Here is a 121,582-nt window from a genome sequence, read left to right as displayed (position 1 = left end):
AACTCAGGCGGAAGCATCTGATTGGACGTCGCTTCTGCGGTCAGACTTTATCTGTCATTGGTCATCATTGGCTGCTTGGCCCTGCCCATTAGACAAAGGAGACGAATGGGCGGGATGTATATGTATGAGGGTAAGCCAATGAGATCCACTTTATGATAAGCAGTGGGGTGAAAGTTGTGTAACTGTGCCTAATTGGTCAAGGCGGGTGGTCACAGTTTTATAGGCTGGCCGCTAGAGCTCCGCTTTCTCATTGGTGCAGCGCAGGGGGGCGGATTTGCCCCTGTGGTTCCCAGATGCTGATCCAAATGTTCTTGGGTTCTGACTTCCATCAGCCCCAACAGATTGGCCCATAGTCAGGAACAATGGGTGTTCTAGTCCAAGGGCATTTGGAGTTTCACCCATTTCCCTTCTGTGCCCAAGGTCTGATTCTCACTGGAGTGGCAAACCTGTGCCAGAGCTGAAATACTCTCATCGTTCCTGGCCATTGCCCATACCTGTCGGGGCTGATGGGAGGTGGAGTTGTTTTCTGCAAAGAGATACACTCCTAAGTCAAAAGTGTGTGTTTCTACAGGAGTATTTGCACTTACTATACACACTTTCTCATGCAGGAAGTGTGTGGTGGTTGGAGTGAAAGATGGAGCCGATTCTTAACAGTAAAGCACCTAAAAGAGACACATTGAAACTGCAGGCGGAGTTTTGATTGAGTCAGTGACCACAAATCATATGTGGAAATCAGGAGGCACACACTGAAGAGGGAGAATTTAATTTTCTAGTTTTATTCTAGTCTTTTAATTTAGTTTTATAACTTCTCTGCATAACTTGCAAAGAACACTTGATATTTAGCTATAAGACCTATATGAGTTTTTTTTAAGTTTTTCTGTGCCAGCACTCTACCTCTGTTCATACATTCTTTACTGACATACTGTGAATTACAGTGAGCAGTTAAGTGGGCCCCCTAATCCCCTTACTCTTACTTACTCCTCACCTTATCTATCTCTCCTGGTTCTGCAAGGCACGGGGAGGCCCCTCTGGATCAGCGCTCCTAGCTTTCTCTGAAGGGAAAGTTTTTTTATATATTATAACTGGCATTGCTAGAGACTCAAAGCTGAGCTCTCACTGAAAGTCAGCCTTTTCTCAAACCTCTCTGAAGGGAGAGAGTGAGAGAAAGTCTTTTCAGCTTCTCTGGATTTACTGGGCTGAAAATCTACCTCCTCCTCTCTGTACAAGTGAGTCCTTTTATTCCTATTAGAAGCCTCTAGGATAGCTTGATCTTCTTTTTAAGTCCTTTTTATATACCCTCTTAAAGCCCCCCTTCTTACCTTCCCTCTTCTCCCTTTTAAACCTTAAAAAATTGACTTTCCTTTTCTCTAGGCAAGCCCCTTCTAAAAGTCACTTTGCTTTTTCTGTAAGTTCTCTTTGTGATATGTCCTTTTATCTGATATGTAGCTTTTGCCTGTTTGCTTTATATTATTTTATATTTTGCTTTTTCTGTAAGCTCTCTTTGTGATATGTCCTTTTATCTGATATGTAGCTTTTGCCTGTTTGCTTTATATTATTTTATATTTTGCTTTTTCTGTAAGCTCTCTTTGTGATATGTCCTTTTATCTGATATGTAGCTTTTGCCTGTTTGCTTCATATTATTTTATATTTTGCTTTTTCCTGTAAGCTCTCTTTGTGATAAGTCCTTTTATCTGATATTTACCTTTTACCTGTTTGTTTCATATTATTTTTTGGTCATTTATATTTTTATGTTATTGGCATAATATTTAGTTTTTTCTAAAGCTCTCTTTGTGCAACTTGCTCTTGGTGCATTCCTTACTGGCATATTAAGCCAGGAAAGGAAGAGATCAAGAGGGGCCCACTCAGGGAGATAGGAATAGCTGTGACTAGTACCTGAAGATAACAGTGGAATGTGGATTATGCACAGGGGGAGTAAGGGCTGTGTTGGCCAAAGACAAGATAAGTCCTTGATAGATGGTTTGTCTGAAGCACATATGGAGACAGGCAGGCACCAGGAACGAACTCAAGACTAAGTGACCTTTTGGCTTAAAGATAAGATTGTAAGAACAGGAATTTTCAAGGATGGTACTAATGGTGTGACGTGCAAGAAGCAGATTCCTGGGGAGGGGGAATGAGGGGTCTAAAGGATATATAAACTGTGTGTAACTGATGCTCGGTGGACTTGCAGTGTGCAAGCACGCAAGTGCCTTCTGCTGTCCTAGGTAGTCAGAATAAACTCTTTCTCTTTACAACCACGGTGTCGTCTTGACTCCTTCGTCTCTTCATGAGGGTGCAACGTGTATCCAGGGCAAAAAAGGCTACAACACCACATATTATGCTTGGTGGGGAGAAATAATTTGTAACCAGCTTAAAGGAGGTAAGTCTGAAACAAAAACCATATTTTCTCAATCTCCCCTATTTGATGAGAGGCCTCCAGCAGTTTGAGAAGCCTAAGTGCCACAGGAGTTCAAATTTCCATTCTCCCAGGAGCAAAGGCAGTAACAGGGAGGATACAGCAGGGCACTGAACTAAATGCTAATTAGCATACCCTCCAACGTTTATCCGATGAAAATAGGGACGTCCGATTCCATAATGATAATTTCACTATTTATACCCCACACATCTGATTGGGTTGCCCCAGCTCTCTTGGGCAGCTTCCAACATATATAAAAAACATAATAAAACATTAAACTTTTAAAGCACTTCCTTATACAGGATTGCCTTCAGACAGCTTGGGGATAACTCCATACCCTCCAACATTTCTCCAATGAAAATAGGGACATCCTAAGCAAAAGTGGGACATTCTGGGATCAAATCATAAACCAGGACGGCTTCTCTAAATCAGGGACGTCCCTGGAAAATAGGGACACTTGGAGGGTCTGAGTGAGTGAATGCTATCATAGAAACAACATCCAATTATTTGGGAGTGAACTTATATAGACAAACCTTATTAATGCTGAGGTACATACCAACCAACAAAAAATGTATCCACAATCCATTTCTGGCTTTGCTTTATGAAGCCATCTAATTTTACCCACAAGGAGTGTTGCAGGGCAGGTGCCTGTAATGGAAGCCCTGACATCTTTTTTTCTGGTGGAGTTTCTGCCAGAAAAACAGAAGTTCCACAGTTGGAGCTTTCAGCAGCATTGAGAAGCAATGAGGAGAAAATATTGTGGTGCGACACAAGTGCCCCAAGTCTCCAAAGTTCTTGTTTCATGTTAAGAAGGAACCTGGATCTAGAAGAATGGGAATGGGCATATGCACCTTCTTGCGTTGGAGAGAATAGGGCTATCATCCCCACCCCAACTGTTCTGCCTTTGTTCCTGTAATCTGATCCACACCATCTCCTGCCCTACAGAGGGTTATGGAGTCAATCGCCTTTCCACCCCACTTCAGAATGGGATCTGACCCCAAGGGTTCAAACCAGGGTGTCCGGTGCTCTACCATCTCCAACACCTAAGGATAAAGTTCCTTCAGCCCTCCAACCCAATGTTCTGTGCACACCTACATGCCAGACTTTGTGCATATGATACTTGTGCATGGACAGCCAAAGCGGTGCTCTCCAGGTGTTGCTTCCACCATCCTCAGACTGCATGGCTTGTGGTCAGGGATGATGGGAGTTGTATTCCTGCAAAATCCAGTGGGGATCACGTTGGCTACTCCTGATGCAGATGCAAACATTTGGTGATATGTGCAGTTCCTCGCTATTGCCACCAGGTGTCTCTGTGAAACTGAATAAAGTGGGTAGGATGGGTCTGGAAATGGGCTGGTCCAGATGTATTGGGACCCAAGATAAACATCCACTACGATGAAGGAGTCGGCATTGTTCTTGCACAACTCCTGTTCATCTCTGTGGGGATTCAGCTATGGATTTGTGCTCCATGGGTCAGATGGGTCTGTCCATCGCGTTAGGTAAAGGTAAAGGGACCCCTGACCATTAGGTCCAGTCGTGTCCAACTCTGGGGTTGCGGTGCTCATCTTGTGTTACTGGCCGAGGGAGCCGGCATACAGCTTCCGGGTCATGTGGCCAGCATGACAAAGCCGCTTCTGGCGAACCAGAGCAGCGCATGGAAACGCCGTTAACCTTCCCGCCGGAGCGGTACCTATTTATCTACTTGCACTTTGACGTGCTTTCAAACTGCTAGGTGGGCAGGAGCTGGGACAGAGCAACGGGAGCTCACCCTGTCGCGGGGATTTGAACCGCTGACCTTCTGATCGGCAAGCCCTAGGCTCTGTGTGGTTTAACCGACAGCGCCACCTGCGTCCCTGTCCATTGCGTTAGTGGCACCCAAACTCTAATGCCTGAGGCCCCAGCTGCACCCCTTAGTCAGGCTGCTAAAATAGTGAGGAGCTGGGCTGCTAGTTAGAACTGAGGACCTTCTATGGCAGACTGGTGTCCATTGGGACTGGTAGGGTGGGAGGCAGGGAGCCCAACAGTAGGTGGTGCCAGAGAACCCACAACTGGCAGAGACAACTCCTTCTAGTTTCCCCCCATCCTTCTCCCTGCGGAGTGTGCAAGGAGCAATGCTGGGACTAAGGAGGCGGAACCTGGCAGGCAGGGCTGCCCCCTGGAGAGGTTGGGAGTGGGAAGGTGGGGGTTGACTGAGGTTGTTGGGGCAGTGCCCCATTCCCCTAACATATCGGCCTCTGCTAGGGCCTGTGTTTGCAGAATTACTGGGAGTGGGAATTGATGGTGGGGGTAGGGCAGGCAAGCTAGTTGCCCGGTCTCAGGCTGCATATGCACCAAACATTTAAAGCACATTTCCCCGCAAAAAAGGAATCCCAGGACTAGGTCCAGGACTCTGTGAAGGATGCATAATGGTGGCATCATTCGTTCGTTCAGTCATTCAGTCGTGTCCGACTCTTCGTGACCCCATGGACCAGAGCACGCCAGGCACGCCTATCCTTCACTGGCTCCTGCAGTTTGGCCAAACTCATGCTAGTCGCTTTGAGAACACTGTCCAACCATCTCATCCTCTGCCGTCCCCTTCTCCTTGTGCCCTCCATCATGGCAGCTAGTAAAAATTGCTATTGTCACCAGAGCCATGGAGGGGCTAAGCAAGTTTGTTGCCCTGGGTGAAGCCTCCAGAGGGTGACATTGAGGCTCTCAGCTTGTGTGTGAACGCAAATGCACGTGGGAGGGTGCCAAACTGGGTCGTTGACCCGGGTGAAATGAAGCCTTGTTTCGCCCCTGACTGTCACAACAACAAAACCCCTTAAGAAAAAAAGAGAGAGAAAGGAACTGTGTGAAAAAAGTAAAGGAACAGTGCCATGGCCACTCCTGGAGAAATTAAGTGAAATCCCCCCCCCCCACAAAAAATACATTCTCTGCCCACAACTGGGATTGAGAAATTTGAGAGACCCTTGGCCACAGCTCCATACAATCAAAAACCAGAAGATGCAAGGAAAATTACCCTTTTATTACTTAAAAAGAAAAAAGAAAAAACCCCACACAGCAGAGTGGTTCAGGACATGTTGTTAGGTGCCAACTAATCTCTGTGTTAATTATTCTTGACTAGGCGTCCTGAATCCTGTTTTGGCGCCCACTTCTTTGTTCAGAGTCCCATCTTCCCAGAATAGGTCTCCTTTTCCTTAATCCTTTAATTCACCAAACACTGTTATTTATGAGAAGGGGAATAAATCACAGCCTTCATTTCGCTCCTGAAAATGGACTTTTATGGCTTTTGACGGGGTTGGGTTTCTGCTGCCCTTAGATGGCGAAGAGCGATTGCCATTAACCCTTGCCTTGCAGGGGTGAGAGAGGTTGTAGCGGGTGGGGAGGGTCCTTTGTGACTGGGCGGAAACTCCCCAAAGCCCAGCAGCTCAGGCTAAGGGCATCTGAAGGAATGTGGCTTCTCAGGGTTTGTCAGGAGGAGACTGAAGGATGTTTTCTTTTCTGCACATTTGGAAGCACAAACTGGTTGTGGTTTGCTTTGCTTTCTATATATATATTTAAAATGCTTTGAGAACCCCATCTGCATTTCTGTTTTATCTTAAAAGTCTTCTGGTGTGGTGGAGGAGAATGCATACTGCGAGTCAGGGTTTTAGGAATTTTTGAAAACCAGGAGCTGTGTAACTTGCATGCAAGTTTTGCTTTTCCTTGTTCAAATCCTTTTTAAGAAAAAATATTCTGTAGCCTTTTGAAGCTTAGACACCAGAGTTTTTGTTTTCAGTTTTGGTTTTAGGAATTAAACAACAATCAATAACTACATAACTTTCATACAAGTTTTGTCTTTCCTTCCTCAGATTCTTTAAGAAAAATGCTCTTTAGTCTATGATGGTTTAGAGCCCAGTGACAATGTCTTGCAGCACAAACCCAACCATGTCTACTGAGAAGTAAGTCCTATTGAATTCAGTGGGCTTACTCCCAGGCAAGTAGGGTTATGACATAGCTGTCAACTTTTCCCTTTTCTTGCGAGGAATCCTATTCGGAATAAGGGAATTTCCCTTTAAAAAAGGGGAACGTTGACAGCTATGGGTTATGATTGCCGTTGTCCCATAGCTCCTTGTAACTTGTGGTACAACAGTCTACATGTCTCTCGGTCTGGAAAAGGAAAAAGTGGCTCTGACCTGCTTTCCAAGGAATTGGCTTCTTTAAATAGAGCATTGTTCTTCTGCAGGGGACATTGCCTGTTTTGCTGGGAATGAACAGCAACCATTTCATCATGACATCACAGGGGAAGAGGAGCAGAGTGTTGCTTGATCCAGAGCCAGGAGATCATGCTTTTGACAGATCTCAGCTTCTAGTTTAGCCATAGACTCACTGGGTGTGCTCAAGTATTCAAGTTACAGGTAGGTAGCCGTGTTGGTCTGCCATAGTCAAAACAAAATAAAAAATAAAAAATTCCTTTCAGTAGCACCTTAGAGACCAACTAAGTTTGTTCTTGGTATGAGCATGCACACTAAAGCTCATACCAAGAACAAACTTAGTTGGTCTCTAAGGGGCTACTGGAAGGATTTTTTGTTTTTTGTTTTGACTCAAGTATTTAAGTCTCTGTTATCCATCTGTAAAATGGGCATTGCCTGCAGATGTTGGGCACAATGAGATCACCTACATCAGGGGTCAGCAAACTTTTTCAGCCATGGGCCGGTCCACTGTCCCTCAGACCTTGTGGGGGGGCCAGACTACATTTTGAAAAAAAATATGAACGAATTCTTATGCCCCACAAATCACCCAGAGATGCATTTTAAATAAAAGGACACATTCCACTCATGTAAAAACACGCTGATACCCGGACTGTCCGTGGGCCGCATTTAGAAGGCGATTGGGCCTCATCCGGCCCCGGGGCCTTAGTTTGGGGACCCCTGACCTGCATAAATGTGCTCAGCCCTCTATCAGCATGTGCAGACCATCTTTTGAACCTAACCTTTAACCTTTAGCTCTCCACTAAACCTGGAGAGCTTATATACCAACACTGAACACTGAACCAACACTGAATTTGCTGACTGTGGATCCTAATGTAACCAGAACAGCACCCTCTGCACAGAGAGAGGTGTCAGTGGGTTTGGGGGAACCCCAAAGGTTTGTGGATGTGCAAACAATTATTTTGTTAGAAATCTCTAAGGGGTGGTGAAGCCAATCCAGCGCTCGTGGTGCGGCACCCCTCCTCCACTGCCCTCCCTGCTGCCTTACCCTTCTCCCTCCAGTAAGCTCAGGGAGGTGGCTGGTGAGAGGCCAGGTGCCACTGTACCCCTCTCTGCCAGCCGCCCTTGCCCCCAAACAGCCCAAGCTCCACTGAGCATGCTCAGTGACCGCAGAATGCCAGCAGATTGCTGGCAAAAATGGAAAGCTCAGGAGGGGAGAAACTCTGAACAGCAGTATTCCGTGCTGCAACACTTTGTTGCAGGTTCCGCTTTTTTAAAAACTAAGGTTGGCCCACCATTTTGGCATGCATGCCTCAGAGGAGGTTCTAGATGCAGACAACCAAGTACTGTAGCTGGTGGTAGAGGATCAGGCCCCTCACTGCCAAAGTACTGGATAGCTGCTGGTGCCAGTCAGAGTAGGTAGTACAGTGATACCTCAGGTTACAGACACTTCAGGTTACAAACTCCACTAACCCAGAAATAATGCTTCAGGTTAAGAACTTTGCTTCAGGATAAGAACAGAAATCATGCTCTGGTGGCGCAGCAGCAGCGGGAGGCCCCATTAGCTAAAGTGGTGCTTCAGGTTAAGAACAGTTTCAAGTTAAGAATGGACCTCCGGAACGTTTTAAGTTCTTAACCCGAGGTACCACTGTACTGGGCTTGACGGACTATGGTTTCTTCAACACTGTACCTTTACAGCACATTATTTCCCTCAAATTTTTTGGGTGCTGTAGGGTTTCTTGGAATTGTAACTCTGATGGATAAACCACAGTGGCCAAATCCCTTCTGAGGAACACAATGGGTTTTAAAGGTCAGTGTGCACACAGCCAAATAGTCTGGCCTGGTATCTAAGGAGGGTATAAAGCACAGATCAAGTCCTGTGAGGGACCTGGCCCCTGTTCCTTGGGCTGCTTTGCCTCCCTAGCCATGGCCGGCCCGCCCATGAGGTTGCCTCGGGAGGCAGAATCCCAATGGGGTGGGGCCCCATTGGAGAAGCGGGGAGAAATGGCTGCGGCGTTGGCCTCTGGGCAGAACCCGCAAGCTGCCATCGCACCACCTCGGAAAGCGAGGCTTTGGCGGTGGAGGCCGGCCCCTTCTTTTTCGCCTCAGGCAGCGAAATGGGACTGGAAGTCTATTTATGTATTTGTTAGTGATGTAAGTATTAAATTTACGTTTGGGTAATGTGTAGATTTATGTAAATAACCTAGGTTTATAAATTTATTTATTTATTTAGTTAGTTATTTTTCTCTCATTATACTGTTTATATATTGTTTATAGTATTAGTATGATATTGTAGATGTAGAAATATGGAATTAAATAGTTTCGTACAAATTATATATGGGGGGGGGAATAAGAAGACGACTCACAACTATGTATTTGAATACTTGAACATATGTAATGTAAAATATGTTAAACTATGTAAATGATTGCAAAATGATGGATATTTATAATGACAATAAAGCAAAAAAAAAAGGGACTGGTCAGTCTGGCCTCCCATGTACTGAGCCGAGTCAAGAGGGCCAGGCCAAGTGAATGCCTGGCCTCATGTTGGAACCAGGCCTACACCTCCACCGTCTCCCATGTGGGCTCGGCGCATGTCCCGGGGTGCCAAACCGCATATGAAATGGCACCCTCAACCGTCACCTCGGAGGAAGAACTTCAGCAGATGCCACTTCTCCCCCAGTGCGGAGCTGCGGTGTCAGGAGAACCAGGTGGCTCTTAAAGGCCGGAGCGCAACCCCATCTGGGATCTGTGTGGTTTGTGAAAGGGGTGTGGGTGCTGCGATCTGCTTACAGCTGTCAAGAGGAAGTATCTTGTTCCTCCATTTCCACAAGGCCGGCTGAAATTGTCCAGCTGTTTGAAAAAATCTAGGCAGCAGGTCTGGGGAAGGCCAGAAGTTGTGGTTGTGTGTCTGCATATGTGTGAGAGAGAACAAGGACACTAATGGGAGAAATCCTGCCCAGCTGGTGGCATCAGGGTCCAAGAACAAGGGCTTAATGCAGTGGACTGGCGTGAACTGCAGCCGGAAAGGCAGGCGAGAGGTGCTGCCTTCCGAGCCAAGCGCTCCGCTTGCCAGAGGGAGCGATGCCCAAAGAAGGGAATATCTGAGCTGTGGAGCATCGCTCTCCAGGACGCTCCTGAGCCGCTGCCCTGGGTGCCAGCATCGCTTCTGTGCCAAGACGTCCCAGGAGAGCTAAACCCTAAGCTCACCTTGGCCTCTCTTAAGCTCTGACAGCCATCATTAGCAGGCTCCACAAATCCATGGCGCGAGAGGTCTGGGACTGGCGCCATCAGAGCTCCAGTCAGGCCTGCCTCGGAAGCAAGCAAGGGGGCACCCAAGGAAGGGCACACGTGGAAAGGGCCCGTCTGCTGGAGGCATCAGCAGGGCAGAGACTAGGGCCGAGCACATTTAAAGCACATGCCTTCCCCTCCAAAGAATTCTGGGAACTGTAGTTTACCTTTCACGGAGCTATGGTTCCTAGCAACCCTGAACATACTGTGTCTCTTGGGATTCTTTGGGGGGTCATGTGCTTTAAATGCAGCACGTATGCAGCCTAGCATTCTGGGACTGGTGCACAAACAATACCTCTAAATTAATCTCCAGTATAGCTCGTAAGGCACAAGGAGAAGCACAAGGAGAAGGGGACGACAGAGGATGAGATGGTTGGACAGTGTTCTCGAAGCGACTGGCATGAGTTTGGCCAAACTGCGGGAGGCAGTGGAGGATAGGGGTGCCTGGCGTGCTCTGGCCCATGGGGTCACGAAGAGTCGGACACGACTGAACGACAACATAGCTCGTAAACAAAGTGTAAAAGTATAATTAACACGGGATTTCTTTTTAGCGCTCAAATATCTTCATGGGTAGTATTTCGGTCATTCGTAGCACAGCCCTGTAAGGCTGGTCAGTTTTATCATTCCCCTTTTGGCAGATGAAGGAGTGAGGAGGAGAGAAAGCAGGTTAGGCCTAAGGTGGAGCTGGGGATACTTGCGCTATACTACAGTTGCAGGGTGTAGCAGGGGGTTTGTAAGCAGCTGTTGGAAAGTCTGCCCTGGGGTGGTGAGAGAGAGGACATAACAGAGAACTTACAGTGGCTCCTTCAGCCTTGGCCTGAACCTGGTTTTGCAACTGAAGTGACAAATGTGCATCTCAGAGCATTGAATGCTGACTCGTCCATCAGTCATGCTCCCTTTGTCAATCCTTCAAGCAGATTGTCCCTTCTATTTTATTTCAACATCAAAAGCAACAAGAGGAGGAATGTAGCAACAACCAAAGCCAAAAGCAATTCTTCTGGGAATTGGGGGCTGGAGGGTGGGAGGGTGCTGTAATATTGTTGTTCAGAGCTCAACCTCCGGGAAGGGAATTACACTTGGATTGAACAAAATCCAGGAGCTTCTAAGTTTTCTCTTGCAAAAATGTCATGTCTGCCTTTGATCTTCTTTCCTGACTCCTTTCCAGAACACATTTTGACAAGGCCAGGAATTGGAATCCAAACTTTTTTCCTTATGTTTATATATATATTTCTTTCCCCACAAAGACTTCTTGTTGCATTGCCGCCTCCCTGGTACCTTACTCACATTGCAGACCCCAATACAGGACCAGCCCAGCTCCAACTCCCATCAGCCCCAACAAGAATGGGTAATGGCCAGGGACGATGACTAAACTAAACTAAACTAAACTAAACTACAGTTCCCATCAGACTAAACTAAACTAAACTAAACTACATAATCATCCCTGGCCATTGGCTATGCTTGCTGTGGCTGATAGCAATTGTAGTTCCACAACATCTGGAGGATCACAGCTTCCCCACACTTGGCATAATGGATGGATGCTCTTTTTGTCAGATGCAGCCCTGGTCTTTCTGGATCTGGGTGTGGGAAATGGCCATCTCATTACAGGCTGTTTCAACACACGGCTGTGTTCTTGCAATACGGTGGAGTCTGTGTTTAATTTTTAGAGGTGCCTAGGCAAAGGGCTGCATGTCACCCCTACCAGGGGCAATTCATGCTAAGTATGTCTGGTTAAACAAAGATGAGTGCTGCCACACAGCCAAGCTGGACCAGGACCTTCTTATTTCTGCCACGACAAATGTCCCTGGTGTTTTGATCTGCCTGCCCAAGGAACCAGGACTCCTGGGCTTTCCCCCTGCACTGTGATTATGCATTGAGCAGGTGGGGCAGGCAGCTGCAGGTTTGGGAAATGTTGCCTGTGACCAATTTCTTCCCTCCCTCTCTCTGTACAGTCAGAGACCCCTCCCAGCATCTGCCCTGCTGTGGCTTTTTTGACTTCCTCTGTGCCAGAGAGCTGAGCAAGCTTTGCTGCTTGCTGTCTGCCAGCTACTGTAGGTGGAACCAGCTTGCAGCAAGTTGAATGCGGCAGGAGGTCTTTTTTGGAGAGGGCGGTGGAAGCTGCTCGCTTGCTCAGTCCATGAGCAGCAGCTCTGCCCCCAATGCTGGCAGTTGCCAATAATATTCACGCATGAGAGAGGGTTTCACAGATCGCTGAAAGCCACTCCGCAACCTGCAAACTGTTTCTGTACATTCCCACAGTTCACAAAAGGATGTGGAACCTACACCTTCCCGATGTTAAGTCAAATCCTCATCAGAGCCAGCCAACATGGCTGATGGTCATGGATGATAGGAAGTGTAGTCCAACAACCTCTAGAGGATCACAACCTCCTCATCTCTTTATTTGGTGGGAGGATAATTAATTTTTCTGAGTGTAGCATCACCTGATCATTCTCTCCCATGCAATAAAAAAATACTACTTCTCTTGCTGACTGACTGCTGTTAAGGACATGGGAGCATGCCAGACTGATATTTTTAAAAAAGAAAATTTATGGTCAGTTGACAATCCTACTCAATGGTAGAAAATGCACTCTGTACGTGCTTGTTTCTTTCAAGGGAGCCTTGGCGTTTCATGAGCAAAGGCCTGCTGGAGGGGAGAACCTTCCTCACTCTCCTGTAAAACACTGCCTCACTTTGCATTGTAGGCAGAGGAAGGTTCTTTCTTTCTTAGCCTTAGGCTAAGGGTTTTCCAGGAAGGGTGTGAGCAGCCCTGCAGATTGCTCAACGGGTTATTGTGGCAGCTCTGCAGTGATTCAGACGCCTATCTTGCAGAGTTCAGCAACAGTTGCCAAAGTTGTCCTTCAAGGCAGCCCAAGCCCCGCTGGCGCCTGCAGATTGCGAGTGTGTTTAAGGCAAACAGTATCTCAGCCCTAGACACTAACAGGGACACCAGGAATATCTCCTGTGCAAGCCAGTTAATTTACCATTCACTGAGTGTGCACAGGAGAATTTCCAAGAGGTTGTCTCCCAAACTAGGTGTCCTAAATCAGCCGTGGCCCTCCAGATGCTGCTGGACTCCCAACTCCCATCATCTGCGGCCATTGGGCCAGGCTGGATGGGGCTGATGGGAGTTGTAGTCCAACAACATGCAGAGGGCCAGAGATTCCTTATCACTGCCAATCCAGGGTTAGAGTAATCTATATGCTGACTCTAAGAGACATAAGGCAGCTTCACAGTATTTTACAAGCTTCCATAAGATACACATTCAGGACCCATATAGGAATTCCTCTCTCCCACCATCACATCTGGCTGCTCGGACCAGGTTTCTGTCTCCATTTTTATTGCGAACTGCAGGTTTGAAACTAAGGAAGCCCAATTAATATACTTACTGAACAATGAAGAGTTGAGCAGATCCCTTATGGTCGCTAGATTCCTGATTAATTTTTTATCTCATAAGAAGAGAAATGGGTCACTTTATGATTTTGATAGCTCAGCTAAACCAAATACCCATTAATGGGAACCAGAACTTAGCTGTAAAATTATATTCTATTTGATAGAGTCTAAATTATGATTTAGATGGACGAATGAATTTTATTGAATACAACTGTCTTATCCAACTGAAAATTTTGTATATATATGGAGGCTGTTTTAAATTGGAAAACTGTTTAAATTGTATCGGTTCAAATGTTACATGATGTATTGTTGTTATTGTTGTTTTGATATGGGCCAATGGCCGTAATAAAATTACTACTACTACTACTCTCTCCCACCCACTTCAGTCCCATTCTAATTCAAAATGGACGATAGAAGGGGACGACAGAGGATGAGATGGTTGGACAGTGTTCTCGAAGCGACTAGCATGAGTTTGGCCAAACTGCGGGAGGCCGTGAAAGATAGGCATGCCTGGTGTGCTCTGGTCCATGGGGTCACGAAGAGTCAAGTTCTTTGATGGACAAAGGACCTTTGTTGGGAAGGAAACAGCATTTTCCACTTTAAAAAAAAATGTTTAAATATGAAGATGTCCTACTTTAAGGATTGTGTGTGTTGTATTTAGTAACTAGGGTGTCCTAGACTAGATGGGCATGGGACATTTCAGGCTTCTAGATGATGGGGAAGCACTTGAACAGGCTTTTGGTAGACCCTGTGTATGTGTCAGCCAGTTCCAGACATCTTTCTGCATGATAATAGAGAAAGCAATGACTGAAAATTCTATAAAATCAAAGAGAAAGAGCTCCTCATCTTCCATCTAGAGTGCTGTACCAAGCCGTTCTAGAAGAGTGTTTCAAGTTGTGAATCATCATCATCTGACTTAAAACGGGGAAAAGTAATTTCTATACCTTAAAAAAAGAGTGCTGTAACAATGGGTAGATTTAGCAAGAAGCTCACAAACAGAGCCACAAACCATAAATTCTACTGCAGAATGCTTGGTTGTTTTGTCAGGGTATCTGAGGTCAAGATGAATGGGTTCTGCTCTGCTCCCTGGCAAAAATATTCCACAACCCTTTTATTAAAAGCATATTTGAAATTAAAGTTCAGGTGCCAATTTAGCCTGGTTTAGTGGTGCCAGGACTTACTTTGATTTGGACACCACTTTGCCATTGTGGGGACCATTTACTAAAGATCAGAAATATGGTGAGCAAGCAGTAAAGTGGATTAGTTGGTGTTTTCTCTCCCCAGCTTCCCAAAAATAGCAGTAAAGAATACTGTAATACACTCAAAAGCAGGTCACAGAGCAGGAGCCAAAGCCCATTCAGTAGCAGCTTGAGCATACTTCCAGACAACTTGTTCACAGAGCATTCACCCCGATTTGTTTGCAGGGAAATTAAAGGGTTAAAGCAAGTGTTTTCCCGCACTTTCCTTATGAAAAGTGAAGTCTTTGGGGGAAGCAGGTTTGTTGCACAAGACCTTGAGAACAACTTGAATTGTGCAGCCTGAAATTTGCCAGGATGCAGAAGCACCCAAGGACTCTTACCAGAACAGAAACCTTGGGGCCTTAGGAACCTTATACGGAGTCAGATCACTGGGTCCATCTAGCTGACACTGAATCAGCCACCTAGCTTGAGTTCCCAGAACCCGGGGAGCGCGCACCGGAGGGGTACGCATGCACCAGGGGGCAGAGCGCAGAGGGTGAAGGATTCCACTGTGGCACGCCAGCTGACACTGCCAAAGTGGCCCTGCCCTGTCCCAGAGTTCAGCAGGGCTGTGCTGTACCACCTACCCACCCATGCAAGGGGGAGCCAGACCAACACGGCACTTGGTGGGGGCAAACTAGGTGCCCCCATGCAGGCACCCCCAGCATGGCCCGGCCTGCTGCTCCTCTCGTTGCTAGGGTTGCCATATGTCTGGAATTTCCCAGACATACCTGAAATACTGCAGTGTCCAGGTGGAAATCATCAAAATGTCTGGGGAAATCCAGACGTATGGCAATCCAGTGTCATTTTTGCCAGCAGTGTCATTTTTGCCAGCTTTCCTTTAAAAGAGTTCCACAACTAAGAAAGCTCAACAACTTTGGCCCAAAAGGGCAGGGGGAGCTCGACAACTTTTATGACCACCCTAAGCGTTGATTACTCTGATGCCAGGAGAGGAGCACTGGAGGCACCTGTTTCACATCCGGTCAAAAATCCATGCTCTGGGCCATGTTACACACACACCCCGCTACGTCCCTGCACTGACTGGTAGCAGCTTGGCAGGGTCCACTCCCTGTCCTACCTGGAGGTGCCACTGGGGGACTCCCTGGTCCTGAATGGGATAACTGTGCCCCTGAAGGACCAGATGCACAGCCTGGGAGTCATTTTGGACTCAGCTGTCCATGGAGGCGCAGGTTAATTCTGTGTCCAGGGCGGCTGTCTACCAGCTCCATCTGGTACACAGGCTGAGACCCTACCTGCCCGCAGACTGTCTCGCCAGAGTGGTGCATGCTATAGTTATCTCCCACTTGGACTACTGCAATGCGCTCTATGTGGGGCTACCTTTGAAGGTGACCCGGAAACTGCAATTAATCCAGAATGCGGCAGCTAGACTGATGACTTGGAGTGGCCCACATAACACCGGTCGTGAGAGATCCACATTGGCTCCCAGTACGTTTCTGAGCACAATTCAAAGTGTTGGTGCTGACCTTCAAAGCCCTAAATGACCTCAGTCCTGTATACCTGAAGGAGCATCTCCACCCCCATCGTTCAGCCCGGACACTGAGATCCAGCGCCGAGGGCCTTCTGGCGGTTCCCTCACTGCGAGAAGCAAAGCTACAGGGAACCAGGCAGAGGGCCTTCTCGGTAGTGGTGCTGGCCCTGTGGAACGCCCTCCCATCAGAGGTCAAAGAGATAAACAGCTACCTGACATTTAGAAAATACGTGAAGGCATCCCTGTTTAGGGAAGTTTTTAATCTGTGACATTTTAATGTATTTTAATATTTGTTGGAAGCCGCCCAGAGTGGCTGGGGAAACCCAGCCAGATGGGTGGGGTACAAATAATAATAAAGTATTATTATTATTATTATTATTATTATTATTATTATTATTATTATTAACCTGGAACCTTCTGCATGCAAGGCAGATGCTCTACCCCTGAGCTGTGGCCCTTCCCCAGGGAACTTGTTGCACGCTCGGTGGCAAGCCAAGAAACAGCAGGGTGCAAAGACGTGAAACCTGCCAGCTCATAGCTAGGCACACTGAAGTTTCCCCTGCACGGTAGAGGCCTCTGTGCTATGCACAGGTAAAGCCGCTGGCCGTAATGAACCACAGGCAGCTGCAGCCCCAGCACCTCCACCACCAGCCTGCTTGTTAAACTGTCAGCTACTGAGTTCCCACAGTGGTGTGATCTCAGATCACATTCATACTGTGCCTCTTTCCTCTGTAGCAGAATGAGATTGTTTAAAAATAGGTTTAGTGGGTACATCAAACCATATATTCGCTCATGAAACCAGAATAGACAGAGCTTAACCCCCAGGGCTTTGTCAAAGTGCTTGAGATTGGCTAACTTGCAAATGAGTGGCCAGGAGCTTTAGCATTCATGTTCTCGGCAGATGGGCAATCCTCCGCAGCCACCAGTGTTTTGAGAAGGTGAAGCCGTGTGGCGGGAGACAGTTTGCACTGGAGAGAGCGCATGCAAGGCAAGGATGAACTAAGTGCTACATCCCAAGGGGTAGAAAACTGGGAGCAGAGTTTGAGGGATCTGACATCTTCTGCAGAGGCACCTCCTGCTTATGTCCTTGCATGCATATGTAAAAAGAAAGCAAATACTACAAATGCATTCCAGTATTTCACAAAGCCCTGCACTGTTGGGCGGGGGGGGGGGGTTACTTCTCATATATAGGGTTTGCCTCCCAGATGTTAGGACTCCCAACTGCCCCTGACTACTGGCTCTACTGTCAAGGGCTGATGGGACTCCCAACAACATCTGGAGGGGGGGCCTGACTTGGAGGGAATGTAATTGGGATTGCAAGCAAGAAGTGCTGAACTCTGTGCCAAGATAATCAAGTTATAGACCCCCCTCCCCATCTAAATTATACAAATATGCAAGTTTTCTTACCTTGCATCATTTTCATTTTGCAACTCAGGGGAAAGTAATGGCATAATAAGCAGTGAAGCCCCCACCCACTCATTCAGCTATGCAAAGGCTTCCGAGATTTCAGCAACCTTTGCCCACAAATTATTAAGTGTTATCTTTGCAACCAAAGAAGACAGAAAGTTGCTTCCCCTCTCCTCAAAATGGAACACCACCAAACTCTCTGCCAAACGCTACATTCCACATTATTTCCCCCACTTCCACAGAATTGAAGCATATACACAACCCTACTATTAGGGGGATGCATATATGGTGAATGAGCCCCACCCTAGAGAGCCAGCATGGAATAATGGTTGGTTGTAGGACTCGCCTACAGTCGACTGGAAGGCAAACACAATTACAGCTGAGCAAGGGCACTTCTGGACTGAATCCCACCCAAAAATAGAGACAACCATGTGGGATGTAAACACAGAGCAGCCAAACACAACACTCCTAGAGAGGACATGAAGGTAACTCAGTCCTCCAGGCTTAACTTCCTGTTTACCTGGACTGAGTTACAGGAACCAGAAGTAGGTGTGGTCTTACCTGGGAGGAAGATCCCAAAGAAGACTCTCCATTTTGCCTCATCCTTTGAAGAAGCAGCATGCTCTCTCAGCCTGCAGCTGAGAGAAGCAGGGGTGAAGGCTGTTCCCTTATGGAAGCAGCTTCACCACATGTAAATACATTTATCTAAGTTTGTCTGCCTCCTTGTAGCCTGTACTGTGACTCTTGGATGTACGTGAGTAAACACTCTTATATCTAATAATCAGTGCTGCTTTGTATCTTTATTTTTAAGAGGGAACAAGGGGAATATACCAGGAATATAGCTGGCTTAAGCAAGCCTATGCAAACGTTTTTTGCTGTGTTTTAAAAGGGAATGTAAACTCTGCTAAGTTTGGAGCTTGCTCACACAAGCTGGGATTGAGATATATAAATAATATATACTCATCCACACTCCTAAACATTCCCACAAAGGGTTATGGCCCCAGTATTGCATATTTTTGTGTATTTTTGAAGGATTGCATTGGATTGTGTTTTTGAGTTGAGTTAGATTTTTTTTTAAAGTACTTCCTGGTGAGCACATGTTTCTTTGTCTTTGTTCTTTGTGCTGAAAAGGGATTAACCCCCCTCCCCTCCCTCAGAGTTTACAGTACTCAGAGGCAGTGAAGATTTATTTGAGGTTTTTGTATTTTTGAGAATTTTTGAGTTTTTGTTTTTGGAATTTTTGACAAATTTTTGGATTTTTGAAATTTTTTCAACTTTTTGAATTTTAAGATGGCTAGTGTAGCTTTTGTTAGTGAAGCAAGGCCAAACTATATGCTGCTGAACGACCATAATTTTGTGCACTGGAAGCAACGCTTAATGGTATATCTGAGTGCAAGGAACGTTCTGCAGGCTATAAAAGATGAAAAGCCTACAGGAGATAAAGAAGAAGATTTAGCCAAAATTGAAGCCTGGGAAAGGAAGAATAGCGAAGCCAAGCACATAATTTTAAGTGCACTTCGCGATGAGCATCTATCCTTAATAAACATTGAGGATGATGCATCCCAGATTTTAAAAGACATTGAGCGGATTTATGGAGCATCTACACAGAACTCCTACAGGCATTTGCTAGATAAATTGCTCAAGTTAAAGATGAACTCCAGAGAGCAGTTCACAGAGCATGTTAAGAGTTTTTCAGAGATTGTGCAAAGAATTGCTCTCACTCCTGAAGCTCTTAATGAAGTGACTAAGGTGACTTTCTTGCTAGCATCGCTAGGACCAGCATTTTCTTCATTTAGAAGCCTAATGGATCACACAAAAGATCTGACTTTTAATGAATTAATCAGCCACTTAAGAGAGGAATGCAGAGAAAGCTTGGATTCTCAAGAACGCAACTCTAGGAGAAGTGACTGTAATTATGCTTCAAAGCAATTTAAAAAGGCCAAAGAAATAACTTGTTTTAAGTGCCAGAGGAGAGGTCACATAGCAAAGGACTGTAAATTTCCTAAAGTGAACAAACCCCGCCCCTTTAAGCCAGAAGGGGACAAAAGGGGGAAGCATGAGTGCAACATGCTGCTGCAAGAAAGGAGCTTAGCTGTCCAGAATTATGAAAATGTGCATAATAAGTGGTATTTAGATTCTGGAGCGAGCTCCCATTTTTGTTTTAATGAAAAGTACTTTGATGAACTAAATGATGAAGAATCTGAAATTCAGATACCAGATGGCCACATTTTGAAGTCGAAAGGTGCAGGTTCTGTGCATTTGGAATTCAATGTAGACAATGAACCATTTAGAACCAGAGTGTCTAATGTTCTGTTTGTACCAGAATTGAACTGCAACTTACTTAGTGTATCCACATTTGAAAAGAAAGGTTTCAAGGTCACATTTGAAAATGGACAATGCAATGTAACCAAGCATGGTGAAGTGTATATCCAAGGAAAGCTAATCAATAATGTTTATGAGGTTGATCTTTCAGAAAGCCAGTCTGCAAAGGTTGACACAAGGAAAACTGTCATTGACTGTTCCAAGGAGTCAGAATGGACTCAAGAACTTATACACTTTCCTTCTGTAACCCCACAAAGTACTAATCTGCCTTCTAGTGTCATAGTGCCCCCTACAGGTGATGCACCAGAAGACGCAGAGGACCAGAATCCTGGCGGCTCCAGAGACGAAGAGGATCCAGAAGGGGACATGCCAGCGTTGGAGGATGATGAAGAAGCTGATGCGGTTCAGGAACCAGAACCAGGGGTCAGACGCTCATCCAGAACCAACAGAGGTGTTCCACCGGTAAGGTTGTCCTACCTTGCAGGGTCGGCGTCACCACAGGAACCTTCCACATGGGAAGAGATTCAGCGGATGCCAACTGCAGAAGCCAGTCTCTGGAAGAAGGCCGCGCAGGAGGAGATGGATGCACTGCATCAAAACAAGACTTGGACCCTCACAGAACTACCTCCGGGTAAGAAAGCCATTGGCTGCAAGTGGGTTTTCAAGGTTAAGAAGGGGTCAGAAGGGGAAGTGCAATGCTACAAAGCAAGGCTAGTAGCACAAGGCTTTTCACAGAAATATGGTGAAGATTATGATGAAACATTTGCACCAACTGTAAGATACAGTAGCGTAAGAATGCTTTTGAGCATAGCAGCCTCTAAGCAAATGGACGTGCGTCACATCGATGTTTCGACTGCGTTTTTGCATGGCGAGATTACAGAACAGATTTATATGAAACAGCCTAAGGGTTTTATAAAACCGAATGAGGCTCATCTAGTCTGCAAATTAGAAAAAGGACTTTATGGATTAAGGCAGGCTGCTAGAGCTTGGAATCAGAAATTGCACAGTATGCTGGTGCAACTTGGATACAAGCAAGGAAACGCTGACAAGTGCTTGTACAGTAAGTCAAGTAATGGACAATTTTCTTATATATTGGCTTTCGTTGATGACTTGATTATCGCAACATCTAATAACAGAGACTATGTGCAAATTGTGAAACACCTCAGCAAAGAGGTGGGAGTCAAAGAACTAGGAGATGTCAAGTACTACCTAGGAATCCAGGTGGAAAGAGAGGAAGATGGATCGTTCCTTCTCAGCCAGCGACAGAAAATAAATGAACTGATTGAATGCATGCAGATGCAAGACGCAAACCCAGTTGCAACGCCCATGGCCACAGACTTCCTGAAGAATCAGCAGGATTCGAAGCTGTTGCCAGATAACAGTGAATATAGGTCGGTAATTGGTAAACTTTTGTATTTAGTTACCACATGTAGACCTGACATAGCCAATGCAGTGGGGATTCTTAGCAGGAAAGTGAGTTCTCCCACTGAGCATGATTGGGCTGGCGTGAAGAGGGTGGTGCGTTATCTGAAGGGTACAGTGAACTGTAAATTAAGGTTGCCAGCTGTCAGTGACCCTAAGTTGGTGGGGTACACTGATGCAGATTGGGCTGGGGATAATGCTGATTATAAATCAACAAGTGGTCATATTTTTATGTTTGGGGATGGACCTGTTGTGTGGGGCAGTTATAAACAGAACTGTGTAGCATTATCTTCCACAGAAGCTGAATATATTTCTGCATCGGAATCGTGCCGAGAGATTGCCTGGCTGGATGAACTCATCAAGGACTTTGGTTTGGTGAGGAAGGAACCTGTCAGTTTGCTGGAGGACAATCAGAGTTGCATAAAACTGACACAGAGTGAAAAGTTCCTTGCCAGGACAAAACACATAGGTGTGAGGTACCATTATATACGTCAGGCAGTCCAGGACGGACTTGTGGAACTGTCGTACTGCTGCACCAATGAGATGGCTGCGGACATCCTGACGAAGCCCCTCCCAAGAGAGAGTTTCCAGAATCTACGTGTCAAGCTGGGACTCTGGGTGGTTGAATAAAGTTGTATGTTTTTGTATGTTATGTTTGTCTGAGAAGGGGTTTGTGGGATGTAAACACAGAGCAGCCAAACACAACACTCCTAGAGAGGACATGAAGGTAACTCAGTCCTCCAGGCTTAACTTCCTGTTTACCTGGACTGAGTTACAGGAACCAGAAGTAGGTGTGGTCTTACCTGGGAGGAAGATCCCAAAGAAGACTCTCCATTTTGCCTCATCCTTTGAAGAAGCAGCATGCTCTCTCAGCCTGCAGCTGAGAGAAGCAGGGGTGAAGGCTGTTCCCTTATGGAAGCAGCTTCACCACATGTAAATACATTTATCTAAGTTTGTCTGCCTCCTTGTAGCCTGTACTGTGACTCTTGGATGTACGTGAGTAAACACTCTTATATCTAATAATCAGTGCTGCTTTGTATCTTTATTTTTAAGAGGGAACAAGGGGAATATACCAGGAATATAGCTGGCTTAAGCAAGCCTATGCAAACGTTTTTTGCTGTGTTTTAAAAGGGAATGTAAACTCTGCTAAGTTTGGAGCTTGCTCACACAAGCTGGGATTGAGATATATAAATAATATATACTCATCCACACTCCTAAACATTCCCACAAACCACACACCAGTAAATTCTTATTGGGCAATCACAGTGGATTGGGAAGTCTTGCACAACAACCCTACTTCCTCAAGCGACTGGCCTTTTTGCCTTAAGGGAGGTAATGGGAAAGTGCACTGGACAGTGTGGGACACCACTCGCTTTGATGCAACACCATTTAACTTCCCCAGAAACCAATTAGGACAAATGCTTTAAAAATAAATAAAAATCAAGCCACCTGGAAGCACCCTAAGAGTAAAGAGACGAGCTAGTCATGATTATTGTCAGAAAATGCATTGGCTTTTAAATAAAAATGACCAATTGTTTTTTGTTTTTTTTCCTGTAGTCCTTTTCACCAGCAGGCACAGGTTTCTCTATACCAGGTATGACTTGTCTCCCTCCGCCCCCCCCCCAAATTCCACACCCATTTCCATTCTATTTCATACCCTCAGCCTCCCTGAGTGTTTCTGCCTAGCTGGCCTGCATCCTTGGGTGCCTAGATGAAGGAGAGAGATGGCTATGCAAGTGTGGGTAGAAAGCAGCCTGCAATACCAAGGTTAAAAATGTGTTTTATTTACCCACCCACCTTTGCCTATTGTCCCACCCACCACTTACAGGTAGCCCCTGGATATTAGTTGCACAGCTGGGATTGTGGCCCCCAGTCTGATCCCCCTCCAACACCCCTGCCATGCAAGCTCAGTTGAGCAGAAACACTCCTGAGCCCTGTCCTTTAAGTGTCCTCGCACCAAGGGAACAGCCCTACAGGCTGCCATAATGCTCAAACTAAACATGGAAGACCCATGCTTCTCTCTCTGATGCTTAAATGTGCTTCAATGCTATTCCACTTCCCTCCATGGAGCTCGAGGAGCAGCATAAATTATTATTTCTTGTACCCTCTTCAGTTTCCGCCTAGCTGTTTATTTTGCTCAATAAGCACTGAATTTTGATCAGTTGGCCTGGAGAAGGGCAAAAAGGACATTTACTGAAGAAATAGTGGAGGTGCACTAAGGCCCATTTTGATTGTGGCAAATACTGATCACAATCTGAAAATATTAACCAAGCTAAATTTTGAACACAAAACTTTAGCCGAGCACTGTTGCTTAGTTTTGGAGAAATGCCAGGCAGATTTTGAACCAAAACTACCTTCTGGTCTAAGTGGGATAAGTTTGAGAAATACTCGCTGCAGTCTAAGCTAATGATTTTCAAAGTATCCCTAGTAACCCAGGAGCTTCATCCTAAGAGTAGCAAGGGACTCTCCTAGGGGGCAGGTTGCCCACCAAACCTCTGGGGCTGTGCAGCCATCAAGCACCTTAGAGCAGCCTTGCTGGCTCCACTCCAAGGCCCATCTAGTCTAGCATCTTGTTTGCACAGCAGCTAAGCAGATGCCCCAAAGAAGCCTGTGAACAAGACCTGAGCCCAACAGCATTCTCCCCATCCAGAGTTTCTAGCAACCGGTGTGCAAAAGCATGTTGCCGTTGAGCTGCTGTGGCCAGCAGCCATTGATAGGATTCCACAAACTTATGGGGCAGAAGGCTCTCTTAAAGGCACCCGGGTTGCTGGCCGTCACTGCCTCCTGTGGGAGAAGGTTCCATAGTTTAACTATGTGATGTGAGAAGGACTTCAGCTTCACTGGATGCCCAGGAGTCCTAGTGTTATGGGGTGGGGGCCAACCCTTGTGCACCAAGTTCAGAATCCTTTGCTAAATAAAGCCATGGGGAGCTATTAGGGAGAGAGATGCAGGTGTTCCCCCTGAATTAATTCAGATTCCCAGCTTTAGGTTTAGAAAAGTTTCCAGCCTTTGTAGAGCAGTATACACGAGGCAAAAAGTCTCGCTTGTTCTGTGAGAAACTAGCCAGGGACCACCGCCTTTCTGTTACGTATGTTTATTTATTTGACCAGAGGACAGAGGCGCAGGTGTGCAGGCAGGCGTTCATTATCAGGACAGCATGGAAAGGATCTCCAAATGATTTCCACTTGGAGCCAGCGTGTTCGGAAGCAGAAGGCAACGCAGCCCAACATACGAATAGCTGAGTCTGCCTATGCATAGGGACCAAGTCAACAGAATTGACCAGGACAACCAATAGCCATTTGAAGCAGAACTTTTATTCCCTTCCCTCCTCAAAAGAAAGGAGACCGGCAGTTGCGCACAACAACAACAAACGACGACTTAAGACTTGGAAGGATTAAAACAAGATTTTTGGTTATAAACTGGCAAAGCAAGGAGAGGCACAACAGCAGCTCCCGCCACTTATCTGTGTATCAATGGAGCTTCCATCTCAAGCCGAAGAAGGGAAAGTGAAAATCTAGAGATAAAAGGGACAGGCCGCCTGCAGTTCCATCGGGTGCAGTGGTTTTTGCTTTGTTTCGTTCTCTCAAGCAGTGGATGGCACCGATACAGGTATGTGGTACCAGGTGCCTGTTTTGGAGGCAGGAAGGATGCCTTCCTGGCAAACTCAGGGAGGGAGGCACAAAATTCAGTCCATGGGCACGAAGCCAGTGCTTTGGCAAGAAAAGCAAGATCAATCCTGCCCCTCAACACTCCACCCCTCCAAAAAAGGGTGGGGAAGGGGGGAAATCACTGACAAAACTGGTTGAAAAGAGTTAGTGCTGCATGTAAACAGATCCACAGGAATCCGCCCCCTCCCCATCCCAAGGGCGACTTGCTCCCTTTCCCCACCCACACTGGCACAAAACCTGCCGAGGAAGTTTAAGAGGCAGCGTCTCAGGTGGGCGAGTAGGGGTAGTGGCATTACAAACAGGGCTCAAGAGGGGCAGTGTTATAATCAGGGGGGTGGGGGAAGGATTAAGGCACGGAGACATGGAAGGGGCTGCCGGGGATGTGCTCCTCTCCCCACTTCACCACCAGCACATAATCCCCTCTGTCCTTGAGCAGGTAGGTGACGTTGTAGAGCCGGTTGCCCAGGTGCTTCACCACAATCTCCTCGCAGGGGGTCTTGGGGCCATGCACCCCCACCAGCAGCATGTTGTTCCCTGCGGAAAGAGCAAGGGGCGGGAGTGGGGGTCCAGTCAAAAGTGATGCATGCTGGCAATATTAAGGTCGGGAAGAACTAATCCCATTGAAAGACATAATATTTATGTATACAAGAGAGGCCAAAAGGTGTTTCACTCCAAATGACTCAGTAACTCAATTTCCCCTCCCCACTCTTCTCTCCTTCCATTTCTAGACCAGCTTTCCCCAATCTTGAGCCCTGCTGGTGATTTAGTGCTGACTGGGGCTGATGAGATTGTTGTCGAAAGCAGCTGGAGGACACCAGTATTGGGGAAACTGGTCCAAACATGCAAGTGAGCAAACAGCTTACTTCTTTGGTTCCTTTGTTCTCCTTCAGACTCATAAAAAAACCCTCCAGTCCCCATCCTTCCCCCACCCCCACCCCACCCCTGCACAGGTTGCCAATTAATGCCCTCACTAGAGTTGCCAACTTTGGGCCTCAAGTTCTGGCACCTCAGGCTTTGCCTCTGAGCGCCCCGGTGTGTCTCGGAGGCCACCCTTGAAGAAGATCCCAATCTCTTTTAGGAGCTACTGTGCAAACTTCTTATTTGGTCTAGGTTAGGTAGCTTGAATTATCCTTGGTGGTGGTTTTGTTTTAGAATGCCCCTTCCGCCCATAAGAAGGAGGGGGGGTTGCAGGCAGGTAACACGAGCCCTGCACGTGCACAGGGGATGGGGTCATCCCCTGGCACAGATTGGCTGAGCCCTGGGCGCGGTGCCCAGGCCGCTGGCCAACTGGCGCAGCGGCTTTGGGCGTGCCTGCTGCACTTAAGCAGGACGCTCCCAGGGCTCAGCCTCTTTCTCCTGCTCCCTTCGTCTTCCCTGGTCTGACCATATTTTGGTCCTCTTTGCTGGAAAGACGTGTTTGGCGCGACTGCAGCTGCCCGATTGCTGTGAACCGGGCGAGGAAATTATTGGACAAAGCGGTGGCTCGCAGAGTGCTGGCTTTGGGCGGCCAGGTCATCTCGCACCCTGCGATAAAGTTTTGCGAGGAAAAGTTATACCGGAACGATGGCGTGCACTTGTCGGACGAGGGAAATGATACTTGGCTGGCTGATATAATACTGGGGATTAGGTATTGGTTTCGGGTGTGAGGGTATTGGCGGCGAGCCTTTTCGGCTCGATTGGCGGTTAGGCATTGGATCTTAGGGTAGGTTGGAATGGTGGGGGGGGAGGACTGGCCATCACCTCCCCCCAACGGGCTGAAGGGTACTTCGATAAAGGAGTTCGGTGGGGCGTGACCACTGTCCGGAGCCGTGGAAGGTGAGGGCCCCAGGCACGCCCCAGGCCGGTGATCGCAGGGTGAGTTCCTAGCTGATGTGCAGCAGCAGGGGCTCATCCATCGTGGTTAACCCTTCCCGGACTGCCAGCACTACGTACTGGAGTCTGATATAGTCGGCTGATCCAATGCCTAAGCCAATACCGCTCAACATCCGTAACCAATAAAGTTGTGGCCTTTTATTTCCCATTTGAACCTTACTTATGGTGTCCTGTGTCTTATTTCACCGGGGGAGGGATCGGGTCCTTGACATGCAATACACTTCCCAGTTATATGACTTGTCCATCCATCATTTCCCACATCAAGCTCCTCAGCTAGGATGGGGCCAGCCATACACTTTAATTCGAAACATTCAGTGCCCAAATTAGCTTTCCAAAGCTTCTAACCACAGTGACCAAAACCCTGCAGTTGTGTGCATTTCTTCCCATCCCCACCTGACCCAACAAATCTTCTACACTCACCTGCTTTGCTGCAATCGACAGTGAAAGAGTTCTTCTGCCCCACAAAGCCCTTGTTGAGGCCCAGGCCCTTGGCAACCACCTTGCTGGCATCAGAGGCAAACTTGGGGGCTGCTCCATCATGTTTGGCCACCCCATCCATGAAGACCGAGGAAGTCTCATGGAGGCTGTGGCTGGGGACGAGACGGGCCCCTGCCAAGGAAAAGGAAGGACGATTACACAGGTACGAGGAGCGTAAGGCTGTATCTGGGCAACAGTCTTGTTGCCTCCCCTTCCCCAAATTGCCATCAAAATTGGCCTTCATCATCCTGGTGCCCTCCAGATGCCGTTGGACTCCAACTCCCATCAGCCTCAGCCAACATGGCCAGTTGGCAGTGTTGATGGGAGTAGTCACCCAGCTTCTGGAGGGCAATTGGGGTAGGCCAATCTATGTTAAAGGTTGCAGTCTCTGCTACAACATGAAGGTTACAATGCTACTCGTATGTCCTCGGATATGGTCCATAGTCTGGAGTGACGGCAAAGCCCTTAAAAACTGGGAGACCTTCTTGCCTAAGCCAAGCTTCTTTCCATCCCCCAGCCCAGGCTCTTACCTGTGATTTTGGCCTTGAAGGGGCTGCCAGCAATGTGGTATGGGCCACCATATTTAATGGAGATGAGGTAGCTGCCAGGTGCCATGGGTGTGTAGATGACCTTGTAGCCCTCTGGGCACTCTTGGCAGTCCATCTTCACCTTAGAGGGACCATCAATGGTGACGGCCAGTGCCCCAGGCCCAGCATTTGTGGTGTTGACTATGAACTCAGCAGGGCTTCCTGCAGGGGAGAAGAGCAAGAGGCGGCAGCTTCTCTTCAAGGCTCTGGGGAGCCTCTCATCCCTCCACCCCTCCTTTCCTCTAGGCTCTCTTATTACCTGTCATGCCACCTTCTAAGCCAGGGCCGTAGGCAGACACCATCCCTGGGTCCCCAGCTTGGCCCAGCTCCCCAACACGGATCTTGAAGGGACTGCCGGGAATGTGGCTACCGTTGAACTTGACATCAACAGAGTAGATGCCATTCTCACGGGGGATGAAACGCACAGCGTATTTGTCTGTGGGAAAGGTGAGAGGAGGAAGAACAGGCAGGTGTTAAGAGGCCTGCCAGCAGTTGTCATTGGCGCCGTGAGAAATCGTTCATGTGTGTGTGTGTGTGTGTGTGCGCGTGCGCGCGTATCACAGAATAGATCCAGAAGGGAAGCCCAAGGAAGAGGACATTTAGTTACGTGGACCTTTACCCAAAGATCTTGGAAATGACCCCTATATAGTAAATTAAATATATCCAGCAAATTCAGCCAGCATGAATGACACAGGCTGATGGTAGCTCAATAAACCTGGGGCCCTCCAGATGTTGTTGGACTACCTCTCCCATCATCCCTCATTATTGGCCTGCTGGCTGGGGCTGATTTAACTGCTTAAGATTGAGAGCTAAAAGCCAGACATAGAGACGTGTTGGGGGTAAGCTCTGGTTTTAAAAAAGCATACTTGAAGTGGAACTTGGTTTGGAGCAAAAGGCATTTGCCCGTGGGCATGCCAAAACCAAAATGAGCTTGGCTGGGAGAAGCAAAGGGGAAGTGGCTACTCCCCTCACCTGCCCTTTTCTCTAGAAGAGAATATTCCCAAGGCCAAGCTCTTCACATGTAGCCTGTAGTTCTGTGTCTGCTTCCTTCTCTAGTAAAAATGAGCACATGGGTCCTGATCCAGATAGGGGTACGATACACACACACACACACACACACGAGTGTGACGGTTACTAATAGTTTTTAAAGCCCCCAAAGGTACCCTGTTTCTTACTCTAAAGTAAACACACATCTGCAGCTACAAGTTACATAACAAAGTACAATATTGCAGTTTATACCTCCTTGCTTTTATTTGCAAATGAAACACCTTGGGTATTTCAGCCCTTGCCAGTGTTACTTTGTATGCCGTTACAGCGGAGCTTTCCAAACTTTTTATGTTGGTACACACTTTTTAGACATGCATCATTTCACAACACAGGAATTCAGTTTTACTAGCAAACCAGAGATTAAACTAACCCCTTTCCACCCTGGAAGGAGTGCAGGGAGCGTTCATGCAACACACAGCTTGGAAAGCTCTGCTCTACAGAAACAGCCCTGACCTGCCCCTGAATCTTTCTGAGCACCCTAAATAGGTGCAGATTTGGGGAACTGGATATTATGGACCCCCGTTCACAATTTCATAGATGAGCTGCACCTCTATCTATCCTGAACCACAACAGAGCTTGGCCTAATTTCTGCAACTCACTCAAAAGTGTGCAGCCTTGCCTCTAAGTGTGGAGTCACACCAGGCAGGAGATTGTGGGCTGGCATGATGGCTCACAAGCCAGGTGGCAGGAAGCTGCCCATGGGGACTCACATGCCATCACCACCACCACCAACAACACCAACACAGCAGATGCCACTACAGGAAACCAGCTGTGCAGACTCAGCAGCATTTTGACACAGCAGCCTACATAGAGAACTGCACGAGCTCTGGCCTTTGCAGCAACAGGGCTGTGACCTCCTAAGTAAAGTAACTTGGCAAAATGGGAACTCTAGGCGGGTGGCTCGTGAGCAGAAATTGCTAACCCCACAACCCGAGTCGAGACAGTGGCAGGAGAGAAGGGGTCTTGCTTTTTTCTGTCCTGCACAGCTTAAGAAACGCCCTGCCCACTTCCACTCACAATTCCACGAAGAAAATTGTGCTGAGAGTCCTCAAGCCAGCAGAAAGCGACTGGGCGCTTAAAATTTGTCTTTTTGTTGGCCTTGAGCATGTTTCTGCCCCTCCCATTTCCTCTTCTGTGTTGCCAACTGAATCAGCAACTGGGAATTGGGATCAACCCCCACCTCCAGACAGCCTTTTTTGTTACCACACCTATTCTTAGTTGTACAGCGTAGTAGTCAAGTAAGTTGTACTCAGTATGCCTACTGAAATCAAGGAACCTAATGGTATCACATCAATCAAACAACATTCACATAAAAATCAGCATAAAACAAAACAGAAAAATCTAACACACATTCATGTTTTTAAAAGGCAGGGTCAAAACAATTTCAATGGGTCTACTCTGAGAAAAAAATAGCTGAGAACCTGAGAAAAGCAGTTTGAAGGTATAGGCAAGGCAAGGGGCAGAGTAAGGGGGATGCCAGCACCACCCAGCTCAACATCACGCAGTCCCAGAAACAACCGCTGAGATTTTTACGCAATGCATAGGTTGCTGTTACAGACTGGGGAAGGGGGGGGGGGTTGTATGTCCTGGATTCAGTTTGCATTGTTGATTATTGCCACTCCCAACTTTGAGGAGGAGAATTATTTACTAGTTCTGGACAGAGCCAGGCTCCTTGTAAGACCAAGTTTGCTGTTTGGTTGGCCTTCTTGCTCTTTGATGTAGACTGAGGCTGGACCCTGCAGTGCCTTTCATCAAGGGATGCAGCCATCGTACAAGACTCCTGGCCACCTGACTTCTTACAGTAATGCCCTTATGGTGGGAGCCTGTGGGCCTCCACCCGCAACAGCCCTAGCCAGCCTGGCCAACGCTCACGGATGATGGGAGTTGTAGTCCAACATCTGGAGGGCACAGGTTCCACATCTTTATATGGACCTGACAAATGCTATTTGGGAACTCCAGCTACAGCAGAACTCCATTGCCCATGCCTTGGCAGAACTGCAGAATATGCTACAGGGGATGGGTCATTCTCCTACAAACTACTTGGAGGTTTTCTCAGTCTTGCTCAAGGTGCTGACTTTATAAAGCCTTGTTTGGTTTTAGACCAGCACCTATCTCTGGGAACATCTTCCATCAGAGGGAAAACAAGATCTGCCAGGGGCTCTTGAAAAATATATATGACCTTGTGGAGTTCAGCCTTTGCCATGGAAAAGGCGTTTGTTTTTTTAAATAGCTAAACAAAGATCCTGAGTGTTCTTTCAGGCCACGACCCAAGCATGTCAGTATTGCAATGCCCCCACTGCCGTTTCCCTTTCCCCTCGAGGTTTTGTAGCAGTTGCTTTTAAACCTGGGTGTCAATGACCATCTTCCAACACAATTAAAAAATGACTGTCTCCACCTGCAAAGCATCTATTTTATTTATGTATTAGACTTATATACCACCCCCTTTATCAAAAGATCTCAGGGAGGTTCACAAGGTCTAAGCAGATCATTCTTTAACAAACCCATTGGATCTGCTTAGACCTTATATCGCCTCGATGGGAAAGAGGCCAACCACACACAGAAAAATCTGTAGTGGGCCTCAATTATTTTGGAATTGCAATCCAAACTTGCTGGAGCTGATGGGAAATGGCGGTCCAACACCGCAAGTTTCCCATGCCTGCTCTACACCATCAGATGCCTGCCCCTCCCCCCCTTACAGTTGCTAGGAGTTCATTTTGGAAGGGAATCACAGAACTGTAGAGCTGGAAGGGATCCCAAGGGTCATCTAATCCAACCCCCTGCAATGCAGGAATCTCAACCAAAGCACCCATGGCAGGCGGCTACCCAACCTCTCCTTAAAAATCTCCAAGGAAGGAGAATCCACCACTTCCCGAGGGAGTCCATTCCACTGTCAAAAAGAAACAGACCCAACAGCTGTGCCTTCTCCTCCGCATACGGGAGGGAAGGGGGGTGGGTCATCCACTGCACAGCAAGCCTGGCCCTGCTCTGCCAGGCCCTCCTTACCTTCGTCAATTTCTGTGACATGGCACTCTTCTAGGGCCCCCGAGGGGCTGTGCACCTTGGCATCAATCACACCTTTGGCCCCGTTCAAGCTGACGGCAAACGAGGCTGGCTGGTTCACTTTTAACCCTGACTCCTGGAAGCACAGAGCACGTTAGGCAGCAGAAAGGACAGAGCGGGCAATGGCATCAAGCTTCAGCTACCACAAACCCCACCCCTCCCCTCCCCTCGCAAATGAGGACAAGGCAGAAGGTCACTTACCTGAGAGCCAGGTGGCTTAGAGAGGGAGAGCTGCCCCAGGAAACTGGGCCGCAATGCAAGAGGCAGGCAGGCAAGCAGCAACAGGGGAGGATTTGTTAGGCTAGTACCCTGAAAGAGGGAGGCTGGCGGTTTTCAAAAGGATGGCAGCAAGATTGGCAGAGGCGTGGGCCAGGGAAGCTCTCCGTCTTTAAGCCCCAGCAGCCAAAAGGAGCAGGGGACTGTTAGCAGCCTTTAAACGAGACACGAGAAAAACCCCAGAGCAGATCCCTGGATGGCAAGCAGGGCTGACACAGTGGCTGTCCCAAGGCTGGCCCAAGGCACCCCCACGGAGTCATAGAATTGTGGAGTTGGAAGGGAGGGACCACAAGGGTCCTCTAGTCCAACCCCTGCATCCATCTTGTCCTAAGTTGTTTATCTTGGCAAAAACTCTCAGCCACACCAACCCCCAGATCAGTACAGATTGGGAACACACCTTCGCCCCAATCTGTGTCTCCTCCCGCCCCCCTTTCAGGATCCAAGTCTCTTGGATCAAGGAACAGCCAGCCCAGGAGAGCAACAGTGCCAACTCAATCCAGCCAGCAGGGGGAGCAAATGGGCGGTTTCTCCCAGTGCCTCACCTGAAGACTAGAAACAGTGAGTCGACGGGCATCATCTGAGGTGGAGGTGGCAGGTACCACAAAGGGACTGTCTGGGATGTGCTCGTCGTTGAACTTCACAGAAACCTCGTAGTCTCCTGCAAGCAAAGGGGGGGGGGAGGAATTAAGGATGCTTATCCAAAAGGCTCGGTCAATGGATGACTGACTGGAATCCAGGTGTGGATGTGGCGAGTTTGTTCTTATTGTTTGATTTTAACCTGCCTGAGCACGAGATCAGCACCTGAAGCCTTGCTCTGCATCAGGCTGGCAGGTATTAGAGGCTTTTCAGCAGTGGCCATGCACATCTTTGCAAATACATACGGCTCCATCACTGATGATTTTTAAGAAAACACTCTGAAGATTTTTATTATTATTATTCAGTCTGCATTTGGTTAATAGAACGTGTAAAAAGAAATATTAGATGTTGCCACTGCCAATTTTAATTGAATGGTTTTTTTTAATTTAATGATGTTTGTAATTATTGTATTTTTTCTTTATCAAATTATCAGTTTGACATGCAGATGGGTCTCCATATGGAACAATTACCACATATTTACTATTTGGGTAATATCAGAATCACAGCATGAAGTTGCATTTCATATTTAACAGTTTGCTCGGAATTACATATTTCAACAACTGAACTGCCAAAAATGGGAGTGAGAGATGCTCCAAAAACATTTTGATTGCTGATTTCTGTATCTTAAAAGTTTTTAGTAGACTTCAAAATTCACACCTCTAGCATGTAGAAGTTCTTCTAAAACACCATAGTACCTCAAGCCCCAATCCTAAACTAATTAATATATTGTGCTTGATAAGGACGGAAGTTACAACAATGCATCTCCCAAACACAATCTTCTGTTGAAAGCAGCCCTCTCCTCCCCACCTTCAATAAAAAGCATTTGAGATCTAGCTGCGATTCCCTCCCCTACTTGCAAACTGTGGGGCAGCCAATTACCCAGCTTGCGTTCCAGATGGCCGCTTCCAAAGATCTGCCAGCCTCATTAGCAAACAGAAAGCTCTTTAGAGCACTGGACGCGTTCCAGGTAGTTGGCAACACGATGCCGGTTGGATTCCAGAAGTTGGCTGCCGGCAGATTCCCTGAGTGGCTTATGGGAGCCGTTCCCAAGAGAAGGAGCTAGAACAAGCTCTGAAGAGAGAGAGAGAGAGGCCTGCCTCTGGAGCATCTCCAGCAGCCACCCGTTGGAACGGACCTCAGTTTCCGAGTTGCAACATACAACTTCCATCTGCCTTGTGCTCAACATATGATTCTTTGGATCGGATGTTGGAACACGATCCTTACTTTATTATCGCTTAAGGCAGCTATGCACCCTGTGGGGCACAGAGCAGCAGCGATCTCCCCCTGTTGAGCCTTACACCAGCCATATTATCTATCTCTCTTTTTCTCTCTCCAATACCTGTGTCTTCAGGCTCCTATCCCTCTGCCTAGAAATAGCCTGAAGCCTTGCAATCTCCTGGCCACTGAAAACCTAGATGGGTTGTTTTAGATCACCTCTCCAGAGTGATGTGTAAAGCTGTCCTTCTTGGCTCTTGCATTCTCTACTACCTTGACAGGGCTACCTTCACCCCACCCCCCTCAGATTCAGTTAAATTGGGAGCTATCTACATCTTTTTAAAACCACATGTGTATACCACCTTTCGGCTGAAACAAGGGCCATTCCACAAGCTTGATTTACAAAGGAAGAAAGTAAGAAAGCCAGTGTCAATGACAATAGAGAGAGAGAGAGAGAGTGAGAGTAGCCCTGATGGGGCAGGGGGAGGGGGTCTCCAGAAATTTCCAAACTACAACTCCTATCAGCCCTAGGGAGCATAGCCAATGGTCAGGGATGATGGGAGCTGTGATCCAGCAACATCTGGAGGGCACCATGTTGGCTACCCCACTCAGTAACAGAATTGGAACTCAACACTGAAAACCAAGAGCCACCAAGAGTTAAACCCTTCAAGATCGAATTAAATGCCAGATGTAATAAAAATGGTGGTCACTTCCCCCTGGAAACCATCAAGGATGGGGCCAATCTAGCCTCCCTAGGGAGGGGATTCTAGAACCAGGGACCTGCCCCAGAAAAGGCCCTGTGTTGCACTGACACCAAATGTCTCCTCGCTTGGTGGTGAGGGCCTAGTCCTTCACCCTGTAGTGCTGATAAAGCCTGTTTTCAGTCCACACACCTCTCATCTTGGTGGCCTCTTCTCCTAAGGTTGAAGGCCAACACTGAAAGCTGGAGATGGCAGAGCCCAACATGATCTCTCACTAAGTATTCCCTAATCCTCATGCATCTGCTGCAGCTGGCAAAATTGCCCCCACCTCACCTACTCAGGCACACAGAACACCCCCCTTCCACTCCTGCATCCATGCCCTCCCTTCTTTAAATCTCCTGTTAAAAACCCTCAGCCCATGCAGCCGTCTTCTCCATGACCACTTACCAGGTTCTTGCACAATGTAGGAAACACCACATGAACCATCTTTCCGGTCTTCAAAAGCAATCTCTGCCTTACTGGGGCCCTCCACAGCAATGGAGAGGCCACCAGCACCAGCCTCCCGTGTCCAGATGCTAAACTCAGCTGGGGAAGAAGGCAAACAAGTCTTGTTAGGAATCACTGGCGCTCCATCGTCCTCTTTTGCTAATGCAAATCCCACCTTAGCACTAAGCTTGGGACAAAAAGCCTTTCTCTTACTAATATCCAAAACATCCTTTGCAGAGTTTGTTCCAGTAGCTACTGCATAGCTTTTCCAAATTGGTGCCCTCCAGAGATTTCAGATCCATCAACCCCAACCATTGGCCAAACTGGCAGGGAGTTTTAGTCCAAAATGTCTGGAGGGCACCCAGATGGGGAAGGGTGCTCTAGTGGGACACTTTCGCATGTGGTGTGGATCCTGACCCTTGCGTTTGGGGATGCTTCTTCTGGTAAAACACTTAAACCAAAAACAGCCAACATGGCGCTCTGCAGGTGTTGCTGGACTACAACTCCCATCAGCCCTAGACAGCACATCCTTGTCAATGGTGATGGGACCTGTAGTCCAACAGCATCTTGGAGGGCATCATTTTGGCTACTCCCAACTTAGGGCAGAACTGCCCCATACATCTAAAGCACCCTCCCAAAGAAGCCTGGGAACCACAGTTTCCCACTCACAGGACTACAAGTCACAGTACCCATAACATACGATAGTGCCCAAGATTCTTTGGGGAAGTGATGTGCTTTAAGCGTATGCTGTGGATTTGCCCTTAGCCACAAGGCCCAGGGGGATTCTGATAGCAAGACTGATGGTGCTATAGAATCATCACCCAAGTACACTTGAGTTTTACAGAACACAACCAGGGGACAGGCCCCTCTTCTCGGGATATGGGAGCTGAAGACTGAAGGGAGATGGAAGGACGATGTGGCCTGGTGGGTGCAAGATGACATTGGGCACATTTCCCCATCAATTCTTTATCATTAAACAGTGCCAAACCTATTGTTCTATGGACTACAGCTCCCATCATTCCTGACTACCATTTTTTGCTCTCTGGGGCTGATGAGAGTTGGGGGTCCCAACAACTTCTGAAGGACGATCTGGAAACTAGGACTTGTGAGCAACAGTTGAGGGAGTTGGGTATGTTTAGCCTGGATAAGAGGAGATAGGATAGGCCTCTACCAGTATCTAGAGGGCTGTTACATGGAAGAGGGAGCAAACTTGTTTTCAGTGGCTTCAAGTTACAAGAAAGGAGATTCCAACTAAACATTAAGAAACAACTTCTGACAGAGCCATTGGACAGTTGAATGGGCTCCCTTGGGAGGTGGTGGACTCTCCTTCACTGAAGTGTTGAAGCAGAGGTTGGATGGCCATCTGTCATGGATGCTTTAGCTGAGATTCCTGCATTGCAGGGGGTTAGACTAAATGACCCTCGGAGTCCCTTCCAGCTCTACAATTCTATGATTCCAGCATTCCAAGGCACCCCTGCAGTCATGTCTGAAAATGGAGGCTGACCTGCCTCAGTCCCCATCATTGATATTGAGTGTGCATCACCAGACTTGTTCAAGCACAGGCTGTACCAGCTTAAGTGCTAGCATCTCACACCCCTCCCTCCCACAACTCCCAAGTTACACCCATGTGCCTAACCTGTCCACTCCCCACCCCCGTCCCAGGCCGCAGTCCTACCTGGCACGCCAGCTTCAGCTCTCTCCAGTCCAGGGCCACCTGCCCGGACCTTGTGTGCGCCACCCTCGCCAAGAGGGCCCACGGTGAACTGGAAGGGGCTTCCGGGCACATGCTGCCCTTTGTACTTGACGCTGACTGAGTGGATGCCCGTCTCAGTGGGCACAAAGCGGATGCAGTAAGTGTTGTTTTCTGCCTCCAAGATCTCTGCATCGTGGGACTTGCCTGAAGGGCTGGTGACCTGAGCTGTCATGTCCCTGATGTTGATTTCTGTGGGACAAGGGGCAGCAAATAAAACAGCTGTAGAAACATGGGACCGCAGCTTCGCTCCTTCTCTACCATCAGCCAACATCACTGTGCTAAGACCATCAAGACCCACAGGGCATTCAGAGCAGCTGGATCTTAGTCCAGTTCACCTCTTAATCCCTTACCTCCCTACCCCATTCTCAAGGTAACTTAATGCTGCTCCTTGTCTGACTAGTCAGATCTTAATAATTTTCTCCAGATCCAATATTACTTCTAGATCAGGCACCCCCAACCTTCAGCCCTCCAGATGTTTTGGAGTACAATTCCCATCATCCCTGACCACTGGTCCTGTTAGCTAGGGATCATGGGAGTTGTAGGCCAAAACATCTGGAGGGCTGCAGGTTGGGGATACCTATTCCAGATGAAGGCCAGGACATGATCCCTTCCACAATAGCCTTGGCAGGAGCAGAGACCACTGGCAACCAGAAGTATTTCAATGGATAAATATCACACTTCTTCCACAGGTGATCTGAATGCTAACGCAGTGTGAGGTCTGTACTGGCCGCCAGCACCAGTTACAGAACATGCACGTGGTGCACTGAGGAATGCGGTCTTCCCAAAGAGATTCCCCCCTCAAGGAGGTAGATTTGCAGTGGTCCTTTGGTCCTTTCCCCCTTTTCAAAACATGCATGAAATTACCCTCATTGTTTCCGAGTAGTTCTGCTGACATTAGGGGTTTGGACACAATGCCCTAAACTCCTGATTTATATTCAAATAGAAGCAGTGTTCATTCCACTTGCAAACACAACAGTCTAGCCACAGTTTTACTTCTGAGCCTTACAACCAGGAAAAAAAGCAAACACATATACACAAAAGAACTCAAATAAAATTCTGAAACTCTATATATTAAAGGGAAAGCAATGAAAAGAAAGTAATTGTGCTGGGATGAGAGAATGGGGAAACTTTAGGAGGCACTGAGGGCTATGGAACATGAGGTCAAGGGCTGCATGTGGCTCCGTTACCAACCTGTGCCTTAAACCAAAGTGTACCACCAACTTGGCTATGGTTTGGAAGGACTCCCAGATGGCCATGCCTGTCCTACACTTCAGCACTTTCCCCATTCTAACAGCCTCTGTGTCAACTTGCCTGAATATGCTTTGGTTTTGCACTGCATCATTCTGAGCTGGAAAACAAGGCTTGTGTAGATTTGAAGACATACTCTGGATTCCAAAATTTTGCTGGGCACTGTCCATGGGCCTTCCAAACTTCCATGTGCCAAGTTCAAGGGTGGGATTGCAACAATCCTGACCTTTAACCATGTGGGAGGGGAACTTAATAGCTCGTTTTGGGCAACGGCTCTCCACTGCTGGGCTTGTTTTAGGCAGCACCCCAAACCTGCTCTACCCCCACCACAAAGCCTATCCTCAAGCCACTCACCTGGGATTTTCAAACTGAGGTCGCACTGGCTGCCAATATTGGCAACAGAGGGGGCTTTGCGGCGGCGTGTGATCATCTGCTTCATTCGTCCTTCTCCTGTCACCTTCACAGAAAATGGACTCCCTGCACCAGAAGGATGGAGGGGGAGAGAAAGTAAGCCAGAGGGAGAGAGAGAGACTTGCTGGCTCAGCCACATGATCCAACTGGCCCTTTCAGGGAGAGGAGATCACGGATTTGGGTGGGGGTAGGTTTCGGGGCAGGAGCCCAAGAAAGCATCAACTTCCATGTGTAAGCTTTCGAGTGTCACAACACACACACACACACACACACACACACCACCCTCAACATCCTCCAGTGTAGTAATCGCCTCTCTTCCGGCATTAAATCTCATTAAGAAAACTGTACAATCATTTTGTCACACGTTTTAGACTTATCACTAACTGGAAAGCTAAGGACTGAATGTTCTCCATACAAGGCCTACATAAAAAATAAAAAAGTCACACCAAGTCAGGAAGTAAGCTAGGCAGCCTCTTTGCTTTGGTCTGCTGCTGGGGAGGATGCAGAGGAGCATTGGGCTACCCTTTATCTGCAACCCTGAGCAGCAAAAAGCTGCACCAAGCAATGCTGCTGATCGTGCAGTGTGTAGGCTGCATATACATTGGAGCAGATACTTGTTTTACACGTGATGAGCCCCCTTGCTTTCAACTCCTGTAATGCTTTGTATCCATAGTTCAACCAGAAGCAAGTGCTGGAAGGTATCTTGCAATCTGTTCCAGCAACCCAAGTATTACGGACACCTTTGTCCCATCTTCAATTGGAGAAATGTTCTAGGGCCCCACCAGCACTTCCTGAACATACCTTTGCTCCCCTCGTCTCATGCAGCAACCCACCAAAGAGGAGACTACCCGCACCTGGCACATGCTGGTCTGCAAACTTGATGTTGATTATGTAGTTGCCAGGCTCTGTTGGACAATACGTGACTTTGCAAGTACCATCATCTAGGTCCTCAGTATTGATGTCGACCTTACTGGGGCCTTCAATGGACAAGCTCAGCCCACCATAACCTAAGAGAAAGCCAATTTGTAGTAAGAGGGCTTTGTTATATGTTTGGACATCACCACCATGAGCTATACATGTGCATACAGGCACGTACATATGAACACACAATGTGCTTTGGAAACAGTTGCAAGAGCGAAAAGCATGTGTAATTTGGTCTGCTTGTACTGCTTGTGTTACTCCACTGCAGTTACCCATGAGGAGATGGCAAGGTATTAAGAGTCCAGATGGGGGGCCTTGATGACCTCCAGATACTGTTAACTACAACATTGATCAGTTCTGCTCTCCACCCCATGACCAAGGAGGATAGGAGCTGGTCCAGCAAGAACATCTGGGGGACCACAGGTTCCTACCACTGTTTTAGATACTTTGAGGACCTTCCCCCTCAATTTCTAGTTCGCAGTCATGGGAGTCTTTCCCTGATCTTTCTGACAACTACTAGACACAGAATACTGGAATATATGGTCTGATCCAGAAGGGTCATAGAACATTCTGTCTAAGCCAGCTTCTCAAAATGCAGACTTTTGCACATCCTTGTTTCTTTCAAAACTGGAATGGTAGATGATCGTAGAGTGTTTGGAGAAACAAAGGAATTGACTTATCCCTTCAAGCACCTGAGAGCTCCAACTGTCACTGAGATGCCCTCCAGGGATTCCTAATTCTTTTTGCAATCTTCTCTTTCTGCATCCTGCTTCTTACTCTTTAGTCTACCTTGCTCACATAACACCATGTCCTGCAAAAGTCACACGGTCCACTTTTCAAGAAGGGCTTCTCTAAACACCTATGCACATAGGGTTGTAACTAGTATGCATGGAGCGGTAGAACACCAGTATGCTACCTTTCCTAATTCCTGAACATCAGGCTAGCCAAAGATGGGGCTTGTCAGCTGGAGGACAAATAGCCAGCATCACCATGATGAAACAGATTGGATTGGTGGGGTGGAGGAGATGAAAACAAACCAAGGGTCTTATCGACTTTGTGATTTGCATTGCTCCCCAAGAGCAATAAGAACTAAAGAGCCCTGGTGGATCAGGCCAGAGGGCCCACCTTAGTCCAACATTTTGTTCCAACAGTGGTCAACCAGATGCCCAAAGGAAGCTTGCAAGCTCTCACCCCACCTGCCATTCCCAGCAACTGGTCCTCACTCAAGGCATACTCCCTCCGACAGCACAGCCACCATGGCGAGTAGCCCTTGCATGGTTTGAGACTTTTCAACCCCCCCCCCCCCAATTATAACTTCAGCACCTGCATACCAGCATCTCTTGTGTCAATAATGAACTCTGAAGGTTCAAATGTCCGTCCCTCGCTGAGCCCTGGGCCAGAGACCCTGACGCGGCTGGCATCGCCAATTTCAGACTGGCTGATCATCACTGTGATGGGGCTGTTGGGGATGTGCAGCCCATTCTTCTTGATGTTCACAATGTGCTCTCCAATCTCTTTGGGGACAAAAGAAATTCCTGCAGAAAGATGGGGTGGAAAGGAAGGAGCAAAAGAGAATCGTTATACCTATATAATCTTTTCTTCTACCCATGAGCTCTGCCAATCAGCTTGGGACATAACCAGAAACGCGGAGGTCTTCTCGGTCACTCACCAACATGCCCATTGCGTAGGTGTTTGAGCAGACAAGGCTCCTCACGACCAGAAGGTGGGATCACGGTGGCCGTCAGCTGGCTCAGGTCTGTCTCGGTGATGTTCAAGGGGATGTCGGCAGAGGAGCCCACTTTGAGATGGGACATGCGCATCGTGTCATCTCCTGCAGAAGCAGAGAAAGGCAAGCATTGTGCCGTCAAGGTGGGCCTGCAGCCCACCTTCTCCTTCCCCTTCAGTATGACTCTTCCCTTAATTAGCCCAGGTGGGCAGGCCCCAGATCTCACCAGTAATCTTGGCAGTGAAGGGACTTCCTGGGATGTGCTTGTCATTGTATTTCACCAATATGTTGTAGTCGCCAGGCAGAACGGGAAGATACGACACTGTGCAAGTGCCATCCTGGTTATCAGTGCAGCCAATCTCAGCCTTGGAGGGGCCTTCAATGGCTAGAGAGAGGCCGCCTGGAAACAAACAGAACATCAAACGTCAAGTGTGGGAAGATCCATTAGCCCTAGTGCCCCAGTAACTGAGACAGCCCCAAAATAGGGCAGTGTGCTCCTGTGCTGAAAATCAAGGCAGACCACCACCCCCCCCCAAAAAAAAATATGAGAGAGAGAGAGAGAGAGACTATACAAGCTTGCATATTTGGTTCTGCTAGGCATCTCAATGACAGATTTGTTAAGCAGAGCACACGATCCTAAGCCTATTCTCGCTGCTGCTTCCCTCCAGCAGGGAATGGAGGGATCAGGCAGCTACCATATGCATTTACACAGAACAGAAGCATCAACAGCCTTGCCCAAATGGCCAGAAAACCAGAGGGCAGGAGCAGATCCAGCACCAAGTGGGCCTTGCGGACTCACCTTCTCCTGCATCTTTTGTGTTGACGGTGAAGACTGCTGGCTTGTTGACTACCCCATGGATGAGTCCCGGTCCGTAAGCAGTCACGTGGCCACTGTTGACATAGTCCACGTAGAACTGCAGCGGGCTACCTATGGAGGTGGGAGGAGGGTATGGTGTCAACATCTTTTAGATACCTGCTAGCGCACATTTAGTTGCTCCAACCAACGTGAGCTTGGTAATTTCAGAGCCAAACACCTTTTTGTGTGTGTTACCTGGGATGTGCATGTTGTCGTAACGGATGTCCATCTCATGCAAGCCAGCTTCTGTGGGGGCGTAGCGCACTGTCACTGTGCCATCCTTGTTGTCTGTGATGTCTGGCTTTGCCACCTTGCCAGACGGCATGCGCACCTCACCTGTGGGGAGGGAGGAAATCACAGGAAGCACTTTTAAGTCGGTGGGTTCTGTTCACCAGAGTAGGAATGCAAGGACCCAGGAATCTGTTTTCTGCAAAGACCCCAGAGGAGACATTTTAAGGGGATCTGGATTAAAATCACTGGTCTACAACTCACTGGGCTTAGCTAGGCCACTGGATTTATGTAAAGCTGTAATTCCATCTACCTTTCATAGAGCTGTTGAGACATTTAATATGTTGCAATCCTAGGAGTTTGAAACACTGAACTGGTTTAGCAAAGCTCTATTTGCTACCCCAACAACAGATAAATAATTTGAGGTGAGGAAGTAGATAAGCTTTCTAGATGGTTAGAACTGCATGGATTGCACTAGGAGACCCTTTGGGTCCCTTCCAGCTTCATGGAAGATATGCTACCAAGGATGGAGCCAGGTTTAAGATCTATATCCAAATCCTTAAACACAATAGGCCGGGGCATGTAACAGCAAGTGCTACAGCTATATTTTCAGACTGTCCTGAAGCAAACTAGGAAAGTTTGGTGTTCTTCATCAAGCGTTCTACACCCAGGTAACCCATATCCTTTATCTAGAGAACCAGAATCTGCATAAAACCTTCTAGAGCTTATTCTACTTATGCTAGTTATGGAGAGCGCAAAACAAAAACAAAAAACAAGAAAAGAGGAAGAGTTTTGGATTTGATATCCTGCTTTATCACTACCCGAAGGTGTCTCAAAGCGGCTCACATTCTCCTTTCCCTTCCTCCCCCACAACAAACACTCTGTGAGGTGAGTGGGGCTGAGAGACTTCAGAGAAGTGTGACTAGCCCAAGGTCACCCAGCAGCTGCATGTGGAGGAGCGGAGACGCGAACCCGGTTCACCAGATTATGAGTTCACCACTCTTAACCACTACACCACACTGAAAGGGCACTGAAGCCCCCACCCCAGCCACTATAAACCGTTATTCAGCCAGCCCCCTGATCTTGGCAGACTGCCACGTGCTGCACAATCCACCTTAAGAGCCACAAGGACTCTTAACAGGGATCATAAAGCCGAGTTTTGCCCCCATTTACATTCTGTGCTCCAAGCATACTGCTCAATACACAGCCTGGCTATAAGCTCTTGCTCTGACCTTTGTAAAAGGCAGAGTCCTAAGCCATTTTGGCCATGTCCCCCTCTCATCCCATTACCTGTGATCTCTCCTTTCTTGATGGTAAAAGGGATGACCAAGTCAAAAGGCCGCAGTCCGGCATCCAGTCCATTGACAGGACGGTCTGTTGCCTGGAAAAGACAGAGGCACCCCCGTCAACCCAACACAGCAGTGAGAATCGTTTTTGCTTTTTCGAGAGCCAGACAAGACAAGGAGGGATGGGAAGAAATGGCAGGAGTTCATAAACAGCGATGGAACATGGAGCAGACAAAGACAGACCTTGAAAAGCCACCTGGTTCCCAACTGCTCCCAGGTACCAGTCGGGGGGGGGGAAGCATGTAGACAGGCAAGCCACCTGAGCTGTTGCATAAAAATTGATTTGGTGGACCTTCTTCCCTTTAAATACTTTTTAATTTCAGGTTTGCTTCAGTAAGTTTGTGTCACAAACATCTGCTTGGGAGAGTTTTGGAGTCAGATTCTTGAACTAAGCACAATGCTGGGTTCTGAAATGGAGCTCAGCAGTCATTTTACATACCGAGAGAGCCATTCCAACAGCTGCTCAGTGCAGAAAGAGGTCCTGGGACTCAACACACTCAAGCTGGCAAGAGCCAGAACTCGATTTTGGTTCTGTTCCTAGTTCCAGAACACATTTCTGGAGAGGTGGCACTTATTTCCCCTGCCCCCTTTCTATTTCGTGGTGGGTTTAAACAGAAGCTGAGGGAGCTTGGTTTGGTTTTAGAGCTGTTTTCAGGAAGCATTCCCAACGGGGTGGCATCTGCTGTAGTATCTGGAAGTTGCACAACAAGTGGAAAGTAGGGCAGTTGCTTCTGTGCAGCTCATTCTGTCCCCACCCCCATGGCCCTGTCATTTGGGAGCTGAATCTTCCATCCACAGGAGAGAAACTGAATGCCAGTTTTATGATCATCAGCTGAAAAGGTCAGCACTAATGCAGAAAGGAGTCACTACTCTACAACAAACCCACCCATGCTGTATTGTCCCAAATGTGGCTGTGTTTCACTGGAGTGGAATCCCACTGATTTGCAGCACAGTTGGGGAACATGTGTGACCCTCCAGATATTGCTGGACTACAACTCCCATCACCCCCAAGCACTGACTATCCCAGCTGGTGCTGATGGGAGTTGGGAGGCCAACAACAACATACAGGTATGGAAAGCCCCCCCCCCCAGCTATGTCTATCAGCAGTTACAAGGAAGCATGCCAAGTAAGACTCCCAATTGTGTCTGCCCAGGACAAATGCTAGCCATGCCCCTCCCCCCCCCCAGGGGAAGAGAAGCTTCCTCCTTTGCATCATGGAAAGGTGAACATCACACAACCTGCCTGAGATATGACTTGACAGACCCCCCCCCCCCAAAAAAAGAATGGAGGTATTGACAAGGACGACATACAAAGCACAGATGGCCCCCCTCCCCGGCATCAAGAGAAAGGGATGTGACCTCAAAGACAAAGACACCCTGGGAAAAGCCCCGATCCGGTCACATTCTGGGGGGTCTCTTCCCCCCTTGGAATTCAGGTGTGGGAGAGGCCAAGCAAGGGGGGGGGAGAAGAGGTGCCCATGAAGTTGCTTCTGAAAGCAGCCCACCTGCGTTAGCATCAAAGCAAGTTGGGGGCAAGAGAGAGAAGCGATGAAGAGTCTGCATAGGGCATCAGACAGACCACCCAAAAGAGCCACAAAGCCCACTGCTTGGCTTCTTGTGGGGCACTTGCAGGAGCAGAGACACTGCCCCACCCCACAAAGCTTTCTGCACAAGCAAAGGAAGCAGAGTTTCAAACTGTGTTGATTCTACTTTGATTCTCTTCCTAGTTGGCACAGCAACGTCTAGCACTGGACACTCTGTGTGTTTGTGTGTGTGTGTGTGTGTGTGTGTGTGTGTGTAAGTAACTCACAGCTGCTCAATAAAAGGCAGCTATTTCCAAGGATTGTAAGCCCAAGATCACAAAGTTTGTGGAAATGATGAATTGTCTCCTGGCTCAGTTCTTTTAAAAAAAAAAAAAAAAAAAAAAGTTGCTGCCTCAGAAAAGGTGGTCTTAAAGCTTAGTGACTTTCCCACTCAACGAAGGAATGTCCTCTAGGCCATCTCCTGATGAGGCTTCCTCCAGATTCTAGACCCAGGAGACATGGGACCATTAGCCCTTTGCCCCCACGGTGGTTTTGGTCTGGGTTGGTGGCCCCCTTGCTTACTCTTCACTTTGAAAATAAACAAACAACTGCGAGTTTTGCGAATGGCACTGTGTCTAGTTTGGCTGCAAGCACAAACAGATTCACAGCTTGCCTGTAGTGCCAAGGAGAGAGACCTGTAGCTCAGTGACAGGCAACCTGCTTTGTGTGCAGAAGGCCTCAGCGCTAGCTCTGAAATTCCAGAGAAAAGGAGAAGGTCGCCGCTGCTGCTCCTGGGAAGGAAACCCAACTTGCAGATGCTCCTCAGGAGCTCTGGCAGAAGAGATCATTTGGGTTACATCAGGGTTTCCCAAATTTGGTTCTCCAGCTGTTGTTGGACTACAACTTCCATCACCTTTAGCTAGCAGGACCAGTGCTCAGGGATCATGGGAACTGTAGTCCAAAAAACAGCTGGAGATCCAAGTTTGGGAAACCCTGGGTTAGATTATTCTGTTTCCACCAAGAATCACCAAAAATGGGGAAAAACAATAATTTGAACATCAGTTTCAACAACTCTCAGGGCAAAGGCAGGTGCTGGAGCCTTTCCTGTGAGTGGGTTGTCATTTCTTGGTGCACGTTCTAATCCATCTGCAGTTTTAGAAAATACCTGAAGGCAGCCCTGTTTAGGGAAGTTTTTAATTTGTGACTTTGTATTGTATTTTAATATTTGTTGGAGGCCGCCCAGAGTGGCCAGGGAGACCCAACCAGATGGGCGGGGTATAAATAATAAATTATTTATTATTATTATTATATTATTATTATTATTTCTTCCAGACGTGGGTTTATAATATAACCCTGCCACCAGATGTTTTTGTTTAAAGGAGCAGGGAACCTTTGATCTTGCAACCTCAAGCAGAAAACCAGCTCCCCCCTCCCAAGCAGTGCCAAACAGTGCAAAGCAGAGGCGGCTGAATTCCATGGGGTGCTCCCCCCACCCAGAATGCCCCCTGGGCTAGCTTTTCCTCCAAGAAACTGAACTGTTACTGCCGGTCCCCAGGGCTGCTGTACACCAGGTGGATATGCGTAGGGTGGGGCCCGCATCGGCTGGGCCATCTGCTGGGGGGTCGTGCGCTCGCCATCCAGGGCCTGTGGCAGGAATGGGGCAAGAGTGTTAGAATGGACCAGTGGAGAGGCCGGCTCAGGGCCAGGACAAGCCTGCCGTGCTTCCATCTCAGAACTTAAAACCACAGGAACAGGGGAAACAGCCCAATGGCCCTTTCTGGCAAGCATGCTGCCATCAGGTCATCCCATAACCACCATCTCCCTGGGACAAGCCCTTTGCAAAAACAGTAAAAAATAAATAATTTTTTTAAAAAAACCTTCAGTGCTCAGTCATTATTGCACAAAACAACCCAACCTTCTCTCATATACTAGCTCTTTGCCAGAGGACAGTATCCCACACATATATCCCACAGCAATTTTGGCAACATAGGGCAACTATGATTGTTTTGCAGAATTATTTGCTTCAGAAAGGGCTTGAAACTGGCATCCCCCCCAAAAAAAATGTAGCCAACAATCAGTGGAGCTAGGAACTTGCTTTTCAAAGGAAATCTAAGCTTAGACCTTCAGAAAGCCAGGCTTGGTATGTCTAACTGTGCTATAACCCAGGTACACCAGGAAAAAGGTCATGGGGAGTGACAGCGCCCCTGTGAGCCACCACCCAAAAATAATGTCCACAGTTATAGAAGCCACACACTCTGGTGCAAAGTATTTCAAGTTTGCATGTAGCTGAAGTATTGTATGACCAGGCCTGCACAAGGAAACCAATTCTGTTTGCCAACGCAAAATAATGATCTCATTGCCTGAAACGCACATGTTCCAACATGGTGCCAATTTATGTCTAGAGCAGAGAGACAGCCCAAAAATGTGGCCTGTGGACTGAGAATGGGGTTTCTCCTTTTGCACACAAAAAGCACGAGAAACTGCAATGCTAAAAAGTCTTATGGCTATTTTATGGGATGGTCACACACACCTTATAACTCTCAGGGATACAGTTGGAGGTGGGCGGGGGGAGAATATCCTGCTGAATGAATTAATGATCTGGATTTTCTATCATAGACATTCTATTTCCTAGGGAGGGATTGTGCCATTTTAAGAAGCCTGCATGAAGTGGATCCAAATAAATGACCAGAAGAGTTAAGAGAGGCAGGACTTATTTTATTCTGCAGAGACACTTTATAGGGGGCGGGGCAGGAGAACTCCAGAAAAATCTGGATAATAAGGTAGGTGCTAGCATATTTGCAAAGCTAAGCAGGGTCCAGTATGGTTTCCAATTGGATGGGGAACCTTGATCCTGCATTGCAGGGGGTTGGACTAGATGACCCTTGGGATCCCTTCCAACTCTGCAATTCTGTGATTCATGGGTATAAGCTGCTACTGCGATGTAGGACTGAATTAACAGCAGAACTAGGGGAAAAGAACACACACAACACACACTCAGAGCCTCAGGGAGAAAAATGTCCTGGGCCAGTCCTGGTTGCAATCCTAGGCAATTTTTTCTGCGACTCAGCTAGGTCTACTGAACTCAGTATATTTCCAAGTAAAGATGCCCAGCACTGACTGCAAGTGCTGTTAAGGATGAAATGGAGGTGGGGAAGAAAACTGTTGCTGGTGATGCTTTTAACAGAGTTAAAGCAGAAGTTCAGTTGTGCAAGAAATCTGTGCTCAAGTGGAGAGACTCCAGTTTCTTGACTATGAGGTGGGGTAAGAGAGGAAGGAGGAAGAAATCAGGTTCAAAAATGCTTTCCACTGAGTCAAAACTTCCCTGGCTGAGGGACATTTGCTTGCTTGTTTCTAACACACACAAGACAATACTCATAAAGAAAAAAGGGACACTGTCCCTTCCCAACCACTTCCTCCCCTCCCTCCGCTTTCTGTGACTGAGCCAGAGGGTTCCTTTTGCATTGGAACCTGGAAAAAGTGAGTAATGCAATAATCAGGAAGACTGGGTTTACAAAAGCCAACCAATGAGTCACATGTTACAGCAGGACAAGTTTGGTGTGTGCGCGCATGTAACATTTGTGTGCAAGTTCCTAGCTCACGTTTTTTTAAAAACAACACCACATTTTTTGGATCTTTCACATCAATGCAATTTGAATGTAACACGATTTGATGCTGGGCTCCAGATAAACACATTGTGCAGAATAAGGGCCTATCCACACTTACTTTCCCTCCACTTTTTCTAGGCATGGTGTCCAATCACCTTCTTTTTGCTCATGACTTTTCCCCACGGAAACCCACTCTTTAAACAGATGCAGGTTTAGGGAAGCACGACCGATTTGACTGCCCTGGGCGTGGAGCCTTGGGAGCACAACAACTATTACACAGAATGAAAGAGGCAAGAGGTAGGGAGTGTGCCAGATTTTGGTGTTGCACAGGGTCACACTGAAATTTGGGACCCCAAGGTCTGCCAGTGCTTTAAAGCTCAGTTGGCGCAAATGGCAATCCGCAGGAAACCCAAATCGACCTTTGCTCCGATTGAGCACTAAAGAGCGGGTTTTTGTGGAGAAAACTCCAGGGCAAGGAGAGAGAAAAACACTCTGACATATGAGTTTTTAAGCATGCTTGTGCCTGGAGGAAAAAGTAAGCGTGGATAAGCCCTCCGTCAGTAGAATTTACACCAATTCAAGGAACCCTATTTTTTCAAAAGTAGTAGTACAGAAAACGATCATTAGACAGAAGGGTACACTAAAATTACATGCTGCTGTACACATGCACCGGGTTCCACCCCACATTGTGGGTGCTGTGCGTTACACGCATGTCATCATGGGCCCTCCTGCGGCTGCAATGAGCCCCGTTGTGCCTTGGGTCACCATGAAATGTCTTGTGTGTGCTGCATTGGGGTGCCCACCCAGTGAAAATTTTGTGGGTGCCTCGGCACCCAGGTCCTCCCAGAAATGGCCCGTATGCTGCAGTACTACACCACAGGCAGGGAGTGTACATGGAGAAGCCTTCAAAAATGCAGTTTCCAACCTGCAAATGAGAATTCTGCTACTTCTGAGTAATGATCCCCTTTACTTGATCTCCTCGCCACACAAATAGTAGCAGAGGGAGCAAATCTAGATTGTTTTTACAATCAAGGGGGGTATACATTTTATGAAACATCAAGATAAGCAAACAATCTATACATCAGGGCAGCACAGCTTTTTCTGCCACCCAATGCACATGTATCCTCCATAGGAGTGAGCAGTGGACTGCCAACTTGATTATACCAAACTGAAGCGTCTGCTCCTGCAAAGAGTGCCTAAAGGCAAGTTACAGGTGGGTAGCCGTGTTGGTCTGCCATAGTCGAAACATAATAGGAAACAAAATAGGAAATTCTTTCCAGTAGCACCTTAGAGACCAACTGAGTTTGTTCTTGGTATGAGCTTTCGTGTGCATGCACACTTCTTCAGATATAAGCATGCACACTTCTTGCCAGATATAAGGCAAGAAACAGAGCAAGTCCTGCCCAAAAGTTACCGTACCCCCACCCCTCAAAAAGCAGGTGGTTATAAAACTGGACATACCAATGATCTGTATAAAATAGTATGTGTCCAGCCTCCAAGACTGCAATGTGGCAAAACCTGAGGTTGAGGTGCAGTTTTCAGCAGCTTTTGTATAAGACAGTTGGGAGCATTCTGTATGCTATGCTGCACTGCACAGGAACTTCTCCCTCTGCCTATGCTCTTATGGCACCCTCTATTTTGGGAGGGAAACCACTATATTTCTAATCTGATCATGGATGCAATTTCTTCTAAAAGAAACAACCCCCAATTAATCTGAACAGAGCCTCCTTGCTGCAGGATTTTGGATTTTTGCCATTGAGAACATGCAACCCTAGAGCAAACAAGCAGAGCCCAGAACGTATAATAATTCTCAGATCTAGAATGCACATGAGCTTTTTTTTTTTAGAAGGGAAGGTGACTCACCTCCCACTTCCCATGTATGTATGTATGTATGTATGTACGTTCATTCATGTTAACCAGCTCAGATGTAGCCCAGGGCTTGTTCCAGGATTGTTCGACTAACATGTCACAAGTTTTGGGACAGACACACAAGAAGTATCCAAAACAAAGACCGAGTTCCTTTGCTAATACTGCCCCCACTCTTCCAGGTAAAATCATCTCCCCACCACAGTTCTGGGCTTCTAAGTCAATATGGCAGGAAGTTCCATTATCACTCATTTACTGCAGGACAAGACTTGACCTTGCACACATTTATGAGCCTTCCAACATCAGCATCGTGCTAGCCACAATCGCATTAGGCATCTAGCCCTTTGCTGAACCAGACACCTCTAGCCACGTACTGCTCCCTGGTCACCCCAAGACTCACCGTAACCTGGAAAGGACTGTTGGGAATGTGCTCTCCTCCAAAGCGCACACAGATGACATATTTGCCTGGCTGGGGCGCCGTGTAGAAGATGTCAAAGGTGCCGTCTTCATTTTCCACCACATCCACGTCCACCTCTGTGCCATCAGGAGTGCATACTGTGCAAGTCACCTTGCCCTTCCCAGCAGCCTTGGCATCCACCGTGATCACCGTCTCCTCACCAATTTGGATGGTGGGCCCAATGCCGGCTCCTGGCAGAAGGGAAAGCCAATGAGGAATGGGGAACTTGAGTCCAATTCCCAACTCCTTCCCATCATGCACCGTGGGTCTCCCTAAGCTCCCAGCCTCTTGTACCAGCTGACATGGCCTCATGGGGACTTTGAGACAAAGGGCAGGTTTACCAAAGGATTGTGGGGGGACCAATATTGCAGAGATGAATTAAACCACTGTAGGTCAAAACAGAGCACTTTACCAATGGACTATATATTCACCCATTCAGTTGCAGGTACAAGTGGTCAATTTTATTGTATAAAGCCAAAGGCCAATGGACAACAGAGAATGAAAGGAAACTTTGTAAGTAGGAAAACACATGGGCCAGTTCATACTTGCTGGTGGACCCCACACAAGATCTTTCCAGGAATACCTGCATTCACGTGGGAGGCCTGCATTTGCAGCCACCACAATTTGCTCAAAATGATGGCTGTTCCAGCCAATACTCTCAGTTGCATGTCCATCACTGGCAAAACCTGGTCAGCAGCTGAGTTTTTGGCAAGACAATGTTTAGAACTCATCCAAGATATGTTACCCACCACTATCTACCGGAGACTCTTCCCCTGATGCAACTCAGTGGCTCACTCCCATTTTCACATGTGCTCATGTGAGGGAGAAGGTGGTTGAGGTGCAGAGGAGAGGCTGTCAGAGCCCCCAATGCCAATTGTGTTGAGGTGGGGGTTAAAAAACACCTTCCAGCTTGCACAGGAGGCTGGGAGCCAGATCAGACCCAACTCTTGCCATCTGACACCAAGTCCCCAAGGAACCAGTCAGGTAACATCACATTTAAAAAGGACTGAAGCAAGATGGAGTTAAGGCAACTAAAGCCATGATTGGACCCCAGCAGCAGCAGCATTGGTTGTTCATAAAGCAAGGGATGTTACAGCTTTGGGTGACTAGGGATCGGCTAATGCCAAAGAAGAGCTTGTTCTCACTGGAGAAAGAACCCAATGCTTCACAATCAAAGCACAAGAGGAGATTTTGAGCCACAGACTTTCAAACTAGCTTAAAGGGTTAACCTGAGGCAGCCAACATGGTGCCCTCCAGCTCCCATCCTACCTGACCAATGGCCACAGGAGCTGGAGCCAATGGGAGTTTGCCCAACCATATCTTGAAGGCACCACAATGTGTTAATCCTTCTTACCGAGAGGGCTCTGACTTAAAGATAAGAGATTTCCCAAAGCAACAACACTGTTAACAAACAGATAAGCTGCTGTAAATATCATGTTTGGGTTATCCCCGCCCCCCAAAAAATCACATCAACATCAAGTTCAAGCTGAATCAAGATTGATTGTTGGCTTAGGTGCCTATTGTAAAATGGCAAACCATAATCAGAGCTACACACACAGTAAAAGTAACTGGGCCCCTAGTTGGCTATGAAAGTGTGTTTTGGGGAATGAGTGCTGGGAAGGGGAAATGTGTAGATTTATGTCAAATTTGACTCCTAAGCCCTCTGGATAGCCAAGACAAGCAGTGGACTACCAGTTTGCCTCTCAAGCCGCATGGAGCATGCAAGTGGGGGGGGGTGGAGAGACATGAGACAGTGCATGTTTAGGCACCAGGAAAAAACATTCCTCTTTACCCATGCCTATGGCTATGGCCCACAGCCTGTAAAAATACAGGGGGTGGGGCGGACTGTTATTATGATGACTATTTTATTATTAGGCTGTCTGCCAGTATGCTTTTTATTTTGTTTTTATCATTGATGTTCTGTAACGTGCCATTAATAAAGGGCAGTATATAAATTGAATAAATAATGATGCTTCTTCACTGTGGTCTTGGGCTCTATCTGCAGCTTAAGACTCCTCTAATCTATTTAGGAGGACCATGAGGTGTTATTGTCCCCTCACACTTGGGGTGGGGAACCTAGCTTCCCTGAAGATGGCAACCACTTATCAGTTTCCCTGGTCTGAAGCTGCCGCCAGGAATTCACCCAGGTGACCTTTTCAGTGGGGGCACCTAGGCTGTGGAATGGAATGCCCTCTCCAAAAAGACTCACCTGGCACCTGCACTGATCTTTGGGATGATAGGAAAAGACATTTCAATGCTCCCAGGGCCTTTAGCCTTTGCGTTTAAAAGAAGCGTTGTTGCTGGTCTGTTGCTTTTGCCTTGGTTTTATTCTGTATTCTGTAGTTGCTTTAGATTTTTATGTGTTACATTTTTAGCCTCTTATTTTTGTGTTTCAAGCTATTTGACAGTATAGAAATGTGGCAAACAAAATCCATTCACGTGCCTGACACAGTTACAGACCTCTGAAGCGCACTTCTTGTGGAAAGCTAAGACAACGTCAACAGGACACCCACAAATTTAGGCGGTCACCTGAGCCACCACAATGCTTGCAACATGCCTGCCTGTAGACAGAAGCCTTCCCCACAGCGTTAAGAAACATGCATGTACCTGATCCATTTCCTGATTCACAAGTTCACGCCCCTCATTAGGCAAGCACAGCAGGAGATGGAAGATGGAGAGGGAGGCAAAGGGTAGGAGAGGACTATTTGGGGAGGAGAGAAGGGGGTGGAAGGGGGAAATGTACCATGACAGCCATAATCCAACCCACCACTAACATTTAGATCCACCTCCTTGCTTCCTATCAATGGTTAGGGTTGGAGAAAATGCAAGGCTTCCAGCTCTCCCTCCCACTCCCCAAAAGTTTCCTCCTTTCTGCCTCTGAAGCAGAGGCTTAGTTCACAGCAATCCTATCCTGCTGGAAGAAGCAAAAACTGAATATGTTCCAGCAGGGGCAAACTAGTGGCTCATCTCTGCAAGCAAAAAACTGACAAATGAAAAAAGAAAGGAAGGTCCCTGTTTTGACCCCCAGCTCCTGTAGCAGGCAGGTCTGCAAAAGGCCTCTGCCTGGGGCCCTGAAGAGCCACTATTGATTTCAATAGTCCATAATGGGTTAAGACAAAGTACGAGCCCAACTATCTTCATGTGCGTTACTTGTAGAGTTGGCATTCCCTTACGTTCGCACAAATCCTATCATTCAAACTCATCACACATTTGCTGAAAGTGGAACAGGTATCTAAAGGGAGCTACTGAAAACATTTCTCGTTTAGCAGCAAGTGCAGGGGAGTTAATTTTTTAAAAAGCTCAAAACAAACATCAACAACTAAAGCAGGATTGTGTCCCTCCAGATATAGGGACTACAATTCTCATCATCCCCGACCATTGGGGCCATGCTGGCTATGCCTGGCAAGAGGTGCACCACTGAAAGTGCCACACCCTCCTCTCCCCCCCCCCCCAATCCCTGAACTAGAAGCTTTAAACCAAGGAATACATATGCTTCTTTTATAGCCTAACCAGGGAAATGTCAGCTTTTATCCAGGTTCTGTGAAGTTCTATATTAGCAGCTGACCCAGTTTTCAGCAGCCACCTGGTTTGAGAACAAGAGGTCCCTTTCAGATGGAGCATTCCAGCCAGCCCTTTGGGCAGGGAAGTCTGACTGCCCTCTCCTCTCTGACCTGGGGCAGAGGTGGAGCCCAATGCCAGTGTGAGACCATGCAGCGGAAAAGGAAGCAGCGAGAGCAGGCAGGCAGGCAGGCATACTTGGGGGGGGGGGAGAGAGAGAGGAAGCCATTAGCAAGCTGCTTACCTAGCCCATGACCTCCAATCGACACTGAGGTGAAAGGGCAAAGAGCAAGGGTAATCAGAGTGAGACAAGAATCACACGGAACAGTGCACAATTAAAATAAAACACAGGAGAACGTAGGCAACGTGGCATTTCCCTCCCCACCGTGGGTGAGCGGTGTGGCCGGATGTGCCCGGCAAAAAGCAGTCGATGTGGTGGTGGGAGGGCGTGGCATTATTTTAGCGTGGCTCTCCCCACCCTTCAGCAGCCCTCAACCCCCCCCCCAAGACCCTCACCTGGGAGGAGCGCTCACCTGTGACGGTACACTTGCTGGCATCGCCAGTGGGCAGGGCCCGGATGCGGTACGGCGAGTAGGGGATCTCATCCCCACCGTACTTGATGAGGATGGTGTACCGGCCGGTCATGTCTGGGACATAGGACACAGTGTAGGTGCCATCTTGGTTGTCACGGATGGTGGCTTTCTTGGGCTTGCCCTCAGGATCCTGGCCACGGCACAGCCCAGGAAGGGGTTTTTAGAAGGAAGGCAAGCATTTCAGTTAAGAGGCGCCAACTGCAGCAGCCAATCAAAACCTAGGTCCCTGCCCCAAAGTTGTTATGGTCACGAGAATCTGACAGGAATCTGTATGAGTGAATGAGTGAAAACCCACTTGAACCCAGTATGGCACAAGAAGACAGCCACCGCCACGAGAATTTCTTGCTGTTACATAGGAAAGGACATTTTATGTTTAAAGGGGGGGGGGCTGGGCAAGGCATGAATAAACTGGGATTACCAAGGAGGAGTTGTGAAATTGGTCAGTGACCTACACAAAACCTATGAAATGCTTTAGATGCAAGCTCAGCTTAAGGCCTGCCACCACTATAGACCTCTGATTCAAAATGAGTACTGAAATCTACTGTCTTGCTGCAGTGGGATACTCAGGAGTCAAGCAGACTCTCACCAAGTGCAGAGTTGGTGGCCCTTCTAAGTATAGGATGAGAAGGGTAGTCTGAGTCAAGGGCAAAAAGCTCTGGAAAATGAACAAGGCAGTGCTTTCTGCCATTTGGAAATGTTATCAAAGCTCCCCACCCCCCGAGTACAAGACAGCAAGTATGGCTATGCGACCATGGGGCTTATAGAAATCAGTGAGGATGTTGCCACAAGGCAGTGCCACCATGTGACTGAAGGAGCTCACAGTCCACCTGACTGCAGCTTATATGTACCTTCAGACTTGTCCCAGTATTTTCCACATCATCTCCCATGGATTTCTCCCCCAAGTATCTACCGTGGAACTGACCCCTCTGCCCTGAAGGCCTTCTCACAACAACCCCGAACCTGCATTCATCTCTCCTTCGGACATTGTTCCACTTACGGTGATCTGGACGGCCAGCAAGCCCTCTCCAGCATCCTTGGCATCAATTGTGAACTCCACAGGCAGGCTGGCTGGCACACCTGTTGTGTTCAGCCCTGGGCCACTAGCCTTTACCTTGCTGGCATCGTGTGTGGGAAGAACCTTAACCTTGAATGGACTGTGAGCATATAAAAGAGGGAGGGAGAGAAGTGCCTCTGTTAATGTTAGGCAACTGACAGAAATGACCACACACTCATCCCTCAATTCCAGGGTGCACAAGTGTTCCCCCACAGGATCATTAAGGGTCACTCATCTTTCTCTTACACAAAATAATAAGGGTGTTATATTCCAATCTGAGGCCACTGCAGCCAGATAGAACCCTCCACCAATGAGAAGTTCCCATTGACAGGACAGCACGTTCAGCAGAAACAACTGGTAAGCGTAAGACATTGTACACTGGGCTCAGTGTTCCAGGAAAAGCTTCCAAGTCTTGTGCCGATTTTTGCTCTAACACGATTTGCCAGTCGACAGCAAGAGACAAAAAGATCTGTGGCATAAGGTTTTGCTTCCAACACTGATTACATGGGAGTCTTAAATAGACTTGCAGAGGCCCTCTCTCAAACAACCTGCCCAGCGAGTTCAATGCAACTTTAAAAACATTATCCTGAGAGGTACGTCCCCCAGCCTCAGATTCTCAAGTGCTGGGTTTACAAACACTTTGGATTTCTAGTAAATGGTGAAATCACCTGAAGCTTTGGAAACATCAAAAAGCAGCCATCGCTGCTAGAGTCTGCCTTGGCTCAGAGGGGCTAGAAGCTTCCTTATGAATGTTAGTGTACCAAGCTTCTGTCTTAAGGAGGATTCTGAGTCTCACTGTCTTCCCTCTGGCCTACAGCGGCCAGCCCACAACCCATACCTGCGGGGCACCTCCTCATCTCCATAGTGCACAGCAATGCTGTATGGGCCTTCCCGGCTTGGCACGTAGCTTGCGGTCTGAGTCCCGTCAGCATTGTCCACCACATCTACAGGCTCCACCACTCCTGCAGGAAGAGTCCAACAGGTGAGAGAAAGGCCATGCCCCTTGAAGGCACTATTGGTCTAGTCAAGCCGAGGTTTGCTTACCTTTAGGGCCCTGAACTTTGACCTGGAGAGGTGCCACACCTGCCTTGCTGGTGTCAACTGTGAAGGACTGGGGGACATTGGCTCTGACAACACCTGGGGTCAGGCCAGGGCCTGAACATTTAACTTTAGATGAATCTATCACATCATGCACAGGCACTTTGAAGGGGCTCCCTATGCAGAGAGAAAGAGAGAGAGAGAAAAGGGGATGGGGGAAAGTTGGATTTGAGCCCAGAAACCACTTCAGGGTTTCAGGTAAAGCACACACTCCTTACATCAAATGCAGTTTTAAAAGAAATCTCTTGCTTTTGAGTCCCGCCCACGCTTGTGTTTCAGGAGGCCAACTTTACTTGTGGAATTCCTAACCAGCAAGTCCTATTTGCAATCCAATTGCCTGCCTCTTAGATCTTCCAGGGGACTCAAGTGAAGCATACAATCATAAAACCACAGAATTGTAGAGCTGACAGAGCCACAGGCAGCATGACCAATGCTCAGCAATGATGGGAGTTGGGGAGTCACAGGTACCCCACCCCTATGTGGCATGCCCTATGGTCCGCAGCCTCTGATCCCAGAGCATTACACCATCCTGCTTGCCCAGCCCACTCCTGCTTTCCTGGAGATTGCTCAGAGGAGAGCTGACAAAGGGCACCAAGAACGCAAAACAGAGATGGACATGAACTCATTTTGCAGAATATTTAGGCCAAGGAACCTTGGGCAGCTTGAAATCTTGCTTTCATTATTTAGGTACCAGGAGAGCCTAATGGGACTATATGCCTCTCTTTTGGCTAGAAAGGCAGTCTAATTTTCCACCAGTGCCCTGCCCAGAACATAGAAAACAACAAAGTGGTGAAAAATCAAGAGCAACAATTTAATTGGGGAGCCAAGGGGAGAGCAGTATTCTCCAGTCAGTGGGTCAGATCCTTAGGTCACCCAGACCTTGTCAACCATTTTGGCAGGTGCGCAGAGCCACCCAGGTGTCAATCACCTGATGTCACCATGGCAGCTGGCAATCAGTTTTCCTTTGCCCAGGCAGTGCAAAATCAAAGCACTTGGTCAAAGGGACAAAACACTCCATTAAGGTGAACTAGGCAATTGCCTAGGGCGCCAAAATGGAGGGGGCGCTGGCCAGGCTTGGGTGGGACGGGCTAGCAGCAGCTTCTCCGTTGTAGCGGAGAGGTGCTGCTTGCCCCCTACACCACCCCCGGCTCCTGCTAAAGCAGGCTTTGGCGGGGGGCTGGCGGCAGGACGGGAAAGCAGCAGCTTCTCCGTACAGCCGAGAAACTGCTGCTTGCCTCTCCACCACCCCCACCTCCCGCTAAAGCAGGCTTTGGCAGGGTGGGGGTGGGGGGCGCCAGAAGGTGATCTCGCCTAGGGCGCAAGAAGCCCTAGCACCGGTCCTGATCCCCAACAGCAATTCAGTCAAATTCCACTTTAGGCAGGAAGCCACACCAAATGCTGTATGATGGCAGGTGGGCAGGACTCAGGGAAAACTATTGTGGGCCAACTTAGGACTCCTGCCAGGCCTCACTAGGACCATGGGCCAGAAGCTCCTGACTGCTGGAGTAGCCTCCCTCTCCCTCTCTAGGGCCATGTATGCCAAGAGCGACAGAAGACATCTATGCATCAAGAACCACCACCACCAACCTATAAATCAGTTGCCTGTGCCACTTCCTGCCTACCACTGCTACACACACAACCCAGCCCCAATCGGTACCTGGCACTTGGTGGCCACCGTAAGTGACGTTGAGGTTGTAGGTGCCAGGTTCATAGGGAATGTATTCCACAGAACAGCTGCCATCTTTGTTGTCAGTGCATGACATCTTTGCTTCAGAGGGACCTTCAACAGCTAGGCCCAGTCCACCAGAACCAGCACCCCTGTAGTGGAAGAAACCAGTTTTGACTCAAAGTCCCCAACTGATCAACAAATCCAAGCCTGTGATATTTGGGAGTCGCCACAGACTCCTGCCTCAGGCAACAAAGATTGAGAAAGTGAACTAGGAAGCTGCTGTTCAAGCAACTTAGAAGTGGAGTGGAAGTTGGAGTGTTTCCATTAAGAACAGTTCCGGGGTGGGCCAATGAGTCTTGTGTGGACTCTTAAAAAGCTAAAATCCCCACAGGCCAATGCATTTTAAAATTCACAGAGCAAGAAACCACTTTGGTTGCCTTAAGGATTAGTTGGGCCTTAACTATGCTATCTTGTTTTGTCTACTTAAAGAGCCTGGGTGGCTGCCTAGTCCTATCTGTCCCTCCAACCAACCATGTTTTCCTGCTTATCCTTTTAACACACTTTCTTGCCAATCTTTGGGCCCTGAAGGGAGCAGATACGATGCAAAGCAAAGGAATCCCAACGGAGACAGCATTTTTACTTTTGTTCTCACCACCTTTAGAAGTTAGAAGTGATACTGCTAGGAGCCAACTTCATTTTCCGGGCTGCTTCTCCAACTAGCTCAGTGCTGCATTACTGTGACTGCAAAAAGCTGGCCAGGATCTCATCTCATTAAAGAGATGCTTTTCACATTTATTACACCTGTCACTTACCACATAAAAGCAACTAAGATTCAAAACACTAAAAGAATAAAACCTTTACTAAAGTTGCTTCGCCTGCAATATTATAAAAAGCACAAAACTTAATTTGCTTTATACTATTGCATATTAAAGCCCAGCATTCCTGCAGGATTCCTAGCAGTCACCAAGGTGATCCATTAGAGCGTGGCAGATGACCTCCTTCCTGCCCATTCCAGATTAGCCCAACTTCTTTTGAAGGCTGGACTGCACCTCCCAAGGGAGCAGGCAAGGTCGGCCGCCCAAACCAGGAGGCGATGCCTTTCTCAAGTCCTACCCTTAAGCACAGCAATCTTTCTTGGTCTCTCTCCAGTTTTACCTGGTCTCCACCGTGAATTTGTTGGGCTTGTTGGTGGTCCCACTTTGGATGCCAGGACCATGCACTCGAACCCTTGTGGGGTCACATCCTTCTGTTACTGGCACCCGGAAGGGGCTGCTTGGCACAGGGCTGCCATTGTAAGTCACATCGATAGAGTGGACACCTGAAGAAGAAGGAGGAAAGCTGGAGCTCTTGGGTGCTATGCCTCAAACTTCAAAGTCTATGCATCGTGGAATCCCTCCCGTGACCTCAGGTGTGTGCAGACTGGTGGCAGCCAAGCCCACTCCTCTGGCACTATTCCCTTAATGCCTAGGCTCAAGCAGCCCAAGACATTTTGATATATGAGGCAAAAAGGCTTGATGGAACACATGCTTAACAGTCATGATTAAAGAACATGTGTGCATGCTACACACACATTTTCACTCTCCGCAGTTTCCAAAAAGGAGGTCACCTCATCTTGCCCAATGTTAGGGCCAGAAGTCTCAGGTGGCCAACACTGAAGACTGAACACAACAGCTTTAATTGCCCGTGAAACTGGGCACCTTTTCAAAGCAAAAAAGGCAGGCCTGTGAGGCAAGCGTCGAAGAGGATCTTGGAAATCCACAGCCGCCCCCTGCCCATTAGAGTCTGCACTATCAGTACCAAGGGGGCTCCCCACATCGTGAACAGCCCTCCCTGCCGCTGCACAGCTCTCTTACCATCTTCATATGGAGTGTACTCCACATGGTAGGTCCCATCCCCGTTATCACGCACGTAGCTCTCAGTTAGGTTTCCTGAGGGATTGGACACTCTGGTCTTGACATGAGGGCCTCCAGCCTTAGTCAGGGCTCGTGCATCTACGCTGAACTCTGTGGTGGCTTCACGGAATACACCTGGTGAGCACAAGCAGGGTCAGAAGTCACAGAATACGGAAGGAGGCTGCACAATAGGACTCTCCCAACCCAGTCTCATTTGGCATCCTGTTTCATGAATGACCCTAGGCCCTACGCTGTATCCAGCATCACCTGGGAAAGTAATTTGGAATGTGGGTCTGGCATCCATCGCCAGAAGTATCCCCAGGCCAAATAAGACATCCTCAGGGCAAGATGAAGGCCATCTATCACAGCCAAGCTTGACCTGAAGGGTCTTCACCCCACCCCAGTTACTCTCCTCCCTAGCCTACACCTCCAAGCCCCTGGCTCAGGACAAAATGGTTTACCAGCATACTGTGCCCACTTGTCACCAATATATAACAGGTTTGGCTTTCTACTCTTGTCTGTGAAGAATGTTTCTATAAGGATAATGCCCGGTGAAGTCTTAAGGAAGCCTCAATAGGGTTGTTCAAAACTTCCAATGCCTCTGCCCTATAACTAGGGGGAAACAAAATTATTCCCAAAAATATAGACAGGCAATTACGTTTTCCTCCTGCAGCTCAGGCAAGTCATGTAAATTCAAATTATGCTGCCACAAATTTGTCACAGCAATTCCCTTTCCCCTCTCCAAACCCAAGCCATAAACTTCCTAGGACAGACTGCAGACTACTCCATGCCAAGTCCCACTGGGACACTCTCCCAAAGAGAGGGCCCAGCCAGCCTCACCTTTGCCTTCCACTCCGGGCCCGTAGACTTTAACTCCAGACGTGTCCACAGCTGGTTCTACGTTGAGCTTGCTGGGGAAGTTTGGCACAGGCTGCCCACCGTATTTGATTGTGATGGTGTAGACACCCGGGCAGAGAGGGATGTAAGTGATGGTGTAGGTGCCATCGCCGTTATCCCGCACGTGGACCTCAGCCTGTGTGCCGCTTTCCGAAATGATCTCTATGGTGAGCTCTGCGCTGCCGGCGCTGGAGCAGTCAACGCTGAACTCTCCCGCCTGCCCCACCGTGGCGTGCTCCAGCCCTGGCCCAGAACACTTCACTTTGGACGGATCAAAGCCAGGCAACACCTGGGCTTTGAAGGGAGAGCCCGGCACATGGGTGTCAGCAAAGAGGATGTTGATGTTGTATTCGCCAGGCTCCGTGGGCAGGTAAGAGACGGAGCAGGTGCCGTCTCCATTGTCCAGGCACTCAATCTTGGCCTCACAAGGGCCCTCCACAGTCAGGCCAAGGCCTCCGTTGCCAGCCCCTTTGGTATCTATGGTAAAGGGGGCAGGAGCGCCAGCCAAGCCACCTTTCAGGCCTGGTCCATAGGCCTTCACCTGGGACACGCCAAGGGCAGGGGGAACAAGGAAAGAGAAGACAGAAAAATGCTCCATGGTAACTTTGGCTCATCAAACAAGACCTTTAAGTAAAAAGGATTTATCAAGGCAAACCCTCCCGCCATCAAATGGTGACTATTTGCTGCACCCAGGTGAAGATAAATGCTTTATAAATGCTCAACTTGCCCCTTCAGATCTATGCAGGGCACTGAGTGACTGAGTCCATGGAGATGTGTGCAGATCTCCATCTACAGTGGGAACCACCCAGAGAGAAGTTAGCACAGCGATGAGAAGGCTCTAGGTCCAGGGAGGATGGGGGACTGGGGGCCCTCTAACAGGTGCCATTTGACTCCCAGCTCCTAGCAGTCCCAGCAGCCAGCATGGCCAATGGTCAGGGATGATGGGATAGGAGTCAAACAGCAGGCTCCCCCACCCAGAAATTAGTCAGTACAGCCCCCTGACTCAAGTCTGCACTACTAGACAAGCCCTCCTTTTCAGGAAAGAAGAATGAAGGGCATTCGGGGTTTCTGGAAACTCAAGCACTGATTTGCCCAGGGAGAGGATGGATCTCATACTATGGTCACACATACTCTTTATCAGGCATGTGCACACACACAAATATTTAAGCCCCGCACCCACCCACTGGAATAACCAACATCCACACCAAGTCAGATAAATCTAGGCTCTTAAGGACTTGCTGTCTGCATGATAGTGGTTTCCTGTCCACAGTGCCCCTGTATGCCCCCTAACCAGGCCCACTTTGCCTGGTCTAAGTACATAAAATGGCTAGAGCTTGCTGGCTAGGCCAGAATGTTATTGTACTGTGAAGTTACAAGAATGGGAGGTTTGAAACAGGAAGAAAGAAAAGTCAGTATTTAGGACATTCGGCTAAGACAGACACTTCAAAAACAGGGCACTCTGTGCATGCCCCATGAGACCACCACCACTTACATGCTGCAAGAAACCGCCCAGAGTTCTAGAACACAAGAGGTGGCAAGCAGACAGCTGTTCTGCACCTCCACACAGAGACTATGAATCAGCCACAAGGCCCAATTCCTCTGCCACGTTATCCGGGGGCGGGGGCGGGTTGAGGAATCCTACCTTGGATGGGTTGGTGGGGGGTACAGCCTCCACAGGGAAGGGGCTGCCTGGGACTGGCACACCATCATAGGTCACGTCCACTTCATAAGGCCCCTCTTCCCGGGGGATGAACTTCACCACGCTGTTGTCAGAGCTGAGGCCTGGCTCCACCTTGCAGGGCACAGGCTTGCTGGAGGGGCCTGTGATCTTGGCAGCCACCTTGCCTTGGCCCCCAGCCCCCTTGGACTTGACGGTGAACTCCTGGTCCTTGCCCACTTCCACTTCTGCAAAAAACAATGGGGGGTGGAAGGTGGGGGGTATTCATACGTACGTGTGTGTGTGTGTGTGTGTGTGTCAGATCTTAAGTGTATTTGGCCCTTTGAATTAAAAAAGGAGGGGGGGGAGATCCTCCTCTTCTGGGCCAAGTATTCCTACCCCCAAGTCCACTGATCTGCCTGCCCTATAGAGAGCGGCTTAAGAATTGCAAAGACAGAACCACCCACTAGATTCCTAGGTAGCGGTTTCTCAGATTTATGGCACCACTTCCTAAGGAATAGGGAAGGTGACAACACTTTGTGGCTGGGGTTAAGTTGCGGGGAGGGAGAAACACTGCCATGACTAATGTTTCCTGAAAAAAACAAAGACCTTGGAGTGCTTCCAATCATTTCGCCCTGGCAGGTCTCCAGGAAGCAAAGATTTTTAAACCAGCCGCCACTTGGGAGGCATCTAAACATGGGGAATTTTCCCATCATGGTTTGACCTCCATGGAACCCCAAAACCCTTCCGGGGGGGCCAGATGTAGTAGATGATTGCCTGTGTGACAAAATGCCTCCAGAAGACCAGTTTAAAGCTTATTGATGTTGGTAGCACAGATGGGTTGACAGGGATTCTTATTGTGTTATTCCGGGTCATGTGGCCAGCATGACAAAGCCACTTCTGGCGAACCAGAGCAGTGCACGGAAACGCTGTTTACCTTCCCGCTGGAGCGGTAGCTATTTATGTACTTGCACTTTGACGTGCTTTCGAATTGCTAGATTGGCAGGAGCAGGGACCAAGCAATGGGAGCTCACCCCATCATGGGGATTCGAACCGCCAACCTTCTGATCAGCAAGCCCTAGGCTCTGGTTGAACCCAGAGTGCCTTTGTTACAGGATGGTAATTCTTAATGCGTTGCTCTTGGCCGATCATGGAAGAGACTTGGCTAGTGGTTTCAAGAGCTCACTTCAAGACCTTCTGATCAACAAGCCCTAGGCTCTGTGGTTTAACCCACAGCGCCACCTATTTTATTTATAGCACTGCAATTATGGGTTTTGTACATTATTATATTTGCCATTATGATTTTCCTTTGCTGTGAAATTGTTCTTGTGACAACTGATTATGAGACGCATTCCCGTTTCCTAGGGTGCAAAAGCTGCTCTGTGTTTTTTGTAGGAGGGAAGCATAGTGGTGCCCCGCTAGACGAAAATAATTCGTTCAAAGTTTTTTCGTAGAGCGAATTTTTCGCCTAGCGAAGCGGCAATGGAGCGCAGAGGTTTTCGCGCAAAAAAAATAATAATCGTCTTGCGGGGCAGCCTTCCGAGTTTTTCGTATAGCGAGGCATTCGTCTAGCGGGGCACCACTGTACAAATAAAATTATGATGTCGTTGTTCACATCACAGGCTGGTGAAGAGGATGACGGGAGCTGGGCTGGCAAAAATGCAGCTCACTGAAACCCCAGGGCAAGTTCTAATGGATGGGCTGCTGCTGCTGTTTGTAGGCAGGGGGAGAGGATGCAGGTGAGAAGCAGGAGTGCTAGATGTGCTGCTGCCATTTTGGACAGAACTCTGCGTGTTTTAAGTGCAATGTGATTTGGCCCCAAGACTGAGGAAAGGTCCTACTCTAGTTTTTATGGCTGTAAAAGTACATTTGCAAAAGTGAGTACGCTTGAAGGACAATGCCTCCTGGAACTCATAAACCCAAGACAGCAAGCAACAAAGTAAAACTACTCTATATTTGCTCTGCAAAATTGCAGGCCTGCAAAACCCTATTAATGCAAGACTTCTCAATGTGGACATTTCTTTTGAGCTGCCTGCATCTGCTTTGCAGGGGCCAAAACCTCCCAAGGGATGCTGGAACAGATGGGCTCTTGGTCTGATCCCAGAAGGCTTTACCAGCCAGCTGCAAACACTGGCTGTATTGTAATCCTCAGGGATTATCCTGACATGGCCAACCTACTTCAGACAAGCCAATGACTGCAGAGAAGACCTTTAAGTGTGTGATAGATTTTTTTATTATCATTAGGTGGTTACCTTTCAAGAGTTTAAAAAAGAAAGAAAAAACCCAACAAGGGTTGTGTAAACAGCTGCTGTACAGTTCAGACACCACCCTCCTCCACATCTGGTGCCCTCCAGATGTTTTCGACTACAACATGGCTCAGCTCAAGCGCATTGTAGTTTAAAACATCTGGAAAACACCAAATTGGGGGAAGACTGAACTAGTTCAACTCAATCTTTATTTGAAAGGAAGGGGGCAGAGACAAGCTAACTAATTTAAGGGTGGGTTTAGATAAAATTATATCTTGCAGGAACAAGATATCTTTACTAGAGCTATGTTACCTTATTCCCAAATCTGACTCCTGTGCTGCTTTTATAAAATTAGGCTTATTCTAATGAGCAAAGGCTTTTTTTACATTTTAAAGACATTTTCTTTGGGCATACCAGCCAAGAAAGACCACAGCTTGAAATTTTGAACAGTTGAAATAATAGTCACAGAGGCATGCAGTGATGGAACCAGAGCCAGTGTTGTCCTGTTACTGCTGTGAAAGTATTTTAATTAGCTATGGCAACTTTGGTCCAAGAGGCAAACGCCAGCCAGTTGCATAAAGCGGCCCTACCTGGTCACCTAGAGGAGATGCTGGTGCAAAACAGTCATTTACAAGCCTGCCCAACTAATTTTCACAGGTGCAGGATTTGTATTCTGCACACATATGCTAGAAGGCTGCATAATTTTGCATTGGTTGCAGAACTGAGACACCCTGAGTATCTGATTTGGTTTGGAGCATGGATGAGAAACCTGGTGTTCTCCAGATATTGCTGGACTCCAGATTCCATCAGCCCCAACTGGCACGGTCAATGGCCAGGGATATAAGGGAGTTGTAGTGTGAGAAAATCTGGAGATCCATATGCCTGTTTTAGAAGCAGGTTTCTAGCCCTCATGCTGGCCAAAAGTATGCTATAATGAAGTCATAAATACTAGATGAAGAGTGGTTAGAGGTCAACACTGTATGTAGCTCATCACCCTTTCCCAGGATTAGCAAAAAGCAGATACAGGCACTGCTGTGTCCAGCATTTAAGTCACTGGGATACATACTGTCGCCAAGTCCAGAGATCTTGATCTTGCCGAGGTCCAGGGTGGGTGCCACTCCCACACTGAAAGGGCTTTTGGGGATGTGGTCTCCTCCATATGTAACATTCACTCCAATATTACCCTGAAAAGTCAAGAACCATGACTGTCATCACTTAGACACATCATTTTTGAGTGATAAAGAGACAGCCTTCTCCCGCCCTCATCCTGCCAACTCCAAGCCACAGCCAAATCTAGTTTGTCACCTGAGTAGATTTTAAAGCCTACTTTAATTGAGGCTGTAAGCCTGTATCTGGACAGCAACACCTCCTCCGCAGGGGGAAAAAGAAAGACCTTGCATACAGCACATCCAGGACAAGGCTAGGCTAGAACACCAACCCTACATGCAAGCCATAAGCCATCCTATTTGCCTAAAGATGCCACTCCATGTTCCTCCTTCCTTGCTCTTATAAGGGTCTGAAGACGCCAGATCCTAGCCGGCTTTGTGTATTCTGGGATGAAGTCTGCTACTGACCAAGAAATCTTGCCTCAGATATAAGAGCGCCCTTAAGATCCCACGTCTCCTCCCCACCACTCACCTGCTGCACAGGGGTGTATTTGACAGTGTAAGTGTTGTCATGGTGGTCAATTACTTCAGAGTCTCTAACAGCCTCTCCTTTGGCCGGGCCAGTGAACTGGACATCCAGCTTAGCCTTGCCAGCTGCCTTTGTGTTGACTGTGAAGTAAGTTGGTTTGCCTATCTCCACACCTGTAGTGAAGGGAGGTGAAAGTTAAACAACTTTTCAGATAAGCTCCTTAGCACAATGCCTACCAGAATCCCCCCCACCCCACCCCAATCATCCAGTTTAGGACACAAACCATTCGCCCAAAGCCACCTCTTGCCTAGGTTTGAGTTCTACCCATTTTGCAAATTGGGACACTCAATAAAATGCTTTTGTCAGCTGCCTTCAGCTGTCCATACTAGAGGCTCGGTATTCCCATTTCCTTCCTCACACCGTCCGCTCTTGACTTCCTGCTTCCAAAGGGGTGGTTGAGGAGTTCTGCCTAAGAGATGGGACAACACTGGAGAGAGAATGCCCTTAGATGCCCTCTCCTCAAATTTGGGAGAAACTTTGGATAGCAGAGGAAGGAAGGCCAGTAACCCAACCACAGCCCCTTCCCCACCATGTGACCTCCTGGGAGTATGCCCAATAATCCCTGGTTACTCGCAGGATCCTATCAGTGTGGGAGGGAGGGGAAGAAATGCTCCTCAAGGAGTACTGAGGACTAACAAAGCCCCATCCCACCAAGGAATGATAAATCATGCCCCCCCCTATTTGGCAGTCCATAACACAAGCACCGTCCTGGATCCAGAGTCACCCATACTTCTAAGTATGAGAGTCACTGGGTCTAAAGAGTTGGAGCTCCAAAGCTCCTGCACAGATCTTAAGAGAAACAGGCACCTTTGGGGGAAATTTTTGTCATCCTTGCTCTAGTTTAGGCTCTGTTCCAAGGATCCCGATACCCAGCCATACAGTTCAGCCCCAATTCACCCCCATTTACAGAGCGTCCCCCAGCTCACCACTCCTGTTGAGTCCAGGTCCCTCGGCCTTGACTTTGCTGGCATCATGCGAGGGATCCACTTTGATTCTGATGGGGCTGGTGGGGGTGGCCTGCAGATGAACACAAAGCAAGTGAAAACACTGTGCTTCCTAGAGCCTTTTGGCCTCCTCCCCACCCCACCCTTCTGCAGTAAAAGGAGCTCTTACCTGGTCAGCAAAAAGCACCATAATGGTGTAGCTGCCAGCACCACGGGGTGTATACTTGACTGTGAAGGTGTCGTTGTCATTCCGAATGATGTCAAAGTCTATGTCTGCCTCTGCTGGGCCCACAACGCCTGGTGCACACTTGATGCCGATGCTCACGTCACCTTTTAAGAAGTGAAAAGTGGGGAGTGAGACAGCAGCTTTAACTGGAACCCAGCTGCTTTATTGTGGCCTTCCCAAAGGTGCAGCACAGAGATGGGGAACCTGTGGCCCTCCAGATGGCATTTAACTTCCACTCCCATCAGCCCCAATCAAAACAGCTAGTGGTCAGGGAGGATGGGAGCTGTAGTCCAACACCACCATCTGGAGCAGCCTTTCTCAACCTTGGGTCCCCGGGTGTTGTTGGACTACAACTCCCATCATCCCTGACCACTCGTCTTGCTAGCTAGGGTTGATGGGAGTTGTAGGCCAAAAACATCTGGGGACCCAAGGTTGAGAACCACTGATCTGGAGGATCATGAGTTCCCTGTTCCTGGTGTAGCAGGTCTCTAATCCTGAAGGCAACAGGTGGGTACTCAAGTAACACCTAGTTACTGACTGGCTCCAAAGGTTTGCAGCTGCAGGGGATCGTCATAATCATTCCTGGCCTCTGACGGAGATGCAGTGTGAGATCATGACCTACGGCAGTAGTACTATGAAACCTTGACCTGAAAGTAAGCCCTATTGAACACAATAGGAAGTGATTCCAAGTAGTTTCAGGAGTCCACTGAAGTAGAGAGGAAGGGTCTTCATGACCAGGTTTCAGCTTGGCTACAGAGAACAGCATTCTGTCAATTGTATTCGACTGGAGGGGGGGGGACAACCGGTTTTAATCCTACAGCATCCAGGGTTGCTGGGGTGTGGGGTGGGATTTCTGCAAGGGAGGGCTATAGCTATAGCTATAGCTATATAATGCCCAGAACCCTTTGGGAAAACCACAACTGTCAAAATGACAGCAAAAAAAACCCAGCAAGCCATACATGTCCATGGAGTGGGTAAATAACTCAAGGCACTTCTAGCTTCATATGCAACAATACCCTTGTTGTGTCTCGTGGACAGAGGAGCAGTCAGCAACTAACAGGGAAGAGGCCTTGAGAGAATGATGATAAAAACAAACAAGGACTGCTCATCTCATTGCCAGTGACTGTTCAGGGACACACTTAAACAGTATTAGAGAGTGGCCTGACTCAGATCTAATGCAAGACAATAGTGAAGGAAGTTTAGCTATTATTTAGCATTGACACTGAAACAGACAAGGCACAGTTGACAGCTGTTGCTCCACTTCTGTAGCTAGAAGGTGAAATGCTGAGCAGGGAGCAAAAGCAGATGTTTGGAAGCCTTAGAATGTTTGCCAAGCATCCCCCCCTGCGCAGGGAGGCAAGTGGCTCAGTGCAGCCCTGCTTTGCTCTGGTGACATTGGTGGCGAGGGTTGGGCTGGCATGCGCTCACCCCAGGCGCCGGCAACCAACGCTATGCCACTGGTCCAAGCACAAAAGTGTGTGTGTGTGTTGGGGGTCAGGAGTAGCATGGCTCTTCCCTTTCTCCTTACTTCTCCCTCACCCCACACTGTAGGATGCATAGCCCTGGAGAGCCCTCACAATTACAGGAACTCTAAAGGGTCAAAGCTTCTAAACATTAAATGAGGCAGTAAGCAACAGCTATTAGGATACAAAAGGATTTGCTGAACTGGGCAATAAAGAAGGGAGCGGCTGATCTCTACAGAGGGAGCAGGAACAGATTGCACAACTTTGCCTATTGTTTCCTTAGCTGTCAGCAGAAGAAGAGGGAGGGAGACCAAGGGCAGCCCCTTCATTAAAAAGTATTCTCAGTGCCACTTTATGCAAGTTTCTTCTCTACTCCCACTTAACTGACAATCCCCACCACTTCCTCCTGCTGCTAGTATGTATATTATTATTATTATTATTATTATTATTATTATTATTATTAATTACTTGTAAGCCCACCCATCTGTCTGGGTTGCTCCAGCCACTCCAACAGAATATGAAGAGCACACGATGCAGCAGGCAAACTGATGCTAAGTGCAGCATCCTCTCCCCCCAATATTAGGCAACATGTACAATGACACAAGCCGCTTATGGGGCCAGAAGGGCAGTGCTTCCAACATGGACACTCCGCTTAGCCATTGGGGGCTAAAGCCACTGGGATACATTTTAGAGGAGTCTCAAAAAAGGTAAAAATACACACAGAAGGGTAGCAGCACCAGCTTGTTGGGAACAAGTACAACAAAGCCTTGTGACAGTCTTTAGAAAGACAGACAAATTCATTATGGCATAAGCTTTTGTGGCCTCAAATCATGAAAGTGAATGGGTTTCAACTGACAGAATTTGTTACAGAGACTCTTGTTTTGCTATTTTAAAAAGTAGAGGCTGTAGTAAGGCCAGGGACAAGGACCTGGTGAAGCTCATTACAGTTGGGGCCAAGGGCTCGGTTCCAGTTGCAGTAGTCTGCACACAAAGAAAAGTAGTGCAAAGTCAGGAAACCACTACTCAAGGCAGAGGGCTGCATCCTGGGCTCTGGGAAGGGAGGACCCCAGGACTCTCTTGCAACCTTCCCTGATCCCAGTAAGCAAGAAGAACCAGCTGAGTGGCTGCGGGGGGGGGGGGAAGGAAATAAACAAATGGAGAGAGTGGGAGACTGGCAAGTTTGCCCTGCTCTCCATTTATTTATTCTCTCTCACACACACACACCCCCGCACAGGTTACAATTGTGTATGTAACGTGAGCGTAAGTTGCGGGCCCATTGTTTATGGTCTCCATTCTAGGGCAGTGGGCCAGAGCAAGCCCCCTGCAGTTCTGCCACACAGTGTCTACCCCCCCAGAATGGAGCACCCTCTGAGCTTCCCCCTCCAGCTCTGACAACTGGCTTATCAGAGCTGTGCTCCCAGCATGACCAGTCCTGCCTTGGCCTGCATTCTAGGTGACAGAAGCCCTTCTCAACTCACCCTGCCCAGCTTCTGCACAGTCCACTGTGAAGTAGGTCGGCTCGTGAGCCTTCAGGCCAGTCTTGGCCACACCAGGACCATACACTTTCACTTTGTTGGGGTGGCTGCCAGCTCCAACGTTGACCTAGAGTGAGAGATAGAAAAATAATGTGATGGAACATGTGATTAGTAATAAAAAAATCTATACAACAAGCACATCAGCCCAGTAAGACCCTGCACAAAGATAGCTATAGTCTACACCTGACCTAGCTATCTGCTTGCCAGGGGAAATAACTATTTAGCTACTTGGTAAGGGAAAGACACACAGAATCACAAAGTTGGAAGGGTCCCTGAGGGTCATCTAGTCCAACCCTCTGCAATGCAGGAATATGCAACCTTAGTGTTATCAGCACCACACTCAAACCAACTAAGCTATCCATCCGTCTTTTGTTCTCAGAGTGTGATTTGGGGGTAGGGTGAAATACAGACAACACCAACCCTGTAGGGACTGTTGGGGATGTTGACTCCGCCCCATGACACCATGGCTGTGTGCTTTACGGGCTTCTTGGGCAGGTAGGAGCAGCTGTAGGTGCCATTGCCATTGTCCTTCACAGAGACATCCACAGGGGATCCTTCAGAGTCCTGCAACAGAGAAACAAAAACGGGAGCAGCTTAGCATCTGGCACACTTCCCTAGTAGTTTTCTGTGGTGGGATCAGCATCCTGGAAGCCTCTTCTCCCGTTCTTCACAGCGACAGCACGAGATAAAGCTATGCCCCCTCCGTAGCACAAGTGCCAACTCTCACCTGTACTTGCACCTTGAGAGGAGCCTTTCCACCACTCTTGGCATCTACTGTGAACTCAGCTGGCTTGTTGACCGCAACACCCGTTTTCTCCAAGCCTGGACCATGGGCTTTGACCTGGAGAGGGGTTGGAAGAGAGGTGTGAACTCTGAAGCAACTGCACACTGCACCATTCATCATAAGGTTTACGGCTAAAAAACGGTGGGTGGGTGTCCCTTCGCTCCGTGGGAGTGGCATGGACACAACACTTGAGTTTGTGAGAGCTGTGCCAAGCACACAACTCCATGCTGGAAATGCTTTTTTGGGACACTACTCCCGTGTAGGTCGAGCTAGGCTTGCCCAATCCCCATCTGGAGTACTTGGTGGTGGGGAGAAGGGCAGCAGAACCCCATTGGCTGACAGCAAATCAAAATAAAAGTTTGGATTGCCAAAAGGGACAATGTGCTTGAAGACCTTTTCAATAATGCATATGCTCACACCAGGAAGTGCAATTGGCAAGACGTGGTCGTGACGAGCTCTCAAGCCACCAACATGGGCCAGTTACTGGTTCTCAGTTCTGCTTCCCTCATAGCCTTACACATAGATACACAAGAGTGCCAGGATGCACCATCCCAAAAGGAGTCTTCACCATGCAGACACTTACCTTCTCTGGGTAGAAGTCCTTGGGAGCAGCTTTGATTTCCGCCATGAAGGGGCTGAGCTTGATGTCTTCGTTGTTGCAGAGCACGTGGACTGCATATTCGCCTGGCTCCTGGGGCCAATAGCGCACGTTGCAGGAGCCATCACCCTTGTCGTCACACTCAATCTTGGCCTGTGAGGGACCCTCCACCGAGAAGCCTGCCAGGAGCACATGCAGAACCAGGCATTAGCTCACAGTTAAACCGACACTCGGAAATGCCTATCCCAGCCACTAGACAACAGCTACATTATCCTGAAACTTCAGCTGCTTGTATTTAGCTTAAACACTGATAGCATATCGGTGTCTAAGGCAGACTACTAATCCTACAAGGGTTCTGAAGGCTGCTTAGAACCAAATGAAAGTTATTTAAACAATTTTTAAATACACAGACAAGGTAAAAGTAAAAAAGGTGGCTAAACAAAGCTCCACCTAAGCAAAGGCCTTAAGCTGCCCAAGGTGACTGCAGCTGAAGGGGCAGGTGGGCTTCCTCAGGCAAAGAGATCCCAGGTAAGGATGTTACTGGTGCAGAAACTGTCCCTTTTCCCTGAACACGTCCAGGAACCTGGAGGCTCCATTTAGCGTTAAGGCCAATACTAACTGAGATGCGCGTCCTTCAGAAATCTGTTTGAGCTTTGGAGCCATCTAAGCTAGGAGGCCACCATACCGTGGCAATGAATCCCCCACTTCTGGTCCTCTCCCAACTTTGCCGGTTACCTAGCGTGCCAACGTCATCACCAATGGCTTCCACCACGAAATCAGCAGATTTGCCGACCACGCCTCCTTCCAAGCCTGGCCCCCAGGCCCGCACCTTCTGGTTTGTACATTCCGTTCCCACTTTTACCTCAAATGGGCTAAAATAAAAAAGGCGGGGGGTGGGGGGGAATAAAAAAAACATTTATGTTCAATCTCAGGCTTAAGATAAAATGGGTTATTTTAACAAGCCGATTTGCTAAAGAAACTTGCCTGCTCCAGTTTGCTCCAGCAGTGCAGCTAGCACACTTGCAAGTCATCACATGAGGAGGCATCAGACTGCAGAACAAGAAAGCTGCAGGAGGCCAGCCCTATCATTTGGTAGAGTGAGGGGCCAGCTGGTTTTGTGTGTCATGAAGGACTGCAAATGGTTAATTTATTGTAGCTAAGCTGTACACTGCCAGGGAAAGAAGGAGTGGCCCTTGTGGGATTTTCTGCCTCAGGTGCCAAAACAGCTTGGCAAATTGAGCACTTAGGCTTGGAGGCGGAGTCATCAATTGCTCCACTTAAGCAGCAAATGCCTGTGCACTGTTGCTGTGATTGGACAGCCACTCGTCCCCAATTAAGTCCTACCTAGTCTGTTTGCCTAGTCATAAATCTCTCGAGTAGCAGATTGTGTTTGCCCCCCTCACCCCTCAGGGGACTGTGCAAAACACGGGAACATCTGTAAGTCTGCAGGCTGAAATGGAACACTTATTCCCCCAGAAGAGGAGACATATTGCACCAATGCTAGATCTCCACCCCCTCTGGAAGCCATGCCGGCTCTCCTGTTGGTTAATTGGAATCAAAGCCCCAATCTGCTCTGTTTTTGAGTGTATTTTACCTAGGATGTTAGTTGTGTGGTCTGTTTATTGTATTTTTCCCCCTTACTTTTATTAAATTTGTACACCACCCTTCATCCAAAGCTCCCAGGGTGGTTCACAGCATGTTAAGTTGCTTTTTTCATGGAAACTGGCCCAAAGTGAATTATAAAGCAAAGATTTCAACCAAGTATAAAAACCAAAACCAGATCAGAAACCTAAAAACACACCAATAAGATATAAAAAGACAGGTCTAGAAGATGAGCAAGGAAGATGCAACAAATGGGCGGAAATAAAAGTTTTTGCCTGTTGCCATAAAATGATAAAGAGGGTAAACCAGGAATGCCTCCCTGGGGAGAGCATTCCACAAGCAGGGAGCCACCACCAAAAAGGGGCCGTTCTCAAGTTGCCCTCCTCCAGACCCCCCCCCCCGGGGAGGGAGGGGCACATACTAAAAGGCCTCAGAAATAAGTTTTTTGGGGACCTCTATTTGGGACTGAAAAGTAGTATCTAAATTATTATTCAAATATAAATGAAATGAAAACTCTACAGCTGAGACCATCAAGTTGAATGCTAAAAGGATCAAGGCAAGGAAAAGATTCAAGGCACCCCTATAACTCATAGTATCTCCCTGAATCTCAGCAAGCATCCTCTCCCTCCTCTCTTTCAGGTGGAAATAGTTCTCCCCCCCCCTTCCAGCTTCTTACCTGCGGGGGATGTGCTGCCCACCCCAAGTGATTGTGACTGTGTAGTTGCCAGGAACTGTGGGGTAGTACTCAAAACCATACACCCCATCACCCAGGTCCTTCTGCTTGACACGTTCCTCAAGTCCTTCTGTGGGAAGAGATTGTGGTGGTTGAGGGCGGAAGGAACTTCACAACATACGGAAAAAGCAAAACAAAACCCATATACCTGCCAGTTACATATTACCAAGGAAGATCATGCATGCATACCCTCACCTTGCAGAAGATAAGCCAATGAGTTCTTGTACGTCATGTTTATTACAAGTCTCAGCACGGCTCCCAGGGAGAGCCCACTGGGTCCATGAAGCACAGTGAATATACCTGAACTGAGTCATGCATGCATGAAGGCCCCTAGTTCAAATCCCAGTGTCTCCAGGGATGCCCTGTCTAAAATCCTGGAGAGTCACTGCCCATCAGTTCAGACAAGGGGTGGGGAACCTCTGGCTCATGGGCAAAATCTGTCCTACCAGGCCATTTCCCCCAAACCACGCCCACCTGCCCACACCTGACACCATATGCGATGTCAGGTGTGAGGCAGTTCAAGACCCAGCTAGATTCCCTGCACATCAGCTAACGTGCAGGGGATTCAATTGCACTTGACCGCTATCTCCCTTGGTCCCTGCTGGTCAACTTTGATAGGTTTCCCCACAGGGTTTGGTCAAAAAGATTCCCCACCCCTGGGCTAGACAATACTGAGCTAAAGGAAGCAGCAGCTTCTTACCATCCTCAAACTGGCAAGGAGTTGGGGCTGGTGGGTGGGACTCTGGTCTCTCCCCCCCCCCATGCCCATTTGCGTTCAATTCCCCAATCACACTTCTCTAGTAACTGCAGCCCTTACTTACACCAAAGCCCCATGGAAGGGGCCTGAATCAAAACATGGACACACAGCTGCCACCAGCTTAAGTACAGCTTGCTGTTTGGCAACTCCTGGATGTCGTAACATTATACCGCGCTCTGCTCCCCACCACCGACAAACCCAGGCATCCCTTGAGGGCTCTTTGCAGGCTAGACCCTCCAAGGGAATAAAATGCAGTCACATTCTCAAGATGTTATCTTCCAGCTGGGAGAGATCTTCAGCTCCGACAAATGTCTCAGGCTCCTGAAGTCTGCCTGGGGCCTAGTTACCCAATCACTGCTTTGAATGCTTGCAGTTTGAACCCAGGGTTAGAACTGTCAAAATCCAGCTCCTCCATCATTCACATACCTCTGCGTCGCAGCAGCCTCTCCTTCCAGCCCAGACAAGAACCCAATTATGTTTTCTACAGTGGTTTGTGGCTCTGCTTGCCCCACCATGACTCCACAACAGCCACTTAAATTTACTGCTCTGCTTCCTTTGGCTCAGCACATTTCGAGTGCTTGCACAAAGCACAAATGCCACCATCAGCCCCTCCTATAGAGCAATTACACTTACACCAGAAGAACTTCCTGCTGTAAGACCCAAGAATTTTAAAACAGCCCATGGGCAAGCAAGCGAGATTGATAGCTTCTTAGACTTCAAAGCGTTTCTAGAGCTTGCCATGTCTGAGTAAGTGGGGCCCAAATCACCACGCCCCCATCAATGGATGCTCCAGCTCAGCAGAAGCATCAGCCTCCTGTGGAATCAGTCTCTTCCCCCAACTCTGCAGCCATGTTAGAAACTGAGTTATGAAGGCTAGGAGCTAAATGGCACCTTAAACCTCGGTTATGGGCGCAACAACGGAACGGCTAGGCCAGGGGTCAGCAAACTTTTTCAGCAGGGGGCCGGTCCACTGTCCCTCAGACCTTGTGGGGGGTCGGACTATATTTTGGAAAAAAAAAATGAACCAATTCCTATGCCCCACAAATAACCCAGAGATGCATTTTAAATAAAAGGACACATTCTACTCATGTAAAAACACGCTGACTCCCGGACTGTCCGCGGGCCAAATTTAGAAGGCGATTGGGCCGCATCCAGCCCCCGGGCCTTAGTTTGGGGACCCCTGGGTTAGGCACACTTTTCTATAACTATACAAAGCTGAAGATGAACTGCAGCTAAAATATTATGTTCATTTTTCACATGGTCTAGACCTTCCCCTGCCCACCCCCTAATATTCTTAAGTGGGTCTCTTCTCCAGTCTTCAGACAGTAGCTGGAAGTGGGGAAGCACAAAAAAGTCCTTTCTTTCCACTCTGCAGTTTAAATCTGAAATCTTAGGCACCCAATACTGCGCCCAGAGCTCAGAAACTGCTAGCACTAATTAATTTCCCTGTCGCAAAATGTGCTTAGAACAATGGGTGTTTCGAACAATGCTCTGCAGTTTCTTCATGTTCCCCAAACAGATCTGGGCATGCACTAGCCAGATGGGTTTTGCAGTATACTGCTTGCCTTCCAAAGGGGCATTACCATACAAGCAAGGGGTCTGCTTTTAAGACATGTGCAGCAGCTGCACCCCAAATTCCTCTGTACCTATGCAAAGTGTCATCAGGCTCCCAACACTTCCCACACAGAGTAACTAGATTATAGCGCTTCCAGGCCAAAGGGCAGAGCTTCTGGGTTCAGTAAAAATCCCACCCACCCATGTTTGGAACACAGAGGGTGGGGAAGACAAACACACACACTGGACTTACTTGGGCCTTTTATTGTCACTTTGAGCTCTCCGCTGCCAGCGCCTTTGGTGTAGACCTTGAAATCTGCTGTCTCCTTCACTCGGACACCTTTGGGCTGGAGGCCTCGACCCACGGCCCGGCAAGCATTTGGGTTGCACGCTGTAGCAGCAGAGAGAGGGTGGCAGAGAGGGTGAGTGTCCCTATCGAGTCCAAGTAGAATTCCAGTTTTCCCAACTGGGTGGGTCTTTGCCATCACTAACACACCAGGCATTCAACTAGCTCCACCCATGAGAGGGAGGCAGGATCTCAAGCCAATAGGCTGCTCCCCTGGACAGAAGCAACATGCACCCTTGCCACAGATCCCCACCCACACCTGCCAAGAGTGAAATACCATTGGCCCTGGATCCAGGCGCCGAGCAGCTGGGAGGAGATGAGTGCCAGCAGAGATCCAGGGAGATGGCTCTTCAGAGGAAGAGAGGACAGAGCAGAGGAGAGCTGGGCCAGGACAGGTGGAGGTAGGCAGAGAGGAGAGGAGAAGCGTTAGGAGCAGAACAAAGAACCACCCCCCTTCTGGTCACAAAGAGGAAACCAAGCAGCAGCAGTGGTGTTAAGGTTAAAAGAGACCCCACCAACAAGCCCCGTGCCAGATGGGAGACTCACCCTGGCCAATGGTGACCGTATATGGACTGCGGGGGATGGGGATCCCCCCAAAGGTGATGTAGATAGTGTAGGTGCCCTCCAGGGTGGGCTTGTAGGTGCAGCGGTAGGTGCTATTGCCTTTGTCCTCCAGCTGCTGCTCCACTGTCCCTTTCTTGCCAGTCGGATCTTGGATGATTACCTCGATTTCCCCAACACCAGCACCTGGCGGAGGGGAGAGATTAGGGTAAGATGAATAGAGACAGGTGTTAAGGTCTCCACCTAAGTATCCAATTACAGGAAGGCCTTTGATCTGGACCAAGAACACAGCAATGGGTTTCCAGGGAAAATATTAAGCCCTGCATAGCTCCTTGGCATTTTCTGTAGTTAGCAGCGCTATGCAAGAGAAACATTATACAAGTTTTGCTTGCTCTACATAATTTATGTAGGAATTGCAGGTTTCTTGGGGCAGCATTTTAAGAACAGAATTCAAGTGCTATTTATACTGCATCCCTACCTTCCATGCTTAGTGCACCCTGTAGCCACGCACCTAGCAATTAAAGACATTGAAGAGCAGCCTTAAAGTTTGTTTGCAGCTTCTTTCTAGCTAGTGGAGAAAACACCACAATGTCCCCGAGTTAAAACTTTGCTATGTTTCAGCCTTTGGTAACAGACCCATTTCTGAAAGCAAAGAAATGGAAGATTTGTTTGCTGCAGTTACTGTGGGCTGCAAGTTATGCTCTACTTAGCACTGGATAGGCTTCAACTAGGATTCAGTGGGAGACCTTTCATGCTTGGAAGATGTGGACAACAATTCAGACAGACTTGCTTAGGCAGCAACTAGTCTGGAAGCAAAGGTACTCATCTTCAGCCTCAAGAGTTCAGAGGAGACTGTTCTAACATCCAGCTATAAATAAATATGAAACGCCAAGACAAGAGACCAATTGTTTGCAAAGGGCTGTTGGGACAAGGAAGTTGCCTTTTGCCTGAAGGGAGAAGAGCAGAGAGTTTCAAGGAAGGCAAGGAGAGAGGCTGACATTCTTGGATAAGAGAATCAAGGATGACTGATCTCAAAGCAAGCTCCACTGTGTACTCTGAATCATTGTTTCGTTTCATATCCTGCCACGTTGAATACAATATTACTCAGGGCAGTGCTGAATTCACAATTACACAAAAGAAAGTTAAGAACACGTGGAATCATGAAACTGTATATTCCTAATATAAATGTCTGATCATTCTGCCTCCTACTCTGTGGCATGCTGAAGCAACAGGCATAAGCTTCACCACAATGTTGACCAACTAAGGCCTGGACAGCAGGAGCAGGAAGCAGTTCCTCCAGCCACAGCCTACCTTGAAGGAGTCAGAGTGGGGCTGTTAAGCCAACAAAGCTGCCAACCAGGAAGTCCCTGGTTCAAACCCTCCTCCACGGACAGCCTTAGGCAAGCTAGGTAAAGGGACCCCTGACCATTAGGTCCAGTTGTGTCTGACTCTGGGGTTGTGGCGATCATCTCGCGTTACTGGCCGAGGGAGCTGGCATACAGTTTTTCCGGGTCATGTGGGCAGCATGACTAAGCCGCTTCTGGCGAACCAGAGCAGTGCATGGAAACACCGTTTACCTTCCCGCCAGAGCGGTACCTATTTATCTACTTGCACTTTGACGTGCTTTCAAACTGCTAGGTGGGCAGGAGCTGGGACCGAGCAACGGGAGCTCACCCCATCGTAGAGATTTGAACCGCCGACCTTCTGATCAGCAAGCCCTAGGCTCTGTGGTTTAACCCACAGCGCCACCCGTGAGCAAGCTACTCACTCACAATTTCTTCCTTTTGGTATTCTATGTAATCCTCCCAATAATCTTATTTGAAGCACTGGACACTTAAAAATTCTATGTGTAGCCTGACTTGTTCCCAACCTGGAAGCCCTCCTACCCAGAGCTGTTAGTCTCTGAAGACATGTTTTGACAAGCAACTCAAAGCAGGAGAGCTAGAAAGGTTCCACTTTAGCGAGAAACTGAAGCCTCCAACACAATTACTCAGTTCATAGTCAGAAAGGTTCTCTAAAGACAGTTTATTCATTGCCAAAAATTCAGGTGTCCCCAACACAGTACTCCCTCCCCCAGTGTTGCTGGACTGCAGTTCCCATCCTCTGACCATTGGGGCCTAGAATGCTGGGACTGATGGGAGCTGTAGTCCTAGAAAGCACCAGGTTGAGGAATGGTGGCTAAACTATTTATAACAAGTTTCTAAGAAACCAGCCAACTGTGTCATTTGCTTTCAAGCTGGGTCCAGGCTTCAGCTGGCCAACACCCTTCCACCCTCTCAGAATCGGCGCACCCCCCCATCAACTGACCAGCAGTGAAGATCTCGAAGTAGGTGGTCTTGTTGGCAATGTTGCCCACAGGCTCCAGGCCAGGGCCCTGGGCAGTGACCTTGCTGGCATCCCCGTGCGATTTGTCCACATTCACCTCAAAGGGGCTCTTGGCAATGTGCTGCCCAGCAAACAGTACTGTCACCTGGAGCAAAAAGTGAAGGTTGTCAAATGTTGATCAGTGAGACGAAGGCCCAGTTCCAGAATTTTCTCCCCAATCACCTACACGATATACAGACTCTTACCTTGTGGACTCCTGTCACCTTTGGCACATACCACACCGAGAACGTCCGGTTCTTGTCATTGTTGGCAATGACCTTCGCCTTGAGGACAGACACAGGAAGTTCAATAGTGGTTGGCATTGTACACCCCCCAAAAAAAAACACACACCCAACTCTTCCGCCTCAATGCCTGGGCCATCCAGACCTCTGAGGACACACTCCCAGGGGGACTCACTTCTTCCCGATGTCCAGCAGGGTCCTCCACATAGACTAGCACTTCTCCCTGGCCAGCACTGATCGTTTCAACGGTGAACTCTGCCTTCTTCTTCACCATGTTGCCTGTGGGCTCAATGCCTGTGAAATGATCAGATGCAGTAGTAACTGGCCCATGACACCATCAACTTGTACGGCAGTGGTTCTAGCATCACCTCCACTGTACAGCCTGGATGACCTCAGGAAAGCCCACACATGCTAGCTGGAGCTGATGGGAGAGCCACAGAGATGGTACAGAGCAAACCATCACAAGGCAATCACAGGGTGTTGCAAGGAAAAGGTTAAAAAGGCATACAAACACCTTTAAGTCGAGCCCTATGCGGCAGCTATTCTATTCACAACACCCTGGGTCCCCAGAGATGGTTGGGCTACTACTCCCATCATCCCTGGCCATTGGCTAAAATAGCCGAGGATTATGGAAGCTGCAGTCCAGCCACATCTGGGGACCCAAGGTTGAAGAACGCTGTCCTAGGAAAGATCCCTTGTGAACACCCACCTGCCCCCACTGTGGTCAATCTCCCAACTGTGTAAGAAGTCCTCCAGACCCTCCTCCGCACACATGTAATCCCAAGCCTTTACCACCTGTTCCTGGACTCACCTGGCCCATAAGCTCTGGCTTTCTTGGGGTTCAGTTTGGGCCTAAGGGGGGCTCCTGGCTTTAGCTTAGCTTTGGGGAACTGGGAGAGGTATGTCATGACCGAGTGCTCATCAACATTGGGGTCCACAATCTCTTCAGGAGTGATCACCTACAGAGGAAAGACAGCAAAGAAGAGCCAAGTTCACCTCTCACATGCCCAGAGTGAGGTACAGAGCAGGCACAGGATGCAGCCTCCCAAGAAACCCGGTGCTTGTTTTTCAAAAAGCAGACTTCTAGCCCCGGAGGCTGCAGAGGGGGCCCTAGAATGTAACTATTTTAAGCATTTCTGGGAAATCTAGGCAGCATCCAGGGTGGGGGTCAAGGGATTAACACACCTTGGGAATCTACACTGCTCACTTGCTCCTGGCCCAAACTGGAAGCACTAAACACTTTTGCCAATACACCTACCCATAGCTGAGTTCAGCTTAACACAAAGTTCTGTATAGCACAGACCAAGTACCTGTGCTGCTTACCTGCGGGATGCCCAGCCAGTCATCCGCTTGCTGCATGGCCTCCCGGGCATTGTTGACAGGTTTGCTAGCATCCCATGAATCCCAGTCAGGGCACAGACCTGTTTGAGAAAGAGTCCCAGCTCTTTGTCAGTCACACACAGTAGCAACACTTCCTCCATACAGATCTCTGGAACAGTGCTCTGGGGCACTGTAGCATCCACCCACCACAGGCCAATCCAACACAGGCATCCCAAACCCTCAGCGGAATATTAGACCCAGCACAAAGATGGAGTTGGCATCAATGACAAGGATAGCCAATGCAGTGCCCTCCAGATGATGATGTACTCCAACTCCCATCAGCTCAGCCCCAGCCAGCATGACAAGAGTTGTAGTTCAGAAACATCTGGAGGGAGCCAAATTGGCTACTCCTGATCTATGGGTCAACTAACACAGGAAGTAGCGCTGGCCTCCAGCACCCATGTGAGCGAGTCAGAAGAGGCCTCCATGCATACATCTCAAGTTCACCCTCCCACCCCGACATGGAACAGTGCTGCTCCTTCGCTTACCTGGGGCACAGCTGTCAACAAGAGCGCCTAGCGCCCGGCCGCTCTGCCAGTCCTTGCTGAAGTTGGTGATGGGCAACTGAGGCAGTTTGTTTTGGATCCAGCCCAGCAGTCGCTGCTTGGGGGTTTGTTTCTTGGCCTCTTCATCATCTTCCTCATCCCACATGGGCATGGAGATAGAGTAGTGCAGGATGAGTGTCCAGATCAGGCCCAGGATCAGCTTCAGGTTCCCATCCACAATAGCTTTGCTGTCTGAGAGTCAGAAGCACAGTTCAGCATTCGCAAAAGAGGACAGTGACCTGGACTTTCAGGGAAGACAAGCCCCACTCAGCAACATTCTAGGCCTTCTCCCCTTGGAATTCTCTCCTTTAGTAGGATGGCCACTCTCTACACCTAAGGAAACCCAAGAGGAAGCCTGCAGGATAAGTCCACTCCCACCTTTTCTCACCTCCTCTATAGATCCAAGACCTACAGAACAAGCTTCTAGCAAGAGATTCTGTCCTTAGGGGCCTGAAGAAGTTGGTGGGAGGGATTTCAATGAAGAATGGCCATAATTTGACTGCAGGTAAGGTGTTTGTGTGTGCTGGTAATGACCATGCCTTTTTCACTCATTGGCCACTCCCTGCCAATTTAGATGCCATCATTACCACCAACCATGTACAAAGAATGGCTTTCCTTTATACAGTCTCAAGTGACTCTTTGGCAGCGTCTCTTCCACATCTACACTTCCCAACCTTATCTTAAAATAACAGTGACAACAGAAAATAAACAAGTTGCAATTGATTCTAGACGTATTGTCCTTGCTATGGATTCTGTTTTTTTTATCCCCTGCTTCATCCAGGGAATTTTGGGTGGCATACATGGTCCATACTCCCTCAAGTTTCATTACAAACAACCCTGTGAGGTAGTTTTGGCTGTGAGGGAATGATGGTCCCAAGATCACCCAGTAAGCTTTCACGACTGAGTAGAGATTTGAATCTGATCCGAGTACAGTTCTCCAGCCACTCACAATGGCAGTCAAACTTTATGCAAACTACTTAAAAACCTGATAAATCTGAAAGTACCAGAAGCTGACTGGGTTGTACTGAGCTCAGTGGCTATAGCTTTGCTTCATTTTCTCCTTTTCCTCGCGAAGTGTGGCGACAACAATGCAACATGACAGTGAGATGAAGTATTACTGTAGCTGTGAATCAGACTCGGGTACACTTACTTGGAAGTAAGGACCCACTGGCGTTGTACACTATATAAAGTTGTATCACTTTCAACAGTCATAGTACTTCCCCCTAAGAATCCTAGGAAATGAAGTTTGTTAAGGATGCTGTTGCATGACCTCATTTCCCTCACAGAACTACAACTCCCAGAGTTATTTGGGAAGAGGGATTAACTGGTAAACAGTAGGTCTGTGAGGGGAATGCCCTCCCCAGCTCAACATACCTGGTGCCAACCCTTAATTGAGTTTCAGGGACTAGGTAAACATCATTTTATTTGCACAGGCCTTTTAATTTGTTTTGTTTTAATAACATTATCTGCTTGCAGTTCAGTTCATTTTAATGGCTACAGCATTTTTGCCACAAATTTAAGTAAAGGAATACCAAAACACAAAATTATTTCCAGTGAGTCTATTCAAGAGCAAGTCAACAAGTGTTGAAAAAATCCAGTACTAAACATGCATGAGTGAAATTACCCCCACAGTTAAGCCCAATTTTGCTACAAGGCCATAAAAAAGCACAGCCAATGAAGCTGGGGGGGGGGAGAGATTATGTTCTTCTGCCCCATGCCCTTTGTTGGCCCCACTTTTTTATTTATTTCTATGCCTTATATAGATTCTCCTACAATCTTCTTTGCAACATACTGCCATGAATCCCACAGTATGTGGGCTGTTAATAAAAACAGATTTTTGTTACCTTGAGGTTGCAAAGCAAAAGTATCACTCAAGCAGCCCTCAATTCAGGTGTTCTGCTAGGCTGATTGCGTGCCGACTCAAAAGAAGAAAATGGCGAGTCAGAAGATGTCATGGAGGGAATTTGGAGCCAAGGAAGATTGGGGTGGGAAGATGTGGAGGAGACACTGCCCAAGATCTGCTTGGTGAAACTGTATGAAGGAATCCCACCCTTTGCATATGGTTAGAGGCAATAGAAGAGGAAGAAGCAGCCGCAGCAGCAGCAGTAGAAAGAGGCCTGGCCAGGATTGTGCAGCAGCAGATTGATGTAAACACACCAGATTCAGGGAAACAAAGAATTCCTTCAATGCACTGGCCTCCTGCCAAGATTAACCTCTCCAGAGACTAGACACAGCAGCTGAAAGGGGCCCTCAGCTCAGGTTCAGACAAGTCTTGAGCAACCTTCCTCTAAACCCCAAGGGGTAGGCAAGCTGGATAAAGCTGAACTCCCACAGGCTCCAAGGAACAGCCCAAGGCCCTGCCTGCCCTGTATTCCCTTGCCTTCAGTTGTGGCACCGCCATTACAGGATTTCCTCCCAAGGGAGGCCTACCTGGCCTAGTAACGGTTTGCCCTTTTTCAGCAGGCAGTGAAGACCTGGCTATTTTCAAGGTCAGCATTGTACTGCTTGACTATGCCATTTATTATGCATTCTTCTGCTTTAAAGGCATTTGATGTTGTGCATTCTTTTATTCTATATTTTTAAGCCGGTGTACAGAACCTATGGAACCTGGAGCACAAGGTACAAAGGAAGAATCACTCTCCAGATACAAAGTGAAAGAGACGGATGAAGATCAAGGCAACAGAAGAGAACCTAGAATGAATTCAAAGCGATGGTCTAGTCTCAGAAGCACATAACCTGTTCCCAGGCGTAAGATGGAAAATCTGAGGGGACACCCAAGCCAACCATTTCATTGACTCCCAACATGGAAGCGGAACACCATGCCCAAGTCGTCACCTGCACCAAGCCAAGCGCATCCTAAGTGCATTATGTGGTGAACTACTCTGTGATTTTCCAATAAAGGATGGCATACAAATGTAATAAATATATCCTGCAGCTGCACAAACACAAGAGGGTGGTTTTCACTGAAGTAGGAAAAGGCTTCTTGCAAGTGCATGTGGGATGTGGGGTGTGTGTGTGTGTGTGTGTGTGTGTGTGTGCACGCATGCACGCACGCGCAACAGAAGTCAGAAAAATTACTGAAGAAACCTTCCAGTGGTTTGAGGTCAGGTTTTCAGTGCCCTTTACATTTATATAGAATCATAGAACAGCAGAGCTGGAAGGCAGCCCAAGGGTCATCTAGACCAACCCCCTGAAATGCAGGAATCTCAACTGAGATGCAGGAATCCCTGACAGCATCCCCCAAGCTGAAGGCAGCCCTGTATTGGGAAGTTTTCAGTGTTTGATGTTTCATTGTGTTTCCTATGCATTGGAAGCCACCCAAGAGTGGCTGGGGCAACCAGCCAGATAGGCAGGGTATAAATAATAAAATTATTTATTTTATGCTTTAAAACCTCCAATGAAGGAGTCTACATGCTCATCCACCCCATAACAATAGGGGGAAGCAGAATTATGAAAAATGGTTTAACCTGCATAATTTAGACAGGTCAGTTGTCTTTTTAGTATGGAAAACAAGCAACTCTGTTTTATGGTCCATGAAGGAAGTGTTGCAAGAATATCAAGGTCTTATATATAATCTGGCACCTTCTGGCAGAACATACTTCACATGTTCACAGGGAACGTGCTCCACAAAGCAGGTTACATGAAGCTTGTGGCTAAGGATCCCCACAGTGACAGGACCGTGCATGTGTGTTTTGTTGCATGTGCTATGAAACTGCTTTTTGCTACCAACAGGGTGCGGAATCTCAGGCTCAAGGGCCAAATGTAACCCTCAAAGCTCCTCTATCTGACACTGAAACTCTACAGGTACTGGATGGAGAAGTGTGTGTGTATGCAAAGCTAAATTTTACATTTGCTGCTCTGGCCCCACTGACCAGTGCCATGAAGATCCCATAGGTTGGCTAGATGGGAATGTGGCCCTAGCGATGAAAAAGGATCTCCCTCCCTTGGACTACAGCTTCCTAGCATTCACACATGTGCTACTGCCACACAATATACACACTTGGATCCAATAGGCTTCAGTCCATTTCCTACCCAAGCAGTCTGTGGCCTCCAAGTAGTTAACATGACACAACCCTCAACAGTATTAGAGGGAGCTGCTTTTCTCCCTCCTCCTCTGCAGCAGATTGCAGGATCTGGTTACAGGCAACATGGAGTGAGTACCATCCTGAAAAAAGGCCATTTCCCAAGCTTCCATCTGCACTCTTCCCTCCCCATCACACACTCTTAGTTTTGCCCTCCATATCCACTGAGCCCCATAGCAGCTGGGAGCATTCAAAAGGGCAGGCGTCAGGGCCAGCCTCAAAGCTGGAGAGGAGCATTCAACACTGTGGAGCTGAATAAGCTATAAACTGCAGAACAAGCATTATCAAAGAGGGCAGGAGGGCCAAAGGGCTTCTAAGACCCAGAGGCCAGAGCCTGCAGGGAGCGGCCACTGAGATTCACCAACACTGGGCCACATGCCCCCTCCCTCCCCAGGAGCAGAGTCCCAGTCAAGCCATCCTGCCTACACAAGGCTGGAGCAGCCGGGATGGGAGCCCCTTCCCATTAGCTCTCATGCGCTTAAGCTTTTGTTATTGGAATGCCAGAGCAGATGCATCCCTCTGACAGGGTTAAATATGCCATGCTTTTTTTAAAAAAATACTGCCACTTTTTTTTCCTGGGTGGTGGTGGGGGGGGGGAAGGAATAGGGAGAAGGCAAGCCATCACATCCCAGCCACCTCCCCACCCGGCTCTGCACCGCCCACCCAGCCACAGAGCAGACCGCTCCAGCATTTTTTAGCCTTATATGGAGTGGCCGGCAGGCAGCAGCTCCTCTGTCCCAACAGGATTCTCCTTCCAGGGGGAGGGCAAAGAACGCCCCCTCCACATGTTAGGCCTAGTCGTCCCTCCCTCTCTGCCCGCCTTCCTACATCCTGCCTCTCTGTGAAGAGGAGCGAAAGACCCGCCCAGCCCATCCTTCTCCTCACCCCAACCCAAGGAGGAGGCGGTGGAACATACAGGCACACCCAGGCACAGGGTTACCCATCTCTAGCCTACAGGCATGGTTCTGGTGTGCGCACACCCTTCCACTTCTCAGCAACTGCTGCCAGACCTTGTCTGAGTCAGAGTCTGTGGCCCAGTGACTGACTCACTGCATCAAAGGGCAAAGCAGAATTCTCATCTCCCACTGTCCTCAGGGTCTTCCTGCAGGCTCCAGGGGGAGTCAAACAGCAGGGAGAAGAAGCCTCAGCTGATGCTGGACCACAACTCCCACCCTCCTTGACCACACTGGCTAGAGCAGATGCAAGTCGGAGTCCAACAACATGGGGCCCGTTTAGAGCCTCACTTACAGGGAGTTGGAGAGAAAGCCAGTATCTTCCCATACAGTACAGCTTTACAGTATCACACACAGCCACCACATTGCTGCATATCTAGCAAGTTTACCACAGCGGTCAATCTAATCCAGATTTTCCTATCATTACCAGCTCACAGATGTGTAGAGAGCACATCCAGATAGATACACCAAGAGGGTTTCATCAACAGAGGGGTCCCTGCAGCAACCTAACAGTCCTCTAAGTGCACATGGGCAGCTTCCAGAAATAGGCAATAGGCAACTTTTTAAAATAATTTAAAAAACCCTGCAACTTCAGGATAATAGGTGGTTTCGTACCTCTGGATAGCCACCAGCACAACAACTTAAGACTTTAAGGTACTCAAAGTAATTAGGCCTTTGAAAGCTGTCTCTGTATTACAAGGTGTGTTACCCCAAGATATGGAGTTCCTGGTCAAGTGGACAAGGAACCACACCAGGTCCAACATAAGGTGACGCAGGTGCACACTTTTTGTGTCAGATCCAGCTAATCCTAGCCCACCAGTACTAAGACTGCCAGGCACTCAACACGCTGTCACGTTTTTGCAACCCTGGGCCAAACATAGCTGAAACAGGTTTATGAAGACCATGCTGGGTTGCATTTAGCTTGCAGAGTCCCAGGCCCAGTTTCAGTGAATACAAGGTTCAGTGAATACATGTGTTGACACCAGGTCTTTACAAACTGTGATAGTGTGGGAAAGAGCAGGAATGAGACCAGTGCATCAGTACAGAAAATATATTCTGCTTATATTGGCAACATGGATTGACACCAGCCATTCCAAGAGCCAAGGAATAGCAGTAGGCGATGACTGTGGGGTTTTTTAATTTTAAAAGTGTTTAGTCATGTCGCTCTTCTTCCACCCAAGTTTGGTCCAGTTGACTTCCTCAACCTGGTTAGTCCAAAACATCTGGAGAGCATCAGGTTGGATAAGTACCTGCCCCCCCCCCACTCCTGAGACCATAGGTCTGATTCCACCTTCACTTATACATAGCAAAGGGCTATGGGCAAACCCCAACCCCAGGACAGGCTATGGATGCTCATGACCCTGAATCAACAGTGGGGATGTCTGGGCCCAGTGACTGGTCTGAGAATAGCAGATGCTTCAGCAGTGCTGAGGCTGAGCAGGCATGATAAATCTGAATGAGAGGCCACCACAAGCTCCTTACAAAAGCAAGGTATGCGTAAGCCACTGGGTTTTTCTGAAGAGCTAATAAGACATCCAGGATTCCCACATTAATGAGTCAGACCTAAACTAGAATCAGTTGCTTCCTCTACCGGGCAATGCAAGGCTGCTCAGGGCCAATGTTACATTGTTCAGAGAGACACACCCATCCACAGCATAGAGTTTTTACCAGTGGAGCCACCACCAGCCAGTCCAAACCTAGATGGCTGGTTAGCTATCCAAAAGGCTCCCTTTGCTGGGATCATAAATGCCAAGCATCCAAGCCAATTCAAGCTGCCCAAGCCTGGAAGCAGTTGAGAGTCACCAGCCATTTCCAAGAAAAGGCTGCTCCTATTATAAGGCAAAGGGAAATTAACAGTCATTTGCTTTCTTGTGTTTCTGCCAAAACAGGAGAGGCTTGAACTTTTGCTTCAGGAGCTAGGAATACATGGCAAAGCGAGAATACAAGGACCAGTGAATTGAATGCAATCTTTGCTCAGTACACATCATTCCAATGTGAGATACTATGGCCTAGTTTACAGTGTGTTAAACTATGGTTTAAATAAACCTAAGTTAAGGTTTGGTGTTGCATTCAAATCCAGCCCAGCACCTGAACTACAGTTAGCTATGGTTTTGTTAGCAAAAATAAGCCATGGTTTGTTGCTGGCTGTTGGCTTACTCACCTTAACTATGGATTTGCATTCCATACAAACCCAGACAGTTCATTAGTTATAGTTTATGTTTTGAGCAGATCTATGGAGGAGGCAGCTCTCCCACAAAGTGGGTACTTAAAAGACTAGCCTAGCTAAGGGCCCGTCTGAAGCCATAGCTTCTTTCTGTGTTGTTGTTCATCCACCAGGATCTGTCCCCAGCATGTGCCACTGTAGCAATATCCCAGACTACTATCAGATCCTCCAAGTGTCCCCATTTCGTCCCAGTTTCTGATTTGACCCCAGAATGTCCCACTTTTCCTTAGGATGTCCCCATTTTCATAGGAGAAATGTTGGAGGATATGTACTGTTGGAGGACATTACTGTGGCTGGAAAAGCTCGAGAGTCCATCCACTTCCTGACACCTTTCCTTAAGGCAGAATCTTTGCCCAGACTCTGCACTGACCCAAGATTTACCCCAAAATCAAAGCAGGAAGACAAAGGCTTCTCCTTGCCCAGGGTGTCGGTTTGGGGTTCAAAGGGCTGCCGCTAGTGATCTTGAGAGCGCAGATATTGGCCCAACCACATCCCACTTCCACTTCTTGGGCAACTTTCCCCCTCAATGTAGCAGTACAGTAATTCAAATCTGATGTGGCGGATGGGGAGAAAAGGAGAAGACAAACAATTGTTTGAGCTTGGAAAATGAGCTCGCTCGACCGGCGATTCAAAAGGCATCTACAACAAATGGCCAGGCCGCCCCTCCTCCCATTCCTAAATAGTTAACGGGCCTTTGCGAAGCGGAGCGCGCCGGGGTGGGCTAGGCCAGAAATGGAGGGAGGGCGCGCGGGGCGGAGGGAGGGGTCTGGCGGGTGCAGCAACACGAACCGAGGCCGGGGCTAAAGGAAAGGGGGCTTCCCCCCTTTTCTGCAGACTCCAGACAAAAAGCCTGAAACCGGAGCCGCCTCCTGCAACCCTCCCCGCCACGCCCAGATGCAGCGTCCTATCGCCAGCCCCACCCCTCCAGCCAGGCCCTGGCTCTTCGCTTTCCGCCCCCCTGAAACTCACGAGCGACTCTTCCCAAAAGGCATCCCGTAACTACAGAAATGGGACCCCCCCCATCTCCGAGGCGGCACCGATCCGCCACCAGCCGTGCTTCTCCCCCCCGCCCGACCCCGCCACACATACCGCGAAGCTACGCACGCCCCCTTCGCGGGAGGGGCAAAGGGCCCCCCGCTCCTCTTCACCTGGGCCTCGCCATGTAGAGAAGAGCGGGGTGCCTTTCCAGTCTCCCCCCGCCGTAAAAGACAGACTTGGGTGCCGCCGCCTCCAAAGACCCTGCACTCCCCCACTTTTAGGATGCCCCCTTCAGGTCCCCTTTTCGCTCTTTCCGCTCCCCAAAAAATCTTTGCGCGCGCTCTCCCCGAAATCCACCCCCGGCTCCCCCTCCCCTCTTTCGCTGGGACTTACCGATGGAGACCAGCTTGATGCTCTCTCTTTCCAGAAACTCCAGCGCCACCGAAACGTTTTCCAGCTGCATCTGCCGGAAAGTGGGGCGCGTGTTGTACTTGCGCCCCATCTTCTTCTGGCTCAGCACCTCGAGCAGCGCGATGAGGCGCAGCCCGTCGCCCAAGTCCGTCTGCAAGTTGGCGATGCGCTTGTTGACGCATTTCAGGTGCTCGTTGCACCAGCGCGTGAAGGTGTTCTGCTGGATCTTCTTCCAGGGCGCGTCCTCGGCCAGGTCCTTCTCGGTGGCCGGCATCTCGGCAGCGACCTCCCCCTGGATGCTGCTGCTGCTGTTGCTGCCGCCGCTGCCTCCTCCTCCTCCGCCGCCACCAACTCCTCCCGCTCCTGCGGCCTGATGGAGTCGCGCTTGAGAGCCGCTCATTATAACGGCTGGGCTCGGGGTGGGTGGGACCCCGGCGCTGGGTAGGTTGGGCCCGGGATTAAAGGCGCAGGATCCTGCAGGACGACAGAAGAGAAGGAGGCGGTGAAGTTAGGCGCGGCCAAGGGCGCAAGGCGATGCTCACAGAGCAGGGGTGGAAGGAAGCGGCTGAAGAGCCAGACACACGTCCACCTCGGTGGGCAGCAGAGACTGGGCTCCAAGGAGGCCGGAGGGCAATGCGGCAGCACCAGCCCCACAGAAGCGGCGAGCGCCTCCAAGCTGCGCGCATCTCCTGGGGCTAGTAGTCGGACGGGCGGGGCAGGAAGGAATCCCCAGACCTGAGGCTGCTGCAATCCTGTGCACGCTCACTTGGCATGCAATCCCAATTGGGAGTGTGGGAGTGGAGTGGGAGCAACACTTGAGTAAGTTTATATATAGGCAACAGCTGCAAAAGTGCAACCTAGCCCTCTTAAAGGTGGGTCAGCGAGCTTAGGGAGGGGTCCTGTAAAAGGAGTGAAGCGACAGATCTGCGAAAAGGGTAAGCTATTTGTTGGACACAGCAGCCCAAGGAAGCCTCCATGTGCAGAAGCAGTATACCTGTGAGGAGGAGGGACGCGCGGCTGGCGGGTTGCCTGGGCAAGGGCTTCCCGGAGGCTACTTTAGGAAGCAGGGTGGACGAGGCTATAAACCTCTCGGGTCCCTCCAGCGGGACTCTCTCCTGACGCTCTTCTAGAGCATATGGGCCTGGAATTGCAGGGTGCCAAGGCCTTTCCTTTTCGTGGGGCCCTTTGGAGAGGGGACGGGATCAAAAAGAGGGGTGGGGGGCGTTGCTTGGGAATTGCAGCCGGTGCCAGACCCGCTCGCTCATTCCACACCTTCGAAAGAAGGCGCGAGGCGGGAGAGCAGCTGGGGAAAGAGTGGAGGGCGCGCCTTCCGCGGGGCCACCTCTGCCCCGCCCCCGGTGCCCACCACTTCCTTTTTAAAAGTGAGGATCTCGGGCACCAGGCGCGAAGATCGGGGCGGGGGGGGGCAAGGCAGGAGGAACGGAGCGAGAGGAAAGGTGCCCTCGCCCTGGGGAAGGCAGCTCTGAAGCGGGAGATATTCTGCGGTGAGCCCCCCCACACACACAGCTGGAAGGCGCCGGAGAAATACCACCGGGCTAGTAAGCGCACGTCTCCCGACCCGAATTCCTGCGCAATGAGGCCCAGCCGGCGGGAGCTGCCCCTCGCCTGCCCCTTCTGCTTTCCTCCCGCCACCCGACCGGCCCTGCGCCTCTTTTGCCTCGACTGCGCCTCTGGCTGCCCTGGGTGTCTCCTCTTCCTGGGACGGGTAAGATCCCGGGTCCCTCTCTGTGCCCCCCTCCCTCCCTCTTGCCCTCCAACACAGCACGGCGACAGGGCCGGTCTCGTCTTGTCATCTGCTTGCAGCTGCTCGCCCGCCTGCCCTCCCTCCGCTGCGCTGCGCTCTCTCTGACACCTACACGGCTGAGCTGCTGCTCTAGGATCGCTCAGTCAGTAGAGCGTGAGATTCTTAATCTCAGGGCTTCTACAAGAAGCAACCTTCAAAAAAAAAAAATCCAAGATCCTTCCTTACCACATATTAATTTCCTTTATAAATAATTAAAATACGTGGATATCTGTGCAGAAATGACTGCACAATTTTATTTCAATGAAGAAATAAAAATTTTATTTAGAAAAAAATAATCTCAGGATTTATGTGTTCCAGCCCCACGCAGCACAAGATTCCTGCATCGTTGGGGGTCAGACTAGTTGACCCTCATGCTCCCTTCCTATTTTATGACTATACAAGTCTCCTTGGGCCCGCCATACAGAGGGAAGTGGCTTGGGGAGAGGCGTTCTAGACCGGGTTTTATTCACAGCCAGAGTCCACTTCTCTGCTGAATGGTTTGTGTCATCTGTGGTAGAGGCTAGAGTACCTCTGAACATGTGCAAAGTCCGCTCTCAGACAAGACACACACATTCGCACATCATACGCATTCTAGGGTTAAGGGCCCTGTAGTTTTTCAGACAAAAGAGAAACCCTGGCAGCCTTGATTTGTAGAAAATTAACTAGACCCAACCCAAAATGGACTCCCATGAAGCCACCAGTCAGACTATTGGGTGATTTGTCTCAGGTATTGTCTACTGTGGCTACCTAAGGTCCCTTGGGCTAGAGTTGCCAGGGACTGGACCTGGGCAAAGCATGCCTGCTGAGCTGCCATCGCCACCCGAAGTCATGCTTCTTGGTGTCGCCACATCACTGCCTCACTCTTCCCACTCCACCAGCAGTGCTAAGAAGAGCCAAGGTGTTCCAATTGTTGAAACTGGGCCAGTTGTGCATGTCTGTGTGTTCTGCCATGGCCTTGTCAGTCTGTTCCAACTTGCTATGTCACTCCCATGTCACAAAGCTAAAGAGACGGGGAGAGACCTCAGGGAGGAGATGTGCAGCAGCTACAACCAGGGCCAGCCCTACTATTAGGCAGAGCGAGGCAGCTGATGTTGGGAGACGGCAAGGCCAGGCCAGTGCCAGACTTCCAGGAGGCCCTTGGCACAGTGGCGTGGATGACGCTTCCTAACAAACACACAGCAGGCTCAAAAAACAAAAACAAGGCACCTAATGCAATGACAGCAATTCTGCGGCCTATGCATTTGTGGGTAAATTCCGATAGTGAGCAACCACTGTGGAAGGGAGACAACGTTGACTCTCACTCAGAAGCAGCACCTCCACCCCCCACCCCCCACTGCGAATATGGCCACCCAGAATTCCCACGAGGTCAGTGAGTGGCAGCACACCCAGGCCGCATGGGTGAGCACATGGCTTCCCCAAACAGAATCCTGGGAACTACACTTCCCATCACCCTTAACAAACTACAGTTCCTGGAATAAAGTCACATGCTGTAAAGGTTTGGCACGTGCAAAATAGGTATCTTTGTGCACACTACAGTGTTTTTATCTTTATTTTTACAAGAGGTAATGCCTGGGGCTGTGCAGCTCCAGAACAGCACCTCTCTGCTTAATAAGACTTCCTCAGGTCCAGTGCTATTTTTCTATAAAAAGAGGTGCCGGAGGTCACCTTGTTCTCTTAGAATGGCAATGGCACCCACATTAGAGGTGCCAGAACTGAGTTCCGGGTGAAAAAAAGCCCTGCTCAGGTCCAAGGTGGAGGGGTGCCCTCCCAATGCTGTTGGACTCAAACTCCTATCATCCCTAGCCAGTAGGACAGTCAGAGGATGATGGGAGTTTGAGTTAAATATTGGAGAGCAGAGCATTGCTGTGCATGGAGGGAAACAGGCGGGATCTTGCTTGTGTATTAACAGCAATCTTTGGGGTGGACAGCTGGAGGACTTCGTAAGAGTCCCTCGTGCTGGAGGAGCAGCACAGACACACCTACAAGTGGGAAGTGTTTGCGTTTCTGCTTCTGCTCCATCTCTTCCCTACTCATTCCCCCAGATTGCCGTGATTCAGCAAGCTGCAGTGGCCTAACGGCTTTGTCAAAGCAGCCCCAGCCCCACCCAGACTTCCTGAGACGGGTTTTGAAATTTCTCATTTTGTACCAGCTCCTGTGCACCCCACCCTGGGACTTCCCCATCTTGCAGGCCTGGGGGAAGGTCGTGGGCAGATTAGACAAAACACTGTGCGCAGTAAGGGGGACCCCATTGCCAGAGAAGATTAGAGGAAATGCTTAAACTCTGTATATCTGGATGGGGGAGACATGAAAGCGTCTGGCCCTGTGAAGAGATTCCTCTTCTAATTCCAGTTGCCTAGGAGGCTTACCGGAGTGACTCAGTGACGGGCTGGTAGTGGCGAAGGAACACAGCACATGTTTGGTGCCACCAGCGGAGGCTAGTCAGTCAGGGCAAATGGGGCATAGCCTCCCTTGCCCGTCAGGTGGTGGCTCTGCCTGTCATGGACTCTGGCAAGGATGCCTTCCTCCCTACCTGTCCCCGTGGGCCACCACCAGCGCCGCATGGCACTCAGTACCATTTCCATCCCACAGGGATATGGGTCCCATAGCTCAGTGGTGCAGCACATGCTCTGCACGCCCAAGGCCCCAGGTTCAATCCCCGACCTTCAGAAAAGGCTGGGAGAAGCGCCCTGCCTGCACCCCAAGAGAGCCGCTGCCAGCCAGTGTAGGCAGTCCTGTGTTAGATGGACCCACGGCCTGACTTGGTATCACACTCGGTTGTAGGGCCATGTTCCGGCACGGGAACCTTAACAGGCTCTGACAGGGAGGGGAGGGGCCAGTTGGTTGAGCATGAGGACAGGAGGTGCTGTCTGTGTCCTTGGTTTGGTCAGCCCATTTCCTGCCCTTGGAGTCATGCAGCCTGATCTGTTTATTCTCCAGGGCAGGCTGTCTGCTTCATATCATCTGCACTCCCACTGCAGTGGCCTCGGACAAGCCTATCTTTCTCAGCCTCAGCTTGCTCCCCCTACTTCTGCAAAATGGGGAGTAATACTACAGTATTGGCCTACCATGCAGGGTTGTTATGAAAGCGTATGAAGACAAAGTGTGGGATGCTCTGAATGACTGGAGCACGTATACCCTAAGTGTTCCTGTCCCCTCCATTTTTCTCCCCAGCTGAAAAGGAAGAGAGTGAAACAAGGGGGGGGGGGTGGAGCTAGCATGGGAAGGGTACGTGGGTGCCCCCTGCTGGTCTACCCAGGAATTGCCATGGTGCACTTTTGTGTGTCTCTCTGAGTGCTTGGTTCCTTTTAAGAATCAGGACTGAGGGTTAAATTCCTCACACTTTTGCAGACAAAAATGCCCAGAGGTCAGCATCTGACGTTAAAATTGACAGGCCTCACACCTCTCTGGAAGGCATTATCCATGTAAATAACAGCATCTATATAGCACATTTCACGTGCTCGAAGCATAATACATCATGCATTTTCATTAAGTGAGTCTTAAAACCAGTGTGGTGGTGTGGTCTGAAGCTCAACATCAAAAAAACTAAGATCTTGGCCACTGGTCCCATCACCTCCTGGCAAATAGAAGGGGAAGAAATGGAGGCAGTGAGAGATTTCACTTTCTTGGGTTCCATGATCACTGCTGATGGTGACAGCCAGCAGTCACGAAATTAGAAGACGCCTGCTTCTTGGGAGAAAAGCAATGATAAACCTAGACAGCATCTTAAAAAGCAAAGACATCACCTTGCCAACAAAGGTCCGTATAGTTAAAGCTATGGTTTTCCCAGTAGTAATGTACGGAAGTGAGAGCTGGACCATCAAGAAGGCTGATCGCCGAAGAATTGATGCTTTTGAATTATGGTGCTGGAGGAGACTCTTGAGAGTCCCATGGACTGCAAGAAGATCAAACCTATCCATTCTCAAGGAAATCGGCCCTGAGTGCTCACTAGAAGGACAGATCCTGAAGTTGAGGCTCCAGTACTTTGGCCACCTCATGAGAAGAGAAGACTCCCTGGAAAAGACCCTGATGTGGGGAAAGATGGAGGGCACAAGGAGAAGGGGACGACAGAGGATGAGATGGTTGGACAGTGTTCTCGAAGCTACTAACATGAGTTTGGCCAAACTGCGGGAGGCAGTGAAGGATAGGCGTGCCTGGCCTGCTCTGGTCCATGGGGTCATGAAGAAGCGGACACGACTGAACGACTGAACAACAACAACAAAAGACCTGGGAGACAAGAGTTCAAATCACCACTCAGCTATGAAGCTCACAGGGTGACCTAGGGCTTTTCACTCATTCTTAGCATTTTCTCCCTCACAGGGTTATTGTGAGAATAAAATGGCAAGGAGAACTATGTCTGCCACCTTGAGCTCCCTGGAGGAAAGGTGGGATATCACTTTAATGTATAAATAGATAAAGAAATAATAAACAATATCTCTACAAGGAAAGCCGGTATCATTTCCCCTATATTCCAACTTGTGCATATGCAACACTATGAGTTTATTAGCTTGCCTAGGCTATGAAGTCAGCTGTGGGGATTTATAAGCAAATTATACATTATGTGTTTAAAACAGACATCAACATACGGTTAGTTGCTTACAGCAAAAGGCTAGCCATGCTTACACAAAAGTAACCCCTACTGATTCAATGGGGCTTACTGTCCCAGGTAAGTGGCATTAGGATTGCAGCCTTAGTCAAATTACTGGTGGCACATACTACAACATACAACTAATTAATGCTTGCTTCTTCTTTTTCAACTATGTATTTGCGCACACACACACTCTTCCAGATTTGCAGTCCTGGGGGCAGATGTGTGGAGAACCATATTTTGCAATTATTGATGTCACTAGGATCCATTCAATAGCACCCTCTGATAGTCATACAAAACAGAAGTGTATCCACACTTCTAAGAATGTTGTACTCCTGGTGAAGAGTAGTTTTCAGATTTTAGTCGCCACTTCTTCAAGTGCTGTAACCCATCTGGAAATCTAATTTGTCAGCTAGGGCAGGAGTGGAGGAAGAGGAAATAAATGTGTATCAGGCACAGTCAGTAAGGTTAAAGTGGCTTCCATGTGTCTGAAATGTATGGCTGCTGTTCATGCACACATATCATGGGAACAGATTTTCCCCCAATGCACATTTTGCATGTGGATTGAAGTGGAGAAAAACCACAAGAGTTGAAACTAGCAAATGCACATGCAGCACTTTTTGCTGTGAGCAGTATGCAATTATTTAAACAAATGTTGTCCTTGCAGAAAAAGATCGGGATCCCATACTGTGCTCATGGTTGGAAAGCCTCACCATTTAAACAAATGTGCACCATGCACAATGGAAACTGCCATGTAGAGGTATTGGAGGGAATTAATTCTTTGCATGTACACAATCATTTATATCCATATTCTGGATATGCATACCGTATGTGGGACTGTGTGTGTGAATTTTATCTGTAAGTTGCTATAGTGGGTGGTTGTCTGTGTGCTGTGTATACATGTGCAAATACATACACTAAAGTTCTCAGAGTGATTCTCAGTAATACACCCCAGTCGTGGTGGTTCATGACTGGGCAGGGCAGGCCTGCTCAGTGCCTTTTCTGTTGGTGTTGGGTGGCTGGGAGAGACAGTTCTATCATGGCATTTTGGCACCAGAGCCACTTAGAGGCTTGCAAGGCAGTTTCATTTACCAGCAAAGTGTCTGTTGTTGTGGCAAATGGAGGAATGGGGCAAGTGCTGGTGCACATCTCTGGCCAATGCAGCCTGAAGGATCTCTATCTTTGCCCCACTTCATGCCACAATGCAGTGCTTTACTTGCTCTTATTAACATCTGGGGAGAAAGTAACAGGGTACACTCAGGAATGCCACTGCGATAGAGGCTAAACCTGTTCCCTCCTACTCACACCCTGAATAACTCATCTGAAGCAGGTTTATTCCCTTCTCATTTATGTCCCATATTGCCACCTATTTACTTGGTCCCATAGAGGTCCCGTAGAAACCATTGAGAATCAAGATTGTGCTTTTCTACATAGCCCAGCTCCTTCTCCAGTACAGCCCCTCCTCCATATCTCCAGTTCATTTTGGGGGGTCTTGGGACCTGGCTTTCATAAGGAAATAAAATCTTATATTCCTGAAATCCTGTTCTATCCTGGAGCCCCAGAGCAAGTAAGAATATGTTAGTGAAGAACAGATAGGGAGGTAAGTAGATATGAACAGAAACATCCATTCACCAAACACTCTCAGGACTTGGTAGCAACAGGAAACATTTTGTCCAAGTTGGCTTTTAGTCACCATTGGCTTCTTACAGGCCATTCAGTGGGCCACCCAAGGATTTTGGTGCTTGGCATGGCAAAACTTCTAGCTCCCCATCCTACCAATCAACATCCTAGGAAGCTTCCCTACATCAGCCCCCACTGAAGTGAACAGGAGTACTTGTGTGCAGTTTGCTGTCTGTTTTCCACACCGCTCCCCAGCCCCATAATAGCACCCCAAATTCACCATTAAGTCTGCAGCCCCACCTAAGCTCAGGCTTCTGCAGTCGTTGCGAGCACACTCAACACCTGGTGTGCCATCACAGACATTCAAAAATGGACCTTTGCAATGCAAGGAAAAGCTGGTTCTTTAACATGCTTACAGATGATCACCAGCAGTTTGTTTGCTGAGTGGTGTATTTAGGAATCAACACAAGTGAGGCTTTTCCCACTGGCAACTGGGGCCAAAGGGTTGATGTAACTGGACCCTGAAATATGCTCATGCTAGGACTCTGACATACCTCCAAGGGAAGGCAGCTCCAGACTGTGGTTAAGCAGCCACCTGCTGTGCATGCCTTTGGGCAGCCAGAGGGCATCTTGCTGCCCTAAGCAGCTGTGCCCGCCCCCCTCCGGCAATCTGAGAGTTGCACTCCAGTCACAGAGATAACGCTCAGGCTCAGCCATGGGCACAGCCAGGAAATGCCGTTTACCTTTCTGCCTTTCTATTTATCTACTTGCACTTTGACGTGCTTTCGAACTGCTAGGTGGGCAGGAGCAGGGACCAAGCAATGGGAGTCACCCCATCGTGGGGATTCGAACCGCCAACCTTGTGATCAGCAAGCCCTAGGCTCTGTGGTTTAACCCACAGCACCTTTGTTACAGGATGCTAATTCTTAATGCATTGCTCTTGGCCGATCATGGAAGAGACTTGACTAGTGGTTTCAAGAGCTCACTGAGCTTCCAAGGCACTCGTGTAAATACGAGCTGGGCAAACACACACACACACACACGGATCAGCAAGAAGAGGAACCAAAGACACTCCTGTACAGTATATTATGGATCCTACCCCACGCAAGCAGCCACTACTCATCAGTCCTGATCTATAGAGCTCCTTTGGTGAGCACTCATTTTGAGAAATCAGTTTCCTTGTGGTGCAGAAAATAAGCTTTAAGGAACGCATTTCATCTCCCTTCCACCTTATGGCAATCCACTGAGCAGGTAGGTCTATGGAAAAGGCTTGACAGGGTGGGGTGGGGGGGTGTTTAGTAAAAGAGATGCATGCAGTTCCGAGGTTCTATCAATAGGTGGCCCTCTTGACTCCCTTCCCAGCTCCCCCCATCCCCCCTCCCGCTTCTTTCCCCCACTGCTGCTCCTCCTTCAAGCAGCACAGAAGAACTCCCAGCCTAGGGACCTGGCTTCATATTTTCCCCTTATTTGGAGAGTTTCATTTCTTTGGGTTTTTAAAATAACCAGCCAGACCCTCCCCAGGGCCCTGGGGGACAGGGATATAGCAGTGGGCTGCGAATCAGGACAGAAGGGTGTCAGTCAGCTGAGGAAGGGAGCACTGGGGATTGGGGGGGGGTGCAAGAAGGCTATGGCTTGGTTGGGGTGGGAGATGGGAGCAGAGCAAGGGGGAGCCCAAGCTGTAAGAAATCAAGGCTGAAGCAAGGGTGGTGGGCCGAGTTCTCGGAGCTGGTGTTCAAAAAACAACAACAACTCCTTTTACTCTGCATGACCTAATCTGGAGTAACAGTCATCCCACCCTGATTCTGGACTCCTCACCAGGCTTAAGAATCCCCACTTTCCTCATGAACATGCTTTGAAAAGGCAAGAAAGTGACAGTCCGTCCCTGTCACCCCCACCCCACCCCAAATATTTAATAACCCCATGTGTGAGGTAGTGTAGTTCAGGGGAGTTCTGGGCTAAATGAAGTACCGGGTATCCAGCACTGGGAATATTTATTGCCTTCCTACCCCATCTTTCCTCCAATAAGCTTAAGGTGGTTTACCTGGCTCTTTATCACCACCAAACCCTACAAGGCTGAGAGGAAGGGACTGGCTCAAAGTCACCCGATGAGCTTCAGGGCTGATTGGGAGTGTACATATGTTTTGAGTCCTGGTCTCCTAGGTTCTAGTCCGACACACTAACCACTACACCTCATGGCAATAAAAGGTTGGGGATGTCCCACCTGTTTGTTCATTTTTCCTGACACAGGTGAGACCAAAAGCCCACTCACACACAACCGCTGAAGGCAATGACGGCCATGGTTCTTTTAGTGCCTCCAGCACAGACTTTCTCCCACACAGCTGCAAGCTCTGGGCTGCCTGTGTAAAAGCTGGCCATTTCCCACCTGCCACCCAGCCACCATGGGCTGGGTGGCAAGGCTCAGTCTGCTTTCTGAGCAGTTGTGATGGCATGCCAAAAGCGGGCGCAGGCTCGGCTTAGCACACACCAAGAGCCGCCTTTCACTCAGCCAGTTCAGCCCAAGGCAGGAAAAGTGGGCCTGTCATGACGTAATCTGAGGCAGCTGCCTCAGGTGGCTTGTGAGGGGGACAGTCCATTAAACAGCAGCAACCTGTCAACGGTTGTTCTTATGCTTGCATCTTTCTGGTGAGTTCTGTTTGGCTTTCCTGCCCTCAAGCACCAAAATGCCTCAGGCTATCTCTGCCAGAGGGGCAGCCCCCAGAGTGAGGCCAAGGGAGGCAGTGGGTTTGGGATGCCATGCAGGACAGCAAAGAGAAACCACACACTTGTTCTGCTCCTGTTCATTTCGGTGAGGCTCATGCAATATAACCTCCAGGAGGATGTGGCCGTTCCCAGAGGCATCTGGTTGGCTGCCTCAGAAACACGATTTGGGGCTAGAAGGGCCTTTGGCTTGATCCAGCAGCCAGGGTCCTCTTAGGCTCTTATGAATTGTGCCCTGTGTGGACTTTCTACCTCAGGCATGCAAAAAAAAAGTAAGGGGTAGCCCTCCATGTTCTAGTACTTTCCCAAGAGATTTTGGCAGCCCCCAACTTCCATATTAGTACCCTTTTGTTTGCACTTTCCTTAGGGTGGCCTACGTGGCTTCCCCTTTCTTTTTACCCTTGCAACAACCCTGTGTGGTAGGATAAGCTGAGAGGCAGTGGATCATCTAGTAGGCTGAGTGAGGCATTGAACCTGGGGCTCCTTGGTCCTCGCTTGACATACTAGCCAAGACACAGTGGCTCTTCCTCTCTACGGAGCTATTGAACAGGAAGGCTTCTAAGCTGTGGTGACACACCTTGAGGACATCACCAGGACATCACCTTGAGGACATCATCTGTGCAAGTGGGACTGTAGTTGCCAAAAGACATGCAGGGCCTTCCTTTTTCTTATTTTTTTTTTAATGTATTCAGTGATGCTTTAACATGTCACAAAGCAAACCAGCATTGAGGACATGTCTCTTCATCCTTCCTCATTCCCAGGACTTCCCTAGGGCAGCATAATTCAGAACACATTACACATCCTAGAAGGGATCTTAGGGACATCCTTACAGCATTTGGGGTTGGGATAGGAAGGATGGGCCACTCGGTCTAGAACAGAGTCCTAGGTTTTCACATTCTCATCCCTTGTGCCCATACCCACCACCCACCCTGCCTATATTATTCCACCTGCCCAGCCTCACCCCTTCTTTCTGATGCAATATACTTTTGGAATGTACAGACCAAATGATACTCATTCTTTCCAGGGTAATCTGCAATAACAATACTTGTAGTATATTCACAATGCTAAAGCACATCGGAACCCCTTGACTGGCTCACACAAGCTTTTATGGCAGCCTTCACTCACCTGGTGCCCTCCAGTTGCTTTGGACTGCAATTTCCATCAGCCCTGCTACCTGGAGCCGAAGGGAGTTTTAGTTCAAGACCTGGAGAGCCCCAGGTGTCCTGCAATCCTAATCCCATTTACCTGGGAGTAAATCCCAATGAATACAGAAGGTTTTAATTCCAAGTAGACATGGTTACTGTAAGGCTGTTATCCTATGGTATGCCCAGGAGTAATCCTAATAGAATAAAGTGGGATTTATTTCTGCATAAACAGCATAAAGTCATGCTGGTTTTCACTTTACATAATCTTGAGCATGTGCCTGTGAGCATGCACTGAGAGAGCTAGGGGTGGGGGCAGTACTCTTTAATTACCTCAATTGTACTGACACACGCGTGGTGTACAAGGATTAAGTGAGGCTGCATTCGTACAATAGACTAGTGCACATACACAAGATCACACCCTTAGACTTTTTGTTAATTCATCCAGAACAAATATCACCTTCTCTCGATTAAATGCTTACAGTCACTAATGGCCATTAGAATTTCCACTTGACTCCTGAAATAATATATTTAATTATAATAACATTTAAACTATGTATGGAGGTTATTGTTTTTGTTTATTACCATGTTATATATTTTTGTGCTTTGATATTGCAAACCACCCTGTGATCCTTGGATGGAAGGTGGTGTAGAAATTCAACAAATAAAATAAAATACGTATTGAAATTGTTGGTGGGAAAAACAATTTTCACGTTTGCCAGTGTAGTGGAGCGTGTTAGCCTTAGAGCTCAACAATCTGGGTTCCAATCCCCACTGAGCCAGAGAGCTCACTGTGTAGCTATGAGCTTCTGTATTTCAGACTAGTCTGCTTTGCAGAGTTGTTATGAGGATAGGATGGGATAACACCGTGTGCACCACCATGAACTTGCTAGGGAAAGGATAAATAAGACAGTACGGTACAATGCAATACATTACAATTCCAGACAATGCAATGCAATGCAATACAGCTTCCAGGATTGTGAAGATGACAAGATGTTTAAAATGATGCTCAGGGGTAGCTAATTTACTCTAATGTGTATTCTTCTCCCTTGTTCTCACCGGCCACACCCAGTTGTGGCTGACACTCAGTGGTGTCAGAAACCAACCTGGGGCACAATCATGAGCCCATAATTGCACATTCCCCATCATACAGGGAAAAAGTGACCAGAAACTTCTGCATTTTGCAACACCATCAGCCACGAAGGCACACACCCAGAAATTGCTTAGACCAGATGACACTCTCTTGTATTCCGAATCAGATGTGGTTAAAGAGGTGCTAAGAGGTGCGGCTCCTCCCTGAGAAGCAGCCTCACTGTGAAACGATGCACTGTAGCCTCCTAAGGTGGATTTGGGGACAGCAGGGTGAGAGCCAGCAAAGTTCCCACCCGGGGAGGACAAAATCCGCGGGGAAATTCTCCCGCCCCCACCTCACTAAAATAGGCAGGGGTGCCACCATTTCGACAGTTTGCAGGGCTTCCGAGCAGACTGTGCCCATGGGCGTAGTCAGGATTTATTTTAGGTAGGGTAGGATTCATGTTAGGGGGCGCAGAACCGAGTAATATGCGATGCCACGACTGTGCCCCATGTTATTTAGTGGGGGCAGTTTAAGGGTGCCACGCACGGAACCTGCACGGGTCTATTTCGAATTCCTGCTTACCAAGAGACTTCCCGACCTTCCCCGATGCTAGTTATCTTCTGATCTACTAATCAAAGGCAAAAAGATTTTGGTGGCTCCGGCTGTGCTGCAAGAACCACAGGCTCACAAGCTCTAGTTGTCCTCCCAGCCCGCCTACCGAAACCTACACAGATGCAATCCAGGCTGGCAGCAGGTTTTGGATTTGATATCCCGCTTTTCACTACCCGAAGGAGTCTCAAAGCGGCTAACATTCTCCTTTCCCTTCCTCCCCCACAACAAACACTCTGTGAGGTGAGTGGGGCTGAGAGACTTCAAAGAAATGTGACTAGCCCAAGGTCACCCAGCAGCTGCATGTGGAGGAGCGGAGACGCGAACCCAGTTCCCCAGATTACGAGTCTGCCGCTCTTAACCACTACACCAAACTGGCTCTCCAGGTTGAACTGAAAAGGCTGTTGGATTTAACAAGAACGTGCAGGTAAAGTCACCTGAATAAACCGATTGTGTCCATCGCCCGCGCTTCTGCACTGAGCAGGAGTTCACGCGGGTGGCCATTTATCACGTGTCTCTTGTACCTGATGCGTGATGCAAAAATTCCTTGCCCCTGGCCGGATGATGCCGAGGAACCACCTGAGCAAATGGTTCTATTGGAAGAACGGGAGCGGGGAGGTTCCGTGCCGGTGGTCCACCCGAGGTGCCCCACCAGCGCCACCCAGGACCTTGCCCGCCTCCACATCTCCCTCAGGAGGGGGCGCTGCGAGGGGAGAAAGGCCCGAGACCCCGCTCGCCTTCCGCTCTTCTGCTCAACAGCGGACACCTTTCTCCTCCGGACGCTCCGGCTCCCCTGCTCCCTCTTCCGCGCAGCTCCCTCATCCCGACGTGCCGTGCACGCGAGTCCCTTCACCGCGTGTCCTCCTGGCTCCCCGCCTCGGCTCTTCTTCTGAGCTTAGGCATCCCGGCTCTCGTTCTCCCCCACGACGTCTCCTTCCTTGTTGCGCTTCCCGGCCTCCCTCCTCCTCCTCCTCCATCCCCAGCCTGACTTCCCTCCCTTTCCTTGCCTGGTCCACCTTCCGTCTTCCTCCTTCCCTCTTTCCCAATCCCAGCGCCTTCGTTCCCCCGCCCTTTCCCGGTCTCACCGCCCCAGTCCCAGTCGCCCGTCCAGCCCCGTCGCGGTCCTCCGTCGCCCTGCCTTCTGCCCCGCTTCCCTCTCCGCCGCCGGCCTTTCTGCATCCCGTCCCGGCGGCGCCCTCTCCCTCTTCCCCATCCCGGATGCCCTCCTCACCTCTCCGGACCGGCGGGCGGGCGGGCAGGGCTCGGGCTGGTGCTCCTGCCTGCCCAGCGACGGACGGGCTGACGACGGGACGGGACGGGGCGGTACGTGCGTCTCGGGCCGGAGCTCGGCTCGGAATGGCCGGGCGGCGGGCGGCGGCGGGGAGGACACCGGGCGGGCGGGCGGCTCAGCAAGCCTTAATTGGTAAAGAGCAGAGTCGACGGGAGGAAGGAGGGACGGGGGGAGGCCAGTGGCAGCAGATGGGGGGAGCAGGAGGAGGAGGAGGGACCCAGGCGCCGCCCCCGGGGTGAGCTCAGAGCAACGTCCACCGGGGGGGGGGGTACAAGGGTTGCCCCTCTAGAGGGCGCCCCACGGGGAGCGCGCCGGTCATTGCCCTTTTGCCCTCCAGGGAGCGCCAACTGCAAGCGGGGAGTGGGCAGCTCTGCCACGGAAGGGGCATCCCCCTCCTTCCACTAGGGGGCGTCAGCCACCATGTGGGGAAGAGTGATGGCCTACGGAGGGATCAAGCAAAGCAAAACGGCTATGTCGAGTTTGCAGGGCTTTGGACATTGCTGAAGGGTGGTGGAGGACACAATGGACAGATCTGCCCCACTCCCCAGGGGCAAAATTCACAGGGCCGCCCTCCTGCACAAGCCTCCTGGAAATTACCCTGTGGACACAGGAAGAGCCTCCTTGTGGCAATTGGCAGAGGGCCAATTGGACTTGCCTCCTCAAGCCCCAAAATGACTCCCCACCTCTAGGCCACCTCCCTCCCGCCTTGCTCCAATGCCAGGCAGACCACCACAAGCCCCCTTAACCATGCCCACATTGGCCCAGGGATCTTTCCGCTTAGTCATGGTGCCGATCTGTTCCCCATCACTATGGGCTGGGCATGAATCATGGGCACAGAAGGGGAAGGAAGAGGGTCAGCTTGTGAGGGACGTGGGGCACGGGGGGGGGGGGTAGCGAACAGAGACAGAGGGCGCAGGAAGTGGCAGGAAGTGAGGCATGGCAGGATTGGGCGCTGGGGGTGATAAGTTGCTGCTGGGAATGGCCGCAGTCAGGGCAGCTGAGTGGCTGGCGTGGCTGATAAAAGACTCGAGAGAATGACAAGGGTTACAACAGGCATGGCCAAACTTGGCCCTCCAGATATTTTGGGACTACAGCTCCCATCATCCCTAGCTAACAGGACAGTGGTCAGGGATGATGGGAATTGTAGTCCCAAAACAAATGGAGGGCCAAGTTTGGCCATGCCTGGGTTATAAGAATACATAATTACTTACTGTATTTGTAATAGATGACATACAAAGAACCCAGAGGTACGTCTAAAAATCGGCAAACCTATCAACTTAAAAAATGGCACATGATTTGTACCCACCTGAGTGAGTGGATGTATGTCTACAGCTGAGCAAGCCTTTATGTGTTGGAGTTCCTATGCAATGTGTTTGCCTGCTCTGTGGCATGTCTGTGTAGGCGTCTATGTGGGCCCTTGTGTGCTGCAGCTTGTGTGTTAGCAGCACAGGTGCATTCTTTAGGCTTGTACAATATGGAACACGGAGCCCTGAGCCGCACACCCAGTGGGGGGGGGGGCAGAGAGAGGCGATCTTCCGAATCTATTTCCTTGAAGATAGAGCACATGAGAAAAGCAAGTGGACTGCTGGATCCCATATTGAGGTGAGATCAGGAAATGGTTGCACCAAATTGTTACACAGCCAGGACCAGCCATTTTGGTGTCTAAAATGCAAAATCCAAATGGTCCCACTTCCTCTCTGTGGATTAATATGAGAAAGGTTGGGGTAGGGCCCATCTCAGTGGCAGAATGATGCGGAAGGTCCCACAGTCAATCCCTGGCCTGTGCAGGTAGGGCAGTGCAAGACTCTTGCCCGAACCCCTGGAGAACCATGGGCCATCGGTAACCATTACTGAGCAAGATGGGCCAATGGAAGCTATGTAAAATGAAGCACAATCCATTGGGAAGTTCTCTTGGAACAGCCTCCTCTTGAATCTGCTCCTTTGCTTAGGAAAACTTCCTGGTGGGTTGAGCCCCAAGGGCCAGATCTACTTATCTCCCAGTCTGTCACCCTTCAAAGTGTCCAAAATTGGCTTCCTGAGGGGGCCACTCTTCTGAGGGCCAAGCAGCAAGGTTCTGGCTCATCTAGTGGCAGGCTGTAGTCTCGCTACCATATACTACACTCACACCTCAGGGTCCTCTGTATATGAGGATGATGAAATTATTTGTGTATGCAACAACAGCAACAGCCAGAATACTATATGTGCAGAAATGGAAGGAAGGAGAAGTTCCAACCAAGGAAGAATGGATCTTAGAACTAATGGACTAGGCAGAAATGGCAAAATTGACAGCGAGAGTAAGAGGTCAAAACTATGAACTTTTTATTGAAAAGTAGAGACCCCTTTTGGACTATTTGAGGAAGTATTATGGCCAAATGAAGTCATGAGCAGGATTCAAAATTTATGTAGGAGAAGAGAAATGACAACAGTTGTAATAGAGGAAATAAGTAGGGTATAGATATGCAACATAATGCAGCAGAGAAAGGGAGGGAATTAAAAACATCATGAAGGTAAATATGGGAAGTCAAACGGTTAAGGGAAATATGTATTAAAGTTGAAGTTGATTTGTTAGAATTTCTGAAATTTAATAAAATTTGGGGGAGGGGCACAAATTGGCACACAGGAAATGACACGTGATACAGGAGGCTCCGTGCAGCACACACTTTGCAGCCATTCTGCAGAGTGCCAAGATCGTGCCTATGGCAGTTTTACAGCCTGGCCCTCTCAATGGTGACTCAGGAACAAATTCAATGGATTTCAACAAATCCATTTCAGCCTTAATGAACGAAATGCTTTATTTTGCTTTAATCTACCTCTTTGTCCCAATGAACTTGGTGAGTTGTGTTGGACACGCTCCTATATGTTCAACTCACCTAAGCTCATTGCAACAAAGAGGTAGAATAACGCATGCGCACTTCAGTGGTGTGCGCACACTGGGCGAAGACAACCAAGAGCGAGAGTGTGGAGCTGCTCCTACTGACTCAGACCATTGGTCCCTCTACTCCAGGAATGACAACTCTGGCTCTCCAGGTGCTCTGTTGCCTATGCTGGATGGAGCTGATGGGAACTCGAGTCCATCACACGTCCAAAGCAGCTTCCCCCAACCAGACGTTTTAGACTGCAGCATGGCGACTGACGAGGGGAGTTGGAGTCCGGCAACATATGGGGGGCACCAGTTAAGAAATGCTGACCTGGAGGGCCACACGTTCTCCCCCCAGCAGGTTTCCAAGGGCTCGGGTGCAGCTGCCCCTTCCATCACTGAAAAATTGAATCCAATGCTCAGTAAGTCGCCCAGTCAGTTTAGTGGAATGTATATGTGCAAGGGTACTAAGTCATAGGAAATGCAATGGGTTGCATTCCTCCAACTGCCGCATGACCATATTTGCATACCTGGAATGAAGTTGTGTGAACATTTTAGGCTCTCACACTGGCAGGCTTTCAAAGAAGAGGAATCTTGACCCACTTTAACGCCGCCCTTCAGCAAGAGTACTTCCTTTTGGTCTGGTTGACGCAAGCACTCCAGTTTAAGCTACTGCCGCTTCTCTTGGTTTCACACCCATACTGAGATTAGATGTTCCTTCGCTTTGAATAGGGGGTGCTGGGTGGGGGGTGAGTGGATGAGGCTGCCTAGAAAAGGACTCTCAGCTCAGTTCCTTCTGCCCATAAGTGTTGCTCTGCTCTGCAAAACTGCCTTTTCCTTGAGGTATCAACTAGGAAACAATGTAAACTTGCTGGGTCTTCCAGCACTTAGTAAAAACAGCACAGTGTCTTTTGGCAGTACAAAGACTAACAGATTCGTTGTGACATATGCTTCCTTCAGCTGTAAGTAAACACCCAACTGTGAGCCCTAAGATAGGTTTGCATGTTGGTCTGGTTTACACAGAGCACTCGCATAGTGTAAAAAAACCCTAGCAAATCCTGACAAATCTAGATTTTGAACCAAGATTAGGAGACTTCTGCAACCTACCAGTCCACTTTGGATATCCCCAGACTGGAGGGTTCAGGGCCATATAGAGACAGATGCAGATCAAGCAATATTTGAGGCCTCTCCAGGTCCTGTTGTGGAGCAGTGATGTTACCATTGCACACCAAGGCCTGGAGACATTCAGGGTGTTTACATCCATGAATGGGACTCTTCCCTGCTTCACACTTCACAGTGTTTACTAGAGGTGGGAGCAAGAGGAAACACCCAAGAACATTCCATTTGTGAAGGAGAAGCCCCAAGTCCTTAGGGGAAGGTCTGCAGCTCAGTAGCAAAGCATGTAATTTGTGTGCAGAAGGTCCTAGCTTTGGTCCCTAGCATCTCCAGGCAGGGCTGGGAGAGACTCCTGCCTAAAACTCTGGAGAGGCACAAGTCAATTCAGACCCTGCCAGTGGACCAAAGGTCTGAGGGAGCTTCCTACATTTCAATCTGCACAAAAACCCTCACAGTGATGAAAAGAACCCCCCCCCATGCATGTGTCTGAGGGTGGCCCTTTCACAACCATGAACACCATACAACAGGGGATGAGTTTCCAATCCAGAATTCCTATTCATTTTCCATGGATCCAGAGGACAACTGGGAAATTTAGGAAGTGGAGTTGGGTCTGAATGACTTTGTCTTTTAAGAGGGAGCAATTCTCCGAGTGGAGAAAAGTCACACTAGGATTCCAGTCCTAGCAAGTATCCCAGACACTATCTTTGTGGTTCCTAAGACCATGGAAGGAATAGTGATGTTGTGCATTGTGGTCACTATTTCAGCTGCTTGCAGGCTCATGGCTGGATCTGGCTAAAGCAGACAGGGAACCTGTGTGGTCCTCCAGATATTGTAACACAGTTCAGTGCTGATTGCCTGGTGATAATCAAGTCTAGCTGGTACCAGTGGTGACCTTGGATGTTTCCAGGACACTTGCCATTTTGCCTTGTTGAGTAGAATGTGTTCATGATGCAGAGGCTGTGATGGGAGCACAGCTCCAGCAGCCTTTGTCCATTCCTGTTCATGTTCCCAATACCAAAGTGCAGGTGTCCCATGAATGATAATCATCCCCAACTATGGCATTGAAATCTCTCAGGAGGAATAAGTGTTTGTAGGCTGAGATCCTCCTGACAGCCTGGTCTGGTTCCTGGCAGAACTGGTCCTTGGTTGGTATGTCAGCAGAGGCAGATCTACTATGAAACCAATGAAGCTTTAGCTCCAGGGCCCTGAATTCCAGAGGGACCCCAAAAGTGACTATAGTCTACATTGCTTAAATTCTTTGGGTCAAGTAGATCCCATTTGGGTTACACAACTCAAGTGGATTATTTGTTTGTTAAATATATTTCACCAAGTTTGAGAGTCAGTAGCACAGATGTCGTAAAGGTGGAGTGTCGCGGTACAGCAATGTAGTAGTTACCGGTAATTTATTTTTTATGAGTGCTCAGACACAGAGCTTTAAAGCATGGACTGTCCCTGCCCTAAAAATTCCCCAGTTCACTTCCATTTCCCATTCTTAGACTATGTCTTGCTTGATCAACACATGTCTTGCTTAATTGCAAGGAAAAGGAAATTAATTCAAAATAAGGGAAGAAACATGGGAGGAAGTGAAATAAGTCAGGCAATAACCAGAATGAAATAATGCTTCTAGAGGTGCCATGTTATCTCCTGGTATGGTGACTTGCAAGAATTGGGTTCTCTCGGCGTAATCTGCAGAGCTCACCATAGTGCCAGATTGCAAGGCTCTGTGCTGTTCCGTGTCTTCTTTTCTCCTTTAAACCTCCTAGTCTTCCTCCTTTGCAAAGTTATCCCCTGGAGACCCTTTGTATCCTCTGGAGGGTTTCTACTTTCCAGCATCCTGGACCCTGTTCCTTCTGGCTGTCGCAGCTGCCATAGACAAAGTGAAATGGTAAGCCTTCCTTGTTGCCCCTTCTTACCTGCTCACTTGATGGCTGCCAGAGAGAGGACTTCTGAGCCAGGCAAGGGCTTGTTCCAGCTAGAATACAGGATAACCAGCAGGTATGGTCAGGAGGGGGAGAAGCACCCTGATTCTGGGGCACACATCTCATTGCAAGGCTCAGAGAGAGCAGTGAGCAGGTCTCCCATGTCCGGACAGGATGTCCATGTATTGATACCCTTAAGGAGCTAGTGGAAGTTTTGCACAAAGGCTGGGACATGGTTTCAATGGCCATATTGAAAGGCAGGGGACTAACCTGCCTTCTGGGGATGGAGGGCACGGCCGGCAGAAAGCAGGGTGCTTGGCGCACTCTTCCCCACAGCACTTCCTGGATGAAAACAGGGACACTCTTGTGTATTGTCCCACTATAGATCACTCAGTTCCTCTCTTCCCTTTTCCACATTTACAAATTGCTGAAAGCTGTTCCCCGCCTGCCATAGGTACATTGTCTAGCTGTGCCTTTCACCAGAGCAATAGCTGTAGCAATTAGCAGACAGTGGCTTTTTTTCTGGTGTGCTGATAAACTTGGTATTGGTTGGCATCGGCCTGTCTTGAGAGCAGAGGTGTAGTTTTGGGGGGAGGCAGAGGGGCCTCAGTCCCGGGCTCACAATTCTGAGGGGGCATGAACCAGACACCCTCCTGCAGGGATCCCCATCCTGCCCTGCCTGCCACCAGGCATCTCTGAGCCCTGGGGCCCTGGTGCTCAGAGCCCAAACTGGCTTTGCTGCTGTGTCTCTGCCTCCTTGCTGAATGGCTGCCCGGCTAGCGTTGGAGGGAGGGATTTTACCCACTAAGGGCTGCGTCGGCCAGCCAGACTTCTCCCTGCGCAGGTGGGCAGGTGGTGCAGCATAGCCCCGCTTGGCTGCGGTGGCATGGGGGCACTCCTATTTGGCAGCGTTGGGAATGAGGTCTGGGCTAGCGCAGTGGGTTCTGTTCGCCCTCTGCACCTCTGGGACCAGCAAACACTGCAACACCACTGCTTGAGAGACAATGGAATGTGCCTCCAGGGATGAAGTCAAATCACTGAAGTGACCTCCCAGGGGCATAAGCCTGGGCCGTGTGTATGGAGGTCCTGGGCTGCCCAAATGACAAGACCCCCTCTTGGCCTCGCTGCAGAGCAATATGTATGGCACCAGCTTGGCTTCAGGAGTTGCTAGAAGGAGGCATACAAATAGCGTTGCCATATTTCAAAAAGTGAAAATCTGGAAGCAAAAGTTGTCATATCTGGGAAATCCCAAACATATGGCAGCCCTGGTACAAGAGACCATCCAACCACCTTAGGGATTCCTCTCTGAATTTGTGGAAGGTTTGCTCCTTAGCCTTTTCTTCTCCCAAAGTTATCCCACATGGCAGCAGAGCTTTAGGACCAGAGTTTTCCTTCTCCTGGATGGGCTCCCTTCCCAGGTGGACGAGCCCCACCTGCCCCTCACTTCCTTCTACAGCATGTTTAGAAACTGCCTCCTTGACCGTTTGACTATTGGTCTTGTTGTCTGCTCTCTGCATGCAAGAGAAGTCCCTAACTCAATGGGGGTTAGAGACCCCTCACCTGGTTTACCTCCTTCTGGGGTCGCTTGTCCATCTTTGGTCCCCACCCTGCACTCAGCTCTCACCTGTGGCTCCTAGAAGTTGTCAGCATATGAGACAGCAGGCACAGATCCCACTGCAGTTAAATAGCCCAGGGGGCAACTGAAAAGGTGGCTCTTTATTCACTCTGCAAGAGCCTGCCATACACTGGCTTTTGAAGCAGTTTGCCTTAACCAGCTATATAGTCTGCTGGCACATTGAACAGGCATCACTCAAAGTGAACAGACAGAAGCTTTACAGGGAAGAACACCAGAACCAATGTGGTGTAGTGGTTAGTTTGTTGAACTAGGACCAGCTCAGTTAGTAGAGCATGAGATTCTTAATCTCAGGGCTGTGGGTTCGAGCCCCACATTGGGCAAAAGATTCCTGTTTTGCAGTGGGTTGGACTAGATCAGTGTTTCCCAGACTTGACTCTCCAGCTGTTTTTGGACTACAATTCCCATCATCCCTAACCATTGGTCCTGCTAGCTAGGGATGATGGGAGTTGTAGTCCAAAACCAGCTGGAGACACAAGTTTGGGAAACACTGGACTAGATGACCCTTCCAACTCCATGATTCTATGAAGTCCTGGGCCTGGGTGATGAGGGTTCAACACACACACACCCTGCCATGAAGCTCTCTGGGTTACCTTGGGGTTGTCACATTCTCTCTGCCTAACCTCACTCACAAGGTTGTTGTGAGGACAAGGGGGAGTGTGGGGAGGACAAAGACTCATGTATATCACCTTGAACGCCTTGGAGGAAAAGTGGGATTTACATGTAGCAATAAATAGATAAAAATTTCTCTAGGCAATGGTGCCATCGAGGCAAGGTTTTTGGGTTGATTCCAGGGCCCCACACAGCATAATGGGTAGGAGGGCTCCCAAATGCCGTGGGAGAGGCTAAGCCCACTTTGAAGTGAACAGGAACCATCTAAAGATAGCTCAGCCCCCCCCCCCCATATGCTGCCTTAGACCATCCCGTCCGGAGCCTAAAATTGTCTAAGCGCATCACAGTATCTGTGACTGTACCATGTAAGTGGGATTAGGCAGGGGTCAGCAAACTTTCAGTAGGGGGCCGGTCCACTGTCCCTCAGACCTTGTGGGGGGGCTAGACTATATTTTTTGGGGGGGGATGAATGAATTCCTATGCCCCACAAATAACCCAGAGATGCATTTTAAATAAAAGGACACATTCTACTCATGTAAAAACATGCTGATTCCCAGACCATCTGTGGGCCGGATTTAGAAAGTGATTGGGCCGCATCCGGCCCCCTTGCCTTAGTTTGCCTACCCATGGGTTAGAGGGAGAATAATGCATGCTCAGCTCTCGAGGGTGGCAAGCTGGGAGCAACACTGGAAAAGGGGAGGTGAAGGAGCTAGACAAACCCCAAGATGACAATGTTCCTGGGCAGCAGCACATTTCCAGAAAATGATGAAGCTGACCTTTAGTTACATGACGGAGAGTTGGAAGGTGCAGAGTTGTTATTTTTTAAGGGGGAAAACAATTTGGCATGCGGTGCAGCTTGGCTAGCTTCCATGAGTCATCTGGGCAGAGGACTCTGGAGTACTGGCTCACCTTGCCAGTTAAGGGGGCCCACTGATGATGGCCTGCTTCCCCACAGGCAAAGCCCCTCCCCTTGCAGATCCTGAAACCAGTACAAGAGGAGGATGGGGGCTCCTCAAGGGATCCTGGGAGAGCTGACGGAAGCAGGTTCAACTACCACCCTTCTTCTTAAAAGTAATTTAAAAGGGGAAACTTGCCGACTCTTGGCAGCTAAGCGGAAATGCGAAGGGGCTCCCTGATGGTTGTCCACAGGGCCCTTCCCCTCTGCCACTGCTTCTGCCCCACTGCGAGGACATGAAGCAGCCATGAAGCAGCCAGGAGGCTCTGCAGCAGGCCGGGGCGTTGGCTGCAGCCCAGAGGAACCGAGAGCCGGATGCTCAAGACCAGGCCTGGCTTCTTGCCAGATGATGACAGCAAGGATGGGGGTGAACAGGGCAGCCAGTCCCTCCCACCCATTACCTCAGTCCCTCAGGAATCTGGCCTTGCAAGGATGAAAAAAAAAAGGGGGGGGGAAGCTGGAGATAGACCTAAGCGTCATTGAGAAATACCAGCTGGGTGAAGAGGTCATGTCTCCTGACTTAAAGGGAAGTGGGGGGGGGGCATTTGCAAGCTAGGACTCCTGGGTTCATTCCCTTGGCATGGAAAAGGAAAAGGGAGCTATGGCGGGGACACAAGTGGGTGGATTTAGCGGATGAGAACAGGGTTGATGCGGGCCTGCAGTCCTCCTGGCTTCTTTTTCCTAGTTGCAGGAGGGATGGTGTTATCAGACAGACCAGAGACAAGACTTATGGCTCAGAAAGGAAAGGAAAGTTGGGTGGTTAGAGAGGGATGAGCTTCCTCCTGTCTGCCTGTCACTCAATCAACACACACACACACTTCCTTTCTTGCTCTCTTCGAGGACCCCAGAGGATCCCAGCACGGGAGGAGTTCCCTGGTGAAGTGTGTGCAGAGGGGAGCAGTTTGCAGCAATTCTGCCGCTCAGGGGCAGGACACATGCCTTGCCTGCAGAAGGGCCCATGTTCAACCCTCCAGTATCTGTGCCAAGAAAGTCTCCTGCCCAACATACTGGAGAGCTGCTGCCAGCCAGTGCATAGAAGATACTGAGCAAGATGGAACCACGATCTCGCTCAGTATAAGGCAGGTTCCCACGTTTGGGCTGTCTTGTGACACGCCTGTGGCCCTCTGCAGCTCTGACGTGCAGCAGCACAAGACATGGGACCCCCTAAGGGGTTAATAGCCCTTAACTGCCCTTGTAGAACCAGCTGCCTGAAACACAGCGCATGCGCAGGCAGGCACCCATAATCTACTGGGGCAGCAGCATTTGAATCTGCCAAGATTGCAGTGAACTGGAGGAAGAGCAGCAAGCTCTTGGATCGGATATGGGGAGAGTGCGGCAGAATGGGGGTGGGCGGCTGGGCTGAGAGCCAGGCCTGTTGAGGCCTGTTCCTGGCTGGGGGAGGGAGGCAGGCAGGGAGGGCACTGGAATCTCTCCCCTATAAGGCAGCCACTCCACTTTGGGGCTGTGTTTACACTGAGCCAAGGTGACTCAGCTCAAGGCCTGCATTCCTGAGCTCTGGGGGGTGGGATGGGAGAGACTGGCTGAGATGAACAGCTAAGGGAGACATTGCACATCAAGAAACATTCACTTCTGAAACCTCCACATGGTTTTTTTTTTTTGCTATTTTTTCTTTGGGGGTGAGGGAGGTAAGGGGGGGGGAGAGAAAGAACAAATAGGGCAATAAGAAGAAATGGGGCTCAGGCATCTTCTTCAGCTCTATGGAAGGATTGGGGGCACAGCCTACAACTTTAACCTACACAGACTCTACATGAGAGCATTGCTCGTGGTCTCTTGGTGCCCCCTGCTGCCCTAGTCAGAGAAATGAAACTCCTACTGCTTGCACTATAAAGCAGGCTGTGCTCCAGAGACACCTTCCATGGAAAAGCTCAGAAGCACAATCTGCATGGGGTGCTAAGGGAGGGGTTGTACCTCTGGTGTGGGAAACGTCATGCTCCTTCTGGGGGGTCGTTTATCCACCTTTGTTCCCCACCCTGCACAAAACTCTCACTTGTGGCTCCTAGAAGCTGTCAGCATGTGACAGCGGCCACACCCTGGGAAAGAGCTTTGACTGGCCAGCTAAACTAGATGAGCGTAGCTGATGGGTTCCAAACTCTTGGTGAGTCAGGGACTTCCCCTGCATGAGAAGACAGGCTCCGGTGGATTGAGCGGACAAGAGCAAGAATTGGTCCAATGGTCAAGAAGGCGGTTTCCGCATGTGCTATAGAGGGAAGTGAGGGGCAGATGGGGCTCGTAAACCTGAGAAGGTAGCCCATCAGGAGAAGGAAAACTCTGGTCCTAAAGCTCTGCTGCCTTGTAGGATATCTTCAGGAGAAGAAAAGGCTACACAACCCTACACAAATTTGGAGTGGAGTCCCAATCTGGTGCCAAATGCATTGCTCTGCTTTTCTTTGGACCACATCAGTGAGGCCAAGAGGGGGGACCTCCATACGCACTGCTCAGGCCTGTGCCCCCAAAGAGGTCACTACTGTGCTGTTAACATAGCAAAACTGTGGGAGGCAGCAGTTACAAACTACTGGTCTCTGCAGCCACAGCAGGCGCTGCGATTCTTCACCCCAGAAGGCGCATTGCGTTGTCTCGAGACAGATGGATGCCAACAACAGGGAGGGAAAACAGGTGCTTATGGATTTCGACTCCCATCATCCCCAGTCAGCATCAGCAAGAATTAAGGATTACGTGAAATGTAGTCCCAACAGCCTCTAGAAGGTAACAGTATCCCCATAGCGGCTGTTAAAAGATCTACAGTAGTGGAGGGAAACCACTGACTGCTCCACGGTACTCAGATTATCACTTCTGAATGTTTGTATTTGGCTTTGTCCCCACACATCATTGACTTTAGAAAAAAAAAGTCAACAATCTCAAGTTGTATATTTGTATGTAACTGTTACACTGATTAAGATGAGGGTTGGGCTTTGTTGTTTTTAACATTATCAGATTAACCTTTCTATGAACACAGTACGGAGGGGAGGGGGGTTGGGGCTCCATCACTATTTTGCTGAGTCCATCTTTCAGCCAAACACAAGAAGCTTGCTGGCAGTAAGCAAGGCTGAAGTGTGGATCTGGCTTCAGCGAGGAGGAGGAGGAGGAACAGATTTACTTTCACTGGATTACCTAGTTTGGCAGTGCACAGATGAGACAGAGGAAAGAAAGAACAGTTGTTATTGGGACTACTGGTGAGATGGACTTAATTCTGGGCAATTCTCTCTCTCTCTCTCTCTCTCTCTCACACACACACACACACACACACACACACACACACACACAGTGCCTGTAATCTTCAGACTTCATTGTTAGGATTGTTACAAACCAAAATGTTTATAAGTAAACAGCGAGCAAGCCTTCGGGTTCTCCAGAACTCTTCATCACACTGGATGTGTGGCAAAATCCCTAACCCTAACTCTGCTGCATTTGAAAGTGTTCCCTCCTCCCACAAATCTAATGCAGAAGTGCAGACAGATACCCACATGCATCTTAGTAGTCGATCCCTGACTACCTCACGTGGCTTGTTGTCCGGTGCTAGAATGTCTGTAATATGGGAACAAACACCATGGGCGCTGTTTAGTGTGTTAGGGATAAAATGTCCCCCTTTCAGGTTTTCGGTCGAAGCTCATTCTTCCAGAGTTTCTCTTCAGTTGTGTCTAGAATATATTGTTTTACTTTACCTGCTTTCCCCACTAAAAGTCACCAGGAGAAACAATGCAGCTGAGTGGAGCCAGTTTTCCCTCTGGTTGGTGTAGTGGAGGCTCCAGTCTGGGCCTTTCATTTTCTTGTGCGGCAGCCAGAATCTCCCACGGCTCCAAAGGTTGAGCTCAGAAGGGCCCACTTTGCACACGAACATCATTCATTTTCCCGGGCAGAATATGGGGGGTGGGGGAAATAGGGCATACAAGCACAATGCAGGGCTTACCTCCTGACTGAGCAATTCATAGAACTGTAGAGTTGGAAGGGACCCCCAAGGGTCATCCAGTCCAACCCGCTACATGCAAGGTGATCAACTGCACTCCCGTTTGCAATTTATGGTCAGATTGGACACATCTTCACAGAACGAGAGTTGCACCAGCTCCATGCCAGTGTGCGGGGTGCGCTGAGTCCAGAGATTCCCAGCTACTGCCACGACCAGCTTCCCACTTGACAAAACTTTTAATTTCCCAGGGAGGGGGAAAGGAGAGCTCAATGCTTTAAACTACTGTAGATCTGGAATGAGCAAAAACTGTGTATAACAGCTACTGCTTACTGGGACTGTTGCAAAATAATAAAATAAAAATAAAAATAAAATAAGTGGTGTGAGCTAGTTGCACATCAGCAAGGCCAAGAGGGGGTCTAGTTGTGAAGTGAAGCTGGTCTAATTATCTAGCTTTGAAGATAGCATGGAAAATAACTTGTATAAGGGCCACTTCATATGTTACATTTTCTACTGGTAGGAAGATGCACACACATTTACAGCAGCACAAGTATGTCCCCAGACAACTTCTGAAAGTTTTGCTGGCCATAAGAAGTTACTCTGCTAATGCGTAGGAGAGTCTAGTCCACTCCAGGATTGGAATATTTTTTTGGAAACCAACTTGGCAATAGAATACGTACAGCCATCCATCAATACAATTTTTATATAAACGTAATACCCAAGGACCGCTGATGGTTTACTGAAGATTTGTAAGACTAGTTTTTTTTTAACTCCAGGACAACCAGTTGCATCAAGCAAACAGCTCAGTCTTTGAGCCACTCTCCTTAATATGTGCTCCACTTAAGGTTTTCATACCCAACATCAAATCCTGTGTGTATGACTCAACAGATTTTATCAACAAGCTGATGACCATTAATGGTGAACAGGGAAAAGGATATTTTGGAAACCTTTGAAGTGAGATCTTTATAGAGCAGCACTCTTCAACAAGCAGCAGCCTTGGAAGCAACGGAGAACAGCCTTAAAAACAGTCAGGAGAATGTACATTTCATCTTATCATTGGCAGAAAATGGAAATGCTATTCAGTGCTATTTTTCCAGAAAGAGAGGTGCTGGAACTCACCATTAATGCCTCCCTTGTTCTCTTACAATGGCAATGGCGCCCACCTGAGAGGGGCAGGAACTGGGTTCTGGCGAGTTCTGGCTGGAAAAAAGCCCTGCTTCCATTCTATATAAACAAGCTTGAAATGAGGCATACTAGTTTTCCTGCTAATCTACACCAGCTTTTGCCAACCTGGTGCCCTCTAGATGTTTTGCCCTAGGACTTCCATCAGCCTCAATCAGCACCAAGATTCCTCAATTCTCTGGTGGCAATACAGGCGATATATACACATATTTACTTTGTGGCAAGGAAACAAAGCAGTTCTGGTAGCTTTCAGAGACTTCTCTCTCCAGTATTGAGCTGGCCTTTTTAAAAATAATAATAATGAATGAATGAATGATGACATGAGAAATATGAATTAGCTTGACATTTTGGTATAAAAATAAGCCCTCCCATGGTGTATATGTAAATCCACCGACAGTTCTCACTCCCTCTGAATACAAGGGAAAATTTGACCTTCTATAACAGGCTTCCTCAACCTCGGCCCTCCAGATGTTTTTGGCCTACAACTCCCATGATCCCTAGCTAGCAGGACCAGTGGTCAGGGATGATGGGAACTGTAGTCTCAAAACATCTGGAGGGCCGAGGTTGAGGAAACCTATTCTATAATTTACCTTATGGAGAAATCTGATGCCTTAGGAAGACCTCTTCCAACTTAAGATGGAATCCTCTGGAGTTACAGAATTGTTTAGTCTCCAAGGAATACTGGCTGCATTTCTCTGTAACTGGTGCCATTAGCTATGGTCAGTGAAATTAGCTACAGCACTCAGCCTGAGCACTCCAGCTTTGTTCCTTCCTGCGAGAAACAAACCATGAAGCAACT

At 48.8% G+C, this 121,582-nt stretch overlaps 1 protein-coding gene across 1 annotated transcript; it reads right to left on the bottom strand.

The window, feature by feature from the left end:
* Positions 1–25,015: 25,015 nt before the first annotated feature.
* On the bottom strand, positions 25,016–92,233 carry FLNA (filamin A). Its single transcript, XM_033172686.1, has 47 exons — positions 91,729–92,233; positions 83,042–83,290; positions 82,497–82,594; positions 81,985–82,132; positions 81,349–81,467; positions 81,138–81,215; positions 80,875–81,037; positions 78,553–78,753; positions 77,914–78,051; positions 75,293–75,419; positions 73,750–73,886; positions 73,000–73,193; positions 72,360–72,473; positions 72,053–72,196; positions 71,576–71,699; positions 68,578–68,738; positions 68,391–68,481; positions 67,408–67,577; positions 66,836–66,953; positions 63,509–63,771; positions 61,810–62,407; positions 60,931–61,104; positions 60,233–60,395; positions 59,066–59,226; positions 57,355–57,525; positions 57,149–57,272; positions 56,254–56,410; positions 55,197–55,386; positions 54,908–54,931; positions 51,049–51,296; positions 46,714–46,821; positions 43,600–43,690; positions 42,277–42,417; positions 42,025–42,153; positions 41,452–41,625; positions 41,169–41,330; positions 40,831–41,034; positions 39,433–39,585; positions 38,522–38,644; positions 36,842–37,108; positions 35,128–35,265; positions 32,671–32,786; positions 31,796–31,928; positions 28,005–28,181; positions 27,689–27,907; positions 27,102–27,290; positions 25,016–25,343 (listed from the first exon to the last, which is right to left on the bottom strand). Exons 1-47 carry the CDS (start codon positions 92,144–92,146, stop codon positions 25,156–25,158), a joined length of 7,977 nt encoding a protein of 2,658 aa, XP_033028577.1. The 5' UTR covers positions 92,147–92,233; the 3' UTR covers positions 25,016–25,155.
* Between the last annotated feature and the right edge of the window lie 29,349 nt (positions 92,234–121,582).

This window comes from Lacerta agilis, chromosome 16 (assembly GCF_009819535.1).
Source record: "Lacerta agilis isolate rLacAgi1 chromosome 16, rLacAgi1.pri, whole genome shotgun sequence".
Taxonomy (NCBI): domain Eukaryota; kingdom Metazoa; phylum Chordata; class Lepidosauria; order Squamata; family Lacertidae; genus Lacerta; species Lacerta agilis.
Note: the sequence above shows the minus strand (reverse complement) of the source record. Positions and strands in the feature narration are given on the sequence as shown.

What these genes read in the sequence shown, in the direction of transcription:
- FLNA (XM_033172686.1), bottom strand. Translation starts at nt 92,146, where the DNA reads ATGAGCGGCTCTCAAGCGCGACTCCATCAGGCCGCAGGAGCGGGAGGA. An exon ending in AGGACTTCTACCCAGAGAAG is followed by an intron (nt 72,474 to 72,999) that starts GTAAGTGTCTGC and finishes ACCCCTCTCCAG; the next exon opens with GTCAAAGCCCATGGTCCAGG. An exon ending in TGCTGGCCGTCCAGATCACC is followed by an intron (nt 55,387 to 56,253) that starts GTAAGTGGAACA and finishes TGCCGTGGCCAG; the next exon opens with GATCCTGAGGGCAAGCCCAA.